The sequence below is a fragment of the Lissotriton helveticus genome, chromosome 7 (assembly GCF_964261635.1).
Source record: "Lissotriton helveticus chromosome 7, aLisHel1.1, whole genome shotgun sequence".
In the NCBI taxonomy this organism is placed as follows: Eukaryota; Metazoa; Chordata; class Amphibia; order Caudata; family Salamandridae; genus Lissotriton; species Lissotriton helveticus.
The window spans coordinates 456,924,061-457,068,239 of NC_136068.1; positions in this window are offsets into that span (position 1 = coordinate 456,924,061).

Genomic DNA, 144,179 nt, shown 5'->3' on the forward strand with positions numbered 1-144,179 from the left:
CTACATTCTGTCCATCAACTGTGTTTTTTGCAATTTTCACCCCGAGTGGGCTGGGTATGCTCAGACGTGAGTCCCAGGCTCTCCACACCACTGGAGTCAAGCTATCCAGGCTGATGAAGGCTGATAGCCAGAAACCGGTCCTTGGATGCTTGATTCCGGTCTGGGAAAGGCATGGCTTGGTAGTTCGGACTGGACTGTTCCAACGAGGCACAGGGTCAGAGCTGATTTGCATATAGCCAGTGTCTAACCCAGGGTGGTGTGGAGTGCAAAAAAAGATGGATTTGGGCCCAGATCCGTGTACTGGGGTGAGTGTATGACATTGTCTACATTCTGTCCATCAACTGTGTTTTTTTGCAATTTTCACCCCGAGTGGGCTGGGTATGCTCAGACGTGAGTCCCAGACTCTCCACACCACTGGAGTCAAGCTATCCAGGCTGATGAAGGCTGATAGCCAGAAACCGGTCCCTGGATGCTTGATTCCGGTCTGGGAAAGGCATGGCTTAGTAGTTCGGACTGTACTGTTCCCATGAGGCACAGGGTCAGAGCTGATTTGCATATAGCCAGTGTCTAACCCAGGGTGGTGTGGAGTGCAAAAAAAGATGGATTTGGGCCCAGATCCTTGTACTGGGGTGAGTGTATGACATTGTTCTACATTCTGTCCATCAACTGTATTTTTTGCAATTTTCACCCCGAGTGGGCTGGGTATGCTCAGACGTGAGTCCCAGGCTCTCCACACCACTGGAGTGAAGCTATCCAGGCTGAAGAAGGCTGATAGCCAGAAACCGGTCCTTGGATGCTTGATTCCGGTCTGGGAAAGGCATGGCTTGGTAGTTCCGACTGGACTATTCCCATGAGGCACAGGGTCAGAGCTGATTTGCAAATAGCCAGTGTCTAACCCAGGGTGGTGTGGAGTGCAAAAAAAACGATGGATTTGGGCCCAGATCCTTGTACTGGGGTGAATGTATGACATTGTTCTACATTCTGTCCATCAACTGTGTTTTTTGCAATTTTCACCCTGAGTGGGCTGGGTATGCTCAGACGTGAGTCCCAGGCTCTCCACACCACTGGAGTCAAGCTATCCAGGCTGATGAAGGCTGATAGCCAGAAACCGGTCCTTGGATGGTTGATCCCGGTCTGGGAAAGGCATGGCTTGGTAGTTCGGACTGGACTGTTCTCATGAGGCACAGGGTCAGAGCTGATTTGCATATAGCCAGTGTCTAACCCAGGGTGGTGTGGAGTGCAAAAAAATGATGGATTTGGGCCCAGATCCTTGTACTTGGGTGAGTGTATGACATTGTTCTACATTCTGTCCATCAACCGTGTTTTTTGCAATTTTCACCCCGAGTGGGCTGGGTATGCTCAGACGTGAGTCCCAGGCTCTCCACACCACTGGAGTCAAGCTATCCAGGCTGATGAAGGCTTATAGCCAGAAACCGGTCCTTGGATGCTTGATTCCGGTCTGGGAAAGGCATGGCTTGGTAGTTCGGACTGGACTGTTCCCATGAGGCACAGGGTCAGAGCTGATTTGTATATAGCCAGTGTCTAACCCAGGGTGGTGTGGAGTGCAAAAAAAGATGGATTTGGGCCCAGATCCTTGTACTGGGGTGTGTGTATGACATTGTTCTACATTCTGTCCATCAACTGTGTTTTTTTGCAATTTTCACCCCGAGTGGGCTGGGTATGCTCAGACGTGAGTCCCAGGCTCTCCACACCACTGGAGTCAAGCTATCCAGGCTGATGAAGGCTGATAGCCAGAAACCGGTCCCTGGATGCTCGATTCCGATCTGGGAAAGGCACGGCTTAGTAGTTCGGACTGGACTGTTCCCATGAGGCACAGGGTCAGAGCTGATTTGCATATAGCCAGTGTCTAACCCAGGGTGGTGTGGAGTGCAAAAAAAGATGGATTTGGGCCCAGATCCTTGTACTGGGGTGAGTGTATGACATTGTTCTACATTCTGTCCATCAACTGTATTTTTTACAATTTTCACCCCGAGTGGGCTGGGTATGCTCATACGTGAGTCCCGGGCTCTCCACACCGCTGGAGTCAAGTTATCCAGGCTGATGAAGGCTGATAGCCAGAAACCAGTCCTTGGATGCTTGATTCCGGTCTGGGAAAGGCATGGCTTGGTAGTTCGGACTGGACTGTTCCCATGAGGCACAGGGTCAGAGCTGATTTGCATATAGCCAGTGTCTAACCCAGGGTGGTGTGGAGTGCAAAAAAACGATGGATTTGGGCCCAGATCCTTGTACTGGGGTGAGTGTATGACATTGTTCTACATTCTGTCCATCAACTGTGTTTTTTGCAATTTTCACCCCGAGTGGGCTGGGTATGCGCAGACGTGAGTCCTAGGCTCTCCACACCACTGGAGTCAAGCTATCTAGGCTGATGAAGGCTGATAGCCAGAAACCGGTCCTTGGATGCTTGATTCCGGTCTGGGAAAGGCATGGCTTGGTAGTTCGGACTGGACTGTTCCCATGAGGCACAGGATCAGAGCTGATTTGCATATAGCCAGTGTCTAACCCAGGGTGGTGTGGAGTGCAAAAAAACGATGGATTTGGGCCCAGATCCTTGTACTGGGGTGAGTGTATGACATTGTTCTACATTCTGTCCATCAACTGTGTTTTTTGCAATTATCACCCTGAGTGGGCTGGGTATGCTCAGACGTGAGTCCCAGGCTCTGCACACCACTGGACTGAAGCTATCCAGGCTGAAGAAGGCTGATAGCCAGAAACCGGTCCTTGGATGCTTGATTCCAGTCTGGGAAAGGCATGGCTTGGTAGTTCCGACTGGACTATTCCCATGAGGCACAGGGTCAGAGCTGATTTGCAAATAGCCAGTGTCTAACCCAGGGTGGTGTGGAGTGCAAAAAAAACGATGGATTTGGGCCCAGATCCTTGTACTGGGGTGAATGTATGACATTGTTCTACATTCTGTCCATCAACTGTGTTTTTTGCAATTTTCACCCTGAGTGGGCTGGGTATGCTCAGACGTGAGTCCCAGGCTCTCCACACCACTGGAGTCAAGCTATCCAGGCTGATGAAGGCTGATAGCCAGAAACCGGTCCTTGGATGCTTGATCCCGGTCTGGGAAAGGCATGGCTTGGTAGTTCGGACTGGACTGTTCCCATGAGGCACAGGGTCAGAGCTGATTTGCATATAGCCAGTGTCTAACCCAGGGTGGTGTGGAGTGCAAAAAAACGATGGATTTGGGCCCAGATCCTTGTACTGGGGTGAGTGTATGACATTGTTCTACATTCTGTCCATCAACTGTGTTTTTTGCAATTTTCACCCCGAGTGGGCTGGGTATGCTCAGACATGAGTCCCAGGCTCTCCACACCACTGGAGTCAAGCTCTCCAGGCTGATGAAGGCTGATAGCCAGAAACCGGTCCTTGGATGCTTGATTCCGGTCTGGGAAAGGCATGGCTTGGTAGTTCGGACTGGACTGTTCCCATGAGGCACAGGGTCAGAGCTGATTTGCATATAGCCAGTGTCTAACCCAGGGTGGTGTGGAGTGCAAAAAAACGATGGATTTGAGCCCAGGACCTTGTACTGGGGTGAGTGTATGACATTGTTCTACATTCTGTCCATCAACTGTGTTTTTTGCAATTTTCACCCCGAGTGGGCTGGGTATGCTCAGACGTGAGTCCCAGGCTCTACACACCACTGGAGTCAAGCTATCCAGGCTGATGAAGGCTGATAGCCAGAAACCGGTCCCTGGATGCTTGATTCCGGTCTGGGAAAGGCATGGCTTAGTAGTTCGGACTGGACTGTTCCCATGAGGCACAGGGTCAGAGCTGATTTGCATATAGCCAGTGTCTAACCCAGGGTGGTGTGGAGTGCAAAAAAAGATGGATTTGGGCCCAGATCCTTGTACTGGGGTGAGTGTATGACATTGTTCTACATTCTGTCCATCAACTGTATTTTTTACAATTTTCACCCCGAGTGGGCTGGGTATGCTCATACGTGAGTCCCAGGCTCTCCACACCGCTGGAGTCAAGTTATCCAGGCTGATGAAGGCTGATAGCCAGAAACCAGTCCTTGGATGCTTGATTCCGGTCTGGGAAAGGCATGGCTTGGTAGTTCGGACTGGACTGTTCCCATGAGGCACAGGGTCAGAGCTGATTTGCATATAGCCAGTGTCTAACCCAGGGTGGTGTGGAGTGCAAAAAAACGATGGATTTGGGCCCAGATCCTTGTACTGGGGTGAGTGTATGACATTGTTCTACATTCTGTCCATCAACTGTGTTTTTTGCAATTTTCACCCCGAGTGGGCTGGGTATGCGCAGACGTGAGTCCTAGGCTCTCCACACCACTGGAGTCAAGCTATCTAGGCTGATGAAGGCTGATAGCCAGAAACCGGTCCTTGGATGCTTGATTCCGGTCTGGGAAAGGCATGGCTTGGTAGTTCGGACTGGACTGTTCCCATGAGGCACAGGATCAGAGCTGATTTGCATATAGCCAGTGTCTAACCCAGGGTGGTGTGGAGTGCAAAAAAACGATGGATTTGGGCCCAGATCCTTGTACTGGGGTGAGTGTATGACATTGTTCTACATTCTGTCCATCAACTGTGTTTTTTGCAATTATCACCCTGAGTGGGCTGGGTATGCTCAGACGTGAGTCCCAGGCTCTGCACACCACTGGAGTGAAGCTATCCAGGCTGAAGAAGGCTGATAGCCAGAAACCGGTCCTTGGATGCTTGATTCCGGTCTGGGAAAGGCATGGCTTGGTAGTTCCGACTGGACTATTCCCATGAGGCACAGGGTCAGAGCTGATTTGCAAATAGCCAGTGTCTAACCCAGGGTGGTGTGGAGTGCAAAAAAAACGATGGATTTGGGCCCAGATCCTTGTACTGGGGTGAGCGTATGACATTGTTCTACATTCTGTCCATCAACTGTATTTTTTACAATTTTCACCCCGAGTGGGCTGGGTATGCTCATACGTGAGTCCCGGGCTCTCCACACCGCTGGAGTCAAGTTATCCAGGCTGATGAAGGCTGATAGCCAGAAACCAGTCCTTGGATGCTTGATTCCGGTCTGGGAAAGGCATGGCTTGGTAGTTCGGACTGGACTGTTCCCATGAGGCACAGGGTCAGAGCTGATTTGCATATAGCCAGTGTCTAACCCAGGGTGGTGTGGAGTGCAAAAAAACGATGGATTTGGGCCCAGATCCTTGTACTGGGGTGAGTGTATGACATTGTTCTACATTCTGTCCATCAACTGTGTTTTTTGCAATTTTCACCCCGAGTGGGCTGGGTATGCGCAGACGTGAGTCCTAGGCTCTCCACACCACTGGAGTCAAGCTATCTAGGCTGATGAAGGCTGATAGCCAGAAACCGGTCCTTGGATGCTTGATTCCGGTCTGGGAAAGGCATGGCTTGGTAGTTCGGACTGGACTGTTCCCATGAGGCACAGGATCAGAGCTGATTTGCATATAGCCAGTGTCTAACCCAGGGTGGTGTGGAGTGCAAAAAAACGATGGATTTGGGCCCAGATCCTTGTACTGGGGTGAGTGTATGACATTGTTCTACATTCTGTCCATCAACTGTGTTTTTTGCAATTATCACCCTGAGTGGGCTGGGTATGCTCAGACGTGAGTCCCAGGCTCTGCACACCACTGGACTGAAGCTATCCAGGCTGAAGAAGGCTGATAGCCAGAAACCGGTCCTTGGATGCTTGATTCCAGTCTGGGAAAGGCATGGCTTGGTAGTTCCGACTGGACTATTCCCATGAGGCACAGGGTCAGAGCTGATTTGCAAATAGCCAGTGTCTAACCCAGGGTGGTGTGGAGTGCAAAAAAAACGATGGATTTGGGCCCAGATCCTTGTACTGGGGTGAATGTATGACATTGTTCTACATTCTGTCCATCAACTGTGTTTTTTGCAATTTTCACCCTGAGTGGGCTGGGTATGCTCAGACGTGAGTCCCAGGCTCTCCACACCACTGGAGTCAAGCTATCCAGGCTGATGAAGGCTGATAGCCAGAAACCGGTCCTTGGATGCTTGATCCCGGTCTGGGAAAGGCATGGCTTGGTAGTTCGGACTGGACTGTTCCCATGAGGCACAGGGTCAGAGCTGATTTGCATATAGCCAGTGTCTAACCCAGGGTGGTGTGGAGTGCAAAAAAACGATGGATTTGGGCCCAGATCCTTGTACTGGGGTGAGTGTATGACATTGTTCTACATTCTGTCCATCAACTGTGTTTTTTGCAATTTTCACCCCGAGTGGGCTGGGTATGCTCAGACATGAGTCCCAGGCTCTCCACACCACTGGAGTCAAGCTCTCCAGGCTGATGAAGGCTGATAGCCAGAAACCGGTCCTTGGATGCTTGATTCCGGTCTGGGAAAGGCATGGCTTGGTAGTTCGGACTGGACTGTTCCCATGAGGCACAGGGTCAGAGCTGATTTGCATATAGCCAGTGTCTAACCCAGGGTGGTGTGGAGTGCAAAAAAACGATGGATTTGAGCCCAGGACCTTGTACTGGGGTGAGTGTATGACATTGTTCTACATTCTGTCCATCAACTGTGTTTTTTGCAATTTTCACCCCGAGTGGGCTGGGTATGCTCAGACGTGAGTCCCAGGCTCTCCACACCACTGGAGTCAAGCTATCCAGGCTGATGAAGGCTGATAGCCAGAAACCGGTCCCTGGATGCTTGATTCCGGTCTGGGAAAGGCATGGCTTAGTAGTTCGGACTGGACTGTTCCCATGAGGCACAGGGTCAGAGCTGATTTGCATATAGCCAGTGTCTAACCCAGGGTGGTGTGGAGTGCAAAAAAAGATGGATTTGGGCCCAGATCCTTGTACTGGGGTGAGTGTATGACATTGTTCTACATTCTGTCCATCAACTGTATTTTTTACAATTTTCACCCCGAGTGGGCTGGGTATGCTCATACGTGAGTCCCAGGCTCTCCACACCGCTGGAGTCAAGTTATCCAGGCTGATGAAGGCTGATAGCCAGAAACCAGTCCTTGGATTCTTGATTCCGGTCTGGGAAAGGCATGGCTTGGTAGTTCGGACTGGACTGTTCCCATGAGGCACAGGGTCAGAGCTGATTTGCATATAGCCAGTGTCTAACCCAGGGTGGTGTGGAGTGCAAAAAAACGATGGATTTGGGCCCAGATCCTTGTACTGGGGTGAGTGTATGACATTGTTCTACATTCTGTCCATCAACTGTGTTTTTTGCAATTTTCACCCCGAGTGGGCTGGGTATGCGCAGACGTGAGTCCTAGGCTCTCCACACCACTGGAGTCAAGCTATCTAGGCTGATGAAGGCTGATAGCCAGAAACCGGTCCTTGGATGCTTGATTCCGGTCTGGGAAAGGCATGGCTTGGTAGTTCGGACTGGACTGTTCCCATGAGGCACAGGATCAGAGCTGATTTGCATATAGCCAGTGTCTAACCCAGGGTGGTGTGGAGTGCAAAAAAACGATGGATTTGGGCCCAGATCCTTGTACTGGGGTGAGTGTATGACATTGTTCTACATTCTGTCCATCAACTGTGTTTTTTGCAATTATCACCCTGAGTGGGCTGGGTATGCTCAGACGTGAGTCCCAGGCTCTGCACACCACTGGAGTGAAGCTATCCAGGCTGAAGAAGGCTGATAGCCAGAAACCGGTCCTTGGATGCTTGATTCCGGTCTGGGAAAGGCATGGCTTGGTAGTTCCGACTGGACTATTCCCATGAGGCACAGGGTCAGAGCTGATTTGTAAATAGCCAGTGTCTAACCCAGGGTGGTGTGGAGTGCAAAAAAAACGATGGATTTGGGCCCAGATCCTTGTACTGGGGTGAATGTATGACATTGTTCTACATTCTGTCCATCAACTGTGTTTTTTGCAATTTTCACCCTGAGTGGGCTGGGTATGCTCAGACGTGAGTCCCAGGCTCTCCACACCACTGGAGTCAAGCTATCCAGGCTGATGAAGGCTGATAGCCAGAAACCGGTCCTTGGATGCTTGATCCCGGTCTGGGAAAGGCATGGCTTGGTAGTTCGGACTGGACTGTTCTCATGAGGCACAGGGTCAGAGCTGATTTGCATATAGCCAGTGTCTAACCCAGGGTGGTGTGGAGTGCAAAAAAATGATGGATTTGGGCCCAGATCCTTGTACTGGGGTGAGTGTATGACATTGTTCTACATTCTGTCCATCAACTGTGTTTTTTGCAATTTTCACCCCGAGTGGGCTGGGTATGCTCAGACGTGAGTCCCAGGCTCTCCACACCACTGGAGTCAAGCTATCCAGGCTGATGAAGGCTGATAGCCAGAAACCGGTCCTTGGATGCTTGATTCCGGTCTGGGAAAGGCATGGCTTGGTAGTTCCGACTGGACTATTCCCATGAGGCACAGGGTCAGAGCTGATTTGCAAATAGCCAGTGTCTAACCCAGGGTGGTGTGGAGTGCAAAAAAACGATGGATTTGGGCCCAGATCCTTGTACTGGGGTGAATGTATGACATTGTTCTACATTCTGTCCATCAACTGTGTTTTTTGCAATTTTCACCCTGAGTGGGCTGGGTATGCTCAGACGTGAGTCCCAGGCTCTCCACACCACTGGAGTCAAGCTATCCAGGCTGATGAAGGCTGATAGCCAGAAACCGGTCCTTGGATGCTTGATCCCGGTCTGGGAAAGGCATGGCTTGGTAGTTCGGACTGGACTGTTCCCATGAGGCACAGGGTCAGAGCTGATTTGCATATAGCCAGTGTCTAACCCAGGGTGGTGTGGAGTGCAAAAAAACGATGGATTTGGGCCCAGATCCTTGTACTGGGGTGAGTGTATGACATTGTTCTACATTCTGTCCATCAACTGTGTTTTTTGCAATTTTCACCCCGAGTGGGCTGGGTATGCTCAGACATGAGTCCCAGGCTCTCCACACCGCTGGAGTCAAGTTATCCAGGCTGATGAAGGCTGATAGCCAGAAACCAGTCCTTGGATGCTTGATTCCGGTCTGGGAAAGGCATGGCTTGGTAGTTCGGACTGGACTGTTCCCATGAGGCACAGGGTCAGAGCTGATTTGCATATAGCCAGTGTCTAACCCAGGGTGGTGTGGAGTGCAAAAAAACGATGGATTTGGGCCCAGATCCTTGTACTGGGGTGAGTGTATGACATTGTTCTACATTCTGTCCATCAACTGTGTTTTTTGCAATTTTCACCCCGAGTGGGCTGGGTATGCGCAGACGTGAGTCCTAGGCTCTCCACACCACTGGAGTCAAGCTATCTAGGCTGATGAAGGCTGATAGCCAGAAACCGGTCCTTGGATGCTTGATTCCGGTCTGGGAAAGGCATGGCTTGGTAGTTCGGACTGGACTGTTCCCATGAGGCACAGGATCAGAGCTGATTTGCATATAGCCAGTGTCTAACCCAGGGTGGGGTGGAGTGCAAAAAAACGATGGATTTGGGCCCAGATCCTTGTACTGGGGTGAGTGTATGACATTGTTCTACATTCTGTCCATCAACTGTGTTTTTTGCAATTATCACGTTGAGTGGGCTGGGTATGCTCAGACGTGAGTCCCAGGCTCTGCACACCACTGGAGTGAAGCTATCCAGGCTGAAGAAGGCTGATAGCCAGAAACCGGTCCTTGGATGCTTGATTCCGGTCTGGGAAAGGCATGGCTTGGTAGTTCGGACTGGACTGTTCCCATGAGGCACAGGGTCAGAGCTGATTTGCATATAGCCAGTGTCTAACCCAGGGTGGTGTGGAGTGCAAAAAAACAATGGATTTGGGCCCTGATCCTTGTACTGGGGTGAGTGTATGACATTGTTCTACATTCTGTCCATCAACTGTGTTTTTTGCAATTTTCACCCCGAGTGGGCTGGGTATGCTCAGACGTGAGTCCCAGGCTCTCCACACCACTGGAGTCAAGCTATCCAGGCTGATGAAGGCTGATAGCCAGAAACCGGTCCTTGGATGCTTGATTCCGGTCTGGGAAAGGCATGGCTTGGTAGTTCGGACTGGACTGTTCCCATGAGGCACAGGGTCAGAGCTGATTTGCATATAGCCAGTGTCTAACCCAGGGTGGTGTGGAGTGCAAAAAAACGATGGATTTGGACCCAGATCCTTGTACTGGGGTGAGTGTATGACATTGTTCTACATTCTGTCCATCAACTGTGTTTTTTGCAATTTTCACCCCGAGTGGGCTGGGTATGCTCAGACGTGAGTCCCAGGCTCTGCACACCACTGGAGTGAAGCTATCCAGGCTGAAGAAGGCTGATAGCCAGAAACCGGTCCTTGGATGCTTGATTCCGGTCTGGGAAAGGCATGGCTTGGTAGTTCGGACTGGACTGTTCCCATGAGGCACAGGGTCAGAGCTGATTTGCATATAGCCAGTGTCTAACCCAGGGTGGTGTGGAGTGCAAAAAAACAATGGATTTGGGCCCTGATCCTTGTACTGGGGTGAGTGTATGACATTGTTCTACATTCTGTCCATCAACTGTGTTTTTTGCAATTTTCACCCCGAGTGGGCTGGGTATGCTCAGACGTGAGTCCCAGGCTCTCCACACCACTGGAGTCAAGCTATCCAGGCTGATGAAGGCTGATAGCCAGAAACCGGTCCTTGGATGCTTGATTCCGGTCTGGGAAAGGCATGGCTTGGTAGTTCGGACTGGACTGTTCCCATGAGGCACAGGGTCAGAGCTGATTTGCATATAGCCAGTGTCTAACCCAGGGTGGTGTGGAGTGCAAAAAAATGATGGATTTGGACCCAGATCCTTGTACTGGGGTGAGTGTATGACATTGTTCTACATTCTGTCCATCAACTGTGTTTTTTGCAATTTTCACCCCGAGTGGGCTGGGTATGCTCAGACGTGAGTCCTAGGCTCTCGACACCACTGGAGTCAAGCTATCCAGGCTGATGAAGGCTGATAGCCAGAAACCGGTCCTTGGATGCTTGATTCCGGTCTGGGAAAGGCATGGCTTGGTAGTTCGGACTGGACTGTTCCCATGAGGCACAGGATCAGAGCTGATTTGCATATAGCCAGTGTCTAACCCAGGGTGGTGTGGAGTGCAAAAAAAGATGGATTTGGGCCCAGATCCTTGTACTGGGGTGAGTGTTTGACATTGTTCTACATTCTGTCCATCAACTGTGTTTTTTGCAATTTTCACCCTGAGTGGGCTGGGTATGCTCAGACGTGAGTCCCAGGCTCTCCACACCACTGGAGTCAAGCTATCCAGGTTGATGAAGGCTGATAGCCAGAAACCGGTCCTTGGATGCTTGATTCCGGTCTGGGAAAGGCATGGCTTGGTAGTTCGGACTGGACTGTTCCCATGAGGCACAGGGTCAGAGCTGATTTGCATATAGCCAGTGTCTAACCCAGGCTGGTGTGGAGTGCAAAAAAAGATGGATTTGGGCCCAGATCCGTGTACTGGGGTGAGTGTATGACATTGCTCTACATTCTGTCCATCAACTGTGTTTTTTTGCAATTTTCACCCCGAGTGGGCTGGGTATGCTCAGACGTGAGTCCCAGGCTCTCCACACCACTGGAGTCAAGCTATCCAGGCTGATGAAGGCTGATAGCCAGAAACCGGTCCCTGGATGCTTGATTCCGGTCTGGGAAAGGCATGGCTTAGTAGTTCGTACTGGACTGTTCCCATGAGGCACAGGGTCAGAGCTGATTTGCATATAGCCAGTGTCTAACCCAGGGTGGTGTGGAGTGCAAAAAAAGATGGATTTGGGCACAGATCCTTGTACTGGTATGAGTGTATGACATTGTTCTACATTCTGTCCATCAACTGTGTTTTTTGCAATTTTCACCCTGAGTGGGCTGGGTATGCTCAGACGTGAGTCCCAGGCTCTCCACACCACTGGAGTCAAGCTATCCAGGCTGATGAAGGCTGATAGCCAGAAACCGGTCCTTGGATGCTTGATTCCGGTCTGGGAAAGGCATGGCTTGGTAGTTCGGACTGGACTGTTCCCATGAGGCACAGGGTCAGAGCTGATTTGCATATAGCCAGTGTCTAACCCAGGGTGGTGTGGAGTGCAAAAAAACAATGGATTTGGGCCCAGATCCTTGTACTGGGGTGAGTGTATGACATTGTTCTACATTCTGTCCATCAACTGTGTCTTTTGCAATTTTCACCCCAAGTGGGCTGGGTTTGCTCAGACGTGAGTCCCAGGCTATCCACACCACTGGAGTCAAGCTATCCAGGCTGATGAAGGCTGATAGCCAGAAACCGGTCCTTGGATGCTTGATTCCGGTCTGGGAAAGGCATGGCTTGGTAGTTCGGACTGGACTGTTCCATGAGGCTCAGGGTCAGAGCTGATTTGCATATAGCCAGTGTCTAACCCAGGGTGGTGTGGAGTGCAAAAAAAGATGGATTTGGGCCCAGATCCTTGTACTGGTGTGAGTGTATGACATTGTTCTACATTCTGTCCATCAACTGTGTTTTTTGCAATTTTCACCCTGAGTGGGCTGGGTATGCTCAGACGTGAGTCCCAGGCTCTCCACACCACTGGAGTCAAGCTATCCAGGCTGATGAAGGCTGATAGCCAGAAACCGGTCCTTGGATGCTTGATCCCGGTCTGGGAAAGGCATGGCTTGGTAGTTCGGACTGGACTGTTCCCATGAGGCACAGGGTCAGAGCTGATTTGCATATAGCCAGTGTCTAACCCAGGGTGGTGTGGAGTGCAAAAAAACAATGGATTTGGGCCCTGATCCTTGTACTGGGGTGAGTGTATGACATTGTTCTACATTCTGTCCATCAACTGTGTTTTTTGCAATTTTCACCCCGAGTGGGCTGGGTATGCTCAGACGTGAGTCCCAGGCTCTCCACACCACTGGAGTCAAGCTATCCAGGCTGATGAAGGCTGATAGCCAGAAACCGGTCCTTGGATGCTTGATTCCGGTCTGGGAAAGGCATGGCTTGGTAGTTCGGACTGGACTGTTCCCATGAGGCACAGGGTCAGAGCTGATTTGCATATAGCCAGTGTCTAACCCAGGGTGGTGTGGAGTGCAAAAAAACGATGGATTTGGACCCAGATCCTTGTACTGGGGTGAGTGTATGACATTGTTCTACATTCTGTCCATCAACTGTGTTTTTTGCAATTTTCACCCCGAGTGGGCTGGGTATGCTCAGACGTGAGTCCTAGGCTCTCCACACCACTGGAGTCAAGCTATCCAGGCTGATGAAGGCTGATAGCCAGAAACCGGTCCTTGGATGCTTGATTCCGGTCTGGGAAAGGCATGGCTTGGTAGTTCGGACTGGACTGTTCCCATGAGGCACAGGATCAGAGCTGATTTGCATATAGCCAGTGTCTAACCCAGGGTGGTGTGGAGTGCAAAAAAAGATGGATTTGGGCCCAGATCCTTGTACTGGGGTGAGTGTTTGACATTGTTCTACATTCTGTCCATCAACTGTGTTTTTTGCAATTTTCACCCTGAGTGGGCTGGGTATGCTCAGACGTGAGTCCCAGGCTCTCCACACCACTGGAGTCAAGCTATCCAGGCTGATGAAGGCTGATAGCCAGAAACCGGTCCTTGGATGCTTGATTCCGGTCTGGGAAAGGCATGGCTTGGTAGTTCGGACTGGACTGTTCCCATGAGGCACAGGGTCAGAGCTGATTTGCATATAGCCAGTGTCTAACCCAGGCTGGTGTGGAGTGCAAAAAAAGATGGATTTGGGCCCAGATCCGTGTACTGGGGTGAGTGTATGACATTGTTCTACATTCTGTCCATCAACTGTATTTTTTACAATTTTCACCCCGAGTGGGCTGGGTATGCTCATACGTGAGTCCCAGGCTCTCCACACCGCTGGAGTCAAGTTATCCAGGCTGATGAAGGCTGATAAGCAGAAACCAGTCCTTGGATGCTTGATTCCGGTCTGGGAAAGGCATGGCTTGGTAGTTCGGACTGGACTGTTCCCATGAGGCACAGGGTCAGAGCTGATTTGCATATAGCCAGTGTCTAACCCAGGGTGGTGTGGAGTGCAAAAAAACGACGGATTTGGGCCCAGATCCTTGTACTGGGGTGAGTGTATGACATTGTTCTACATTCTGTCCATCAACTGTGTTTTTTGCAATTTTCACCCCAAGTGGGCTGGGTATGCTCAGACATGAGTCCCAGGCTCTCCACACCACTGGAGTCAAGCTCTCCAGGCTGATGAAGGCTGATAGCCAGAAACCGGTCCTTGGATGCTTGATTCCGGTCTGGGAAAGGCATGGCTTGGTAGTTCGGACTGGACTGTTCCCATGAGGCACAGGGTCAGAGCTGATTTGCATATAGCCAGTGTCTAACCCAGGGTGGTGTGGAGTGCAAAAAAACGATGGATTTGAGCCCAGGACCTTGTACTGGGGTGAGTGTATGACATTGTTCTACATTCTGTCCATCAACTGTGTTTTTTGCAATTTTCACCCCGAGTGGGCTGGGTATGCTCAGACGTGAGTCCCAGGCTCTCCACACCACTGGAGTCAAGCTATCCAGGCTGATGAAGGCTGATAGCCAGAAACCGGTCCCTGGATGCTTGATTCCGGTCTGGGAAAGGCATGGCTTAGTAGTTCGGACTGGACTGTTCCCATGAGGCACAGGGTCAGAGCTGATTTGCATATAGCCAGTGTCTAACCCAGGGTGGTGTGGAGTGCAAAAAAAGATGGATTTGGGCCCAGATCCTTGTACTGGGGTGAGTGTATGACATTGTTCTACATTCTGTCCATCAACTGTATTTTTTACAATTTTCACCCCGAGTGGGCTGGGTATGCTCATACGTGAGTCCCAGGCTCTCCACACCGCTGGAGTCAAGTTATCCAGGCTGATGAAGGCTGATAGCCAGAAACCAGTCCTTGGATGCTTGATTCCGGTCTGGGAAAGGCATGGCTTGGTAGTTCGGACTGGACTGTTCCCATGAGGCACAGGGTCAGAGCTGATTTGCATATAGCCAGTGTCTAACCCAGGGTGGTGTGGAGTGCAAAAAAATGATGGATTTGGGCCCAGATCCTTGTACTGGGGTGAGTGTATGACATTGTTCTACATTCTGTCCATCAACTGTGTTTTTTGCAATTTTCACCCCGAGTGGGCTGGGTATGCGCAGACGTGAGTCCTAGGCTCTCCACACCACTGGAGTCAAGCTATCTAGGCTGATGAAGGCTGATAGCCAGAAACCGGTCCTTGGATGCTTGATTCCGGTCTGGGAAAGGCATGGCTTGGTAGTTCGGACTGGACTGTTCCCATGTGGCACAGGATCAGAGCTGATTTGCATATAGCCAGTGTCTAACCCAGGGTGGTGTGGAGTGCAAAAAAACGATGGATTTGGGCCCAGATCCTTGTACTGGGGTGAGTGTATGACATTGTTCTACATTCTGTCCATCAACTGTGTTTTTTGCAATTATCACCCTGAGTGGGCTGGGTATGCTCAGACGTGAGTCCCAGGCTCTGCACACCACTGGAGTGAAGCTATCCAGGCTGAAGAAGGCTGATAGCCAGAAACCGGTCCTTGGATGCTTGATTCCGGTCTGGGAAAGGCATGGCTTGGTAGTTCCGACTGGACTATTCCCATGAGGCACAGGGTCAGAGCTGATTTGCAAATAGCCAGTGTCTAACCCAGGGTGGTGTGGAGTGCAAAAAAAACGATGGATTTGGGCCCAGATCCTTGTACTGGGGTGAATGTATGACATTGTTCTACATTCTGTCCATCAACTGTGTTTTTTGCAATTTTCACCCTGAGTGGGCTGGGTATGCTCAGACGTGAGTCCCAGGCTCTCCACACCACTGGAGTCAAGCTATCCAGGCTGATGAAGGCTGATAGCCAGAAACCGGTCCTTGGATGCTTGATCCCGGTCTGGGAAAGGCATGGCTTGGTAGTTCGGACTGGACTGTTCCCATGAGGCACAGGGTCAGAGCTGATTTGCATATAGCCAGTGTCTAACCCAGGGTGGTGTGGAGTGCAAAAAACGATGGATTTGGGCCCAGATCCTTGTACTGGGGTGAGTGTATGACATTGTTCTACATTCTGTCCATCAACTGTGTTTTTTGCAATTTTCACCCCGAGTGGGCTGGGTATGCTCAGACATGAGTCCCAGGCTCTCCACACCACTGGAGTCAAGCTCTCCAGGCTGATGAAGGCTGATAGCCAGAAACCGGTCCTTGGATGCTTGATTCCGGTCTGGGAAAGGCATGGCTTGGTAGTTCGGACTGGACTGTTCCCATGAGGCACAGGGTCAGAGCTGATTTGCATATAGCCAGTGTCTAACCCAGGGTGGTGTGGAGTGCAAAAAAACGATGGATTTGAGCCCAGGACCTTGTACTGGGGTGAGTGTATGACATTGTTCTACATTCTGTCCATCAACTGTGTTTTTTGCAATTTTCACCCCGAGTGGGCTGGGTATGCTCAGACGTGAGTCCCAGGCTCTCCACACCACTGGAGTCAAGCTATCCAGGCTGATGAAGGCTGATAGCCAGAAACCGGTCCTTGGATGCTTGATTCCGGTCTGGGAAAGGCATGGCTTGGTAGTTCGGACTGGACTGTTCCAACGAGGCACAGGGTCAGAGCTGATTTGCATATAGCCAGTGTCTAACCCAGGGTGGTGTGGAGTGCAAAAAAAGATGGATTTGGGCCCAGATCCGTGTACTGGGGTGAGTGTATGACATTGTCTACATTCTGTCCATCAACTGTGTTTTTTTGCAATTTTCACCCCGAGTGGGCTGGGTATGCTCAGACGTGAGTCCCAGACTCTCCACACCACTGGAGTCAAGCTATCCAGGCTGATGAAGGCTGATAGCCAGAAACCGGTCCCTGGATGCTTGATTCCGGTCTGGGAAAGGCATGGCTTAGTAGTTCGGACTGTACTGTTCCCATGAGGCACAGGGTCAGAGCTGATTTGCATATAGCCAGTGTCTAACCCAGGGTGGTGTGGAGTGCAAAAAAAGATGGATTTGGGCCCAGATCCTTGTACTGGGGTGAGTGTATGACATTGTTCTACATTCTGTCCATCAACTGTATTTTTTGCAATTTTCACCCCGAGTGGGCTGGGTATGCTCAGACGTGAGTCCCAGGCTCTCCACACCACTGGAGTGAAGCTATCCAGGCTGAAGAAGGCTGATAGCCAGAAACCGGTCCTTGGATGCTTGATTCCGGTCTGGGAAAGGCATGGCTTGGTAGTTCCGACTGGACTATTCCCATGAGGCACAGGGTCAGAGCTGATTTGCAAATAGCCAGTGTCTAACCCAGGGTGGTGTGGAGTGCAAAAAAAACGATGGATTTGGGCCCAGATCCTTGTACTGGGGTGAATGTATGACATTGTTCTACATTCTGTCCATCAACTGTGTTTTTTGCAATTTTCACCCTGAGTGGGCTGGGTATGCTCAGACGTGAGTCCCAGGCTCTCCACACCACTGGAGTCAAGCTATCCAGGCTGATGAAGGCTGATAGCCAGAAACCGGTCCTTGGATGGTTGATCCCGGTCTGGGAAAGGCATGGCTTGGTAGTTCGGACTGGACTGTTCTCATGAGGCACAGGGTCAGAGCTGATTTGCATATAGCCAGTGTCTAACCCAGGGTGGTGTGGAGTGCAAAAAAATGATGGATTTGGGCCCAGATCCTTGTACTTGGGTGAGTGTATGACATTGTTCTACATTCTGTCCATCAACCGTGTTTTTTGCAATTTTCACCCCGAGTGGGCTGGGTATGCTCAGACGTGAGTCCCAGGCTCTCCACACCACTGGAGTCAAGCTATCCAGGCTGATGAAGGCTTATAGCCAGAAACCGGTCCTTGGATGCTTGATTCCGGTCTGGGAAAGGCATGGCTTGGTAGTTCGGACTGGACTGTTCCCATGAGGCACAGGGTCAGAGCTGATTTGTATATAGCCAGTGTCTAACCCAGGGTGGTGTGGAGTGCAAAAAAAGATGGATTTGGGCCCAGATCCTTGTACTGGGGTGTGTGTATGACATTGTTCTACATTCTGTCCATCAACTGTGTTTTTTTGCAATTTTCACCCCGAGTGGGCTGGGTATGCTCAGACGTGAGTCCCAGGCTCTCCACACCACTGGAGTCAAGCTATCCAGGCTGATGAAGGCTGATAGCCAGAAACCGGTCCCTGGATGCTCGATTCCGATCTGGGAAAGGCACGGCTTAGTAGTTCGGACTGGACTGTTCCCATGAGGCACAGGGTCAGAGCTGATTTGCATATAGCCAGTGTCTAACCCAGGGTGGTGTGGAGTGCAAAAAAAGATGGATTTGGGCCCAGATCCTTGTACTGGGGTGAGTGTATGACATTGTTCTACATTCTGTCCATCAACTGTATTTTTTACAATTTTCACCCCGAGTGGGCTGGGTATGCTCATACGTGAGTCCCGGGCTCTCCACACCGCTGGAGTCAAGTTATCCAGGCTGATGAAGGCTGATAGCCAGAAACCAGTCCTTGGATGCTTGATTCCGGTCTGGGAAAGGCATGGCTTGGTAGTTCGGACTGGACTGTTCCCATGAGGCACAGGGTCAGAGCTGATTTGCATATAGCCAGTGTCTAACCCAGGGTGGTGTGGAGTGCAAAAAAACGATGGATTTGGGCCCAGATCCTTGTACTGGGGTGAGTGTATGACATTGTTCTACATTCTGTCCATCAACTGTGTTTTTTGCAATTTTCACCCCGAGTGGGCTGGGTATGCGCAGACGTGAGTCCTAGGCTCTCCACACCACTGGAGTCAAGCTATCTAGGCTGATGAAGGCTGATAGCCAGAAACCGGTCCTTGGATGCTTGATTCCGGTCTGGGAAAGGCATGGCTTGGTAGTTCGGACTGGACTGTTCCCATGAGGCACAGGATCAGAGCTGATTTGCATATAGCCAGTGTCTAACCCAGGGTGGTGTGGAGTGCAAAAAAACGATGGATTTGGGCCCAGATCCTTGTACTGGGGTGAGTGTATGACATTGTTCTACATTCTGTCCATCAACTGTGTTTTTTGCAATTATCACCCTGAGTGGGCTGGGTATGCTCAGACGTGAGTCCCAGGCTCTGCACACCACTGGACTGAAGCTATCCAGGCTGAAGAAGGCTGATAGCCAGAAACCGGTCCTTGGATGCTTGATTCCAGTCTGGGAAAGGCATGGCTTGGTAGTTCCGACTGGACTATTCCCATGAGGCACAGGGTCAGAGCTGATTTGCAAATAGCCAGTGTCTAACCCAGGGTGGTGTGGAGTGCAAAAAAAACGATGGATTTGGGCCCAGATCCTTGTACTGGGGTGAATGTATGACATTGTTCTACATTCTGTCCATCAACTGTGTTTTTTGCAATTTTCACCCTGAGTGGGCTGGGTATGCTCAGACGTGAGTCCCAGGCTCTCCACACCACTGGAGTCAAGCTATCCAGGCTGATGAAGGCTGATAGCCAGAAACCGGTCCTTGGATGCTTGATCCCGGTCTGGGAAAGGCATGGCTTGGTAGTTCGGACTGGACTGTTCCCATGAGGCACAGGGTCAGAGCTGATTTGCATATAGCCAGTGTCTAACCCAGGGTGGTGTGGAGTGCAAAAAAACGATGGATTTGGGCCCAGATCCTTGTACTGGGGTGAGTGTATGACATTGTTCTACATTCTGTCCATCAACTGTGTTTTTTGCAATTTTCACCCCGAGTGGGCTGGGTATGCTCAGACATGAGTCCCAGGCTCTCCACACCACTGGAGTCAAGCTCTCCAGGCTGATGAAGGCTGATAGCCAGAAACCGGTCCTTGGATGCTTGATTCCGGTCTGGGAAAGGCATGGCTTGGTAGTTCGGACTGGACTGTTCCCATGAGGCACAGGGTCAGAGCTGATTTGCATATAGCCAGTGTCTAACCCAGGGTGGTGTGGAGTGCAAAAAAACGATGGATTTGAGCCCAGGACCTTGTACTGGGGTGAGTGTATGACATTGTTCTACATTCTGTCCATCAACTGTGTTTTTTGCAATTTTCACCCCGAGTGGGCTGGGTATGCTCAGACGTGAGTCCCAGGCTCTACACACCACTGGAGTCAAGCTATCCAGGCTGATGAAGGCTGATAGCCAGAAACCGGTCCCTGGATGCTTGATTCCGGTCTGGGAAAGGCATGGCTTAGTAGTTCGGACTGGACTGTTCCCATGAGGCACAGGGTCAGAGCTGATTTGCATATAGCCAGTGTCTAACCCAGGGTGGTGTGGAGTGCAAAAAAAGATGGATTTGGGCCCAGATCCTTGTACTGGGGTGAGTGTATGACATTGTTCTACATTCTGTCCATCAACTGTATTTTTTACAATTTTCACCCCGAGTGGGCTGGGTATGCTCATACGTGAGTCCCAGGCTCTCCACACCGCTGGAGTCAAGTTATCCAGGCTGATGAAGGCTGATAGCCAGAAACCAGTCCTTGGATGCTTGATTCCGGTCTGGGAAAGGCATGGCTTGGTAGTTCGGACTGGACTGTTCCCATGAGGCACAGGGTCAGAGCTGATTTGCATATAGCCAGTGTCTAACCCAGGGTGGTGTGGAGTGCAAAAAAACGATGGATTTGGGCCCAGATCCTTGTACTGGGGTGAGTGTATGACATTGTTCTACATTCTGTCCATCAACTGTGTTTTTTGCAATTTTCACCCCGAGTGGGCTGGGTATGCGCAGACGTGAGTCCTAGGCTCTCCACACCACTGGAGTCAAGCTATCTAGGCTGATGAAGGCTGATAGCCAGAAACCGGTCCTTGGATGCTTGATTCCGGTCTGGGAAAGGCATGGCTTGGTAGTTCGGACTGGACTGTTCCCATGAGGCACAGGATCAGAGCTGATTTGCATATAGCCAGTGTCTAACCCAGGGTGGTGTGGAGTGCAAAAAAACGATGGATTTGGGCCCAGATCCTTGTACTGGGGTGAGTGTATGACATTGTTCTACATTCTGTCCATCAACTGTGTTTTTTGCAATTATCACCCTGAGTGGGCTGGGTATGCTCAGACGTGAGTCCCAGGCTCTGCACACCACTGGAGTGAAGCTATCCAGGCTGAAGAAGGCTGATAGCCAGAAACCGGTCCTTGGATGCTTGATTCCGGTCTGGGAAAGGCATGGCTTGGTAGTTCCGACTGGACTATTCCCATGAGGCACAGGGTCAGAGCTGATTTGCAAATAGCCAGTGTCTAACCCAGGGTGGTGTGGAGTGCAAAAAAAACGATGGATTTGGGCCCAGATCCTTGTACTGGGGTGAGCGTATGACATTGTTCTACATTCTGTCCATCAACTGTATTTTTTACAATTTTCACCCCGAGTGGGCTGGGTATGCTCATACGTGAGTCCCGGGCTCTCCACACCGCTGGAGTCAAGTTATCCAGGCTGATGAAGGCTGATAGCCAGAAACCAGTCCTTGGATGCTTGATTCCGGTCTGGGAAAGGCATGGCTTGGTAGTTCGGACTGGACTGTTCCCATGAGGCACAGGGTCAGAGCTGATTTGCATATAGCCAGTGTCTAACCCAGGGTGGTGTGGAGTGCAAAAAAACGATGGATTTGGGCCCAGATCCTTGTACTGGGGTGAGTGTATGACATTGTTCTACATTCTGTCCATCAACTGTGTTTTTTGCAATTTTCACCCCGAGTGGGCTGGGTATGCGCAGACGTGAGTCCTAGGCTCTCCACACCACTGGAGTCAAGCTATCTAGGCTGATGAAGGCTGATAGCCAGAAACCGGTCCTTGGATGCTTGATTCCGGTCTGGGAAAGGCATGGCTTGGTAGTTCGGACTGGACTGTTCCCATGAGGCACAGGATCAGAGCTGATTTGCATATAGCCAGTGTCTAACCCAGGGTGGTGTGGAGTGCAAAAAAACGATGGATTTGGGCCCAGATCCTTGTACTGGGGTGAGTGTATGACATTGTTCTACATTCTGTCCATCAACTGTGTTTTTTGCAATTATCACCCTGAGTGGGCTGGGTATGCTCAGACGTGAGTCCCAGGCTCTGCACACCACTGGACTGAAGCTATCCAGGCTGAAGAAGGCTGATAGCCAGAAACCGGTCCTTGGATGCTTGATTCCAGTCTGGGAAAGGCATGGCTTGGTAGTTCCGACTGGACTATTCCCATGAGGCACAGGGTCAGAGCTGATTTGCAAATAGCCAGTGTCTAACCCAGGGTGGTGTGGAGTGCAAAAAAAACGATGGATTTGGGCCCAGATCCTTGTACTGGGGTGAATGTATGACATTGTTCTACATTCTGTCCATCAACTGTGTTTTTTGCAATTTTCACCCTGAGTGGGCTGGGTATGCTCAGACGTGAGTCCCAGGCTCTCCACACCACTGGAGTCAAGCTATCCAGGCTGATGAAGGCTGATAGCCAGAAACCGGTCCTTGGATGCTTGATCCCGGTCTGGGAAAGGCATGGCTTGGTAGTTCGGACTGGACTGTTCCCATGAGGCACAGGGTCAGAGCTGATTTGCATATAGCCAGTGTCTAACCCAGGGTGGTGTGGAGTGCAAAAAAACGATGGATTTGGGCCCAGATCCTTGTACTGGGGTGAGTGTATGACATTGTTCTACATTCTGTCCATCAACTGTGTTTTTTGCAATTTTCACCCCGAGTGGGCTGGGTATGCTCAGACATGAGTCCCAGGCTCTCCACACCACTGGAGTCAAGCTCTCCAGGCTGATGAAGGCTGATAGCCAGAAACCGGTCCTTGGATGCTTGATTCCGGTCTGGGAAAGGCATGGCTTGGTAGTTCGGACTGGACTGTTCCCATGAGGCACAGGGTCAGAGCTGATTTGCATATAGCCAGTGTCTAACCCAGGGTGGTGTGGAGTGCAAAAAAACGATGGATTTGAGCCCAGGACCTTGTACTGGGGTGAGTGTATGACATTGTTCTACATTCTGTCCATCAACTGTGTTTTTTGCAATTTTCACCCCGAGTGGGCTGGGTATGCTCAGACGTGAGTCCCAGGCTCTCCACACCACTGGAGTCAAGCTATCCAGGCTGATGAAGGCTGATAGCCAGAAACCGGTCCCTGGATGCTTGATTCCGGTCTGGGAAAGGCATGGCTTAGTAGTTCGGACTGGACTGTTCCCATGAGGCACAGGGTCAGAGCTGATTTGCATATAGCCAGTGTCTAACCCAGGGTGGTGTGGAGTGCAAAAAAAGATGGATTTGGGCCCAGATCCTTGTACTGGGGTGAGTGTATGACATTGTTCTACATTCTGTCCATCAACTGTATTTTTTACAATTTTCACCCCGAGTGGGCTGGGTATGCTCATACGTGAGTCCCAGGCTCTCCACACCGCTGGAGTCAAGTTATCCAGGCTGATGAAGGCTGATAGCCAGAAACCAGTCCTTGGATTCTTGATTCCGGTCTGGGAAAGGCATGGCTTGGTAGTTCGGACTGGACTGTTCCCATGAGGCACAGGGTCAGAGCTGATTTGCATATAGCCAGTGTCTAACCCAGGGTGGTGTGGAGTGCAAAAAAACGATGGATTTGGGCCCAGATCCTTGTACTGGGGTGAGTGTATGACATTGTTCTACATTCTGTCCATCAACTGTGTTTTTTGCAATTTTCACCCCGAGTGGGCTGGGTATGCGCAGACGTGAGTCCTAGGCTCTCCACACCACTGGAGTCAAGCTATCTAGGCTGATGAAGGCTGATAGCCAGAAACCGGTCCTTGGATGCTTGATTCCGGTCTGGGAAAGGCATGGCTTGGTAGTTCGGACTGGACTGTTCCCATGAGGCACAGGATCAGAGCTGATTTGCATATAGCCAGTGTCTAACCCAGGGTGGTGTGGAGTGCAAAAAAACGATGGATTTGGGCCCAGATCCTTGTACTGGGGTGAGTGTATGACATTGTTCTACATTCTGTCCATCAACTGTGTTTTTTGCAATTATCACCCTGAGTGGGCTGGGTATGCTCAGACGTGAGTCCCAGGCTCTGCACACCACTGGAGTGAAGCTATCCAGGCTGAAGAAGGCTGATAGCCAGAAACCGGTCCTTGGATGCTTGATTCCGGTCTGGGAAAGGCATGGCTTGGTAGTTCCGACTGGACTATTCCCATGAGGCACAGGGTCAGAGCTGATTTGTAAATAGCCAGTGTCTAACCCAGGGTGGTGTGGAGTGCAAAAAAAACGATGGATTTGGGCCCAGATCCTTGTACTGGGGTGAATGTATGACATTGTTCTACATTCTGTCCATCAACTGTGTTTTTTGCAATTTTCACCCTGAGTGGGCTGGGTATGCTCAGACGTGAGTCCCAGGCTCTCCACACCACTGGAGTCAAGCTATCCAGGCTGATGAAGGCTGATAGCCAGAAACCGGTCCTTGGATGCTTGATCCCGGTCTGGGAAAGGCATGGCTTGGTAGTTCGGACTGGACTGTTCTCATGAGGCACAGGGTCAGAGCTGATTTGCATATAGCCAGTGTCTAACCCAGGGTGGTGTGGAGTGCAAAAAAATGATGGATTTGGGCCCAGATCCTTGTACTGGGGTGAGTGTATGACATTGTTCTACATTCTGTCCATCAACTGTGTTTTTTGCAATTTTCACCCCGAGTGGGCTGGGTATGCTCAGACGTGAGTCCCAGGCTCTCCACACCACTGGAGTCAAGCTATCCAGGCTGATGAAGGCTGATAGCCAGAAACCGGTCCTTGGATGCTTGATTCCGGTCTGGGAAAGGCATGGCTTGGTAGTTCCGACTGGACTATTCCCATGAGGCACAGGGTCAGAGCTGATTTGCAAATAGCCAGTGTCTAACCCAGGGTGGTGTGGAGTGCAAAAAAACGATGGATTTGGGCCCAGATCCTTGTACTGGGGTGAATGTATGACATTGTTCTACATTCTGTCCATCAACTGTGTTTTTTGCAATTTTCACCCTGAGTGGGCTGGGTATGCTCAGACGTGAGTCCCAGGCTCTCCACACCACTGGAGTCAAGCTATCCAGGCTGATGAAGGCTGATAGCCAGAAACCGGTCCTTGGATGCTTGATCCCGGTCTGGGAAAGGCATGGCTTGGTAGTTCGGACTGGACTGTTCCCATGAGGCACAGGGTCAGAGCTGATTTGCATATAGCCAGTGTCTAACCCAGGGTGGTGTGGAGTGCAAAAAAACGATGGATTTGGGCCCAGATCCTTGTACTGGGGTGAGTGTATGACATTGTTCTACATTCTGTCCATCAACTGTGTTTTTTGCAATTTTCACCCCGAGTGGGCTGGGTATGCTCAGACATGAGTCCCAGGCTCTCCACACCGCTGGAGTCAAGTTATCCAGGCTGATGAAGGCTGATAGCCAGAAACCAGTCCTTGGATGCTTGATTCCGGTCTGGGAAAGGCATGGCTTGGTAGTTCGGACTGGACTGTTCCCATGAGGCACAGGGTCAGAGCTGATTTGCATATAGCCAGTGTCTAACCCAGGGTGGTGTGGAGTGCAAAAAAACGATGGATTTGGGCCCAGATCCTTGTACTGGGGTGAGTGTATGACATTGTTCTACATTCTGTCCATCAACTGTGTTTTTTGCAATTTTCACCCCGAGTGGGCTGGGTATGCGCAGACGTGAGTCCTAGGCTCTCCACACCACTGGAGTCAAGCTATCTAGGCTGATGAAGGCTGATAGCCAGAAACCGGTCCTTGGATGCTTGATTCCGGTCTGGGAAAGGCATGGCTTGGTAGTTCGGACTGGACTGTTCCCATGAGGCACAGGATCAGAGCTGATTTGCATATAGCCAGTGTCTAACCCAGGGTGGGGTGGAGTGCAAAAAAACGATGGATTTGGGCCCAGATCCTTGTACTGGGGTGAGTGTATGACATTGTTCTACATTCTGTCCATCAACTGTGTTTTTTGCAATTATCACGTTGAGTGGGCTGGGTATGCTCAGACGTGAGTCCCAGGCTCTGCACACCACTGGAGTGAAGCTATCCAGGCTGAAGAAGGCTGATAGCCAGAAACCGGTCCTTGGATGCTTGATTCCGGTCTGGGAAAGGCATGGCTTGGTAGTTCGGACTGGACTGTTCCCATGAGGCACAGGGTCAGAGCTGATTTGCATATAGCCAGTGTCTAACCCAGGGTGGTGTGGAGTGCAAAAAAACAATGGATTTGGGCCCTGATCCTTGTACTGGGGTGAGTGTATGACATTGTTCTACATTCTGTCCATCAACTGTGTTTTTTGCAATTTTCACCCCGAGTGGGCTGGGTATGCTCAGACGTGAGTCCCAGGCTCTCCACACCACTGGAGTCAAGCTATCCAGGCTGATGAAGGCTGATAGCCAGAAACCGGTCCTTGGATGCTTGATTCCGGTCTGGGAAAGGCATGGCTTGGTAGTTCGGACTGGACTGTTCCCATGAGGCACAGGGTCAGAGCTGATTTGCATATAGCCAGTGTCTAACCCAGGGTGGTGTGGAGTGCAAAAAAACGATGGATTTGGACCCAGATCCTTGTACTGGGGTGAGTGTATGACATTGTTCTACATTCTGTCCATCAACTGTGTTTTTTGCAATTTTCACCCCGAGTGGGCTGGGTATGCTCAGACGTGAGTCCTAGGCTCTCCACACCACTGGAGTCAAGCTATCCAGGCTGATGAAGGCTGATAGCCAGAAACCGGTCCTTGGATGCTTGATTCCGGTCTGGGAAAGGCATGGCTTGGTAGTTCGGACTGGACTGTTCCCATGAGGCACAGGATCAGAGCTGATTTGCATATAGCCAGTGTCTAACCCAGGGTGGTGTGGAGTGCAAAAAAAGATGGATTTGGGCCCAGATCCTTGTACTGGGGTGAGTGTTTGACATTGTTCTACATTCTGTCCATCAACTGTGTTTTTTGCAATTTTCACCCTGAGTGGGCTGGGTATGCTCAGACGTGAGTCCCAGGCTCTCCACACCACTGGAGTCAAGCTATCCAGGCTGATGAAGGCTGATAGCCAGAAACCGGTCCTTGGATGCTTGATTCCGGTCTGGGAAAGGCATGGCTTGGTAGTTCGGACTGGACTGTTCCCATGAGGCACAGGGTCAGAGCTGATTTGCATATAGCCAGTGTCTAACCCAGGCTGGTGTGGAGTGCAAAAAAAGATGGATTTGGGCCCAGATCCGTGTACTGGGGTGAGTGTATGACATTGTTCTACATTCTGTCCATCAACTGTGTTTTTTTGCAATTTTCACCCCGAGTGGGCTGGGTATGCTCAGACGTGAGTCCCAGGCTCTCCACACCACTGGAGTCAAGCTATCCAGGCTGATGAAGGCTGATAGCCAGAAACCGGTCCCTGGATGCTTGATTCCGGTCTGGGAAAGGCATGGCTTAGTAGTTCGTACTGGACTGTTCCCATGAGGCACAGGGTCAGAGCTGATTTGCATATAGCCAGTGTCTAACCCAGGGTGGTGTGGAGTGCAAAAAAAGATGGATTTGGGCACAGATCCTTGTACTGGTATGAGTGTATGACATTGTTCTACATTCTGTCCATCAACTGTGTTTTTTGCAATTTTCACCCTGAGTGGGCTGGGTATGCTCAGACGTGAGTCCCAGGCTCTCCACACCACTGGAGTCAAGCTATCCAGTCTGATGAAGGCTGATAGCCAGAAACCGGTCCTTGGATGCTTGATTCCGGTCTGGGAAAGGCATGGCTTGGTAGTTCGGACTGGACTGTTCCCATGAGGCACAGGGTCAGAGCTGATTTGCATATAGCCAGTGTCTAACCCAGGGTGGTGTGGAGTGCAAAAAAACTATGGATTTGGGCCCAGATCCTTGTACTGGGGTGAGTGTATGACATTGTTCTACATTCTGTCCATCAACTGTGTCTTTTGCAATTTTCACCCCAAGTGGGCTGGGTTTGCTCAGACGTGAGTCCCAGGCTATCCACACCACTGGAGTCAAGCTATCCAGGCTGATGAAGGCTGATAGCCAGAAACCGGTCCTTGGATGCTTGATTCCGGTCTGGGAAAGGCATGGCTTGGTAGTTCGGACTGGACTGTTCCATGAGGCTCAGGGTCAGAGCTGATTTGCATATAGCCAGTGTCTAACCCAGGGTGGTGTGGAGTGCAAAAAAAGATGGATTTGGGCCCAGATCCTTGTACTGGTGTGAGTGTATGACATTGTTCTACATTCTGTCCATCAACTGTGTTTTTTGCAATTTTCACCCTGAGTGGGCTGGGTATGCTCAGACGTGAGTCCCAGGCTCTCCACACCACTGGAGTCAAGCTATCCAGGCTGATGAAGGCTGATAGCCAGAAACCGGTCCTTGGATGCTTGATCCCGGTCTGGGAAAGGCATGGCTTGGTAGTTCGGACTGGACTGTTCCCATGAGGCACAGGGTCAGAGCTGATTTGCATATAGCCAGTGTCTAACCCAGGGTGGTGTGGAGTGCAAAAAAACTATGGATTTGGGCCCTGATCCTTGTACTGGGGTGAGTGTATGACATTGTTCTACATTCTGTCCATCAACTGTGTTTTTTGCAATTTTCACCCCGAGTGGGCTGGGTATGCTCAGACGTGAGTCCCAGGCTCTCCACACCACTGGAGTCAAGCTATCCAGGCTGATGAAGGCTGATAGCCAGAAACCGGTCCTTGGATGCTTGATTCCGGTCTGGGAAAGGCATGGCTTGGTAGTTCGGACTGGACTGTTCCCATGAGGCACAGGGTCAGAGCTGATTTGCATATAGCCAGTGTCTAACCCAGGGTGGTGTGGAGTGCAAAAAAACGATGGATTTGGACCCAGATCCTTGTACTGGGGTGAGTGTATGACATTGTTCTACATTCTGTCCATCAACTGTGTTTTTTGCAATTTTCACCCCGAGTGGGCTGGGTATGCTCAGACGTGAGTCCTAGGCTCTCCACACCACTGGAGTCAAGCTATCCAGGCTGATGAAGGCTGATAGCCAGAAACCGGTCCTTGGATGCTTGATTCCGGTCTGGGAAAGGCATGGCTTGGTAGTTCGGACTGGACTGTTCCCATGAGGCACAGGATCAGAGCTGATTTGCATATAGCCAGTGTCTAACCCAGGGTGGTGTGGAGTGCAAAAAAAGATGGATTTGGGCCCAGATCCTTGTACTGGGGTGAGTGTTTGACATTGTTCTACATTCTGTCCATCAACTGTGTTTTTTGCAATTTTCACCCTGAGTGGGCTGGGTATGCTCAGACGTGAGTCCCAGGCTCTCCACACCACTGGAGTCAAGCTATCCAGGCTGATGAAGGCTGATAGCCAGAAACCGGTCCTTGGATGCTTGATTCCGGTCTGGGAAAGGCATGGCTTGGTAGTTCGGACTGGACTGTTCCCATGAGGCACAGGGTCAGAGCTGATTTGCATATAGCCAGTGTCTAACCCAGGCTGGTGTGGAGTGCAAAAAAAGATGGATTTGGGCCCAGATCCGTGTACTGGGGTGAGTGTATGACATTGTTCTACATTCTGTCCATCAACTGTGTTTTTTTGCAATTTTCACCCCGAGTGGGCTGGGTATGCTCAGACGTGAGTCCCAGGCTCTCCACACCACTGGAGTCAAGCTATCCAGGCTGATGAAGGCTGATAGCCAGAAACCGGTCCCTGGATGCTTGATTCCGGTCTGGGAAAGGCATGGCTTAGTAGTTCGTACTGGACTGTTCCCATGAGGCACAGGGTCAGAGCTGATTTGCATATAGCCAGTGTCTAACCCAGGGTGGTGTGGAGTGCAAAAAAAGATGGATTTGGGCACAGATCCTTGTACTGGTATGAGTGTATGACATTGTTCTACATTCTGTCCATCAACTGTGTTTTTTGCAATTTTCACCCTGAGTGGGCTGGGTATGCTCAGACGTGAGTCCCAGGCTCTCCACACCACTGGAGTCAAGCTATCCAGGCTGATGAAGGCTGATAGCCAGAAACCGGTCCTTGGATGCTTGATTCCGGTCTGGGAAAGGCATGGCTTGGTAGTTCGGACTGGACTGTTCCCATGAGGCACAGGGTCAGAGCTGATTTGCATATAGCCAGTGTCTAACCCAGGGTGGTGTGGAGTGCAAAAAAACAATGGATTTGGGCCCAGATCCTTGTACTGGGGTGAGTGTATGACATTGTTCTACATTCTGTCCATCAACTGTGTCTTTTGCAATTTTCACCCCAAGTGGGCTGGGTTTGCTCAGACGTGAGTCCCAGGCTATCCACACCACTGGAGTCAAGCTATCCAGGCTGATGAAGGCTGATAGCCAGAAACCGGTCCTTGGATGCTTGATTCCGGTCTGGGAAAGGCATGGCTTGGTAGTTCGGACTGGACTGTTCCATGAGGCTCAGGGTCAGAGCTGATTTGCATATAGCCAGTGTCTAACCCAGGGTGGTGTGGAGTGCAAAAAAAGATGGATTTGGGCCCAGATCCTTGTACTGGGGTGAGTGTATGACATTGTTCTACATTCTGTCCATCAACTGTGTTTTTTTGCAATTTTCACCCCGAGTGGGCTGGGTATGCTCAGACGTGAGTCCCAGGCTCTCCACACCACTGGAGTCAAGCTATCCAGGCTGATGAAGGCTGATAGCCAGAAACCGGTCCTTGGATGCTTGATTCCGGTCTGGGAAAGGCATGGCTTGGTAGTTCGGACTGGACTGTTCCCATGAGGCACAGGGTCAGAGCTGATTTGCATATAGCCAGTGTCTAACCCAGGGTGGTGTGGAGTGCAAAAAAACGATGGATTTGGACCCAGATCCTTGTACTGGGGTGAGTGTATGACATTGTTCTACATTCTGTCCATCAACTGTGTTTTTTGCAATTTTCACCCTGAGTGGGCTGGGTATGCTCAGACGTGAGTCCCAGGCTCTCCACACCACTGGAGTCAAGCTATCCAGGCTGATGAAGGCTGATAGCCAGAAACCGGTCCTTGGATGCTTGATTCCGGTCTGGGAAAGGCATGGCTTGGTAGTTCGGACTGGACTGTTCCCATGAGGCACAGGGTCAGAGCTGATTTGCATATAGCCAGTGTCTAACCCAGGGTGGTGTGGAGTGCAAAAAAAGATGGATTTGGGCACAGATCCTTGTACTGGTATGAGTGTATGACATTGTTCTACATTCTGTCCATCAACTGTGTCTTTTGCAATTTTCACCCCAAGTGGGCTGGGTTTGCTCAGACGTGAGTCCCAGGCTATCCACACCACTGGAGTCAAGCTATCCAGGCTGATGAAGGCTGATAGCCAGAAACCGGTCCTTGGATGCTTGATTCCGGTCTGGGAAAGGCATGGCTTGGTAGTTCGGACTGGACTGTTCCCATGAGGCACAGGGTCAGAGCTGATTTGCATATAGCCAGTGTCTAACCCAGGGTGGTGTGGAGTGCAAAAAAACAATGGATTTGGGCCCAGATCCTTGTACTGGGGTGAGTGTATGACATTGTTCTACATTCTGTCCATCAACTGTGTCTTTTGCAATTTTCACCCCAAGTGGGCTGGGTTTGCTCAGACGTGAGTCCCAGGCTATCCACACCACTGGAGTCAAGCTATCCAGGCTGATGAAGGCTGATAGCCAGAAACCGGTCCTTGGATGCTTGATTCCGGTCTGGGAAAGGCATGGCTTGGTAGTTCGGACTGGACTGTTCCATGAGGCTCAGGGTCAGAGCTGATTTGCATATAGCCAGTGTCTAACCCAGGGTGGTGTGGAGTGCAAAAAAAGATGGATTTGGGCCCAGATCCTTGTACTGGGGTGAGTGTATGACATTGTTCTACATTCTGTCCATCAACTGTGTTTTTTTGCAATTTTCACCCCGAGTGGGCTGGGTATGCTCAGACGTGAGTCCCAGGCTCTCCACACCACTGGAGTCAAGCTATCCAGGCTGATGAAGGCTGATAGCCAGAAACCGGTCCCTGGATGCTTGATTCCGGTCTGGGAAAGGCATGGCTTAGTAGTTCGTACTGGACTGTTCCCATGAGGCACAGGGTCAGAGCTGATTTGCATATAGCCAGTGTCTAACCCAGGGTGGTGTGGAGTGCAAAAAAGATGGATTTGGGCCCAGATCCTTGTACTGGTGTGAGTGTATGACATTGTTCTACATTCTGTCCATCAACTGTGTTTTTTGCAATTTTCACCCTGAGTGGGCTGGGTATGCTCAGACGTGAGTCCCAGGCTCTCCACACCACTGGAGTCAAGCTATCCAGGCTGATGAAGGCTGATAGCCAGAAACCGGTCCTTGGATGCTTGATCCATGCTTGATCTGGGAAAGGCATGGCTTGGTAGTTCGGACTGGACTGTTCCCATGAGGCACAGGGTCAGAGCTGATTTGCATATAGCCAGTGTCTAACCCAGGGTGGTGTGGAGTGCAAAAAAACAATGGATTTGGGCCCAGATCCTTGTACTGGGGTGAGTGTATGACATTGTTCTACATTCTGTCCATCAACTGTGTTTTTTGCAATTTTCACCCTGAGTGGGCTGGGTATGCTCAGACGTGAGTCCCAGGCTATCCACACCACTGGAGTCAAGCTATCCAGGCTGATGAAGGCTGATAGCCAGAAACCGGTCCTTGGATGCTTGATTCCGGTCTGGGAAAGGCATGGCTTGGTAGTTCGGACTGGACTGTTCCCATGAGGCACAGGGTCAGAGCTGATTTGCATATAGCCAGTGTCTAACCCAGGGTGGTGTGGAGTGCAAAAAAACAATGGATTTGGGCCCAGATCCTTGTACTGGGGTGAGTGTATGACATTGTTCTACATTCTGTCCATCAACTGTGTTTTTTGCAATTTTCACCCCAAGTGGGCTGGGTTTGCTCAGACGTGAGTCCCAGGCTATCCACACCACTGGAGTCAAGCTATCCAGGCTGATGAAGGCTGATAGCCAGAAACCGGTCCTTGGATGCTTGATTCCGGTCTGGGAAAGGCATGGCTTGGTAGTTCGGACTGGACTATTCCCATGAGGCACAGGGTCAGAGCTGATTTGCATATAGCCAGTGTCTAACCCAGGGTGGTGTGGAGTGCAAAAAAACGATGGATTTGGGCCCAGATCCTTGTACTGGGGTGAGTGTATGACATTGTTCTACATTCTGTCCATCAACTGTGTTTTTTGCAATTTTCACCCGAGTGGGCTGGGTATGCTCAGACGTGAGTCCCAGGCTCTCCACACCACTAGAGTCAAGCTATCCAGGCTGATGAAGGCTGATAGCCAGAAACCGGTCCTTGGATGCTTGATTCCGGTCTGGGAAAGGCATGGCTTGGTAGTTCGGACTGGACTGTTCCCATGAGGCACAGGGTCAGAGCTGATTTGCATATAGCCAGTGTCTAACCCAGGGTGGTGTGGAGTGCAAAAAAACGATGGATTTGGGCCCAGATCCTTGTACTGGGGTGAGTGTATGACATTGTTCTACATTCTGTCCATCAACTGTGTTTTTTGCAATTTTCACCCCGAGTGGGCTGGGTATGCTCAGACGTGAGTCCCAGGCTCTCCACACCACTGGAGTCAAGCTATCCTGGCTGATGAAGGCTGATAGCCAGAAACCGGTCCTTGGATGCTTGATTCCGGTCTGGGAAAGGCATGGCTTGGTAGTTCGGACTGGACTATTCCCATGAGGCACAGGGTCAGAGCTGATTTGCATATAGCCAGTGTCTAACCCAGGGTGGTGTGGAGTGCAAAAAAACGATGGATTTGGGCCCAGATCCTTGTACTGGGGTGAGTGTATGACATTGTTCTACATTCTGTTCATCAACTGTGTTTTTTGCAATTTTCTCTGGACCCCGACCCGCCATCTTGTCCATTCCCTCGTCCTTTACCCTTTTCTCTCGTTTCCCCCTTGACAATCCTCAAATGTTTCTTCCCTTTTCTGATTTGCCTTTTTTCCATACCCTTGTATCCCTCCCACCCTCCCTTGGTGCTGTGACTGCGTCCCCCCTCCTACCCCACTTAATGGAACTCTGCTCTCCTGGTTTTTATTTGGGGTCTTGACCTGAGAAAATCTACTATGTGTATATGAATGTATATAGAGATAACTCTAATCACTAGTATATGCAGTAGACCTTTGTACTCTCTACCATTCCTATGTGACTCTTAGAGTATATCCATTTGTATCTCTTCCTTGAGTGACTTTACTACTTGTACATTTGCAATTTTTCTTTCTGTTTGTATCTCTTCCTTGTGTCACTTTACATCTCGCACATTTGCAATTTTTTCTGTTTGTATCTTTTATGTAACACATGTAATCCTAAATCCTTATGTTTTGCAACTGGCTCTTAGGTAAAGCGCTCTGACACCTTCAGGTAAAGTTTGCGCTATAGGAAATCGTATTAAATTAAAAAAAAAAAAACACAGAGCCAACGGAGAGCAGGTGGGAGGGAAGAGGGTAACAACGGAGGGTCAGTAGGAGGGGCTGGGAGTAAGAAGATGAACAACGGAGCGTGGTCGGGATGGGCCGTAGCAAACCAGCAGACAGGATGGATGGGGGGGGTTACAAGCAAGTGCACAGACAACGGAGCATAGACGGGAGGGGCTGTGGCAGGCACAGATGACGTGGGTTGCAGTGACGACTCCCTCGTTACGGCACCTTACTGCTGAGTGCCAGCAGATTCAAACATAAAATGATGATAAAGCATACATGTCAACATTTTAGAAGAGGAAAGTGGGAGATTAACAAAAAAAAACACATTTGTATTGCAATCGGTCTCCCCTTTGGGACCTTATATGTATTTAGCTATGGAGCACATTAGCCTAGGTGCTGAAACATCAACTGTTCTTTAACATGGTGGGAAAGTAAGCACCAAACTGCGCAACACGGCTGATATGGGAACACATGGAGAGAAATACTGTCTATCAGTGGAAAATATTATTGTCCAATGCTCTGTTTTTAATATAAAATCAGCCCCTTCAGTGGTCATATCACTGAAAATACAAGATTTAAAAAAAATATTTTTGTATACGGGTCATCGTTGAATACACATTTCTATGGCCTGTAATCTAGGGAATGCTGAAGTGATTCTGGTATTTTACTGACCTCTGCTGGTCGTTTTATATCAAGGAAGTTAAACAGAGGCAGTTGTCAGAATTTTTAAAAAAAGAAAGTCCCTAAGTAGAATGCAATTCTGGTGTTTTATTGACCTCTACTGGTAATTTTCTATCAAGACAGTTATTTAGAGGCAGTTCAACAAGCAGAGAGCAATTCTGGGATTTTACTGACCTCTACTGGTCGTTTTCTATCAAGACAGTTAAATAGAGGCAGTTGAACAGAAAATAAGTCCCTAAGCAAAGGCGGAAGCAGATAAGTCCTAGGGCTGATCTCCATATCCCTCAAAGTACATACAACAGATCTTACAGATCAGGCTCAACCTAATAATGGGAAGAATGTATTTCTTCCATTGATTTTTATTGAGGCCTGAATCAGGACTATTATTGTCATCTGTGGGACCTGAAAGGGTTTACCTGTCAGGAGCACAGAAGAAAGCGCTACAGCAGTTAGAGAGAGCATGACAAAAATGTTGTACACTGGCCTGCAGGAGCAAGTTACTGGCAGGGCATACTTAGACTCATACAATACCAGTCCCTGTCGGCTGAAGCCCGCAGAGGAATCAGGTTTTTGTGTGCAGGAATCGGGAGGCTGGGGACTAGCCTGGAAATCGGAACAATTTTATTATCAATTTATTTTTCCTCTGACCTGTAGTCTGCCAGCGAGCCGAGGCTCAGCGCGGGGCATGGCCACCCTTTGACAGCAGCTGCAGCAGAGAGGAGTAGTGGTGGTAACTGTAAGTGCGCATGTCAGTTTGGTCAGCCGTCTTAGGACAGCAAACTGGTATGCACACTTAGCATTTCTCCAACCCAAGCTGTGTTGCACATCCGGGTGGAGAACAGACACAGGCTTTCAGGCCCTGTATGAGTGTAAAACCAATCCACTCAGACCGATCCCAGTGCCTCTCTCACGCTGGGTAATAGTATTCCCAACATTAGAACAGCGTCAGGATTGGCATCTGGGAGCCTGTGCAGTGTGCACCAGCCCGTGAGAGTTGAGGCTAGGGAGCAGGGCAAGGTGGTGTTCGCAGCAGCAGGTAAATACTATTTTATATTTTTCATTTATTTTTTTGTCAGTGTTTTTTATTTTTCTATTTCCACTGTGTTGCCGTCCCCTGCCACTTCGTATTCTGAGCAGCCGCCACTGGTGTGTTGGGCGGAGGATGAGGTAAGCATACAGACAATGGATGGACTGTGAGTAACACATAGGGGGAGTAGTACACAATGGAGACAGTTAAAAAACACACTCACTCTGGATAGAGTGCTAAAATAAAATTAACAAGCATTGGCAATGCCAATAGGTCTGACTTTAAACGAATGTTGTATGGTAATGTGAAGCATTACAAGTGAATAGCTTGAAACTAGATATGTAATTGTGTGGAAGCAAAAAACTGTAGAATAATATTTGTGTAGGTTAAAAGGTCAGATGCAGTTGCACTGTCAAGCCAGACCTAAAAAAACATGACTGCCCTCCTCATCTGTTCTGCTGCCATAGAAAAACGAGTTATCTAAGACACTTTAATGGCACTCCCATGTCACATGTGTGTGCCCCTGAAAGTTCAATCTTGGGCAGCTGGGTAAATAAAATGATCACAGCTGCATGGAGGGCAAGTACTTATTTGTGGAAGCACTCAACGTCTGCCTAATAAAAACATATACTCCTGGCTCCCAACATGTGGGTGGAGGCAAAGTCCCCTCTCTAGTGATGCTCACATAATTGTCTGGCGAAAGCTGCGCTGTCAAGCCAAACAATAACAAGCATTAGAAATGCAATAGGTCTCGGATTTATTTGAGTTAGAGCTAATAGCAATGTAAATGGCAATGTTGTTTAGCCATGTGTTATGGAGTGTATGCATGTGGTGTGTAGTGGAATTATGTGGGTTGGATTGGAATTGTAGCAATGGTGGCATGCTGTGCTTTAGATGAATATGTTTAAAACTAAAGTGCACCATACTGCGATTGCTACAATAGTTAATTGTGGATGCGTTAACAATTGATGTGTGCACTGATGGCTGGTGGTGTGTGTGCCTGTAGAAATTGTGCACTGATGGCTGGTGGTGTGTGTGCTTGGTGGAAGCTTGCACTGCCGGCTGGAGGTGTGTGTGTTGGTGGAAGCGTGCACTGATGGCTGGTGGTGTGTGTGCCTGATAAAAGCGTGCACAGACGGCTGGAGGTGTGTGTGCCTGGTGAAAGCGTGCACTGATGTCTGGTGTTGTGTGCCTGGTAGAAGCCTGCACTGACAGCTGATGGTGTTTGTGCCCGGTGAAAGCGTGCACTGACGGCTGGTGGTGGTTGTGCCCGGTGAAAGTGTGCAGTGACGGCTGGTGGTGTGTGTGTGTGTTGGTGTGTTGGTGTGTGTGTGTGTGTGTGGTTGTGTGTGTGGTTGCGTGTGTGGTGGTAAGTGTGTGGTGGTGAGTGTGTGGTGGTGTGTGTGGTGGTGTGTGTGGTGGTGAGAGTGGTGTGTGTGTGTGTGGTCTTATGTGTGTGGTCTTATGTGTGTGGTATTATGTGTGTGGTCTTATGTGTGTGGTCTTATGTGTGTGGTCGTATGTGTGTGGTCGTATGTGTGTGGTCGTATGTGTGTGGTTTTATGTATGTGGTTTTATGTGTGTGGTTTTATGTATGTGGTCTTATGTGTGTGGTCTTATGTGTGTGGTCTTATCCTGCGCACCCACTCTCACTCTGCAGTCATTCTGCACTCAGTCTGCACTCACTCTGCGAATAACCAAAATCAGGAAGCCTTGTACATGTAGTACATTGCCGTCACAAGGGTGACCTCAAAATGATATCTTACCCTCAGAAGGTATCCCAGGCCATGCATGTACAGACTCAACAGCGCTCCGCTGACTCCAGTGCCCTTGTTGGTGTGTTCAGTCTAATTCACACTTTACCAGGATCACTGAGGCGCAGGGCATCCGTGTGGAAACAAAATTGACAAGAAGTAACTGAAATCTGGTAGAGGTGTTGAGAGCGAATGAGAAATCACCTTACATCTGACTCAAATAACACTGAAGTGAATAACAATCAATGTAATTTCCTACACGAGCGCAACCAAGCCTCGTTTTCACCAAGCCTTACGAGCACGACCAAGCCTCGCTTTCCCTGAACCCCGCCCACAGGGAAGCACAGCCCGTCCTCGGTCTGGTGCAGCCACGCCCACCCGGAAGAGCGCCAACAACGTTACACAGCCTTTAAAAACATCCCTACCGGCCCCGTTACCTATCGTCGGGGTCCGGTTGAGGAACTACGAGGTGTATAAGCGGGCTGCGAGTGCTGAGGGCGTGAGTAATGCTGCAATGACGATCGGACAATACCACGCAATCAAGCTAAGTTGAACGCGATTCCGAATGTTTCTAGCCTATTTTCTTTTTTCTTAGGATGTGCTAGGGACACTCCAACCCCCCTCCTGAGACCCATGGTGCAGATAGCGCCTAACTTTAAAGTGAGATATGTTCCTTTATATCAAACTGATGTGTGTGGGTCACTGACTCTTTGTCCATTGATCCTCCGAAACACCCACACCACGTGATTTTAATCCCTTGCAAGCCATCCACGGCTTTTTTAAATCACTTATCGTCACGACACTTCCCAGAACTAGATTTATCATCCCTAGAGGGTATGCGGATGGTGTTTAATTCTAGCAGTTAGTCTGGGAACACAATTGCTGCCACTTACTTGGAGCACCCTGAACGGAAAGGCGCTAAGGCATAGCTTTACAAATAATTGTTTGTTTGTCTTATATGTCTGTCTGTCTTTTTGTTCCACAGGTGCCAAGACACTCCATAATTAGGAGTGATTTTTCGGAATGAGCAATTGCTCTTCCTATTTTTATGCACTTTAACACTTTTTTCATTTTCACTTTCACGTCCCCAGGTTAGGGTGGACGATTAGAGAGTCCATACCGCCGGGGTTTAACATTGTCCTGATGAATGCCTAGGTAAATTGAAACCTACACTAAGGCTGAAACATGTTGACTAAGTTATTTCTGAATTAAACCATCCATTACCTTGGCTTTATAATTCAGTCACATAGAACTCTTTTTACTGTGTGTTAGGGATCATTAATAAAAAATTTTGTAGATACCCTTTAGACACTTTTATAGTTTAATTTAACCCTCCAACACACCCATCACACAATACCTGCTCCGCAGTCTCCTGGCGTCGTAGCACACCGAAGAGGCATTAGGTCTCTTCGGTGGGGCCCGATGATGAAGCATGACACCGACCAGGTTGGTGTGTGAGGGCTTTCTTTTCAAACCCAAATAGGGTGTGAACTTCTCGAGTCTTTGAGGCTCCATTTAAGTGGCTTATAAGAGACATTAACCTCTCTTCCTTTGTTTATGGTGAATAACAATCAGCCAAATGAGCCCTGCTGATTCACTCTTTTCATTCCTCCTTATTAACAAACGTGACAAGGCTAGAAGTCTTGTGCGAGGGTTTCATAAAAAACCTTTGAAACTTCATACACTCCCATAAGAAATATCCATGATCAGGGATTTGGGTTATGGCTTTAACTGAAAACTATAACACCCCAGAATTTCCCTGCATGTGTGTGATTAGGCTCCCTTTAGTGGTAAAGCGATGTAATTGCAGTGTAAAGACCTCTTTCGAGGGCTTCCTTTTAGCAGGGCACCTTCTATTGTGCAGCTCCCAATAACCATATTGGACCCAGAACTGGCGGGGTGGGGGGTAGTATTCCAAAGTGTTTAACACCAAACACAACATGTTTTGATAAAGCCATTCCAAAGTTAGCATTAACCGCGATGATTATAATGCACTTAAGAGTATATGGTATGGCCATATCACAGAACAGCTATAAGGAAGGGATTCTGAAAGCTGCAGAGGGGCTCAGCTCATGCTAGGGCACCCTCTCACACAAACCAAGCACTCTGCCTTCAGGATTGTCAAAGCCTGCCATAGGAGTGACGTATAGGTTTATATGTGTCTGTTTTAAATGGTAGATATAGGTATAATATATCTAAGTAAGGGGTGCTTACACCACCTTACCCAGGCTGCAAGTGCAGATCTATGGTGCCATTTTGGAAGGATTCCCAAGGGTGTCATAATACATGCTTCAGCCCCAGGTAGGCCTCTGGAGTACCTATGCCCTTGGTACCTAAGGTACCATATACTAGGGACTCACCAGGGTAACCCAGTAACCAATCTGGAGTGTACCTAATGTACAGGCAATCAATTTAGAGAGAGAACAGCTAGGGAGGGGTCTTGGTTAGCAGGGCCACAGCCAGACTAAAGTCAATAAACCAGTGAAACACAGCAAAAAGTGGGGGTAACCATAGTAAGCTAATCCTACTCTCCTACACAACCCCCCCCCAAAAGTAGGGCCATTAAACTAACCTTGACCAGTTGAGTCTTCATGTTCTACGTGGAAAGATCTGGCGAGTTCATCTGCATTGGCATGGTTACTCCTAGGTCTATGTTTCACTGTATAGTCCTTCCCCTGTAGGGGAATGGACCACCTCAAAAGTTTGGGGTTTTCACCCTTCATCTGTTTTAGCTATAAGAAGGGCTTATGGTCTGTCTGAACAGTGAAGTGAGTACCAAACAAGTATGGCCTCAGCTTCTTCAGAGCCCAAACCACAGCAAAGACCTCCCTCTCAATAGCTGAACAACATTTCTCTCTAGGGGTCAGCCTTCCTCTAATACAAGCTACTGGCTGGTCCTGACCTTCATCATTCAATTGCAACAGCACAGCCCCTACCCCCAACTCAGATGCATCTGTTTGGACAATTAATTCTTTGGAGTAGTTAGGACTTTGCAAAATTGGTGCAGTGCACATGGCCTGCTTCAGGTAATCAAATGCCTTTTGACAGCTGACTGTCCACTGAATTTTCTTAGGCATTCCTTTAGAAGTTAAGCCATTCAGGGGTGTCACAATGGATCCATACCCCTTGACAAACCTTCTATAGTACCCAGTCAGGCCCAAGAAAGCTCTGACCTGAGTCTGAGTGGTTGGAGCAATCCAGTCCATTATGGTCTGGATTTTGCTCTACGATGGTTGAACCTGGCCTCCACCCACAAGTTGGCCCAGGTACACAACCTGATTCTGATCTATCTGGCACTTAGTAGCCTTGATAGTTAGGCCTGCTTTTTGCAGGGCCTCCAAAACATTTCTCAGGTGGACCAGGTGATCCTCACAAGTGGAGCTAAATACAGCAATATCATCAAGATAAGCTGCACAGTAGTCTTCCAGGCCTGTTAGGACTGTATTCACCAACCTTTTAGACCAAAGGGCATTGCCACAAATTGATAATGTCCACTGGGGGTTGAGAATGCTGTTTTTGGCTTTGCATCATCAGCTAGTTTGATCTGCCAGTAGCCAGCTGTTAGATCAAATGTGCCGAGAAACTTGGCTGAGGCCAAAGTGTCTATAAGCTCATCTGCTCTTGGAATTTGGATGGGCATCAGTCCTAGTGACTGCATTGAGACCTCTGTAGTCTACACAAAACCTAATCCCTCTCTTACCACCCTGGGTGTGAGGTTTTGGTACCAAGACCACTGGGATAGCAAAGGCTATCTGAGGGTTCAATAACTCCCAGTTCCAACATTTTCTGGACTTCTGTCCTGATACAGTCCCTGACGTGATCAGCTTGCCTGTAAATCTTACTTTTAACAGGCAGACTGTCCGCAGTGTCCACTTCATGAGTGCACCAGTTAGTCGGACGTGGAGTCAGTGAAAAGATATGTCTGAACTGTTGTAGAACTTGTCTACAATCGCTTTGCTTCTGTTCAGTGAGGCTGCCTGCCTAGGCTACTCCATCAACTGATCCATTATCAGGGTTCTGAGAGAGCAGGACTGGGAGAGGGTCACTCTTTTCCTCCTGTCCTTCATCAGTAGCCATGAGCAAGCCCATGTCTGCCCTGTCAACATATGGTTTCAATCTTTTGACATGAAGCACCCTATGGGGGCTTCTGTGAGTTCCAAGATCTACCAAATAGGTAACCTCTCCCTTCTGTTCAACAATAGTGTGCGGTCCACTCCACTTGTCTCGGAGAGCTGCTGAGGCCACAGTCTCCAACACCCACACTTTCTGTCCTGGCTGGTAAACAGTCAGTACAGCCATTTGGTCATGCCAGGCTTTCTGTAATTCCTGGCTAGCCTCAAGGTTTTTAGTTGCCTTTTTCATGTACTCAGCCATCCTAGAGCAGAGACCAAGTACATAGTCTACAATAGCCTGTTTAGGGGGTTTGAGAGGTAACTCCCATCCCTCCTTCACCGGACAGAGTGGTCCTCTGACAGGGTGTCCAAACAGAAGTTCAAATGGCTGTAGCCAACCTCCATCTGAGGAACCTCCCTGTATGCAAACAAAAGGCAGGGTAGCAGGATATCCCATCTCCGCTTGAGCTTTTCTGGGAGACCCGTAATCATACCCTTTAAGGTTTTGTTGAACCTTTCAACTAAACTATTGCACTGGGGATGATAGGGTGTGGTGAATTTATAGTTCACTCCACATTCCTTCCACATTGCAGTTAAGTAGCTAAACGTAAAGATTGTACCTCTGTCAGATACTACCTCCTTAGGAAGCCCCACTCTTGAGAACACTACCAAGAGGGCTCTTGCCACAACAGGTGCTGTAGTGGTCCTAAGGGGAATTTCCTCTAGGTACCTAGTGGCATGATCCACTGCCACTAGGATAAACCTGTGCCCAGATGCAGTTTGAGGATCCATTGGTCCAACAATGTCAATCTCTACTCTCTCAAAGAAAACCCCCACCACAATCCCTACTCTCTCAAAGGGAACCCCCACCACAGGTAGTGGTATTAGGGGGGCCTTTGTAGTGCCACCTGCCTTACCACTGACTTGACAGGTTACACAAGAGCGACAAAGCTCCTTTGTGCCTTGAGACATGTTCTGGCCTAGGTGTCCTGCTAAAGGAATATCGGGGGCTAGTGTCAATAGGAAGCCCCTGAATGCCAAAGGTATACCCAACCTGCTGGCTGCACCAGGCTTAGGGTCTCTACTCTCTGAATACAGGAGTCCATTATCCCAATAAATATTATGGGTGCCACTAGCATTCCCAGCAGCCTCAGCAGCAGCTTGCTGTCTGAGGGGTTCAAGAGAAGGGCATATCTGCTGAGCCTGAATCAGATGTGCCCTGGAAGGGCCCCCTGTCCCTAAGAACTCAACCTGGTCAGGCTCAAGCTCCTGTGGGACAGTTCTTTCTTCAGGCTCACAATCATCTTCCTCAAAAGACTGATCATCCCTCTGAGTCAGGGGGAAGCCACTGCCTTAACCCTACTGCGTTAAGGACAAAGAGGGGCCCCTTTACACCCAAAAGGAATAGGGCACTTACTCAGTGAGAAAAGAAAGATCCCCTTGGGTAAATTGTATTGCAGAGTAGAACCTGTTCTCAAATATCACACCTACCTGTATACTTTTATCATTGTCCACACATTCAAAGATTGGGCCATATATAATAGGGAAAACAACTACAACGCTTTATATAAAAAAATATCATATATATTTATTGTTTGCATAACAAAGTTTCATAATAAAAACTCATCAATCCATACATTTGATATCACAAAAATTAGTAAAAACACAATACATTAAAAAGATTACTCACGATAAGCATGAAAACATAAAAGAGTGAAAAACCAAAAGGTAGACAAGACAGATCAGTCTTAACAGTTTACATATCAGTCATGACATCATATCACAGGCAAGGAAATATGCAGTTTATAATTAGCTTTCTTTCACCAGTGTCTGGTACACAGATTGTGTATCAAAATGTAGCGTCAACGCGTTTTGATGGGAAAAGCTTTATTGATCCATCTTTCTCAAGACTCCTATATAAACACTCTGTCTTTTGTTAAGCATTTTCATGCAATCCCCACTCCCTCAAAGGGAACCCCCACCACAGGTAGTGGTATTAGGGGGGCCTTTGTAATGCCACCTGCCTTATCACTGGCTTGACTGGTTACACAGGAGCGACAAAACTCCTTTGTGTATTCAGACATGTGGGGCCAGTGAAAGTGAGGGACAATTCTGTCCCAAGTCGTGTTCTGGCCTAGGTGTCCTGCTAAGGGAATATCATGGGCTAGTGTCAATAGGAAGCCCCTGAATGCCAAAGGTATAACCAACCTCCTGGCTGCACCAGGCTTGGGGTCTCTACTCTCTGAATACAGGAGTCCATTATCCCAATAAATCTTATGGGTGTCACCAGCATTCCCAGCAGCCTCAGGAGCAGCTTGCTGTCTGAGGAGTTCAAGAGAAGGGCAACTCTGCTGCGCCTGACTCTGATCTGCCCTGGAAGGGTCCCCTGTCCCTAAGAACTCAACCTGATCAGGCTCAAGCTCCTCTGGGACAGTTCCTTCTTCAGGCTCACAATCATCTTCCTCAAAAGACTGATCATCCCTCTGAGTCAGGGGGGAAGGCACTGCCTTAACCCTACTCCTCCTTTTCTTGGTAGGCACCTGGTCCATAATTCCAAAATCCAGGGCTTGTCAAGTGTTAGACTTTCTGACCTGTGACCTAGTCACTGCAAGGACATGTGCTGAGATTCCTAAAATTTCTGCATGGGTCCTATACTCCACTTCAGACCAGGCTGAAGTCTCTAGGTCATTTCCAAGCAAGCATTCAACAGGGAGGTCTGCACTTATCACAACTTTCTTAAGGCGAGTTACCCATCCCCAGGAGAAATTAACAACTGCCAGGGCATGTGTGGTCCTGACATTGCTAGCATTGATCACTTGGTAAGTCTCTCCAAGTATGACTTGTCCAGGGTCCACAAAGCCTGGTGTCGCCATTGTGACACTTGCCCCTGTGTGCCTGTAGGCTTCTGCCTTTTTTTAATTTATCAAAGGTGTCTGTCTGTACTTGCCCAGGTTACTGGGACTCGCAGAGGAGGTCATATCCATGCCTCCATCACAGACTAAAACAGCTTGAATTGGAACTCTGACTAGGCCAGAGCCCATCTCAGATCCCAGGTTTAACCCTACTACACCCTTGTGCTGAGAACCACTACTTGTAGCTGAACTAGGGGGACCAGTTGCCTTAGGGCCAATGGTGGCTGGAGCTGTCTCCTTTTTGGTGCAGTCACTGATCCAGTGACTATTCTGCTTACAGACTTTGCACCATGGTTTCTTTGGGCCTTCTTTCTATTTTGAATATTGGGAGTTCTCACCATTAGAAGCTTTTTGGGGACCTTGTGAAGACTTCTGGTCTTTACCTTTCTCCACCCCTTTTGATCTTGCTTCTTTTGGTCACCACCTTGGTTCAGTACCTTCTGCTTCACCCTGGTTCTGACCCATTTGTCTACCTTCTTTCCCATTTCTTGGGGAGAGGTCAGATCAGAGTCAGTCCACCAAGTGCTGATGCAACAGCTGGTTTTGACAGTTATTAAGAATTTGTTGTCTCATGATTGGATTATACAATCCTGTATAGTCACACACTTTACTGCCCAACATCCAGCCCTTCAGAGCCTTAGTAGCACACTCTACAAAGTCAACCTAGTCCTGAGTCTGTGCCTTCTGGGTGTCTCTGAACTGTATTCTATACTGCTCAGTGTTAAGCCAAACCCATCTATTAGAGCACTCTTCAGGACCTTGTAATCATCAGCTTCATCTTCTCTTACAGTAAGGAGCTTATCTCTACCTTTGTCTGCAAAGGAGAGCCACACAATTGCTGCCCACTGCTCCTGGGGTACCCTCTGTACTTTGCAGACCCTCTCCAGTGCAGTGATCCATTTGTGGATGTCATCCCCATTCTGATAGGGAGGGACAATCTTGTTAAGGTTTCTATGGTCAAAAGACCTATCCCTACCACTAGGGACATTGCTGCCACCATCTCTCTCTTTCAAGAGCTAGGGTTTCCTTGGCTAAGGCTACTTTCTGTCTCTTTATCCTCAGCTGAGCTTCTTCCATTCTCACCTGATGCTTCTTCCTCCCCTGGGAGGTATTCCTTCTATGGGCAGAGGCAGAGGACCCTACAGATGTACCAGAATGGTTAGATTCCTGGGAAGGAGATCTTTCCCTTCTGGGCACACCACCAACCCTACCTGGGGGGACAAAGATAGGTCCATTTTGGCACTCCTCATCTCCAGACAGAACTGGATTCTCCAGGTCTAGGTCTGTCAACTAGGCAGGAGGGGGGGGGGTCGTGAGTAACAAAAGGCGGAACCACTCGTGAGAGTTCGCTGGTGGTGTTTTTATTTAGCAGTCAAAAGAACACCAGTCAAAAGAAACAACCCTCGTATCGGGAGGGGCAACACCACTTAAACATAAACAGTCTCCTTCTCGGGAGGGGCGAAAGTGAACAAACAATAGACTTGGTCCGAAGTCCTTCTCGGTTCCGGTGTCGTGCCTTCAGTGTTCTGCCCAGGCGACCAGCATGAGTTCCCCAGTCAGGCCATGTAAATAAAAGAAAAGAAGAAAACCCAGAGGTTACTGTTGGGCTCTGGGGTCCTGGACTTGGAAGAGGGGGGGATGGGGAGTGAGGGAATCACCAGGGACTATCACCAGTTTTGTCAGATGGTATCAAGCCTTATCGGCCAGGACTGAGTGTGCTCGGGGAGGTGGTTGTGACAGGAACACAGACATACTCGGTCCCGTGACCTCCCTCAAACCTCCCCTACCCCGTCCCACCCAGTGATAGAAACACTCCCTTTAGCCGGCCCCGTACCTTGTCCAGCCACACTTCTCCAGAAGTGCGGCGGGGCGGCTCGTGACAACGTTGGCCTCCTGTCGTCTCTGTTCCCCTGGGCTGTCCGTTTTCTTCGTCCTCTTGACGGCGTGACTTCTCCTCGAGGAAGCTGCTCGGCTCCGGCGTCTCCTCTCCCATTCTCCGCCCGGCTTTCGCACCATCTTCTTCCTGGAGGTGGTCTTTGAATGCCGCCTCGGTCCCTGAGTGGTGGAAAGCTGGTGACGTCACGCCAGAGGTTTCCTCCTCCGGGAATACCCAGGCAGCGTTAAAGGTACTGCACGAGTCCTGTTCACGGGGCAGAAACGAATAAGGGTTAAAGTCTTCGTCCTGTCCCTGCAACCCAGTGACAAGGTCATTGTCACCTTCCTGGTTTCCATCAGTCAGAGTCCTGATGAGGTAACTCATCAGTGGTCTCTTCCTCTGATGTACCCACCCTATTGCCTACCTGTTCAGGATCTGATGCTCTCTTAAAGTCATCAAGCAATAACACCTTTATAAGGCGTTGGGTATTGGGATTCTGCCCTGGCCTTAATTTTCTCATGGCACACAGAGCCCTTAACTCTTGGAAAGGGAACGTGTCATACTTAGATGTCCGTACTTGACTGACATCTGGGACAGACCCACTGGGTCCCTCCTTTGAGGACATGACTAGTGAGGTGTGATGTCTGCACCTACCTACACTATTGGTTTCCTACTAAACCTCTCTTGAGTTGTGGTGAGGGTGTGCTAGGCCCTTACCACACACAACTCTAAGTTCAGTAGAACTTACTGTATTATAAGCTTGGATTATATGTCCCTATGGTACCTTTAGTGGTTTTTCAAATGATATTATCAAGATTATCTGGTAAAACAATCAAGCTGAATCCCACACGCTGCACACCAATGTGAGAAGTTGGCCTGGCATATGATGTCCACTATTCTAGTGGGCACCTTGCACCAGTCCAAACGACCCTTATTTATGGTAGGATTAAGACAACCTTTATAGAAAGCTATCCTAGTGGTAGCTGTGGAGAGCAGCCTTCAGGCTAAGTCTTGAAGGAATGTAAAGCAGCTTGTTTTACCAGTCTATAATCCCTTGAAAAATCAAATGAAAGGAGATCCACACCAGGTATTTATCAAATATATATGTATTTATTCTAAACACAACCCCTCTGTCTCTTTATGAGACTAGAAGTAAAAGTACAATACAAGAACTTCATAGCACACAGTAAATTAGCACAGTATACGTTTTGCCCTAGGGGCCTCACAAACCATATACTAAGAAAGTGATATAAGAGCCACGAGAGGTTTAGAAGCTAAGCCTAGGGCCTGTAGAACCGCTGGGGCAACCAGGAACAACCCAAGGTAGGGATGCAGGAGACCCACGGGGGACGTGTGCAGTGCCTAAACACAGCCGCGAATCACCATTGACTTCTATGGCGATAGTTTAAGTTACAAAGTTAAAGATTAAGGACACTTGGGAGTGGACTATGGTAAAACCCCTTCAGTACTGGACACTTCGAGAGTAAAGACCCACGGGAGCACCTAAGTACTCGTGTTACCTCACCCAGGGAAGCCGGGTGCATAGGTGTCTTTTCGTGTGGGCTTAGTCGTCGTTTCCAATGGAGAGCTGCAAAGAAGTGCTGCAGGCGACCAGGTGAAAAGTGTCCGGATGGCTACAAGGGTGGATCGGAGATCTGAAGAACCTGAAAGCAGAGGGGACAGAGTCTGGGTCACTAACCAGTGACCAGGATGGCGACAAGAAGATGCCAGCCGATGTTGGGTGCTTTCACGGGATGTAGGTGAAGCTTGACTCTTCAGCAACGAGGTCCAGGAGGCGTCGACGACAACCAGGAGCTGGATTCGAGCTGTCCCACATTGGATGTCGAGTGCTGCAGCATCGGTATCTGGATTGGACCCAACAAGCCTTGGCAACAGCAACCCACGCAAGATGACAAGATTGGCTTCGGTGCAGACCAGCAAGGTCTGAGGTATTCACCTTTGGAGGGAAGTCAGGGCATGTCTGGAGCAACCAGGAAAGCCCAAGAAACAAAGGATTTACCTTCATGGAGACCCACCAGTCAACGGACTAGAGATTGCGAAGGAGCCTCAAGCAGAAATGCCAAAAGCGGGCTCACGGAACACTCGTGGAGTGTAGGCCCACAATCTTCGATGCAAAAGGTGATCAGGGCTTGGACTACAAATAACCCAATGCACAACTTCGGGAAAGCTGGGAAAGTTGATGCACTAGCAAATGTGCAGGATGTCCAGGAGTTCCAGTCCCACGTCTCTCGTGAAAGCTACAGGTCTCAGCTTTGCTGGGGACTCGTGTCAGCCTCTGAGATGTCTGGAAGTCTGTGTCCTGTATAGCAGATCCTTCGGGATCCAGCGGGAGCCTCAAAAATGCAGACTGGCAAGATGCTTCTTTGGTGCCTTTTTGAACAGGGGAGTCACTCCTTGACCCCAAGGGAGATTTCTTTCATCTTCCAGTCGATATGGAATGTCAAAGGTCCAAGATTTCTGTATCAAAATTTCGTCCAGGGTAATCTAAAGTCCTAGGGACTGGGTTCCTATACTTATGCCAAGTTTAGGGGTTGGACTAACTCTAGGGTCCCATCTATGGGAGGACCTGGGGAGGGGGTTGTTACACCCCTTGCCCTTTGTCCAGTTTTGTGCCAGAGCTGGGGCTGAGTGCCCCAGCAACCGGTTTGAACTGGGAAATGCACGGGGACACCTTGTGTGTCCCAGGCGTTGTCTGAAAAGCATTCACTGAATGCAACTCACCCTGCCCCAATACATTAAAGCCTGTCTAGGGAGGGGCTAGCACCTTCCTGGACAGGAAACAGGAGGTCAAACTCGTGTCTGTGGCAGCAGCATCCATTTTGTGATGCTGGGGATCTTTAAAACTATTACCGGGAAAGTAAGTGTGTACATGTCTTCTCCCTCTAGAAGGGTGGGATGCTACCCCCGCAGCCAGAACTGGTGGGGGTAGTATTCCAAAGTGTTTGACACCAAACACAACATGTTTTGATAAAGCCATTCCAAAGTTAGTCTTAACCACGAGGATTACAATGCACTTAAGAGTATATGGTATGGCCATATCATAGAACAGCTATAAGGAAGGGATTCTGAAAGCTGCAGAGGGGCTCAGCTCATGCTAGGGCACCCTCTCACACAAATCCAAGCACTCTGCCTTCAGGATTGTCAAGGCCTGCCATAGGAGTGACTTGTAGGTTTATATGTGTCTGTTTTAAATGGTAGATATAGGTATACTATATCTAAGTAAGGGGTGCTTACACCACCTTGCCCAGGCTGCAAGTGCAGACCTGTGGTGCCATTTTGGAAGGCTTCCCAAGGGTGGCATAATACATGCTTCAGCCCCTGGTAGGCCTCTGGGGTACCTATGCCCTTGGTACCTAAGGTACCATATACTAGGGACTCACCAGGGTAACCCAGTAACCAATCTGGAGTGTACCTAATGTACAGGCAGTCAATTTTCGAGAGAGAACAGCTAGGCTGGGGTCCTGGTTAGCAGGGCCACAGCCAGACTAAAGTCGATAAACCAGTGAAACACAGCAAAAAGTGGGAGTGACCATAGTAAGCAGATCCTACTCTCCTACAGGGGAGTCTATGCGGCTTCTTAAGGAAGGGGACCTTCCTGAGGGGTGTGCCCGCCACCGCTCGGTCCTGGAATAGCCAATGTTTCTCTGATTCAGTATGGTTACATTCAACCAAATGTTGTAACTGTGCTGCTTTATAATAGAGCGTGATATCAGGGATGGCAAAACCACCTTCGCTAGGCGGGAGGGTGCTAACAATCCTCTTCATTCGTGGCTTACGACCCTGCCAAATGAAGAGGGAGAGCTCAGACTGTACTCGATTCAGCCAACCTGTGGGAGGCTGAAGGGGGAGCGTCTGGAAGAGGAATTGGATTTTAGGTAAGACTGTGATTTTAATAGCCAATATCCGCCCTAGCCAGGAAATGGGGTAGTGTTTCCATTGCTGCAAATCAGAGCGGATTTGAGTGTGTAATTTTGTATAGTTAACTGATGCCGTGGTCTGCAGAGTGGGAGCTAGATGAATTCCCAAATATGGGACCATATCTCCGGACCACCGTGTGGGATGTTGACTTTGGAGACATGATTGCGCGTGTGGCAATAACGAGAGCTTTAGGACGGTGGATTTCGCTATATTGACCTTGAACCCGGAAGCCTTTGCAAAAGAGTCCAGCTCTGTCAAAAAGGCTCCCAGGGCTACAACTGGATCTGCTAGGGTGACGAGGACATCGTCCACGTAAAGGCTAATGGTGTGTATGTCGCCCTCGAATCAGATGCCCGTGATTTGTGGGTGTTCCCTGACTCTCTGTGCTAGTGGCTCCATGTACAATGCAAAGAGCAAGGGTGACAGAAGGCTTGTGCCGCTGCTTATGGGGAACGGAGCTGAGTTATGCCCGTTAATTCTCCCTGACGCCGTTGGAGAATGGTACCAGTTGAAAATTTGCGCCCAGGCCAACGCGGATCATTGCCTGTTCTAAGTATGGTCAGTGAACTCGATCAAAGGTCTTTTCAACGTCAACGGTAAGGAGCATGTAGACCCCAGGGATTCGTGATGCCTTCTCTATAAGATGTAGGACCCTCTTTGTGTTGTCGCTGATCTGTCGTTGAAGGATAAAACCCGCTTGGTCGGGGGTCTATCAAACCTGGCATCTAAGGAGCTAATCGAGCAACTAGAATCCCAGTGTAGAGTTTCAAATCAATGTTCAAGAGGGAAATGGGCCTGAGGCCCCGCAGCTAGTTTTGTCTTTCCCTGGCTTAGGGATGACCACAATTGCGGCCTCAAGCATGGATTTGGGGATCGCCCCCGGGGGCGCAAAGGCGTTATAGCCTGGTCAATAAGGGTGCTAATGTGGAGCAAAACTGTTTGTAAAAGGCCGAAGAGTAGCCGTCTGGGCTGGGGGATCTAGGTGTTCTGTCTGGTCCGGGGTTAGTGTAGGAAGACACGCCCGTGTCAGATAAGTGTCAATGTCCTCCTCTGCCAACTGCTGCACAGTATAAAGATGGGCGTAAAAATGTCAAAATGTCTCAGCAATAGCTGCGTCTTGCGGGACCCCCTCCCCATTTGATCCTAGATCTCTTGGACCCCCTGTAGCTGTCTAGAATCTCGTAGTTTATGAGCTAGCAGGTGCCGACATTTGTCCCCTCCAATGTAGAGTGAGTGGTGCAAAAGCAGCGCAGCATATTCTGCCCGGTCGAGGTCGATGGCTGCTAACTGTGCCAGGTTGCCGTCAATTGGCGCCAGGTTCGAGGTGCCCCTGTACATTGGTGCATTTGTTCTAGTTCCCTCACTTTCTGAGTAAGGTCGTCCCGATTTCGTCTACATTCAGCGCTGTCCGCTGACAAGATGGCGATTAATTCGCCCCTAATTATGGCTTTAAGTGGATTGCTCAATGAAACAGATTCAATGTATTTCTCCTGATCTTTTAAGATTAACCATTAGGGAAAACCAAGGAGGTAGAACCCTGGAAATTTTTAACATCTATGTTTGAGGAACAAAGGGAGGAGCAGAATCTCCCATAGTCACATCCTTGGAAGTTGAGCTCTCCAATTGCCCCCACGACTCGCACATCCTGGTAGCGAGAGACTTCAATTGTACTTTCGAGCCTCTCGCTGCCGAGGATGTGCTAGACATTGAAGAGGACGATGCAAAGCGGGGAATTCCCTCGCTGAGTATCTCGCCGATAAAAAGATGGACCAAATTGGCTGTCCAACTGAACTCTTTAGCCGTAGAACATGGGCTAAGGGCAACCAATGGCAGGTCACTATCTGACCCAAAAGGGGCACATACCTATAATAGGGTAGGTTGCTCCTTGCGAATCGATTACATCCTGCTGAATTATAAATTGTGGCAGCACTTAATAGATATGGGGATAACACCGACAGTTGACAGTGACCATAATCCGCTATCTTTAACTTTACAATCTTCATGGTTACCTAACCCTGGCTATTATGGTGCAGAATACCCAATGCCAACAAGGGAAGTAATTCCCTCTAATTGTAATAGGTATTTGAAATGGCATAGAGTTCTCTTGGATGATAAGAAATTATGTGGCATTAGAGAAACTGTGGCAGAGGCTCTAGGTGAACTAAGAGAGGCCTCTACGGACTCTGATGCCACTGAAAAAATTCCTAAAACGTATGAAAAAACTATTAGTACCCTGCAAAACTTTTTCTGTACAACCACTAGAGCAGGCCTCCGCCCAGTGTGCGAGAAGCTCAACAGCAACGACATGTGGTACACGAAAAATTGTTGACGGAAAAAAACCGCCTTGGTTTCGGCAGTCAAAAGTAAATCTCTCCCCATGACCCAGCTAGCAAGAAGGGACTATAAGGAGGCAGTGCCCAATGCCAAAAAAGAGTGGGAAGAGCAGCACTGGCAAGACCTAAAAACAGCCAGTCTGGAGAAGGACGCTAGCCGATTTTGGAACCTCATTAGAATTAAGACACAACCTGATAGCGAATCAATCACTTGTAACATCCCAAGCCGTATCTTGTATGACCACTTTCTGAAACTTTATTCTAACCCTGAGGATGTCCCAAGGGAAGGCATACTAACTGATTTCAGAATAGGCCCGGGGGATTTAAACAGCTATCCTTTTTCCGAACTGGAAGTGGATACCGCCATTCGGCGTATAGTTCCTGCGAAGGCAGCAGGTCCAGATGGCATCCCCGGGGATCTCCTTCGGGCAGACCCCGTAAAATGGGTGAAATTCATTACCATCCTAATTAACGCCATCGATAACGGCTCTCCGATCCCAGATTCCTGGAAAAGGAGCAGAGGTCGTCCCTATTCACAAAAAGGTTGCCAGGGACGACCCTGCTAATTATCGCCCAATACGCCTAATCGATTCAGTACAAAAGGTCATTGGGAGGGTGGTGTTGGAGAGGATCTTGGATTGGGCAGATGAAAACAGGATCCTCTCCGATTACCAAGCAGGCTTCAGGGCTGGCACTGGGATAATTGAGCAGGTGTTCAGGCTAATTCTCCTTTACTGGAAGGTGGTCCAGATAAGCAAAGGCAGTCTTTACCTCGCATTTATAGACCTAAAGACTGCCTTTGACCTAGTCCCTTGGGGGCGCCTGGGGCAGGTGTTAGCTGAACAGGGGGTCCCCAAGTATATTTTAAATTTGTTGGCGCGTCTCCACGAAGGCAACTATGCCCTAGTTCGATGGGGCTCTCAAGGGCAGAAGACGGACAGAATATCGGTGAACAGGGGAGTCCGCAAGGGCTGTGTCTTAGCTCCCACCCTATCTCCTCTGTATGTGAATGGGGTGGTTGAGCACCTGCAGCGAATACCATCAGACGCACCAGCCCTGGCGGACGAAAAAATCCCCACCCTCCTGTTCGCCGATGACACCCTTCTTATTTCTAAGACCCCGAGGGGCTTGCAGAGCTTGCTGGATAGTTTCCAGTCATTTTGTACCAACAGAGGGTTGGTTATTAACTCTGAAAAAACAAAGTATCTGGTGTTGAACCCTCCAAAGAAACTTAGGACTCCACCTGTACTAAATTCTGTCCCATTAGAGAGGGTCACCACGTTTGATTACTTGGGCATCCGCATTTCTGACTCCATGCTTTGAAGTACCCACATACAAAAAATGCTTCTGAACCACAAAAGGGTAGCGGCGGCAATACTTAAAGAGCATCGTACTTCAACAAGAAGACCTATTGCTCCCGCAATCGACATATATAAGGCCAGAGGAGTAAGTTCAGCCCTTTATGGTGCTGAACTCTGGGGCTTTTCCAACTTAGATCAAATTGTAAGATCAGAAAACAAATTTCTAAAAGAACTTATGATGCTGCCCTTGAGGACGCCCACTAGGCCCCTATTGCAAGATCTAGGGTGCCACCCATTTAGTGATTTAGCCAGACCTCCTGTTGTGGGCCCGCTTGTGACGGACGCCAGAATTGGCAAAGTATGCAGCGGGGTTAAGTGAAGTCAGGAATATGGATGGATGGCATAAAATCAAATGGCTAAAGGACCTAAAAACACTGCTGTATGACCTTGACCTCAACGAGGCGTGGACAAATAGAACTGCTCCACCAAAGGCAGAACTTAAGAAGGCCTACTGGTCCTGGGTTCGCAATAAGGGTTTTCTTGATCCCAAATTAGGCAAGTTATCAGAGGAGTTCATGCAACATAAACATTCTACTTGCTATGAACCATACCTAGATGTCATACAAAAACCTTACGACAGAGCTCTGTTTTTTGAGTTCAGGGTTGGTTCGCTCCTCACCCGTGAAATGACCGCTCGATGGAAGGCTCCCCATCAGACACCAGCCTCTTGTCCGAATTGCGAAGCTAATCTTGAGTCAATAGCGCACATTATGTTCATGTGTCCAGCCTACAAAGCGCCAATGGAGCGATGGCTCAAACCACTCGGCAGGGAGTTGGGTACTCGTTGCCACCTCGTGGCATTGCGCATCTTAGGATCTGATGCACGAGCCCTCTATGCTTGTGGTTTGGACAAATTCCTGAGTTGGGCATGTAGCATTAGATCGAGAACTATTGTAGGGGAAACAACACTCTTGAACAAGCGGATTACTCCCAATGCATGTGATCCATTGAAGCGTGAAGCTTCGCCAGCGCGTGCTTGGACTCACTCACACCCCATATGCTCCTTCCCTCCCACTCGCTCCCCCGCCCCCCACCCCCATCTGACACACAGCCTTGCACACCACCAGGCTCTTGAAGCGCGATGCTTCGCCAGCGCGCGCTTGGCCTCACTCACAACCCATATGCTCACTCCACTGCTCCCCCGCCCCCCCACCCCCATCCAACTTGTTTATGTAATAAGATACATGGCACTGTTCGCGCGAGGTTAAGTTAACATTCGCCAAGACCATGCTTCCTTACAGCTCTGAATTGGCCGCATCTGCCGAGTGAAAGGCTACTTCAAATTCCTTGACCATTTAATCCTTGCTCTTAAGCCAAGACTGCTTGTGTGCGAATCAATGGACCTTTGCATCACACAAAGAAAGGCACACAGAGAAGCGTGCCGCCTACTTCTTTTATATCAGCCTTTGAACTTTTACCATTGAAGCTGTGGCAATTTGCATGTCCAATTAAGAAGAATGCCTTTCCTCCTTTTGCCCTTTCATGCCCCTTTCCATTTGTTTCACAAAGTTTTTCTCATTCGCTTCCTCGACACACTCGTAATCTCCAAATTTGTATTTTCCCTCCTCTGTACATTATTTCTGCTCTTTTTCATTCATCACTTCCCCTCGTGTGAACGGTCATTGGCCTCGTTATTTTTTCCTGTGTTTGTTTATTTTTCTTTAGAAGATTAACGTCACGGGCCCCTTTATCTCTGAGACCATTTCCTGTTATCTCTCTACTGCGGCATTCACATTCTCTTGATTAATCCTGTTCTGATCTCTTTTGCTCTTTTTTTCCGGGGATCTCTTGGGGGAGTGACAACAACTCCTCTTGAAATATGTTTGCAGCTGTGTGTTAATTACTTTGTTCGCTTACTGATGAGAATTCTCTTCCGACGTCGAATCAGACGTTTTGCCATTTAAAGCAGAAAGTATCCGTTTTTAACAAGCATTGGCATAGTTTTCTGTTGATCCTCTCCACGCATTGTTCCGCCTCTCTGCAGCCCCCACCCTCTAGTGTCCCTCTCGCTTCCTGTTCTGTGCACCTCTCATCTGGTGTTTCCCACTCCCTCTGTGTCTCTCACACAGCACCGCACACACAGTTTCTCTCTCACATCTCTCTCTCTCACTCCACCGCTCTCACGCTCTCTTCATTGAGCTCTCCCCATACCGCTTTCCTTCATGCTGCCGCTTATTATTACCTTCTGCTTCTCTCATGTAATGTCTGTCTCTCTGTCCTTCTCACAGCTCGTGTCTGTCTCTCTGTGCATCCTGGCCTCTGTCCACCTCTCTATCTCTCCACCCGCACCCTTCTCGCCCTCAGTGAGGCTGACGCTGTCACGCTGTACCCCGGCCTCTCTCTCCACCTCTCTCTAGCATCTTCTCTGTCTGTCAGGCTCAGTTATTGTCTCTTTCCACAGCCCGTTTACCCCTGTCTCCCTTCCTGCAACTCTGGCCCACTTGACAGCGTTCTCTGTTTTTTTTTTGCAGAGTTTTATATAGCGCAAACTTGACCCAAATCGGATATCAGAGCGCTTTACATAGCACCAGTAACGTTACATGAGGATACACATTCATTTTTGTTAGTCACAGGGAGATTAAGTGATTTGTCCAGAATCACAGGATGATTAGCGACATTCGTCCTTTGCATTCTCTTTTAACACAGTGTCCCTAATTTCACGCCACATAATTACACTGCACTCAGTGCAACATACAATCCAAATACCACTCAGTGCCACATAATTATATGCTACATAATTACACTGCACTCAATGCAACATACACTCTAAACAATACCACTCAGTGCCACATTATTACACGCCACATAATTACACTGTACTGAATACAACATACACTCCAGACAATACCACTCAGTGCCACATAATTATATGCTACATAATTACACTGCGCTCAACGCAACATACACTCCAAATAGCACTCAGTGCCACATAATTACACGCCACATAATTAAACTGCACTCAATGCAATATACTCTCCAAATACCACTCAGTGCCACATAATTACACGCCACATAATTACACTGCACTCAATGCAACATACACTCCAAATACCACTCAGTGCCACATTATTACACGCCACATAATTACACTGCACTCAATGCAACATACACTCCAAATACCACTCAGTGCCACATAATTACACTGCGCTCAATGCAACATAAACTCCAAATACCACTCAGTGCCACATAATTACATGCCACATAATTACACTGCACTCACTGCAACATACACTCCAAATACCACCCAGTGCCACATAATTACACGCCACATAATTACACTGCACTCAATGCAACATGCACTCCAAATACCACTCAGTGCCACATAATTACATGCCACATAATTACACTCTACTGAATGCAACACACACTCCGCACAATACCACTCAGTGCCACTTAAGTATATGCTACATAATTACACTGCACTCAATGCAACATACACTCCAAATACCACTCAGTGCCACATAATTACACACCACACAATTACACTCTATTGAATACAACATACACTCCACACAGTACCACTCAGTGCCACATAATTATATGCTACATAATTACACTGCGCTTAACGCAACATACACTCCAAATACCACTCTGTGCCACATAATTACACACTACATAATTACACCCTACTGAATGCAACACACACTCCACACAATACCACTCAGTGCCACATAATTATATGCTACATAATTACAAGAAGCGTGGCTCAGTGGTTAGAGGCGGCAGACCCGGAAGCTGAGATCAGCCGTGGACCAGGGTTCGATTCTCCGCCTCGGCGGGTCTCGGGCTCAAAAATTCCACGGACTCGACAATTCTCGCTCCGGTGCCTACTCGACTCACGGGGTCACACTCTGCGACTCTGGGCAATAGCTTGCTTAATCTCCACTACGGCCCCTCGCGGCGGGATGCCTGGCTTTCACCTTGTGAATACCCTGCCGGGGTATCTCACAGGGAATACCAGGACGGGTTCCCTAAGCAAGCGCCTTGAGACCCCTGGGTGATTCGTGCGCTATATAAATCGAAATACATTTACATTTACATTTACAATGCAACATACACTCCAAATACCACTCTGTGCCACATAATTACACGCCACACAATTACACTCTACTGAATACAACATACACGCCTCATAATACCCCTCAGTGCCACATAATTATATGCTACATAATTACACTGCGCTCAATGCAACATACACTGCAAATACCACTCAGTGCCACATAATTATAATTACACGCCACACAATTACACTCTACTGAATACAACATACACTCCTCATAATACCCCTCAGTGCCACATAATTATTTGCTACATAATTACACTGCGCTCAACGCAACATACACTGCAAATACACTCAGTGCCACATAATTACACGCCAAATAATTACTCGATCTATCTATTTATCTATCGCCCTCACTCTATCTATCGCCCTCACTCTATCGCCCTCACTCTATCTATCTATTGCCCTCACTCTATCGCCCTCACTCTATCTATACCCTCACTCTATCAATCTATCTATCTATCATCCCTCACTCTATCAATCTATCTATCACCTCACTCTATCTATCGCCCTCTATCTATCTAGCTATCTATCTATCGCCCTCACTCTATCTATCGCCCTCACTCTATCTGTCTATCTATCGCACTCACTCCATCTATCGCCATCACTCTATCTATCTATCTATCTATCTATCTATCTCGCTCACTCTATCTATCTATCTATCGCCCTCACTCCATCTATCTATCTATCTATCTATCTATCTATCTATAACCCTCCCTCTATCTATTGCCCTCCCTCTATCTATCGCCTGCCCTCTATCTATCTATCGCCCTCACTCTATCTATCACACTCACTCTATCTATCTATCGCATCACCACAGCATCACTCAGGGGCACCACAGCATCACTCAGGGGCACCACAGCATCACTATGTGCTACCACAGCATCAATCTATGCAACCATTCAACAACAACTGGTTAAATATGTTCTATCAATGTTTCAAGCTTTATTACAAATGTCACAAAAAGAAGTTAATATTTACCTTCTGTTCTTGGATTTTCCTCACAATAAAATACACTGAACATAATCTTCACAAAAGTTATATACAAAAGTTTAAGCTATTGCCATTATAAATTACAATAACTTTTATGTAAGTATTATTTATTTAGAAACATTAAAATACATTGTTATTTGTAATATCAATACATCTAAGTCACGTAAATACAACACATATTACATTACAAATGCTGTAGGTGTCACATTTGCGAAAGTTATAACTATTGGCATTGTAAATGACAAAGCTATTAATTCCGCTATTTTCAAAACCAACACATTCAATTCAATTCAAATTCAAAGGTTCTTATATAGCGCCTTATCACCGCAAGGTCTCAAGGCGCTTTGCTTTAGGAACCCGTCCTGGCTTTCCCCCTGTGAGATAACCCCTACTGGGCATCCCCAAAGTGAAAGACAGGCATCCCGCCGCGGGGGGCCGTAGTGGAGATTAAGCAAGCTATTTCCCAGAGTTGCAGAGTGTGAACCCGTGATTCGAGTAGGCACCGAAGCGAGAATTATCGAGCCCGTGGACATTTTGGGCTCAAGACCCTGCCGCGTCGGGAATTGAAGCCTGATCCCGGGTCTGACCTCTGCTGCAGGGTCTGTCTCCTCTAACCAGTGAGCCACACTTCTCCACAATTTTGATGAATTTTGTTATCCAGTCATTTAGGGTATATTTACTATCTGATAAAATGTTTTGTACTTTTCATAATATAGCTTTTTAACTTGCGTACTACAGCTTTTAAGATATGTTTTTTATCATCGAAATAAAGCTAATATGACTGACTGACTGGCTTTAAGTGCTTCCCATCTGGGGACAGGGGAGTATCGGGGTTGTCATTGTGTGATAAATTATCGTTGATCGCACGTAGTATCTGTCAACTACGTCTACACGCTGCAATAGGGTGTCCCGAAGGTGCCACTGTTGCGCTGGCTGTTGGATAGGCAGTAAGGTCAAAGTGGCCACAACTGGCGCATGGTCGGCCAACGATGCTACTAGGATTTCTACAGCTGACATGATGTCGCGGAGCGCCACAGAGCCTATCAGGTAATCAAGTCTTGTGTAACTTTTATGGGCACTAGAGTAGTAGAAGTATTCCTTTGAGATGCGGATGGTAGCATCTCCAGAGGTCCACCAGTCCCAGGTCATCCAATCTGGTTAACCCTGCAGGGGAGAGTGCGCCAACCTGGCCTGTGCGTTGGTCCGATCTATCTAGGGTGTTGTCAAATACCAAGTTAAGGTCTCCCCCTAAGAGGATCTTTTCCTTTGGTGTAGCGGTAGTCTCAGTCAGAGCCTCATGTAAAAACCATTCTTGCCTCTCATTAGGTGCATACAGGGACCCCCTGACCGTGAACTGGTAGGAAAGCAACCTGCCCCTAATTTCTGCCACCTTTTGTACCACCTTCCCCTTGAATGTCTGAGAAACTAAGATCGCCAATCCTGCAGTCTTGGAGGACTTAGTTGAGAAAAATTGTGTGGTAAACATGCAGGACCAGATTCGGTGACAATATTTTGAGAGCAGGTGCGTCTCCTGTAGGAGACAGATGTTCACTCTGGTACTCTCTAAATACGAGAGGATCGCCCTACGTTTGACGGGGTTATTGAGCCCTCTCACGTTAAGCGTGAGAACCTTGAGATTAGTGAGAGCTATCTAGAGGTCTAAGCATGGTGTACGCTGAGGGGTCTGGGATGAAGGCCGAGTACGCTGGCCATTGTGCAAGTGTAGAGTGAGCCCGGTATACTAACATCAAGTCTAAGGGGTTCGGAGAGCAGTGGACGAGGGACCCAAAGAACAAGAAGAAAAGGAAAAAAGAAAAAAACTATGAAAAACTGGCGTAACAGATGCCCAAAAAAATTTGAAGTTCAAAGTTCAGTCCATCATCCAGAGACGATCGGTAAAGGATCTTCGTGGGGACCATAGTGTGGCCAAAGTTGTCTCCCTGCCCCACCTGCCACCCGCCCCACTGCAAAAGGAAGGAAGGACATGCAGCCCATGCTGTGCTCATGAGGTCTTCCGCTTTGCCAGTACCTCAGGCAGGGCGTCCAGCACTGCCTGCTGCCCGTTTGTTATCTCTGATGGATCCGGTAGTTTGGTGCTGTGTCTGTGTACTTGCTGCCGCCAACGCGGTTGTGTATCTACGGCCCCTGGGGTGGAGCTACGGCCTCCATCGTCTTCCTCCGGGATGTCAACTCCCAGCAGCTTGCCTGCTTCAGAGAGGGAGCGTAGTGGATGGAGTTTGCTATCTAATCGGAAGATAAGTCGGAACGGACTTCCCAGGAACATGAGATGTTGCGCTGGTGCAGATGTGCAGTGATTGGTCGAAAGATCTTGGGCTTCTGCAGGGTGAACGCGGCAAGGTCCTGATACAGAACTGGGGACTGGTCTCGGAAGTTGATCGGGTGCATGGATCTGGCTTTGCGAAGGATTTCCTCCTTTTTTTTAAAAAAATTTATTTATTAAGAATTGCAGATTGGGAAAGCAGTAAGCACAACTTGATATACAGTAATGACATCATAAGACAAAAGCAGTGTACCGTTGTTGCCTATATAACAAAAGGATGCAATTTTCTATTTTAACATAACTACACAAAACATAGGTGTACGTCAGAGCAGTTATACATCGGATTAAACAATGCATCTTTGAGATAAGAAAAGTCGGATACAGAAATAAGCTATTGAGGGTCAAGAAGCAGAATCCGGGCAAGTATCTAGTTGAAAAATCACAGATAAGAGGAGGATCACACTTGATCTAATGTAGAAACCACAGGGGCAGTATGTGAAACCTCCAACAGCTCGCCACATCACAGCATCACCACAGCACATGGCATCACACACTCATATAGGAAGAGGAGGAACGGTTATACCTCTACAGATCAGGGCGGTTCAGTTGGGCTCAAAGGCGCAGCCCCGGGGGATGTCGACCTGGCGCGCGACCACTGCAGGAAGGGATCCCAAATGTCCCTAGGACGCGCAGTAGTCGGCATCTGATCCCAGTAAGTTCCCAATTGCACGTGGCCATATGTAACATCTTTCAGCCAGTCATCAAATTTTGGCTTGGTTTTCCGCCCCCAGTGAATGGCCACGCGCCGTTTGGCATATAATAGCAGCAGTGCGTGTAGCTTTCTACTCTTATGTGGTGTGTTTTCAACCCACCCTAGGATGCCCATAAGCGGAGATGGGGCATCTGCCCTGTCTAGGATTTGATTAACAGCACCAAGAACTTCAGACCAGTAATCAAACAATGCCGGGCAGTGCCAAGCCACATGCAAAAAGATAGCATTCTCTTCACCACACCTCCAACCCCTGTCATCCTCCCTGAGGCCCATATGGTGGAGAGACTTCGGGGTGCGGTAGAATCTATGCAGGAACTTAAAATGTATAAGTCTGAGCTTATAGTTAGGGGAGAGTACCAATAGCTGTCTGCAGCAGAAGGACCACTGTTCATCAGTTAGGGGTGTTACTAGTTCAGCGCTCCACATCTGATGTGACCCGGGCACCAGCAGCGGGGACTGTTCCTGCATTGAGTTATACAGACGTGACACCAGCTTCTTGCGGGAGGCCCTAGCCAAAATGTTTTGCAGCGCTTGCAACTGAGGTGGCTCTTCAGGAAAACGGTCCCCCAGCGCCTTGCATGAAGCTTTGAGCTGATGATGTGTGAATTTGTCCCTAAATGATACTGGGTGTTCTGTAGTTGCTGTAGGCAAATCTAGAAATGTACCGGCTGGGTAAAGGTCTGCAAATGTGCATAAGGTGGTGACTGCCATCATGATCTCACCGCCTCTAACTTCCAGGCATGGGATCATGGGATTGTGTCTGAGGGGTATAGCAGGCGCATACAACAGGGACATAGAAGCTCGTTTTAGCAGTTCTCTCCAAGACCAGCGGAGCATATCAGCTGTGTTAATGTCCTGCTACGGCCTGGGAGCACCACGATACAGGGCCACGCCCAGGGGGAGCGGAGACACCATGTCAATCTCAACCGCCACATCTGGCTGGTACGGCGTAGGGTAAGCCCAAAAGTGTAGATATTGGGCCTGTGCGCAGAGTGCGTATAAATGCATGTCCGGAGCTCCCAGCCCACCCTGTCGAATTGGAAGAGTCAGCAGAGCCCAAGACAACCTAGCCTGACCTCCAGCCCAAGCCAGCGCCAACAGGTGGGTCCGCAGGCAAGTAAAGAAATGTTGCGTCAGTGGAATCGGGACATTCGTGAATAGGTAAAGGAACTTGGGCAGCACAATCATCTTCATCAATGCAACTCTACCAGCTAAGGATAGGGGAAGCCTTGGCCAAATAGCTACTTTACCCTCTAGCCAGGACGCTGCCCTGCCGAAATTGAGGTTCCAAATCTCCTGTATACTCCGGCTAATCCAGATGCCCAGGTACTTGACCTCATCTGCCTCCCATCTGAGAGGGTAATCGGAGTGTACCTCTGTTGTGCTGTCAGTCAGAGGGAATATGACCGACTTGGACCAGTTTATGGAAACGCCAGACAGCCCCCCAAACCTGACAAACTCACGCAACAGCGGATTGAGATTCTCATTTGGATTATTGACGTACAGTGTTACATCATCTGCGTATAGGGAGATGAGTAGGCTGCGAGTGCTCAATGCAATGCCCCTGGCGGTGTGGTGCTGTCTAATTCTGACAGCCAGTGGTTCCATAGCAATGGCGAACAGGAGTGGTGGACACCCCTGTCTAGTGCCCCTGGATATAGGAAATGAGTCCGAAACCATGCCATTGAGGCGTATTCTGGCTCGGGGGGCGGTATAGAGTAGGCGAATCAGATTAACAAATAATGGGCTGAATCCCATACGTTCCAGGATGGTAAATAGGAATGACCACTCAAGGGAATCAAAAGCTTTCGTGGCGTCGAGGAACACCACTGCCGCTTGTGTGTCAGGATGCAAATAGTGTAGTGCTGAGAAAACCGTTCTTAGGTTGTGGGAGGTGGCGCGGCCAGGTATGAATCCCGATTGGTCAGGAAGAGCCACCATCAGAAGCAGTGGCTGGAGGCGGTCCGCTATTATAAGGATTTCCTCCTTAGTACGGAAATCGTGGACACATACCAATATATCAGATGGTGGGGCTTTATTGGGGTGGGGAGGACCCACCCTGTGTGCTCTATTTTGAGGTCTGTGTCGAGTGGATTACCCAAGACGTGATTGAAAAGTTCTCTCATGTAGGTGAAGATGTCGCCAGCCTCCTCATTTGTTCGCACCCCTCTAATTCTGATGTTGTGTCGAAGGGAGCGCTTCTCCAAGTCTTTGAGGTGCGTTTGCAAATCTACCTGCTGATCATGGATACGAATTACCTCCTAATGTAGGACAGCCAGTTCGGTATTCCTGTCAACGCCTTGTCCTCCAGACCAGTGATTTGCTTACCAATGTCGTCCATATCTCTACAAATATCCTTGATTTCGGATGTGAGATCTAGTTTTCAGATCTTTGCACAGCGTTGTAAATAGGGATTCAAGGAAGGCCCGTGTCACCAGTTCCTCTTTAGGGCCATCCATATGCAATGTGGTAGATTCTCCCAGGGGTGGAGGTCCATCATAACTCCACCCGGGGGGCGTGTGAACAGTTCCTTGAATGTTTTATCCTTCTTCCCTTGGGTAGAGGACATAGTCCGTCCCAGTAAAGCGGGACGTGCACAAACAGGTCAGGGCCGATCGAGTCCCAGAAGTTGAACCCCGGGAAGGGCTACGGGTGCAGGGAAACTCCGTGTGTGGCTTTCTGAAAATCTGACCAGCCGCAACCAGTCCACTCTATCTGTATGTCAGCTCTGTGGTTAGCTACCGCCTTAAGAGACTGAAAATCCTGGCCTGAGTCATTGTGGTCTCTGTGCACTACAGAACAGGGTTGACGAGGCGCCTCTCCCGTCTGGCTTGAGCAACCACCAGTATTCCCGTCCTTGTACTTGCGGGCACCTGGTATTGCCGGCGTTCCGCAGCCAAAGGTTGTCGAGTGGAGCCTCAGCTCCCGTCCTCCCTATAATTGCCACCCGTGTCACAGGTGCTCCCCAGTCCAGTTATGGAGCCTCTCTCTGGGTGTAGCACAGAGGGTGGACTGCGATGTGGCGATCTGGGTTGCTGCAGCTCAACTCGTGTCGCGTCAGTAGTTCCCAATCCTACAGGCCACGTGCTCAATGTCCAGGTCGACTCCGGTAAGGGGCCGCCGGCAAGTGTCCACAGAAGTATCAGGCTGAAACCAGGGCCGTGTGGGGGGGCCATGTGGCACACCCACAAGCCACATCCGGGCCTAGCTGGGCAGCTTCTGTAGGGCGCCGGGCCCGCCCTCGGTGATCATTCTAATGGTGGCCGCGCTCGAGCTCTTGCGGCTCCAGTCGCTATCCCCCCGAGGCCAGTCTGCTTCATCAATGAGGCCAGGTAATATCAAGACACGAGACAATGCCAGGAGGGCTCTCCAGGGAGTCCTGCCTGGGTGTTGCAGTGCCCACTGTGTGCTGGCTCTTCGCGGCACATGGCCATATATTGAGGAGCACCCAGGCCTCCTCCCAGTCTCTATGCCAGTGTTTGCTGGCCTGTGACCCCTCCCTCCTGATCGTGGGTTTCTCCTCCACTCAACGCTCTAGAGCCGCTGGGCAAAGATACACTCTAGGCGCATGGATCACCACTCACCGGCCTCCCAGGGGGCCTGTAGGTAGGCCCAGACTGGCACTCCGCCCTCTCTCCATGCTATTCCGGTGGGGTTGGGTCTCTAGTGCTGCCCTCTCAACTGCTTGCGATATCGCTGAGCTGAGGGTGCCGCAGTCGTCAGGGCGGGACCCCCGTTGTTCCTCTCAACGCCAGGCTCGTCTCTGTGCTGCCAGCCAAGATGGCGGATGAGCCTCCCAGCCCGCATCTGCAGTCGGAACTCGCTGCTACAGGTCTGCGGCCCCAGGCCTGGGTCTTCACCCCTCAGGGGAGCCTGTAGCCTGCTCCCCGCCCCCGCTGGTGCTCCGGGGATCGCGCTTGGGGTCGCTATTGTCTGCTGCTCTGGGCCGTCGCCCAGGGATCAGCGGCGCACCCAAGCAGCCCCGGGCTCCACGCCGAAATCACGGCACCAGCGGTCGCCATCTTCACGCCTCCCGGGCTCTTGGAAATTGCTCTGCAATGGGCCACCTCCTCCCGATGTTCCTGGGGCTGGGCGGTGCTTTGCTCGACGGTTGGCAGGAGATGCAGCGAGACATATCCTATCTCGCCGCCTTCTTGGCCACCACCCCCTCCAACATACTCTTTAAAAACAATTATTGCGCAAGATGGCCAGCCACCATGTGTGGCATGTGTTGCAGTCCAGTGTGGCCAACCAGCCCCTCAACTCCAGTTAGGTACATGCCAGACAGAAATTTCTGTCCGGATAGCACCAAGGGAAATCCACCGTACACCCAAGAGATCCATAACATGTGTTGAGTAAAAGCAGCCCCACCCGGTTGCCTCCTGGATGCCAACTTTGGCAAGCAGATTACTTGTGAGACATACACCGGTAAATCTGGGTTGTACAAGCAGTGTGGCCATGTCTTTCAGGAAGATAAAATCCCTGGTCCACATACAATTCACAAACAACTATCTCACGACCTGGACATTGACACCAGGCCTCAAAACACACTGCACTTTACTAATCAGTGACTCAGCCAGCTGAATTTTGTCAGTCTGGATTACACAAGCCTGTGTATAGCAGGGTACTCCACAGGTGCAGGAGATTCAAATGGGCCATCTATGTTCCCCAGTCACAGGTCCCCTGCCACACAAAATGTGTGTCCAGGTCAGGGGCCTCACCCTCCACAGCTAACGGGCATCACAAAATCCTTATGCATGATGTTGTTGAGAGGTGCTGCACAAAATAGGATGTCTCCCCTGTCATCCCAGTGTAGTGTGTGTGCAGGCAATGCAATGCAGACTACCCTTTGTACCTGATCAGGAGCACCTTGATTGTTCACCCCTACAAGGTGCACCATGCGAGCTTCTCCTGTCAGCATTGTGTCTACATCTCGCATGCCAGACTTTGTCAACAGCTAAGGGTCATTGCTGACGCATCAATGTCCACAGCCAGGGCCCACAGGCCCTGTCTTCAATGTCATTTTGCAGTAACTTTGCAGTACCTGTGTCTACCACAATGGGTCTCGTACAAAAGCACGGTGTTGTTTCAAGACAATGGGGACTGTCTGTACTTACCGGCATTGGATGCCATGCTGTTGCAAGGAGTGCGCATTGTAAAGTGCTGCATTGCTGTTGCCAGCCAACAATGTCCTGTCCACCTGGGACTCTGGGTCTGCAACATGTTTTCAGATGGCTTTGTGTGGATTGTTGACCTCTGTATATTTTGCACCAGGCTGCTCCAATCTGCGCTGTGGTGCATACATATCTGGAAACAGCATCAGAGGTGCCTCTACAAGCTCCTGTCGCCTACAGAGGCGGAAAAGTGACACAGTGCTTACTCACATAAAATGTTTGTTCCTTTACCTGTCCAGCGTCATATCATTTCTCTCGTAGTTTCAAGCTGTGTATCACTGTCACACTAGACTGATGGGCAATTGTGTCTGACACAAACTGTTCCTTATGCCATGTAACAACATATTGTACATATGTCGCTAACATGACAGTAGTTCTGCCGGATAGATACTGTTTGAAAACATCATCAGATTAGCAAAATCCTTATTGCGTCCCACAACCTCTCTGAATCATGCCCATGAGTGATTTTGCTCAAATGGGAATCTGTGGTCAAGCCTTCGAATTGTTTGCTGCATCACAAATCTGAATTTCAAGTGGTTCAAGTGGTGAACTTGATGTTCATGTCCGTGTGTGTTACAAGCCCGTCAAACAGGTGAACACATCACAGCAATGTGTAATGTGACAGTCACATATGTGGTCACAAATACAACCTATGCCAACCATAATGGCTACCACTGATGCATACATGTATACACATGAATAGATATGGATTGGCATCATTAATTGAGGAGCAAGGGCATGTTGACAGCTCTGGATTACTGATATCAGGACATATCAGAATGACTGAAGTCCCCTACAAAACACAGATGACATCCCATAGCCATATGGTGTCATGGGAAACGGCCACTAAAACGCGGCCGTTTCCACGAAAACCTTTACCACGCATGCATTACAACGCATGCGTGGTAACAACGAGAGGCTTTACTACGCATATCTTTACTACGAAATACGTAGTAAAGGTATGTGTGGTAAATGAAAATAAAGGGGGTTTTGGGGGGTCTCCCCCCAAAAACGAAAAAAAACGAGGGATAAAAAAACCTAACCTGAAGTGACGAACATCAAGCACTCAGCGTCGTTAAAGAGGAAACGGAATTAAACTTCCGCTTCCTCTTTAGGACGTACGGCCGACGTAACCAAGAAGATGGACGTAACAAAGAAGATGGACAGGAGACGAGTAAAAAAGGTAAGGGGAAATGATTTAAAAAAAAAAAAAAAAATAAAGGTTAATGGCAGGGGTAAATAAAAGGAGTAGAGGCTGGGGACGTGAAAGGGGACAGGTGTAACCTTTAACAAGAATATGCCCTCACCATGCATAAATTAACAACGAAAAACGTTGTTAATCTATGCGTGGTAAAGGAATATTAGTGGTAAAGGTTATGCGTAGAAAACGAATTCCGTTGTAACGCATGCGTGGTAAAGGCATGCGTTGCAACTGAATTCGTTGTAACGACATATAACCGGTGTCATTAGTCATGCTGTTTCATGAAATGTGGTACATCTGATAATCAACTTGCACTCAGCATTAAAAATGTGGCCGCATAAACACATAAGCGATATTCTTTTCATAACTGCCAATGAAAATAATCACTGAATACATGTTACAACAATAAAAATTACCGCTCAGCCATTAGCGGGTAAAATGTTATTGCAGAGTCCAAAAACAGTCTACAAACGCCCAGGAAGAGATGCCAGTCTGCATACTGTGTAATGGAGGAGTACTGTACACTTTCACTTTCTCTTTTAAGTACACTGTCAGCATCTGTGGAGAGTGTTGGAGGTGTTTTGAGTTGTGTGCCGGTGTTGTTGGAGTAGAGAGTGGTTTTGTGTCCTGTGAACTGTCCCTAGTATTTCTGTCAAGTCCTGTGCTCTAGTCTTTATGTGTTTTTTGTGTCTTGTTGATAATCTTGTTGGGTGTCTGTCCAAGGGGTATATTTGTCTTTCTAACAGTTTTAGGGTAAAATTATTGGAGTTTTCCTTTTACATAGTGGGGTTAGGTGTGTTTTGGGAGATGTCAGGTGAGGGTAGGGAGGGCAGGGTGTCAGAAGGAGCATTAGGAGGCTTCCTCTGGCTAGCAACATTTTTCCTGCCACTGATGGTGGAGAGTGGGGGGTGGGGGGTGGATCCTGAAGGGCTATGGTGTTCGGGTCTGTAAGGTGAGGTGGGAGCATATCTGAAACCAAATGATGCGGATCTTTGGGGTGAACAGGACTCCCAATGCACATGAAGTGCTCATGTGAGCTGCACAATGCAGTACACATGACAAAACACACTGCCTGGTGGACTAACTTGTCTATCCCCATTTTGCAAAGGTCTAAGCATTTGTTCACAGTTCCCAATGAGGGCGCTGGATCGCATGTATGCCACACTTTCAAACTTTTACACTGTTATATGACATGGGTGTTGTTGTGTAAGATCCATTGAAAACCCCATTCCAATTGGAACACTTGTCACTATTTTTGGTGGGTAAGTCTGGCTCATAAACCAGACCACTTCAAATGTCTGAACACACCCTTGTGAAATATGCTAAGCACATATTGACTACACAACATGGCGAAAATGACGTTGTGGCTGGAAACGGGGCCTTGTGAATGCGTCATTAAAGTAATGTGTGCAAAATGATCACATATAGTAGCAGGATTGTCCACAAGGCTGCAATGGTAATGCTCTGTGTGTCAGACAGGCAAAGCAGATCCCTTCATGTATGCAATATGAACAGAGACCAGACTGTTACAGGCCATCAAATTGAATGTAGATGAATCTGATGATGAACCTGACACATGTGGAAATTCATGTCTGATACTAAGTCAAGTTTTTACATGTCTCACAGCTGGAAAACCACTGATAACTCAGGGTGATGGAGATGCCTTAATGGACCCACACTTCACTGGTGAGTGCCCTCCTCATATATTTTCTTTGTGAGATGGGAAGATTTGATGGAAATGCTCCTGTATGTAGTTGAACACAGTCTGGGTGTGTATCACATGGACCTCACCTCTAATGTGATGATGGAGCCAAATATTGAGATTTATGCACAATTTAATGTTTTTGTGATGGATCACAGCATTTGACTTCTTGACCTTACGTTGCACATCCCCAGTGAATCAAATTCATCACCGCACCCTATTAGCAAATATCCTGCTTATTACTGGCTTTTGGTTTGTTTCAGAGGAATTTTCATAGCATGCTAAACATGTAGGCACTCTGCCACAAATATGCAAGTGGGCCTGCTTTGGTACTAGCCATAGCAAATGGACACTGTTTTGCATGCAAATCATTGTTGCCACGTTATAATGCCACCTTGTTTGCCAACATGCATTAGCAACATGTCTGCCCCGTATTCCTGAGATGTTGTTATGTCAATACAATACAACATCTATTTCTAAGGTTGCCCATCTGAGATATGTCCCATCAGATGTGTGATCCAATGGAATCCATTGTGCCCAAATTTCCTCCATTCTTTGCATGCTGTGGCTGCTCATGCTCAGATAAATGCTGTATGCAACTGTCACACAATGTGCCAGAAAAATGCATTACACCTTGATATCAGGTGTGAATTCATGTCCAAATCACAAAGTGTAGATGTCTTCTTGGCATTGCATCATGTGTACATGGTAGCTTAGGCTCACGTTGCATGTTGACAGCTACATGACATGTGATTTGGTCAGTCTGTACTGACTGATTCAGTCAATGAAACCTGTGAAGTTACACTGACACCTTCACTGAGTCTAGAAATTCCGAAGGGGTATGTCACTCCAGCCGATGCATGTGGATTCCACAGCATACATACAGGAGGGAAAAAGTGAGTGATGTTGGCGATGGCTATAACCTGGCATGGAATGATTGTACAGCCTGAACTGAGATAGCTGTCAATGATGATCAATTCACTGGAGCACCAGTTGTCAGTTACAGGTATTAGTCCAAAGAGTCAGTCACAAATACAAGATGAGAGCTGGTGTACTTGAGAAAATAGTTTGCGTGGCATGAGCCAGAGTCGCACCTCCTTTGGATGAGTCGGTATCACTGTAAGAGATAGTTAGGTACCAACATTTAATTCCTGTCTATAGTCACTGTCTTGCCTTTGATCTATTATATCTTTGACATGTTGGTGGATATTACAAAGACACCATTGCCTCTTTAACTTTACTTGGAACAACATTGTGGAAGAAGAGTGTCTTAGCCATAGTCACAGTGCAGCGTTAAGCTAGTTCCCTCTGATTGATGCCCATAGTGCTTTATACCACATTTTGACACCAAATGGTGGGCAATGTACATCTGCACATCCAACATTTTGGAGGTCTGGCCCCTATCTACAAGCCCAGCGTGAATATGTTGGAGTGCGTAATGTGTAATACCCTGGCCACAAGGTATTGAAAAATGTGTTGTAATGAGAATGGCTTATTTACTCATCATCTCTGATGTTCCAATGTGTGCTGCGTTGTGCGGCACACATAGAAACAACAATCCATTATTGAGTGTCCTTGTGCAGGAAGGTGAGCCTTACAGCACATAAACAATCTTTGAAAAAAACAACATCTTGTCAGTGGCCGCTGGTGACATTTGAAAGTGGTGAGGCAAAAAATTATTGGCGTGCTGCACAGCGCTGAGCGAGCGTAGTGAACGAGCCTGAACAACCTACGGGAGATCTGGGGGTGTTCTTCCCCGAGAAAATTATGAAAAAAGAGTGGATAAAGGGTGCATTTTCAAGCAAATGTGAGGAAGCAGGAAGATAAAGCAATACGATTGAATTGTTTATCATTTAAGCAAATGCCAATTTTTTTGAACTATAGAGGACAATCTTTGCATATGCTGATGTTATCATGTGCTCATATTAACTTTTGAACACACTGATACACTTGTAATGGTTTTAACTATACAATAAATACATTCATTGACTGTGCAGTGCTGTACATCAATATGATGACACTATTTCCTTAAATTAATTTTCTGTTTTAATGCAAGAAACTACATTTAAAAAAATAAAGTGCAACAGTGACTTTACTACAACATTCTGAATGAGAGAGCCAAGGGGGGTTGTGTGAGGGAGTGAAACCAGGAGGAGCTGTGTGAGGGAGAGTTTGTGCTATATAAAACTGCAAAAAAAGGAAAGAAAGAAAAGGCCATAAACACTGCATCCTCTCTCTCTCAGATATGCGCACCTGGGCACAGCAGTTACAGGCTTTGGTGCATGCTTCAGGCTGGGGCACCAACACAAGTGTGAGGATTCAAAAACAAAGGACCTTGAAAAATACCCCTGAAACAGCATGTACATAGTGCTTAAAGCCACAGGCAAGCCTATTTTTTTTAAAGTGTTTAGAGCGACAGGGATTAATATATTCCAAATTCATTTCTGGAAGCCCTGAAAGAGGGGAGGAAGAGTGAATAAATGAATGCACGACTATGGGGGCAGATGGAACTTGAGTCGGAACGACAGCGCATCGGTTTACGCATGCCCCCTTATGTGTCTGTTGTCAGCAGCCCATGGGATTGATTTTAGCTAAGCCCACTTTGGTATCATGTTGATGAGTTCTCGTTGGGTAAGGACATTACTTAACCCTTTAGGTGCTGCCGTCGGCCAACGGTCGTCACGGGCACTACCTCCCCAGTGCTGCGTGCGACCGCTGGACGTCCAGTTCAGCACTGGATAATGGACAGCGCAGCACTGGGGAGGTTTGTTTACGAGCTCCTAAGGTGTTAAATGTGAGATTCCTGTCTTTGGTCTTATTGATACTGAGTGAAGCTCTTAAATGCCCAGAACAAATGAGGTTTTTGCACAAAATCCCAGAACTGAAAACAGTGTCTGTAATGACATGAAGCTAGGTGGGCACCTTATTGAAGCCTGCATTAGCACGGTAGATCTGCAGGGTTAAAGCTTGATGCATTACTACGGAAGTTTCCTTGGAGCCCAAAGGCCGGCTCCAGACTGGCGGGAACATCAGTTAATTAAAGGAACGCGATTGCGCGCTCTTACAATGCATGTAAGAACGAGAGCATAAGGTTGAAGGTTATTCAATATTAGAACATTGGAATGTTGGGAGCTCCATTGCAGACAATTGAGTGCTCCCTGCTTCTACGGGCCGGTAAAGGCCAGCAGAGCAACATTCCAATGTTCTACAAAGGCTTCTCGAAGCTCGAGGGGATTTATATCCCCTCGAGCTTCGAGAACCCTTTGTTTAATTTGTTAGAACATTCTGCCCTCTAGTGGCAAAATGTTCTAATAGCCTTATAGCCCTTCCTAGCAGGGCAATACCGGCTATTAAAGTCCCGCTGTCTCGTTAAAATCCCTCGCCTTCGGCTCAGGCCTTTAACGATTCAGCGGGCCTTTAATAGCCGGTATAGCCCGCTACGGCGGGCTATAAGGCTATATTCTGCTCGTTATCACTAGAACGTAGACCACGCCAAATATTAAAGCTTCCTCCTATAACAACAATGACCCCTGAGCTCTACTATCAGCTCTTTTCTAGCCTCTGGTCCTTTTAAATAATGAGTTACCTTAAATCCCTTAATATTTCTGTAAATGTGTTGTGTCATCCGACGAGTTCTAGTTCAAGATTGTCAGTTACTCGGAATACACACACAGGATTCCAGTCTGTTATTGGTTTTCATTAAGATTAGGGTTCTCCGGTTGTGACCTTTTCTGTCTACTTGCCTTCATACTGGGAGCTCCCCGGCACCCACTAGCTTCAGGAGTAAGAATAATGTGTAATTGTAACTACCCTCGAACTTTTCAAACATTTCACACTACGTATGCTAGACTAGTGCTGCGAGGCAACAATAAAGCAAATAAGATACTAGATGTTTCTTTTGACCCACTCAATACTAGACCTTGTTATGTTAACACTCAATAAAATAAAAGCATGATTCAGCACTGACAAGATTCTTAAGTGCAACTTTGAAGTAACACACAGATAAGTGCAGCTGTCGCACACCATTCGAGGCCAGTCCTTTACATGTAGACTTTCATTAATTATTCCATTACAGGGCATTGTGCGCAAAGTATATGAGGCCAGTGCTTTTACGTGTTGACTTTCATCACCTATTCCAGAACAGGGCGTTGTGCACAAACCATTTAACCAGTACATACTTTTATCACTATTCCAGAACAGGGCATTGCACACAAATCAGGGCATTGTGTACAAATTATCCGAGGCCAGTCCATACTTTTATCACTATTCCAAAACAGGGCACTGAGCACAAATCATCCGAGGCCAGTCCATACTTTAAGCACTATTCCAGAACAGGGCATTGTGCACAAATTATCCGAGGCCAGTCCATACTTTCATCACTATTCCAGAACAGGGCACTGAGCACAAATCATCCGAGGCCAGTCCATACTTTTAGCACTATTTCAGAACAGGGCATTGCGTACAAATAAGGGCATTGTGCACAAATTATCCGAGGCCAGTCCATACTTTTATCACTATTCCAGAACAGGGCATTGCGCAAAACTCATCTGAGGCCAGTCCATACTTTTAGCACTATTCCAGAACAGGGCATTGTGCACAAATCATCCGAGGCCAGTCCATACTTTTAGCACTATTCCAGAACAGGGCATTGTGCACAAATCATCCGAGGCCAGTCCATACTTTTATCACTATTCCAGAACAGGGCATTGCGTACAAATCAGGGCATTGTGCACAAATCATCCGAGGCCAGTCCATACTTTTATCACTATTCCAGAACAGGGCATTGCGCAAAAATCATCTGAGGCCAGTCCATACTTTTAGCACTATTCCAGAACAGGGTATTGCGCACAAATCATTCGAGGCCAGTCCATACTTTTAGCACTATTTCAGAACAGGGCACTGAGCACAAATCATCCGAGGCCAGTCCATACTTTTAGCACTATTCCAGAACAGGGCATTGCGTACAAATCAGGGCATTGTGCACAAATCATCCGAGGCCAGTCCATACTTTTAGCACTATTCCAGAACAGGGCATTGCGCACATATCATCGAGGCAAATCCATACTTTTATCACTATTCCAGAACAGGGCACTGAACACAAATCGCCCGAGGCCAGTCCATACTTTTAGCACTATTCCAGAACAGGGCACTGAGCACAAATCATTCGAGGCCAGTCCATACTTTTAGCACTATTCCAGAACAGGGCATTGCGCACAAATCATTCGAGGCCAGTCCATACTTTTAGCACTATTCCGGAACAGGGCACTGAGCACAAATCATCCGAGGCCGGTCCATACTTTTATCACTATTCCAGAACAGGGCACTGAGCACAAATCATCCGAGGCCAGTCGATACTTTTATCACTATTCCAGAACAGGGCACTGAGCACAAATCATCCGAGGCCAGTCGATACATTTATCACTATTCCAGAACAGGGCACTAAGCACAAATCATCCGAGGCCAGTCCATACTTTTAGCACTATTCCAGAACAGGGCATTGTGCACAAATCATCAGAGGCCAGTCCATACTTTTAGCACTATTTCAGAACAGGGCATTGCGTACAAAAAAGGGCATTGTGCACAAATCATCTGAGGCCAGTCCATACTTTTATCACTATTCCAGAACAGGGCATTGTGCACAAATCATCCGAGGCCAGTCTATACTTTTAGCACTATTTCAGAACAAGGCATTGCGTACAAATAAGGGCATTGTGCACAAATCATCCGAGGCCAGTCCATACTTTTATCACTATTCCAGAACAGGGCACTGAGCACAAATCATCCGAGGCCAGTCCATACTTTTAGCACTATCCCAGAACAGGGCATTGCGAACAAATCAGGGCATTGTGCACAAATCATCCGAGGCCAGTCCATACTTTTAGCACTATTCCAGAACAGGGCATTGCGCACATATCATCCGAGGCAAGTCCATACTTTTATCACTATTCCAGAACAGGGCACTGAGCACAAATCATCCGAGGTCAGCCCATACTTTTAGCACTATTCCAGAACAGGGCATTGCGCACAAATCATTTGAGGCCAGTCCATACTTTTAGCACTGTTCCAGAACAGGGCACTGAGCACAAATCATCCGAGGCCAGTCCATACTTTTATCACTATTCCAGAACAGGGTACTAAGCACAAATCATCCCAAGCCTGTCCATACTTTTATCACTATTCCAGAACAGGGCACTGAGCACAAATCATCTGAGGCCAGTCCATACTTTTATCACTATTCCAGAACAGGGCATTGCGCACATATCATCCGAGGCAAGTCCATACTTTATCACTATTCCAGAACATGGCACTGAGCACAAATCATCCGAGGCCAGTCCATACTTTTATCACTGTTCCAGAACAGGGCACTGTACACAAATCATCCGAGGTCAGTCCATACTTTTATCACTGTTCCAGAACAGGGCATTGTGCACAAATCATCCGAGGCCAGTCCATACTTTTATCCCTATTCCAGAACAGGGCATTGCGCACAAATCATCTGAGGCCAGTCCTTTACATATACTTGTTTCACATATTACAGAGCAGAGCATTGTACACAAACTTTTGGTGAATGCATTGCCAGCAACTACGCTCAAGAAAGACAAGTAATAATGCACAGAACACAACCGCTGTACCCATACCAGCGCAGGCCCTGGGGCCCCTCTGCAGCTGGGTCCTTACCGAGCGGTACCACGGCTGGATTCTAGGGCTGATGAGGCTAGAAGAGAAGGGGGGCATAGGTCGGTAAGGCCCGGTCCTCCTGTACCCCCTCTCTACTTTGGGGTCCACAGTCTGCAGCCGGCCATTTCTCTAGCGGTGCCGCGCTGTATCCAGAAGACTGAGGGGGAGGGGGAAGGGGTTCAGCAGCGTCCCCTAGACTACTTCAGGCCCACCATTGATTGCACAGCCCTTATCTGCAGCCTGCCAATATTTGCACGGCATGCAGCCTACATAGAGAAAATGTAGAGTGCGCCAGACTGCAATGGTCAGCCCCAGGGCCGACCAAGCAGTCAGTGCACTCAGAGTGGTGCAAGCCACTTCTCCCTGACCGCCCACCTGCCCACCTGCCCGCCCGCCCACAACCAGGCATAAGCCTGTCTTCAGCTTTCTCACAACTCGTGAAACAGAAAAATAAAATAGAATTTTAAAATACCATTTATTTTTTTACAACAGATTTTATTGAATTTTCAAGTTACCGGATGGGCGGAGCCCAGCAAAAAGGATACAACGGAATTGCATACAATGATATCTCCTGGTACAATATACAAACCCCCAATAGCCTGCAGAACATCAGACCAAGAAACCTTGAAACTGCCCACCCTCCCAAAGCGCACCGTACATACTTAAGGAACAGTACATGTAAATGCCAAGGACGTTCCCAGCCACGTTTCATCAGCATCGAAACACTAAACAGGTAAATTGTTCACCACTAATCATTCAATAGGATCATGAGCGGCAGACTTCAACATAGGAGGCAAATCTGTACCTCTGTAGTCGACCCACCAAGACCAGATCTTACTGTGCTTCTGTGGGCAGCCCCTCGCCTGGAACACCACAAACTTTGCAGACATAAAGCTGTCTAGCGCCCTTTTCCAGTTGGTGATGCCGGGTGGGGACGTGTCCTTCCAATGTTGTGCTATATCAATCTTAGCTAAGGTGAGGCCCAGAAATAACAGGTGTCTCTTATAACAGTTCCCCCAATGTCCTCTGAGCTATGTAAGAGTGCCAGTCTGGGGTCCAATGGGATATCCCACGCCAGGACGCGACCCAGGCAAGACAACACACCGGACCAGAATCACCCTGCATCCCCACACCGTGTGTAAAAAGGAACCATCGTCCGTATGACAGTGGAGACAGATCGGGGATTAGATTGCTCCCATTTACCAGAGCCTATGGCGAGTGTAATATACCATATGAAGGTATTTAAACTGGATCAGTCTGTATCTGGTATAAACAGCTGCATACTGAGGGCTAGCCAATGCCTCGGCCCAGTCATCATCGGTCAGGGCCGGCAGGTCGGCGGTCCACGCCTCTCGGGTCTTGTGGATAGTGGTTTTAGTATGTGTAGAGTGTGTCTGATAAATTTGCCTGATTTTGTGAGCAGAGATATCGCCCATCAATAAAAGTCACTCCAGTGGGTGGAACTCGGGTAAAGTCTCCAACTGCTTGAGCAGGGGGGTCAAGGCTTGCTGGAGCTGCAAGTAGCGATGAAACTGCGCTTTGTGAATATCAAAGTCCGATTGCAGCCGCTGAAATAACCCTGCATAACATCCCTGAGCATGGAGATACCAATAAGGTCCCACTTGCGGAACCCCCGGAGTCCCGAAACCATCTGTAAATGGGTACCCTGCCAGAGGGGAGTGGCGCCCGTCAGCCCACCCCACCAACCCATGGACCGGAACACCAGCCGCCAAGTCTGGATGACTATCTGACAGGCGGGAGGGAGCACGCCCAATGACGCATTGCTGTATAGAAAATGGAGCAAAGGGGTGCCTGCCATGGCAATCCGTTCTACGGCATAGGCCGGGTTCGTCTGAGATCCATACCAACACTCGTTAATCACCAGGAGGTGCGAGGCGGAGTAGTACGCGCGAACATCTGCAGCTGCGATACCACCACAGTATGTGGACTGTGTACATGTTGAGAGCACCACGCAAATCGCACCCCTATGCCAGAGGAATTAAAATACCATTTTATGTTTCTACTTCTCGCACTGCGAGAAAGTAGCGGGCGGCACTACTCCACCCTAATGGAGGAGCCACAGCTGCATCTTGTAACTTCAATATGTGCTGCATTAAACAGCACACATAGAAGGGACAAAACATAATTTCAAGATTGTTTATGTGCAGGAAGGGGCAGCCTCTGGCACATGAACAATTTTCCCATCAACTCAGACACCCTTCGACCATGGTGCAAGGGGGCCTGCGTAGGGGCAAGGAGGCAAAACGTTTGCTGCAGTGCAGGGTAAACACAGATCTGCACCATACTGTTGTAGATGTGGTGCAGACCGGCATTTCTGAAGTTGCAGGGCTGGCGTTAAGCCAAGGAGCCCAATGCCATGCTCCGCCACTTCGTTGTGAAGATGCCCCTATGTCTTTTTTTGTCATAGCATGGCCTGGCTCTTCAATGGGCCTGTAAAGCTGTCTCCTTGAGGTCATTCCCCTTGTAGACTCACTCCCGGTATGTGTCAGCACCATCATTTAACTCTGCTAATCTGCAAATGTTGTCACTCTACTCTGCCCTTGACATGCCCCATGCCATTCATTGTCAGGTCAGTAACACCATCAGGTTGTAATTGGTTGTTCAATTCACATTGATTAGTTCAGGTCATGTTGGAAGTACCAAACATTTGATGAGAGTGTAGACTCCATGGTTTCATGCACTTGTGTTTCAAACTTAAATGGTGAACATTGTCATTTATTTTTGATCTTACATATGGTCATATGTCTTATTTTTCAGACAACATGTTGCCTGAGGAGGTACGAGAGTTCCAAGTCAGTAAGAATCAATACTTATATATACGATGTGTTTCAAGGGATATCATGCAATGGTAAGGAGGTATCGAGAGGACCGGGCAGCTGGATGGTTGAAAATCTCTGCCCAATTTTCCACGTAAAAGGGGAGGAAGGGACACCCAAGCACTCCCAAGGCCCTTCTAATGTCAGACCTGGGTCCAGACATCAGCACAAAGCTGCTACTCCAAGTCAGACACAACATATCTAACCTGATGCACCTGCCTCAGGCACGCAAAAAGGTGCCCCCCTCACGACCTCGCACACAAGGGACTGCATCGCTGCCATCTGCACCCCGGACACATGCTGTCACTTACACAAACATGGACCGTTGGTGTTTACTGGACATAAATGTGAAACTGGTACAAGTGGAGAAGGACGTATCGGACATTAACACCCACCTCAAGGACATCAAGGGGGCCCTGGGGATCCCATTCTGAGCACCCCAATGTGTGATCCTTCCACCTTTACACAGTCCCCCTATTCCTTTTAGAATACTGTTTAATATTTAGTCTATGATTTTATGTTTTATTAAGTGTGGCTTTAAAGTAGTCATGGTTAGTGTGAGGTATTAGATAAGGTTTTAGATGTTTTCTTCAATTTATGAAGTGTTATGGAATAAGTTTCCTTTTGGTGGGGGGTTGATGTTTTTTTCCTGTTAAAAACAATAAATATATATATATATATATATATATATATATATATATATATATATATATTTGTCTACCATATATTTATAGTTAGTTCATGTTTAGATTAAGCTATCTTTGTCCCGTCTGAAGATATACTTTAAGGGAGGAGGTGGGTTGATGTCTCATATATGTTGTTGAGTGTTTAGTATTAGATACAGTAGTTAGTTTAGTGTAACATTTAGTTAGTATTAGTTAGTTTAGATTAGGTTAGCTGAGGTAATTAGTGTTAGTTTAAGTTAGGTCTTTTTCTGAGATTTAATAAATTGTTGTTGGTTTGTGATTTGTGGTGGCACTTATGTTTGAAGTGATTTGATGGAGTGGTGATTTGGAAGTTGGATACAACAAATTCAATCACAAAACACTAATTTGGATTTCTAAGTGTGGTCATGACATCTTCTTTTAGGGAAAGGCTACTGTCATAATGCTGTTGGATTGTGATCAGGAAATATGCATGAATTTCCGGATGGCCAAGTTGACTTATGACCTTGCTTAGGGATAAAATCCTACATGGGACAACTCGGTGTCCCAAACCAGTAGCACTGCGAAATACCGCCATTAGCAGTCTGTTTTCTCTTCACCTTTTGTCCTTTTACTCAATTATTCATTGCTCCTTTTTCGTAATTTTTATCCAGTTAGTCATATACACTTTTATTGTTGTAATCAGCATGTGAGGTTAAAGGCAATTTTCCAAGCTTCTTATGTTAAAGATGGGCCTTCCGGACCTTCTTCTAAAACTCGTACCAGAGCCAAGTTCTTAACAAGCAGTTTATTCACACCCAATGCATTTCAAGCCAATCTGGCTCTTCGTCAGGGGTAACTGAAAATCATAATATACATACATTAGTGTAACATCCTCCTATTACATATGCATCAACTAAGCTGTTTACATTTAATTTCATTATGCATACTAAAAAGTTCATTATACATGTGGCAACCAAATATTTACCTTGCAGTTTCCTAAATATGTCGCACCCCTTTAAATTATCCCCACTAACTTGCCTGTTTTAATGCGGAAACCTTCCTGGCAAGATGGTTTTTACTCCTGTGTTCCTTCTCCTGTTCACTTTCCCCTACATCTTTTCCATTAACTTTTATAACATCCTTTGCCATCACAACTCTTCTCCAAATCCTCCCGATACTTTCCCCCTTATCAAGCTCCACCTTCCTTCATTTTATTGTCATTACTCTGTTTGCCTCCAGCGCTCTGACGTACCTGCTAACAATCCTTCGTTCTGCTAATAATCCGTCATGATCCTCGCTTCTTTAGCAAGAGAAATGATCCTGAATTATGTAGTTCCCTGTTTTTAAGTCCTGTTTCCTCTCCTCTTCTCCGACCCATTCCCGCACTAATTACGTAGTTGTCACCTGACCTTCTCCTTCAACCATATACCATGGTCAACACTCTAACTCCCACAATACATCATTTCCATCTAACTCTTTACCGGGTGCCCATTAACTCAAGCACAGTGTCCGCATTATTATTGTTACCATAAAATCCCGCTGAAAACACTGTAATTGTGAATGTTGAACACAGCAATAATTCAGAACTTTTCTGACTTCAAAAATAAACGTGCTTCACGAACATAGATATTCCGCCTTACATGTCGAATATAATAGTAAATTGCATTTATTCTGTCCGTTATGCTTCGGTGCATACCCCGGGGCGAATTTGTTACAACACATCATATGGGGGTGGGTTGCACTCGCCTTGTTTTCTCCAATTATCCAAAGTTCTTAAAGTTCGTTTGTCTTTCAACTTTAATTATGCGTGCACAATGGGACCGTGCTCAGCCCAACCGTCACGGTTTTAACTAAACAAAATCCTACATGGGACAACTCGGTGTCCCAAACCAGTGGCACTGTGAAATACCGCCATTAGCAGTCTGTTTTCTCTTCACTTAGGGATAGTCTGCTGATTTATTTATTATTTATTTATTTATTTATTTAGCATCTTATGAGGAACTGACTGAGTTGTAAGACACATTGGAGCATATTTACAACAGAATGGAGAGGCGTGGGGTTAAGCAAACATTGCTAATACCAAGCTTCTCCATTCTGCAAATGCAGTGATGCGCCATATTTACAATAATGCTGTGCACTCCTGCATTCCTCCCAGCACTGGCGATGAGTTCAGATGCCTAGCACCAACGCAGGCACCCTTAAAACATAGTGCAAGGGTGTCTGCATTGTGGGAAATTATTGTTTATGAGCAGGAAGGGTCACCTTCCAGCACATACACAATCAATGGCAATTTGCTGTTTTTATGTGTGCTGCACAAGGCAGCACACATGGAAACAGCAAAAACAAGGACAGAAAAATGTTTTTCCTTGTTGCGCCAGGGTAAGACCAGTTTTTCCCAGGTCTTAATTTTGGCGCTGCCTCCTATTTAGGCCATACTTGTAAATAGGGGGAAGCGCCAAAATCAATGGGTATTGAGGTTGAATACCCACCGCAACACATATTGCTCTCCCCTTTCAGGCCGAGTGCAGTGTGAAAGTGTGTCTTATTTACAAGGCAGCGTTAAGCCACGTTAAGAGGCTTAATGCTGCCTTGTAAATAAGGCGAAGCCCCTGTCGCTTTCAGTGACGTTGTGGTGGCCATAGGGGCTTGTAAATATGCCCCATCATGCTTTATCATCTTTGTGAATATGGTGAGGGCTCTATCTTGAGATGTAGTATGGCATGACACCCATCACAACAACCATTGTCCACACCATTGACTATGAGTAGATCTGCCAAGTATGGCTTGTTGGCAATGCTAGGTGAAGCCACTTATTGGGGCATGACACAGACTTGAACATTGAACCAAGTTCCCATCCCCATCCTGAACGTTGGGAAATGTGAACTTCCAGCAAGAATGTTGTGCTTGAGGTATGATGGATTGGTTAAAGCACACCTATCCTGTCATCTCACTGCCTATCAGGAACACAGACTCAACAGGACCCTTTTTCTAATGGCCCTCTGGATTAGTTTTGCTACCTAGACTGCTCATGCATTTTTGACACGTCTATACTAGACAGATGATGTTCCGGGACATGAATCTAAGCACAAGGCGAGGCAGAAACTATCAATTTAACACAGATGAATGCTAGTGCTGCCTTCTACTTATAACTGGGGTTTCATCCACATCTTCCTCCTTTGATGTGTCATGTGCCTACAGTGAGGGTGATGGTGGATTTTCAGCAGCACTGGGAGGCAGAGACACAACAGGGGGTAAAGAGGAAGAGGCTGAAGGTGCAGCAGCATTCATCTGTGCCAACAGATGAGGCATCACTGCAGTGATGATGAGCTGCAGGGCTCGTAAGACTCCAGCACGTCTCTGTGGAAGGCAGCCATGACAGTTAAGCGGGCATCCCGCTTCCGCTCCATGTTCTCCATGATCTTTCACATTTCCCCCAACTGTTGGGCATTATCGCTGGTGTCACTTTGACAGGACAGTTGTTCTTGTCTCTGAGTAAGGACAACAGCGATGCCAGCCATGGAACACTGGAGGGCATGGTGCGGACTGTGGTTCCCTCTGATGGCTTGTAGGTGGTCCCTAATGGGACTTAGGCACCCATGGATCCCATACAGTTTGGCCACCAAGCTGTCCAACCTCACCTGCACCTGCTCAGCCATCTCACTTTGTACTCCTATCGCACTCAGTTGAAACTGTAACTGTGGGTCCTCAGAGTCCAGGTTGACCGCTGTGGTGCTAGGTGGTGCCTGCTGGATGTTTTGCATGGCAGGAGGAGAAGCCACAACGCTGCTGGCTCCCCCTTCTTCCGGAGATGGGCTGCCTATGGATTGGAAAGCTCTTGGAGGGTGTCCTGTTCAATGGTATGGAGCTCTTCTTCATCTTCATCATTAAAGAGTGGGACAGGCTGCTGACCAGGAGGTGATGTTTCTTCCTCTACATTGTAAAGGGCAGATACTGTTGTATGTGTATGTCCAGTTTGGGCAAGCATTTTGTCATTTGACAATAAGAGTGCAGGACAATTCCCATTCTCTGTTCTTTCATGCTACAGCTATTACACGCAGGTTGGTAATTCAGTTTACAATGTCACGCATGTAACATTTAGGTTGTTCATATGTCAGGACAATTACCCTATTTGCCAACAGTGATGGGAATATTTCTATGCCCCAGCAGCACCTGTTACATCATCTGTTCAAAAGTTCTTTTGGATGCTGATTGATTAGCCTTATTGACAATGCAGATTTGATCTACTTCACACTGCATTGTGGATACATCACCCTTACTCAGTCAAGTTTGCGTATAGGTTGGTCACTCTGTTTAGAGGCAGAGATTAGACTGCACCCCCAATTGATGTTGGCACTGCCACCTATTTCCTGGTGTGTCATGATGAGGAGGACACTCATGCACTTGAGATCAAGGATACAGTGATGTCCACGTTGAGATGACAAGTAGATGTGCTTGAATTACCCTACTCTGGGAAGTGTCTATGTGTTTCAAGGTGGCCACCTCACATTGCCACAGGTCAGTCCCAATCACGCAGGTTGATGTGCAGGGGGGACCACCTTCCTGTTCATTGAAAATCATTCCCTCTATCCAGACACCCTTACACTATGGTTCATTGTCAATGGTAAGATTTTGCAGGCAGGAGCACATAGGACTTTTATCAGGCTTTCACGATTGGTGCATTTTTGCACTGCATATCTTTTTTGTACCTCACAGGGATGGGCAGCCACATGGATGATGCATACTGTTATGCTCAGGGTAATTGGATCCATTTGTCTCTGGAAGGGTGTTTACAGACATCAATGGCTATGCATTTGTCCACTGCCACTGTTGACTTTACCTAGGGGCCAGTTTCCATGCATTTTAATGTGTTTTGGACTTCCAAACCCAGGACCATCATGCCAATGACATACTGCCAACTAAACAAAATAAGAAGATACTTTGATGTTGATGAATGAATTTGGAAGAATTATGTCAAGTCAATGGGCAGCCAAATGACATGCTTTATTCCCAGATTGTGAATGAGGTCCATTTGCAAACTGCACTTGCCATTCATGTGACAGGGAATGTGTGGTTGAAGGAGCATTGCAAACAGAACATGCATGTTGTGTGTTAGGGTGCACATTCCTACACTACTGAGGCCTTACACTGTCCTTTGAGATGCAGACCCCTTTTACTCAGAAGTGTACAGCACCTTGGCCCACCAGTATGTTTTTTTTTTACATCCTGGAATGCTCAAATCATTGGCATGAGGTGCTTGCACTGGCAGTGCAGCTTTTGATGTGGCTAACATTAGTGAGTCTACTTTAAAAGGTGCTCTCCTACAGTTTTAGATGTGGTTATATGTGCTTAATTCAGCTGCACAGATACAAACAGCTGTTAAGCTATAACAATTGCTTTTGGCATATTTCCAAGGCAATGTTGCAACAGAACCAGCATCATTTTTTAAGAAATGCATGCTTCAGAATTTTTACAAGGCAGTGTTGACCCACTTGATGTGGATTGGCCAGATCCTTTTTAAGGAGGAACACTTTTAGCATGGAGCTGGGGTCATTTGTAAAAACCTGTAACGTACCACAGCATTAGTCTTCTTGGCTTGACAGGGCGCTCAGCCACTTCTGTGAAGCGGTGCTCAGACTTATTTAATACATTACTTTGATGCATGGAATTTCGACATGCACATTAAATGGATGTAGCTGGCTAGCCCCAACACAGACACTCTTGCACCATTGTGCATAAGTGCTAGCTTTAGCAATAGGCTACTACATTGATCAGCAGTGCATGTTGTGACACAGTACTGACCCATAGTGTTGGACATGCATTTGTGAAGGGGCTGTGGGCTGCGTTGAGCCTAGTGGTCTGACCCACCGCTCGGTGCATTTAGTGAATACTCACAGGCCCCTATTACCACAGGGACGTCACTTTGAGTGACTTTCCAGTGGAAATATGTGCTTCACCTTATTTACAATGCAGCATTAAGCCACTGTGTGTAGCTTAACACTGCCTTGCCTTGTATATGATAGACAGACTACAGGGGCTGTCCAGCTACCCTGAACCAGGGACAGTAAGTTATTACACCTAACAAAAGGTTCAGGTGAAAACAAAATCACAATCAACATTTATACACTAAACATTAGAGGTACACACAGAATGAAGAAGAAAAAGAAGAAGCCTATATATACACACATTAAGAAATTTTCAAAAACCATTATAATTTATTATATACATATTCGTCATAAAAAAGTTCAAAAAGGGACAATAACGCTCAAAAAGAAGTTGGCATAACAAAAACATACACATCACATGCCAAACTAGTGGCTAACAGACAAACATTATTGTTACAAAAACAATTACAGCCACAAAATGCGTAGACGGCGTTTTAACCGCATGGAAACTACGCGGTCATCTTCAGGACAAGAATTATGAGCGTACAGTTTCTTATTAGACAGCCAACAGTCATTTGAGATGTCATCAGTGATGTCATGAGTGATGTCACTGACTATGTCATGAGTGATGTAATATGTGACGTCATCAGCAGTGCATTGCGGGCGTGCCAGTTATAGTGAGTACAACTAACTATAACGTGGGAATTTCAATTGTTTTTTATGAGTAAATTGTCCGGCTAACTATAACTGATGTGAAACCTATGGTTTTTTCAGTGAATTTGCAAGGTTTTTTAAATGCTAATTCCTAACTATAACGTGTGTGAAACCTATGTTTTTTTCAGTGAATTTGCAAGGTTTTTTAAATGCTAATTCCTAACTATAACGTGTGTGAAACCTATGTTTTTTTCAGTGAATTTGCAAGGTTTTTTAAATGCTAATTCCTAACTATAACGTGTGTGAAACCTATGGTTTTTTCAGTGAATTTGCAAGGTTTTTTAAATGCTAATTCCTAACTATAATGTGTGTGAAACCTATGGTATTTTTAGTGAATTTTTAAGGTTTTTTAAGTGCTAATCCCTAAATAAAATAGGTGTGAAAATCTATGTTTTTTATCGTGAATTTAAATACAACATCTAAACAGTCAAACTAGTTTTTTTTATATGTTTTTGGGCGTGCGCGCACCAAAATACACAAAATGGAGGCTGAAGGATGCTAGCACCGTGCGCGCACCTCGCAGTTTTTTTTGCCCTTCGAGGTCCTTCAGGGACCCCCTGAGAAGGGCTAGGGAGTCAGGAAGTGTATACCCTGCCCCCTTTTCCTGTTTTCCACTTTTGTTTTGAACTCTCTTCTGCCTCGGGGTGCGAGCACCGTGCGCGCACCTCGCGATTTAAAAAAAAAAATGTTTTTGGGGCCGTCGGGGTCTTCAAGGGACCCCCTGAGAAAACCTAGGGGGTCAGGGAGTCTGTTCCTGGCCTCCTTTGTGTGTTTTTAAACTTTTATAATGATCGAGTGATACGTCATTTTCGAATGCCGTGCGTGCCTCGTGCGCGCATGTCAAATCATGTGACTCAAAAACAACACTTTTCATTGGTTAATACTAGTTTCTAATCTGGAATCTTCAAAAACCCCACCCACTTCCCTCACTATTTGCTTTATTCTCCTGGAAGAAGGACCCTTTTTGGAGCTTGCAGCAGAAAAATCAACAGGATGGCAGAAAGACAAGAAACAACATCTTCTTCATCTGACTCCCACCTGGAATATCGCCTGCGAGCCAAGAAGGGGAAATCTTCTTTTATTTGGAAGTTTTTTACTTTCCCAGAGGGACTGAAAAAAGTAAATGCCCCCAAAGTAAAGTGTACTCTTTGTGGCACTGTTCTTTCAAGGGGAAACCCTCTGAAAAATACTCCTTCTCGATACATACTATGACGAGGCATGTTAAAAATGTGCACCCTGTGCAATATGCTCAAGCAGCGACAAGAGCTGAGGCCCAGCAGATTCCAACAGCTGTGGCCAGCACATCTACAGCTCCACCTGAATCGCCAGCAACAGCTGAAATGGACATTAGGCCATATTTGGGGCACGTGCACATGCGATGCAACAAGTGCTTTCATATCATCGTATATGGGGAGCAGAGCCTGAATCTTATTGAAATCCGCATTAAGAGCCATAAATGCTCTGAAAAGAGTTAATTTTTTTTTCTTTTTCTTTTATTTTGTTCCTGTTGAACAGTTTCCATGTTGCAGTTCCCGAATCGTCTTAAAAAAAAAAAAACATAAAACTTTCAAAAAAGGGAAAAAAAGTTATTTCAGAACTCACTCACTTCTCCAAAAAGAATTGTATTTCTAACACACTGTGTCGTTCATTTTTTTGAATGAAAGTGTAGTGTATAAATGAATGATTGAAATGACTGAGTGAAGGGGAGGAAGGGACTGAGGGAAAGAGTGAGAAAAGGAGAGTATAGTGAGTGACAAAAGGGGAGTCGAAGAGTGACTGAAAGAAGGGGACTAAGGGTAGGGGAGTAGGTTAAGGGGAGTGAAAAAGTAAGGGAAGGACAGTAAGGAAAGGAGAATGAGGGAGGAGGAGGGAGAGAAGTGGAGCAGGGGCAGAGACAGGGAAGGGGAGGAAGGGACTGAGGGAATGAGTGAGGAAAGGGGAGTATGGTGAGTAAGGAAAGGGGAGTCACAGAGTGACTAAAAGAAGGGGACTAAGGGTAGGGGAGTGAGGTAAGTGAAGAGAAAGAGTAAGGGAAGGGTAGTAAGGAAAGGAGAATAAGGGAGGAGGAGTGAGAGAACTGGAGCAAGGGCAGAGACAGAGAACACGAGAGGGCAGCAGAGATTCAGAAAACGTCAGAGACGCTAGAGACGCTGACCGCCATTCCCGCCGGAGCCGCAGGCTGCACGTCTCCCCAGCAAGCCGAGCGCCCCCCCTCCCTCCGGCCACTAGTGGAGTGTCGAGCCGGACAGGAGACAGGGAGACAGGGGGCACACGAGGCGGTTTTCAGCAGGTGCTCGGCGGCAGCGGCTCTGCACTAGTATCGGTGTGACATCAGCACCGGCAGCATCGGCAGCAGGCAGGCTCCAACCTCGCCCCCAGCCTTAGCCTCAGCAGCGGCCAGCAGCGGCCAGCCGCAAGGGGGCAACAGCTCCGGCAGCACCCAGGGAGTGTTCGGCCGAGAGTCTGTTAGGCTGCCTGGAGCTTTTGCGAACTAGTCACCTCTCCCCCAGACTTAACGTGAAGACACTCCCGAACTCGGCAGCTGGTGGGGGTTAGCAGGCCATGCAGCAGCCGATCGTGCAGGAGGAGCTGTGACTCTGGGCTCGGGAGCTGTGGTTGTGGTGTGCAGAGCAGAGCAGCACGGATCACAGAGCATCGAGAGTCTCACCTAGTGGAGTGTTGGGGCTTCGGAAGGAGGAGCAACGGAGGTGTACCGGGGGAATCAGAAGCTCTTGCGTGGAGCAGAACGGAGCAAAAACCGGAGCAGAGGAGGAGAGGCACCCGGACGCAGTGTGCTGAGAGTCAAGACCCCAGCAGTGTGTGGGCACAGGCTGCTGGGCAGGCAGCTGAGGTGAGACTCTTTTCAATTTAGCCTTACCTCCCTCGCCTCTCGCTTCCCTCCCCCCAGCCGCCCCACTTATTCCCCCACCTGCCACACGGCTGACCCCGGCGCTTCAAGACCTAAGATCCAATATTCCCGCGCCCACACAGGCGGAAGCACCGATTAACAAAGGATAATAAAGAATAGAGTGCAGGATAGAGCGCAGCTCAAAGACCGCAGCCAAAATACTAAAAGACTAAAACCTAAAAAAAATCAGCCGTCACGCCAATCAATCCGACGCAACTAATCGAACCAGCTAATCACTATTCACCATCCGCCTCGCTGTGAGTGGTGCACCGTGGGCGGGCAGTAATAGCCTCACCAGCCACGCCAAGGCCCATTGTAGGGGGGAGCCCTCAGATCCCAAAGTTGTTGGACGGAGGAAAAGCCTGTTCCACCCCCCCCCCCACACACCCAAGTTGTAGCCGTTGTGCAAAGTCAATTCAAGTCAACCCTGGTGAGACAATTAAACTTTGAAAAATATGAGGACCAGAGACTCGAACCTGACACTACTACAGGAGAAGCCCCGCCCCCATAGATCAGCCAGGAGACAGAAGGCGAAACTATTCTATCCCCCAGGAATAGGTGGCTTTTATCCAGGGCCAGGTCTCAGAGACGAGGATCAAACAGGAGCGACTGGCGCATTTCCGACGTCACCGGAATTCCCAGCGGAACTCCTAGCTTCAACATTAGCAACACCAACAGAGACCCTCAGCCCATCAAAGTCGATAGGCCGTAAGTCCCACCTCAGTGCAAAAGAAACGCCTACAAGGCCAGTTGGAAACAGGGACATAAGAGCCTTTTTTAGCCCCAAAGCACACACTAGTGGAACCTTGTCCGACCTCGACCTCTTCATCTCCCATCAAGGCAACAGATGACGGGGAGATTCTAAGCCCCACAGCCCCCCGGGCACTCGGCATTCCACTTGGCATCCCACTTTCGCCAAAAGTTATTACTCTCTATGGTGGAGCACCCCTTAAACCTGTGACACCAAAAGCGGTCCCTCCTCGGCTGCCTGCTTGGAACCATCAAAGCCTGGCGAACTCTCAGCTGAGTCCCACTCCAAACGGTGCGCCCTTGCCCGACGTGCCTAATAGCCCACATGCAGATAATGAAGGAAGAACACTGTCATCACCAAATATCTCACAAACCCAGTCTCCGAACTTAACAAGATCAATCTCTCCGGACCACGTTAAAATGGCTCAGTCCCCAACTCCCGCGAGCAGAGACGCGGACAATGGGGAGAAGCCCCCATTGATCACAAACCATCTGTCGATGATCAATGAGGCGCTCATTTCAATGGCAGGTGCTGCACTAATGCATGCGGACAAGCTTGATGCTCAAATTAACATCTTACATATTGTCGCGGGTCTGATTTCTGGGATAGATTCAAAATTGGACCACCTGAACTCTCTGATTTGCAGAGCACAGGACAGCACTTACCTAAAGTCCGACGTATGTGGTTGTAGCCCAATTCTGCTTAGTCTAGAAAAACTACCTAACATCATGACTTTACTAATTGAGGACCTTAAGAACAAAGTAGGTAAAACCCAGAACTTACCCGCACAGGACACCGCCCTGGCATTCCCAAAAGCACATGGTACAGCAAACTCTGAAACCAACCGCATAGAAACTCCTGGAGGGGAGAAGATCACGGGTTCGGTACCCTCAGTGATGACCCACGCGAGTGGATCAACTGCCATCCTGACTCATACCAACAATAAAGACTTACATCCCATCCTTAAACTGGCCAGCCCAGAACTTCAAAACCTATCAAGGAAAAATAAGAAAACTCAATAAAAAGAGTAAAAACCAATCACACTCCACAAATCCAATTCGGCAATGGCGCAGAAAGCGACCCAACCGGCAGTCATAACCACGACAACAGGGAAATTTGAGTCATCCGCGGAAGCTTTCCATTCCACTAATTTGGCAACAGACCAGAGCATGCTGGCCCACCCCACAGCCTCCCAGCCAGCCCGGGCATCGAAACTACAAAACCAAACGCTCGACCTGCAAGGACAATGCGATGGGGAAGCAAATCAAGCCCTCCCAAGTGACCGCTAGTCTTGCCCAATAACTCATCAGCCCTCTGTTCACATAAAGTCCACATTGAGCAGAGTGACTCCAGCGCCATCAGCTGCTAATAAACCATCAGTGACCAATGCAAAGGTGGAAACTCTTCAGTGCGCTCCCCAAGGCACTCCTGGCCTTAAACCCGAGAAGGTCAGGGACTGGTCATTGCACATCAGATGATTTAGCCCTCCCCTTGTGGTAGCATCTCAACAAATAATTGAGCCAACAAACCAGGCATTTATCAATTTGCCCAGGACGGGACAGCCATCACTCACTAGCATTCAGGATAAAATCTGTAAGGACGCGAACGCTGCCAATAACCCAGTTCAAATAACACCTCAGGAGCGGAAAATAATGTTGCACCCTGAATACATCTCACAGGGTAAGTGGGACATCCTCAACCGCGGCAACATCCTAACACTCTGCGCAAACATCCCAGGTTTGGAAGGGATAAAAACAACAGATATTGAGACCATCTCCTTCCTCCCGCCGGATCTGGAGGAGAAAAATGAAACCACAGAGCTAACTTTCTCCAGCTCAAACATGGTAGAGGCCCTGAAGAGACAACATACTTTACTGGAAAGCTGGGGCATAAAAATAAAGCCCCACCACGTGCAAAAATACCCATCAATCTTTAAAAACTCACCACCCACTCTTCAGCCTGGAAAATCAGAAGCAGCCCACGGGGGGGAATAAACGTCTGAGAGCTTTCTCTGCTTACGCTCCCCACACGGCGTCAATTCTTCAGGGGTCCAAAGGCAGCACGAGCAAAGGTTTAACCAATGGAACCCCGATTAAGATAACAACAAACTTGAGTCAAGGCAAACGCTTGTGCGTAACAAGGGGGTGTGCGAGTAAAGACTGGTCCTGGTTGCCGTCAGCATTAAACCCCAGCTCCTAACATGCACTGCCTTGGAGAAACTGGCCGCTTTCCCCAGCACATGACTAATGGGCAAGTGAAACACATAAACCAACCCGCGACCATCAAGACCCTGAAAATCATGACCTGGAATGTCGCAGGATTCAAAACATTGTTACAAAATCATGCTGCAGTGACATTCCTGGAAGAGGCAGATATAATCTGCATACAAGAATCATGGGCAATTAATCCTCTTTCACTAAGAGGTTATGCAGAATACGGCAAACCTGCAACAAAGACTAATATATTTGGAAGACCATCAGGGGGGATGTGTGTATACATCAAGCACTCGTTAGAATTAGAATTCAAGGAAATAAATAACCTGCCTAACATGCTCCAGGCGGGTATTTTGAAAGGCTCCCTCACGACTAATGGAACCTCCTCTATTCTGGTGATTAACATCTACCATAACCCGCATGGATCGACAGCCGATTTACCCGTATTACTAAATTATCTTGAGGCCCTGCTACTACAATTTCCGGCATTGGATTGCATCATCCTCGACGACCTCAATACCCACAATGTGGTGGTTATATCCCCACAAAGTCTCCAATCTGGGGCCACCAAGGCACTGAACGCCCTATTAAAATCCTATAAACTGGCGACAGCACATTCCGTCCATTTAAAGAACAGGCCAGGGGCCTTTGTCGCTCCCACGTATAACAACCAGACCACGATTGATTACATCATCCTAAGTGACAACCTGCAATCTTTGATGTCAGATTACTCTGTTCACCAACGCAGTGACAGCGACCACACCGCCTTAATAATCACATTGATTTTGACAACAAACACACGCCATAAGTTACAACACATTGGGGCCGCAAACGGCGAGGAACTGATAAAGTTACCTAGAAGAATTAAATGAGGGCAGGTGGCAACCATCACGCTCAATAATTGGACAGATGCGTGGACAGGCTGGCCGCCGAGTGACCACATAAATGGCGCCATGGTAACATGGGACGGAATCGCCGGGACCCTAGCGGAGACACTTCGAGGGGACACAGCAAGGGTAACCTGTTGGCACCCACTACCCACACTCGGATTCAACCGGGCAATCTAAGAAAGCGCCAAAAATCTGAATAAAAACGAAAAGCGCACCGGAAAAATGGCACAGCCTCAAACAAAGAGCAGCTACAAGAGGCCGCAAGAAGCCACTCGAAGAAGGTGTGGGCCGCAAAACGCAAACTCTGCGAAGCTCAATGGCTGAAAATCTTTGACTTGCTGAGCCCCGGGAAATCGCAAGAATTCTGGAGCTATCTAAGCAAGCTCGGACGAGGTCCAAATCACAGAGAAAACTCCCTCGAGGCCCCCATTTGGGTTGCCCACGTAAAAACTTTATACAATGAAGATCAAGTTGCCCTCCAATCCAAGAATGCATTTACCCCAAGAGAAGAGCCAGATTCCCCCTCCCACAGGAAGGCGCCGCCTGGTAAACTACTAGTGTCCAACATTTTTTTAAAAATCAGACATAACGGCGCCCCGGGCCCTAACGGCCTCCCAGGACTATTGTTTAAAGCGAATATAGAATTTTGGGCCGAAAACATGACCCATCTATACGCCGAATGCTGGCTCTTGGGGGATGTGCCAGACTCCTGGAGAGGTTCGCTCTTACACCCAATCCATAAGAAAGGGCCCAAATCAGACCCGTCCAACTATCGATTGATAGCCCTCCTGGACATCGAGGGCAAAGCTTACGCCAGTGCCATCTTGACAGATCTCACAGATTGGGCAAGTGAAAAAGGTCTCCTGCCCCTCTGTCAAACCGGATTCAGACCCGGGTCCTCAACCGTAGACAACATCACTGCTCTTTCTTACCTGGCCCACCAAGCTCGGTTGCGTAAGAGCCACCCTTTATTCGACTGCTTCATCGACTACTCAGCAGCATTCGATGGGGTAGACCGTGCCATCCTATGGAGAAAGCTGGTCCAATGGAACATCAATCCGACCCTATTAAGAGCAATCCAATCGTTGTATCAAAAAACGTGGGTCCGAATCAAACTCTCGAGCGATTTCGCATCTGAGAAGATTGACACTGACCGAGGGTTAAAACAGGGATGCGTTCTAGCACCTCTGTTGTTCAATCTATACACAGCAGATATGGAGATAGCCTTGTCCGGGGCAGCTCTAGCCACTCCAAGGATTAGTGGAACTAAAATCCAGTTTATGCAATATTCTGACGACCTGGTACTTCTGGATCATACCAAGATTGGCCTGCAAAAGGCGCTGACCGCCCTGGCAACCTACAATGATAAGAACCGGCTGGTAGCTAACTCTTCCAAGTCAAAGATAGTAATTTTCGGCCACTACCCAAACAAAAAACTAGCCAAATGGAGGCTTGGCCATCTGACTTTGGAAAGCACACAGCAATACACTTACTTGGGTGTCTGCTATCACGAGTCGGGGCGTTCTGTTGCCCATCTAAAGAAAATCCAAAGCAAAGGGAAAACTATAACCTATGCGCTCTGAAAATTACAAGCCACTCTACACAGCCCATCGACAAAGGCTATCCAAAGAGTACTTAAAGCAAAACTAATGCCGACCCTCAATTATGCCCAACAAGCGTTCCCAGGTAAAATTAATAAGGAACTGGAAAAAATCAACTGCAGAGCGTATAAGAAATTATTCTTACTACCGAAGTGCACCAGAAACACCCTTGTCCGCCTAGAATTTTCGCTCAACCAACAAAAACTGGAAGAGATGGCTGCCCTGTATAAATATCACTATCTCACAACAGTGGCACAAGACAAGTCACTGAAGGCAGTTCTAAAATACATCTTTACGGAACCCGGGAACCCTTGGTCAACCACCTTCACCATGGCGAAGGAACTCCTCAATCTCGCCACTGATCATTGGAACTCCGAGCTAGTTGATTATGCGGCAATTAAAAATACCATCAAAAAACAAGTTTGTATCCGCTCCCGGGAAATGGATATGGAATCACTGGCAAAACGAGGTTTCCATGAGTCCCTATGCCTGCCGCACATAGTGCATAATCCCAAACACCATCTCACGCAGGCGGTGGGCCGCCCTGCCCTTCACAGGATCTTAGCCTACAGACTACACCCCCTGCCTACCAAAGAACTATACGCACTCGAACTGACTGGTCGGGGAGTTCCGGAATGCAGGCTCTGCAATTATAAACGAGAGTCGCTGGCCCATCTATTACTTTGCTGTCCGGCCCTGCGTGCAGCACGCAACCTTTATCTTAGGCCAATCCTATGACAAACGGGGACACGTACCGCAAAGGAGGTGGTCCATCAACTATACACATTGACTATAGTAAAGCAAATGGCCTCCTTCGGAAAGTTTATCCAACAGACACGGGGCAAGCTGATGGCTACCCAGGGCATAAATGATTAAAGACCTTGCAGTCGCAGGCGGGGATGCGCTTGCAAAGACACTATTCTTTGGAGTTTGCCAGCGCCTAGGGACTCACTATACAGACTTACCAGCTGACTAACTTGCTGTTTTAACCTTTTTATAATTCTGTATCTTGTTTTTAATGTGTTTTTATGTAATGGTTTTGAGTAACCAAACAATAAAAATGAATCAATCAATCAATCAATCAAACTGGAGCAAGGGCAGAGACAGGGAAGGGGAGGAAGGGACTGACGGAATGAGTGAGGAAAGGGGAGTATAGTGAGTGACAAAAGGGGAGTCGAAGAGTGACTGAAAGAAGGGGACTAAGGGTAGGGTAGTAGGTTAAGGGGAGTGAAAAAGTAAGGGAAGGATAGTAAGGAAAGGAGAATGAGGGAGGAGGAGGGAGAGAAGTGGAGCAGGGGCAGAGACAGGGAAGGGGAGGAAGGGACCGAGGAAATGAGTGAGGAAAGGGGAGTATGGTGAGTGAGGAAAGGAGAGTCAAAGAGTGACTGAAAAAAGGGGACTAAGGGTAGGAGAGTGAGATAAGGGGAGTGAAAAAGTAAGGGAAGGGTAGTAAGGAAAGGAGAATTTGGGAGGGGGAGTGAGAGAAGTGGAGCAGGGGCAGAGACAGGGAAGGGGAGGAAGGGACTGGGGGAATGAGTGAGGAAAGAGGAGTATGGTGAGTGAGGAAAGGGGAGTCAAAGAGTGACTGAAAGAAGGGGACTAAGGGTAGGGGAGTGAGGCAAGTGAAGAGAAAGAGTAAGGGAAGGGCAGTAAGGAAAGGAGAATAAGGGAGGAGGAGTGAGAGAACTGGAGCAAGGGCAGAGACAGGGAAGGGGAGGAAGGGACTGACGGAATGAGTGAGGAAAAGGGAGTATGGTGAGTGAGGAAAGGAGAGTCAATAGTGACTGAAAAAAGGGGACTAAGGGTAGGAGAGTGAGATAAGGGGAGTGAAAAAGTAAGGGAAGGGTAGTAAGGAAAGGAGAATTTGGGAGGGGGAGTGAGAGAAGTGGAGCAGGGGCAGAGACAGGGAAGGGGAGGAAGGGACTGAGGGAATGAGTGAGGAAAGAGGAGTATGGTGAGTGAGGAAAGGGGAGTCAAAGAGTGACTGAAAGAAGGTGGACTAAGAGTAGGGGAGTGAAAAAGTAAGGGAAGGGTAGTAAGGAAAGGAGAATTTGGGAGGGGGAGTGAGAGAAGTGGAGCAGGGGCAGAGACAGGGAAGGGGAGGAAGGAACTGAGGGAATGAGTGAGGAAAGAGGAGTATGGTGAGTGAGGAAAGGGGAGTCAAAGAGTGACTGAAAGAAGGTGGACTAAGAGTAGGGGAGTGAGTTAAGGGGAGTGAAAAAGGGCAGTAAGGAAAGTAGAATTTGGGAGAGGGAGTGAGAGAAATGGAGCAGGGGCAAAGACAGAGAAGGGGAGTAAGGGACGGAGAGGGGGAAATAGAGTAAGGTAAGGTGAATGAAGGAAAGAGAAGTGGAGTGATGGTGAGGGAAGGGGTATGAGTATGATAAAAGGGAGGTAAGTGAAAGTAAGAAGTGGGGAGTGAGAGACACAGAAATTCAGTGAGGGAATGGAGGGACTTAGGAAACCATAATGAGGGAAGGGGACTGAGGATTTAAATAAGTGAAGGAGAGTGAGGAAGAGTGAGAGAAAAAAGCGGAAAAGACAACAGTGACGAGATACAGGTAGGAGGAAATGTAGTGAGGGAAGGGGAGTGACAGTAAGTGAAGGGCAGTGACAGTTAGAGAAGGGGTATGAGGCTGAGAGAAGGAGAATGCGAGAGAAGGAAAGAGATTAAGAGAGAGGAAATACGACTGAGAGATAAAGTAGGAGTCAAAGAAACAGAAAGAGAAAAACAGAAAGAGTGAGGGAGAGAGAAAGACAAAGATAGAGTGACAAAGAAAGAGAGGGAGAGTGAGTGACTGAGATGGAGTAAAGTGGTTACACTCAGTGAGACAGAAAAAGAGACGGAGAGAGAAATGGAGTGAAGGAGAATGGGGGAGTAAAGAAACTTTATCATCTGACTTAGATGTGGAGTTTATTGAAGAGCAGCCACATACTAAGAACACCAAGGTGTCCTTTATCTGAAAGTTTTTCACCTTTTCAGAGGGGAACAAGAAAGTAAATGCACCAAAGTTCACCTGCAAAATCTGTGATAGTGTCCTATCTACAGCAACACTAAACTTTTAGTGTACACTCATTGATTACGCACGTAAAAAAATAAAAAAATGTAAATTCTAACGATTATGCAAGGGCATCTACCCAAACCCTTGCAGTGAACCCTCCAGTTGCTGTTCCCAGCACTTCAACTGCAGGAGCATCCCCTTCTTTGACTGCTGTGAATATGTGGCCACTTTTCGCCAATGTCCACCTCCAATGCAACTTGTGCGATGATATTCTTTGTTATCTGTAAAGTAAGAAGCAGTAAAGCAGCTTACAGTGAGTAAGACAGAGGTAGACAGAGAGAAAAAAAGAATTAAAAAAAGTGAGTGAGACACTAAATGAAAATGAGTAAGTGAGATGGAGTAAGGGTGTAATGAAAGAGGAATAAAGGAAGGAAAGTGAGGGGGGAAAAAGGGGGAAAGAATAAGTGAAGGGGAGTAAGTGACATGGAGTGAGGGAGTGAGAAAAAGGGAGTGAGGCAAGGTGACTAAGGGAGAACTACTAAGTGAGTGAAAGGCAGTAACACTGAGGAAAGGGGTATGAGGGTAACGAAAGACAAAGAGAAAGAAGGAACAAGATTAAGAGAGAAGAAAGAGTACTGAAGAATAAAGTAGGAGTGAAAGAAACAGAAAGAGAAAGACAGGAAGGGTGAGGGAGAGAAAGAGAGAGAGAGAGTTACAGAGAAAGATACGGAGAGCAAGTGTCTGAGAGGGAGTAAGGCGGTTAGACTGAGTGAGATGGAGGAAGAGAGGAAAATAGAAAAGGAGTAAACAGTAGTGAAAAGAGAGGAAAACAGTAAAAGACACAAACAAAAGAATAATGACGGAGTGTGAAGGAGTAAATCAGTTACAATAACTAAGACAGAAAAACACATTTAGAAACAGATGGAGGAAAGGTAAGTGAGGAAAGGAATAAAAGAAGAGAATTGAGCAAAAGGGAGTGAGGGAGTAAAAGAAATGGAGTAAGTTTAGGTCAGTGAGGGTTAATGTTTTGGAAAGAGGGTAAGTGGGAGTGAGAATAGACTAAATGACACAGTAACACAAAGGTAGTGATGTAGGAACATAGGAAAGAGAAATGAGAGACAGACAGGGTAAACAGGGAGTTGGACAAGGTGAGTAACAGACAAGAGAGAATACTGATAGTCAAAGAAAGACTATAAAAGTGACTGAAGGGCAATAATTAGAATAAGAAAAGGAGAGTAAGATGACTATAGAAAGAAGAGTAAGAGAGAGATAGGAAAGACAGAAACACAAGTAAGAGAGTGAAGAAAAACTATTTTCTGTTTGTCATACTTTCCTTATAAATAATGACAACTTAATAAAATTCTATTGCATAAATATAGTATCTGTGGAAGAGAAGAAAAAAATAAGTTACAATATATTATTCATAATACAAAACAAAGTACAAGTAAAACAAAACAGAAAGGGAAAGAAAGGAAGGGTGAGGGACAAACAGAGGAAGAAAGGAGCTGAGTAATGTACTAAAAGGAGTGAGAAACTAAAGGAATGATAGTTACCAAAAGGGATTGAGGAAACAAGGTTAAGGGAAGGGAATTGACGGATGGAATAAGTGAAAGAGTGTGACGAAGAGTAAGGGAATAGGTGCAGTAGAAATGGAATGAGAGTGATGCAGAGAGAAGAGAACATGAAGTGGAGGAACAAGACTCAGATTGAATGAAGGGCAAGTATAGTGAGGGAAGGGATATAACAGTGAGGGAAGGGGAGTGATGGAAAAAGAAGCATATTAAGAGAAAGGAAAAAGAAGTAAGTGAGAGAGAAGAATGTATGGAAAGAGAGAGAAAACAAAAGGAAGACTAGAGGACAAAGAGAGAGACAGTAAAAGAGAGAAACAGAGGGAGAGTGAGGGACTGTGAAGTGGTAACTCAGTTATACTGACTGACACAGAGGAACAGACTTAGACATGAATGGAGAAAAGGGCAGTGAACGAAAGGGAGAGAGGAAGTGAAAGAAGTGGAGTGAGTGAACGTCACTCAGTGATCATATGAAGGAAAGAGAGTAAGTGCAGTGACTGATCGATACAGCAAGACAAGGGTACTGATAGAGAAAAATAGCAAAGAGAAGTGAGGAACAAGCAGAGGAAAGAGGGAGATGGACAAAATGAGTGAGGGTGAAGGAAGAGTACTGATGGTGAGACAAGCACAGTAAACGTGAATGAAGGGGAGTAAGTAGAATGAGGGAACAGAAGTAACATGAGGAAAGGTAAAGAAGTAAGAGAGGCATTAAAGAAAGGATAGAGAGAAATAGAAGTGAGAAAGTAATGAAAAAGTATTTTTTGTTTGTTGTACTTACCTAAATATAATATCTGTGAAAGAGAAGAAACAATGGAGTTATAATATATTTTTCACAATACAAAATACAAAATAATTTGTACAATATTTTATATGTTTTATTTTGCTGTTCTCAGAATATATTGAATTTCACTAAGAACAGTGAGTTCAATACAACTCATCATATGACAGTGGGCAAAAAAACCCACAATCAAAAAGATTGTGTTTAAAAAACCCATTCAACATTTTCATTCACAATATAACAATTAGAAAAAAACATATCTTAAATGTCTTTTTCAAACCGCAATTTCTTATAAAAGTAAACAATCTCAACAACAATCACAAAGTAACAAAACATTACTACTTTTTTCTTATACACTCTAAATAAACTAATATCCAAACATATGCTAACAAAATTTACCCGAAATACTCATTTGTTTGTGATACTATTCCTCATGGCCAAATAGTATCTGCAAAATCCTTGGTTTGGTACTTACTTAATAGTACTCTTAACACCTTCAATGCTAACATTTCTTAAATCTCATTATTGATGACGAGTTCACCTTGTCATTAGCACTGAACAGGTTAAGCATGTATCTCCCGACCTTCTGAAACAAAAGCACCCACATCTTTTGGTCCATCTAACAATGGTTATACCTCCACCTGATAGTATTTATCATAAACATAGAACCTTAAACAAATATCATGCTATCAAAACCTCAACATCATCTGGTATGCTGATCACATTCTGCTCATCCTTTATTTCACCAAGGAGCTGTATACCTTTAAAAGAAATCACCCTGACTTACACAGTAATTCTCAGCAGTAGATTAGCAGTTTTTTACAGCACTTATCTTCCTGGGCCAATTGTTTTCCCTAAAATTTGGGTTCCAAAAACACTAGGTAAGAATTTCGTAAGTCAAAAGGCAAACGTTGTTTAAAAGTCAATTGAGTGTCATTACAATGAGTCCAGCCTTTTGCACATTTTAAGTAAGCTGTATAATGTCCAGATGTTGTAGAAGAACCATCATGGAAAATAATAGCTACAGTTACAAAAGTTCTTCCTGAAATTGATAATTGAGAAGCCACAACATTTTTAATTAAAGTTGTCAATTTTGTTCCATCAGGTCTACATCGTTGGAGCATTAAAATTACATACTGTCCATATCTTTGTAGTTGCATTGGGTACAGACCATGCTTTGATTTGCTTCTCTAACTAGATTATTAAAAGTCACTGATTTGCAGTCTGGTAATGTCAAATATATAAATCTTTCTGTGTCTATTTGAGTACTACTTGAAAATGAACAATTATAACAATCATGTTGCCATTTATAAGATACACCAAATATATTTTTAATATCTAAACCTTCATCTTGCAATAAAACAAGCATATACATAAGAAATTCCTGACAATCTTGCTGAATATTCTGCGAAAATTGATTTACTCCAGAACATATGTCTAAAACATTTCCAATATCAGAAATACTTTCTATTTTTGTTTTATCACTCCTACATTTTTCAAATGCAGAATTCAACAAACAAAAAAATCTTTGATCCCGATTATCAACAATCTGATGCTGTAAAGTTTGAAAAAAAAACATTAACCACTACATTAGCATAGCAGTTGATACCAGAACTGTTTTCAAACTGAAAACCAACAACCTCTTCAATACTATCCTTTCTCTTTTTCTTTGCAATTACTGGTTCATCTACTTTTTTTCTTTTCTCTACAACCTCACAACAATTTTTCTCAACTCTTGTTTTTCGATCTACCACAACCTTTTCAAATAAAGGATATTGAGGTAAATTTGGAGCATATTCTCTTCTTAGCCTATTATACTCTTTCACACAATTTAGATCTGCACTAATCTTTGTTTAATCAAAATCAATCAAATATAATCCAGATAAAGTTCTAACTCGAGATAAAGCAACATATGCCATACCTTCCTTGAACACAGTACTTCCAATATTCACCAAAGCACTATCTACACTTAAACCTTGAGATTTGTGAATAGTCACTGCATATGCCAAACAAACAGGAAACTGTTTTCGGCTCACATATACATCTTTTACAAGCAAAAATCGAGTACAACAACGACACAATTGTTGAACTTCTTTCATTTCATCAAATTTGATTTTCATAATTTCAATCTGATCACTATTTGGGTAATTCACAAAATCAACAACATGACCCATTGCTCCATTTACTGAACCTCTTTCCACATCTAAATTACGTCGTAAAATTATCTGACAATTTAAACATAGATATAGATTCTTTTCTAAACCAGCTGTTTTAGATATTGACTTGTCTAAAGAATCTAATTTTGACTTTAACTTTTCTGACAAAATAATAGTAGATCCTTCATGCTCTATTTTATCAATAGCTTCCAATTTTATAATTTCTTGATTTTCTAACTTCAACATTTTTTCATTGAAGATTCCACATTCTTGCAGATTTGGCATCAAGCATATTACTGATTGTTTTTCAGCAATTTTTCTATATATATTCTCTGCACCAACATTTTCCTTTGGAAACAAATTAGAAAGTAATCGTGTCTGTAGAGCTTCTTTGCCATGTTGACTTACTTTTCCAATCCTTATATCTTCAAGAATACTTTTATAATCAGCATCCTTTGCCTGTCGCATATTTTGAGTCAGTTCTGTGTATGTGAAATATAACCATATATTAACATTTCCAATGCTTCCCAGGCACTTTCTGGTATCTTCATGTGTAGCAGTTTTAAATACTGGTTGTCCTTTCACGGGTTTTAGCTGTAGTAGATCTCCAAAAACGATGATGTGTTTGCCTCCAAATAACACATCATACTCTGTTTTAAGAATTTGTTGCATTCTTAAATGCACAAAGGCAAGCATTACATTTGATACCATGCTTACCTCATCAATAATAAGAAGTTTCATTTTTTTTTTAGAAGTCTAGAAACTTCACAACAAGCTTCTCCAGATAGCTTGTGGTATTCTAATTTATTTTCATGCTCTACTGGCAGCATCAGCAAACAATGTAAAGTAATCCCTTTAATGTTATGCGCTGCCAACCCAGTAGGAGCGGTAACAACACAAGAGAGTAATGACTCTGTTCTTTTTTTAAGATAAGATGCAATTCCTTTAACTAGAAAACTTTTTCCAGTTCCTGCTTGTCCACTCACATACAGTCGGACAGGTTGAAATGACGTACATGAGCACTCTTTTTTCTCATGAAGTAAACCATGCTCAATCTGCTCAGTCACTTCATCATATATTTGTTTCTGTTGAACATTCAGTTATTTTTACAATTCTTCTAAGTTTATTACATCCTCCTGAGCTTGTTGCATTGCTCTTTCCACCTCATCCATGGCAGTGGCTGCTTCATTTTGGATAATTGGTCCTCCTAGTGGATCCTGACTCAACGAAGCAGAACTTTGACTATCTTGAGAACTGTCTCTACCAATCTCTGCTGCAATTGTAGCTTCTTGCTGTATTTCCTCATTCAACATTTCTAGATAATTAGTGAAAACAGGACATTCTATAGTATTTTTGGTTGCGTTGAATGAATCTTCATAACTGAGAAAATCTCCAAGTAGTTCCTCTTCTGTACGCCATGGTTTAAAGAGTTGCAAAAGAGCTAAATAGTAAAATTTCCTTTTGTCAGGAGTTTTGCAACTCAGTTTTCGATGATTAATCAAATGTCCTTTTCTTTGTTTCACCAGACATCCTTCACATCCAATTACAGCATATACTCCTTTATTAATATCTTCTGAAATATTTCTCTTAAATATATAGCTTTGCAGTACTTCATAGAGACAAACGTTCTCAAGATGATTACTTCTATTTGGATAGTATGTATCCAACATATTTGTTTTCAAAATATCTGTACTGTTTGGTTCTTTCTCTGCTAAATACTCAATTTCTTGTACAGATTTCAAAACTCGGTTTTGTGTTCTTGCAAGTCCTAAACTCACCCAAATAATTGTTCTAGATTTGGCATATAGACTTGCAGATGATAAGCGATCTGAACATTCATATGCTCCAATTTCTCGATGAGACAACATCTTCAAACTGTAGCTGTACAATTTCTTACTTAGGCTCTTTTCAGGAGAAATGTCCTCCCACATTTCCTTTAGTTCTGTCTTCTCAGATTTTGTAATGTAAGATGTAACATATCGAGCCACAGCAATAGAGTTGTCTGCAACATACTGAATATCCATGTTAGCATTCCACATTGACAATATGACTGGGTTATAGTCATTTATGAATTTTGACTCTTCATTTCTCCTTAAGTTGTAGGTATCGTTCTGTGATTTTCTTGTCACAGTATGTCGTAAAGATGACATAAAATTGTTCACTCTTCCTTTCGATGTTACTGGACGTGGAAATGCAAAATGACATTTTGTGTAGAACTTATCCTTAGACTTGTATTTTCAACGACAGTATTTTCCACAACGATGGGTTTGAAATCGTAACACTTGTTGTCTTAAATTCTTTTCTTCTGTACTTTTTGGTACTGCACATGTAGCATATTGTTCAATAAAACTCATCACTGTCTCATCTGAATCTGTTCCAAATTTGGGGGCATCTTTGATCCATAACAGCATATGTATATGAGGAGCACCTCTTGCTTGATACTCCTTTCTCCAAAAGAAATCCAGAACCTCTCCCAAAGGAGGATTTTTTTTGTTTGTTATAAAAGACATCATAGCTTCAAATCTATGATTGAAATACCTGCATACATTAACTGGATCCAAAGAGCACAATTCTCCAGGTGTCTTGAATTCTATATTTTCTATGTTTGCATTTGCCTCTCGAAGAAATTGAAGTAAATCTTCCCAAGCATACTCAGCACAGCTTAGAGTAAGGAACCATGTAGGAGTTCCTAAGTTTCTTAACATACATTTCAATTGCCCATGACGACGGTACCAATACTCGTTAGTACCACGCTGACATGCCATCAGATTAATTAGCTGAGATTCCAAAACAGTGTCATTCTGTTGGATTTTATTCATAAAGTCCCTTGCCGAAACATTCTGCAGATGTACTCCACTCTTTAGTATGTGGTTCACTGCATAGGAAAGTCCAGACAAGTCCCTCTCAAACAGAAGGTGAAACAAATAAGGAATACATTGACGAAACCTTGGATCTTCTGCATATAATCTTGATGTCCGGTATTCAGATGCTGGTATCTGCACAGGTCGGTCATCATATTGTCCACCTTGTCCTGTTGGAAATAACAGAGGAAAACAACGAGCTTCCAAGCTTTCTTCCCATACTCTAATGGGACTTCCTTTTGCTTCTTTCATTTGGAATAACTCAATAGCATTCCCTATTACTTCTTTGGAATGCAGTGGATGAACACTGTAATGTTCTCGTAGATTTCTCTTACCTCTGGACATATCCACTTTTTCAATTTGTCCAGCTGACAAATTACTCTCCTCCTCTACAGTTGTTTCCTCTTCTTCTACATATACATTTTTGTAGTATTGATTGTTTTTTACCAAATACAACGTTGCCTTTTTGACTTTCCTAACATCCACTAATTCTTGCCAGATTTTCTTACTCTTTGTAGGAATGCCATTAACTAGAATAACTAGAGGTTCCTCTTCCACATTTTCTACACCAATTGTTTCAATATTTTTCTTTATATTTAGAGGTAAATATACAACTCTTCCCTTTAAACCTCTCAATAAATCTGAAGGAGGCAATTTCCCTGTCTTAGGCTCCATACGAACAATAGCCTGAAATGGATGCACACATTGAATCAAAATAGACTCCTAAGTATTTAAATCCATCAGTTCACAAGGAATATTTACCAACTCAAGATTATTATGCACAGCTCTAGCTAGCATTTTGTTTTCATTTAATTTATTATAACAATATTTACAAATACGTTGATCAGAACCCAAATCAAAACAATTCTCTACTAACAAGTAAGTTGCAAATTCCTTCCACTCATTATTATTCTCCTTTTCAGTTTTTAAATATAGATCAACTAACCTGGTCTGATTTTTATAATGAATTCTTCTACAACAAATACAAGAAAAATTGGGCCTTTCTCCTGAAGTGACCTTAAACCTTGTAATTTCTTGGTCAAAATTCTCTGTACCAAATTTTTTTTAAATTTTCATCCACATTTCCTTCTATTACTGTATCAGTTTCTGCACTGCCCTCTTTTTCAGAAAAATAACTAACCTCAATTTCTTCACAAATGTGCTTTACATCTAATACAGATCCATGCAAAAGAGCACTGTTTAACTGTTTCAGCTTAAGTGCTGGACTTTTTGCATAATACAACCTTCTCACTAATTTCCTCACTTCAGTATGATGCACTGCTAACATCCTAAAATGGTGAAAAACACTCTGACATACTTTTTAAGAAAGACAAGCCAGTGAATGACCTTGCAAACCTGTTTTTTCTCTCACTAGGCAGGAGTCTAATTCTTGCAACATCTTAAACTTCTGTTTAATACTTTTCTTACTATACTTACGTAAGAAATTACGGAAAAAATCAATTGAATCTTGCCGTACAATACAAATACTACTACAATTCCAAGTGTACACTGGAGCCTTAGCACGTCTCCCTAAAACTACATCAGCTAACACCTCTTCTGCATTTCTTGGTACAATTTTCTCTTTTTCAATCGGACAACCGTCCTTCACCTCATATGCTCGACCACTGGTGTCAACTGCATGCAACAAATCATTAATCTGAAAGTAACTCTCTTCGTTAAAAAATGGCTCCGAACTTGAACTATGCTTCCATTCTCCAGAAAAAAACATTACAAAAACTAGTTCTATTAATTAGTCTTTTCCACTTACTTTTCCCTTTCAAAACATTAATTGCCTTGTCTAGTGTACGAAGTCTATTGATTACTAAAATATATAATTTCTTTTTTAATTCTAACGCTTCATCCACAATACCTTCGATTAATTTTTTTGCTTATAAAAAGCAGTTTTCCTTTTATAAATCTTTCCACTTTTCAATACATTTGAGATAATTCTTTTATAAATCATTTTCTTCCTTCTTTCAACAAATTGACTCCTTCGTCTATTACTAAAGATGTTCTCATTGTCACAAACTTTTCCACCTTCTTTTCCCTCTAATATTTTTTTTTCGTTGTTTTTGAAGATTTATTCATCTTTGAAACATTATTTGCATTTTTGGTCCTTACAGTTAATTTCCTTAGAAAATCCTTGGTTGTCTTACCAGGAGCATTCTTCTTTTTCTCTGTACAATGTTGTCTGGATGCATCTTGTAATTGTGTGGTCTTGGAAAAGTAAGCCTTTTTATACTTTCTTCTTTTCACCTCTTTACTAGGCATCTTGATTTTCTTTAGTCTTTTCTTTTAAATCTATTGTGAAGTAAAAAAAACATGTTATAGACCACTACTAACATACTACATAGCAATTACAACAACTACATGATATAAACAATGATTCGCTTCATAATAAAGTTGAAGGTACAGCAACAGTGTCTGACCAAAGTAGCAAATCATACAGTCTCTTCCTCCAGCCCTGCACCATCTATCCTGTGAGTGTACCACGTGTATGTGTGCTTGCACTATCTTTGTCTCTGCATGAACTATCTCACCCTCTCTCTGCAACATCTTTTCTGTGACTACAACATCTGTTCCTCTACCTGCAGCCCTGCACCATCTATCCTCTGTGTGTACCATCTCTGTATCTGCTTCCACAATCTGTGTCTCTGCCTGTACCATCTATCCTCTGTGTATACCATCTCTATGTCTGCTTCCACTATCTGTGTCTCTGCCTGCACCATCTATTCTCTGTGTGTACCATCTCTATGTCTGCTTCAACTATCTCTCCCTCTGCTTGCACCATCTATCCTCTGTGTGTACCATCTCTGTGTCTGCTTCCACTAACAGTGTCTCTGCCTGCCCCATCTCTATTCTGTGTGTACCATTTCTGTGTCTACTCTCACTATCTGTGTCTCTGCTTGCAACATCTATCCTCTATAAGTAACATCTCTGTGTCTGGTTCCACTATCTGTGTCTCTGCCTGCACCATCTCTCTTCTGTGTGTACCATCTCTATGTCTGGTTCCACTATCTCTCCCTTTGCAGGCACCATCTATACTCTGTGTGTACCATCTCTGTGTCTACTTTCACTATCTGTGTCTCTGCCTACACCATCTCTCTTCTGTGTGTACCATCTCTGTGTCTGTTCCCACTATCTGTGTCTCGGCCTGCACCATCTATCCTCTATCTGTACCATCTCTGTGTCTGCTTTCACTATCTGTCTCTCTGCCTGAAACCCTATACCGTCTATTCTCTGTGTCTACCATGTCTGTGTCTGCTTCCACTATCTCTCCCTCTGCCTGCAGCCCTATATCATCTATTCTCTGTGTGTACCATCTCTTTGTCTGCTTCCACTATCTATGTGTCTACCTGCACCATCTCTCTTCTGTGTGTACCATTTCTGTGTCTGGTTCCACTATCTGTTTCTCTGCCTGCACCATCTATCCTCTGTGTGTACCATCTCTGTGTCTGCTTCCACTATCTGTGTCTCTGCCTGCACCATCTATTCTCTGCGTGTACCATCTGTATGTCTGCTTCCACTATCTCTCCCTCTGCCTGCACCATCTATCCTCTGTGTGTACCATCTCTGTGTCTGCTTCCACTATCTGTGTCTCTGCCTGCACCATCTATCCTCTGTGTGTACCATCTCTGTGTCTGCTTCCACTATCTGTGTCTCTGCCTGCACCATCTATCCTCTGTGTGTACCATCTCTGTGTCTGCTTCCACTATCTGTGTCTCTGCCTGCACCATCTCTCTTCTGTGTGTACCATCTCTGTGTCTGCTCCCACTTTTTGTATCTCTGCCAGCACCATCTATCCTCTATGTGTACGATCTCTATTTCTGCTTCCACTATCTGTCCTTCTGCCTGAAACCCTATGCCATCTATTCTCTGTGTGTACCATGTCTGTGTCTGTTTCCACTACCTCTCCCTCTACCTAGAGCCCTATACCATCTATTCTCTGTGTGTACCATCTCTGTATCTGCTTGCACTATCTGGATGTCTGCCTCCACCATCTGTCCTCTGTGTGTACCATCTCTGTGTCTAGTTCCACTATCTATGTCTCTGCCTGCACCATGTCTCTTTTGTGTGCACCATCTCTGTGTCTGCTCCTACTATCTGTGTCTCTACCTTCACCATCTATCCTCTGTGTGTACCATCTCTGTGTCTGCTTCCACTATCTGTGTCTCTGGTTGCACCATCTATTCTCTATGTGTACCATCTGTGTGTCTGCTTCCACTATCTGTGTCTCTGCCTGCACCATCTATTCTCTGCGTGTACCATCTGTATGTCTGCTTCCACTATCTCTCCCTCTGCCTGCACCATCTATCCTCTGTGTGTACCATCTCTGTGTCTGCTTTCACTATCTGTGTCTCTGCCTGCACCATCTATCCTCTGTGTGTATCATCTCTGTGTCTGGTTCCACTATCTGTGTCTGTGCTTGCACCATCTATCCTCTGTGTGTACCATCTCTGTGTCTGCTTCCACTATCTGTGTCTCTGCCTGCACTATCTATCCTCTGTGTGTACCATCTCTGTGTCTGCTTCCACTATCTGTGTCTCTGCCTGCACCATCTATCCTCTGTGTGTACCATCTCTGTGTCTGCTTCCACTATCTGTGTCTCTGCCTGCACCATCTATTCTCTATGTGTACCATCTGTATGTCTACTTCCACCATCTCTCCCTCTGCCTGCACCATCTATCCTCTGTGTATACCATATATATGTCTGCTTCCACTATCTGTGTCTCTGCCTGCACTATCTATCCTCTGTGTGTACCATCTCTGTGTCTGCTTTCACTATCTGTGTCTCTGCCTGCACCATCTCTCCTCTGTGTGTACCATTTCTGTGTCTGCTCCCACTATCTGTGTCTCTGCCTGCACCATATATCCTCTGTGTGTACCATCTCTGTGTCTGGTTCCACTATCTGTGTCTGTGCCTGCACCATCTCTCTTCTGTGTGTACCATCTCTATGTCTGCTTCCACTATCTCTCTCTCTGCCTGCACCATCTATCCTCTGTGTGTACCATCTCTGTGTCTGCTTCCACTATCTGTGTCTCTGCCTGTACCATCTCTCTTCTGTGTGTAACATCTCTGTGTCTGCTCCCACTATCTGTGTCTCTGCCTGCACCATCTATCCTCTATCTGTACCATGTCTGTGTCTGCTTCCACTATCTGTCCCTCTGCCTGAAACCCTATACCATCTATTCTCTGTGGTTCAAGCAGAGACTCAGATAGTGTAAGCAGACACAGACATGGTACACACTGAGCATAGAAGATGGAGGGCTATAGGCATAGGGACAGATAGTGCAAGCAGACACAGACATGGTATACACTGAGTATAGAAGATCGAGGGCTGTAGGCAGAGGGACAGATAGTGCAAGGAGACACAGACATGGTACACACACAGCGTTGATGGTGTAGGGCTACAAGCAGAGGAACAGATGGTGCAGTCACAGAAAAGTTGGTGTAGAGAGAGGGTGAGATGGTTCAAGCAGAGACTCAGATAGTGTAAGCAGACACAGAGAAAATATAAGGAAAGAGGGGAAATTCCAGAAAATAAAGGACAATATATGCAGAGAGAGGTAGACTGTGAGAAGAGACAGGGGAGATTATAGTAAAAGGTACAAATATAATTCTTTAATTTACACAGACACTCTGTGTGATCCTGGACAAAAAGTTAAAAACCAAACTTTTTACCAAAACACATTCACCACACGAAAAAGTTTAGGAGACAGACCACAGCCTATCTATTTCAGCAGCACAATACAGTGCAGAAACCTGACTCATTTTGAAAATACATTTCCAATTTGCAGCATTACTTTTTGCCAGCATTACATCCAAACAAAAGACAAAATATTTTCATGAAAGAAAACAGTATAACCAGAGGGAGGTAGACTGTGAGAAGAGACAGGAGAGATTATATTAAAAGTTACAAATATAATTCTTTAATTTACACAGACACTCAGTGTGATCCTGGACAAAAAGTTTAAAACCAAAGTTTTTACCAAAACACATTTACCACACGAAAAAGTTTAGGAGACAAAACACAGCCTATCTATTTCACCACTATAATACAATGCAGAAACCTGTGTCATTTTCAAAATACATTTGCAATTTGCAGCATTACTTTTTGCCAGCATTACATCCAAATATAAGACACAATATTTTCATGAAAGAAAACAGTATAACCAGAGGGAGGTAGACTGTGAGAAGAGACAGGAGAGATTATATTAAAAGGTACAAATATAAATCTTTAATTTACACAGACACTCAGTGTGATCCTGGACAAAAAGTTTAAAACCAAAGTTTTTACCAAAACACATTTACCACACTAAAACGATTAAGAGACAGAACACATCCTATCTATTTCAGCGCTATAGTCGTGGACTCTGTTTTTTAAAGACTGGTGTTTTTAATCTTTAAAGCCCTCTTTCGTGCTGGGACCGGGACTGCTGATTCACAAGCCGCCATTGCACCGGGGGACCTGGAGCTGCTGTTGCTTTCCTCGTAATTAAATTTGCTTCTGGGCGTTCACGGGGGTGCGGGACTGCGAGTCCCAGAGGTCTCTGCGCTGTTGCAACCTTGTGCACCTGGTGCCCCTTCCCGCCCCCTCCTCCTCTTATTTGAGGCACGCCCGTAACGCTACCGCGGGACACGCGCGGGACGAAGCGCGTGGCTAAGCCCGGGCCAAGGGCGGGCCCGTTGTAGCCCGTTCGAGGCCGGGCGAGACCGGACCGGGCCAGCCCCCTTGGCGCGTGACTAATTCCCCAGGAGATAATTTATTTCTCTTTTCATCGCCCAAGCCCGGCTGGGATTCATATAAAGAACTAGGATAATGTCATCAAGGGAGTTGAGGAGCAAAGCCACGGCATCGACTTCTATGGTTGCAGGCACTCTGGATAGTTTCTTGATTCGAGCCAACTCTGTGGTGAACAACGAACTGACGGCTCTAGAAAGACGGCTCTCGGATGGGATTGAAAGTACCAGACGATCCTCTTTGGGATTAATTGCGAATGTTAGATCCCCTGACAGGGTGGATGCTTCTCATTTAGCTCTTCTGGACAGTATTGATCAAACAATTGAGTCTGTCTTGCAACATCTAAGGTCCTCTTCATCCTCACACGAGACACCCTCCAGTCCATACCTGAAGTCGCTCCTCTTCCAACGCCTGAGTCAGTTTTGGTATTGGACGAGGGGAGCGACCCAAACGTATCTCACTCACGAGGACTGCGGGAAGGTGCTGTACCAAAAAGGAAAAGAGGTACACAGTCTAATACTGAGAATATCCCCCATACAGTGGAATCCCCTTCACCCACAACTGTAAATGAAATTGCGGGTCTACCCTAGCCCTTACAAATACAGCCTGGCCCGTTTATTTTTGGTGAGGGGTCTTGTGGCGGGAGGGAACAGTCTACCCATTTTGTCACCAATGTTTTGAAGAAACTCTTAGATCCCCTATTGGCCAAACTTGACCGCATTGATACTAGGTTACAAGTAATAGAAACAGTGACCGGGGGCATAGAGGATCATCTGAGATCTTGGGGTAGCACCCAAGGAGTGACTCCAACAAATGCAGGGGTCCCTCTCCCTCCTAATTCATCTAGCCTCCTAATTACAAAGAAAACTAATCCCCCCATTCCAGTAAGTGTACCTACAGCTAATCCACCAAATTCTATCCCTGTACCCCCCAAGGCAACTACCCCCTGTACCCCCCCAAGGCAACTACCCCCCGTGCTTTTAGCACGGAACTTGGCTGTACCAATGATCTTAACGAGGCAAGACAAGATCTCCACCAAGACTGGTGATTGTTCTGCCCAGAATCTTAGTAGCCTAAGTCGGAAAAATACAGTTAATTTACTCCCAGAAGCGGCTGCTCATGTTGTAATTTTGACTGGGGTGCCTGAGCTTACCAACTCTGCACCAGAATCCTTTGATTCCCTAAGAAATAAAGTGATTAGTTGGCTGAACATTCATAGGCCTCTTCCCCCCCCAACAAGAGAGGTGAATTGCTGATGGTCAGGAGGGTCCCCTGGGTGGGAAATACCACAAAGAAAATCAAGGGTGATTGCATTCTGGTAAACTTCAGGGATTCGCAGATCGTCTCTCATATTTGTAATCGGCTGGGCAGCCCGGGAAACACAACCATTCAATTGTTGCCACTGTCCTTTTTTTACCCGCCAAGAAACTTCTTTTCGCATCCTGGGGTGGATGAAGGTTGGACAAGGGTGGGACGAGGCTCTCATGGCACAAGGTACAGGCCGAACCAATATGATGTACCAACCCTGGGCAATTATCTACACACCAACAAGTACAGCTGCCTTGATCAGGTAGTGAGTTACAACGGGGTGGACCCTAAGAACTCTCTGACCTGGGTCAGTTAATCAGGTACATGTAACAGTGGTCGGAGTCTGATATTTGGAGTAACAAATATCTCAAAGAATCACAAGTTTTTCAGTGGATCACTTTCGCTTATATCTAAACCACAAATGTCACTAAAAATAGAACAGGTTCATACATTCGGTGCATATTTTTATTTTTGCACATCTTAATTTTTAAATTACGTGAATTCCAAGCATTAGAGTAGAACATATTGCAATTGATGCATTGACAATATAAATCAACTTAAAGAAAGCACATTAATATACAATAGATACATTCAAGTATGTCAACGCGCTCACGGTGCACAGAAAGGAAAGTATTTAGGAGGGATGGGTGTGTGGGGGTAGAAGTGGGGACCGGGTAAAGGTGGTGTGACTAGGTTATAATCACAGTGAAGAAATGAAGCCTTTACAGTCTATATACAGATCAATGGGTTCCAAGATAATCTCAAGCATAGGTTCCGTAACCATCCATTATTAAGTCCTATGCTTGGAAAGATAAACAGTATAGGTTGTCGACGTTTCGACCCCTGAAGGTAAGGGTAGTTCAAAACCTCATGCTGGGGTCTTCATCAGGACGCGTGGTGAAGCAGGAGCGCCTATAAGTAATGCGATAGTAATGAATGTATCTGGTACTACCATAAACCATTTGCTGCACTCGAACTAAAGTGGAAAATTACATACTTTGTATGGGGCCCGGGGTGGGCCTCGAACTTGGGACCTTCCAGGGTTCCTATGTTGTATGGTAAGCCTGTGAATTGAGTAGAAGGATCATAATTACAATGGGCTGTCCAACATGTGGACAGTGAACCAGTGTAACACACAACCAAATTAAAAACCGGGGGAGCACTTACTGGGAGCTTGGCAATATCCGATTGAATTTCGTGAAATTCTTTGGCCAGCTAGGACGGCCGGTCCGTGGAGAAATCCGTAAGTCTCTAGAAGTGAAATGTTAAACACGGATCAGTCTGAGTGAAGGAAAAATAATTAATTAACCGCCATTGCCGCATTGTAGTTGCTGGGTATATGCGCGGTATTGTGCTTAAACTAAGGTAAGCCTCTCGGGCTGGTGGTAAAGTAAAATATTTTATGGGCCATCATTCTAGAAGGTCGTTTAGAGAAAACGTCCAGGCATGTCCTGGCTGCATGGCATGAAAGCGGCATGACAACGGCACAAGATGCAGTTAAACGTAGTCAGCCATTGTTAAAAGCGGTATTGGTTAAACTGCCCCGAGGAACGCTCATAGTGTGCGTGGGGAAGTAGAAAGATTCACTCGTCGCTAATCAGATTGTGATTGTTATGAGGCAATAAAACGGAAAACAACGCACAGCCAGAGTTTTCGATTAAGTGCCAAATATACTGTGCGTTGGGAGTGACTCCTAATCTTAAAGATCCTTCACGATGTCAGAGCGTAAAGGGAATAATGGTTAAATCTGTGAAGCCTCTTGAGACCGGGGAGACGCGCTGGAAAGCGTCAAGGTCTCACCTGTTTACTCGCAGGACATGTCTGTCTCAACCAACTCCTCCGGCTGTCAGCGGCAATCTGAGCCGCCTCGAGGTGCCGGCGCTAAATGCTGCTTGGGGGCTCGACGGATCCTGGCCAATCACCAGCGAGTAAGCCCGGGGAGCGGGGAAAATCGTAATCCTTGTTAAAACTAAGTGTCAATCACAAAGGGATGTACGTTGGGTTGATGTACAGTGGTGTTCTGCCTAGACACGTTCATAAACGGACAGAAAAACATTCAAAAAGGGTAGGGCGCTGAGTCACTTGGGGTGTGCGAGTTAATTACAATAAGCTTCTTCTAGGTGGACAGACAGGAAAGGGTAAACTAAACCCGGGCAACATTGTATTATTGACATAGCGTTGTGAAGTATACGTCCATGCACCTGACCCAGATTATTGCGTGACTTAAAATCTGCAAGGCTAAAACGGCATGTTGTTGCGCACTGAAATCACAATTATACAGTAAACATCCGAAAGGCCGCTTTCACGCCTTAACAAAATACAGACATCAATCCATGATATGCAAAGCAGTGCAAGAATATTTATACAACGTACTTTCTGGATCAACCCCATGCTGTAATTATTCGGGTTGCAATAGAGTGAAGTTGTCAAGTGGCTCATTGTCTAGGTGGATTCAAGGTTGAGCTGGAATTGTCCCTAGTACATCAACACCTGGGACAGGGTCTATTGGTATGCTATAAAGCGTGGGGAGGAGCCTCATGGATCAATCTGGATCTAGAAGTGCCATCTGAGAGAATGTTGTTTCCAGTTCATTTAGGCCCTGCTGGACGGAGTTGAAAAATTGCATCCATTTACACTCACGCACATTCAGGATCGAATTGAGATTACCACCCCGTGGGCCCAGTGTGATTTTTTCAATGACCACCCACTTGAGTGATTCTGGTGTGTGTGTGTGTGTTCTTGGAAATGTTCTACCAGGGGGGCTCCCGGTGTTTTACATCTTATCCTGCTGCAGTGCTGTAGCACACGGTTCTTTATTTTTTGTTTGGTTTGGCCTATGTAAATCATTCCGCAGGGGCAAAAAATTGCATAAATGACTCCATCGGTGTTGCAATTCGTGAAAGACTTCAAAGTCACAGTCAAACTGTTGTGTTTTACAGTTTTAGTCTCTAGACATAGTGAGCAGGCCTTGCAGTTGCCGCATTTATGATTACCAAGGATAGCAGGTAGGTTCCACATTGATTGTATAGTGGGAGCTGCCGGGCTGTCCAGCATAGAGCATACTACAAAGTCTCTAATGCTCTTTGCTTTTCTGAAAGCATGCATGGGTAGATGGTGCATTTCAAGAGCCTCTGACACGATTTTCCAGTGCTTGTTCACGATCCTGCGTACTGCATTGCTCTTGCTGCAATAGGTGGTCACGCAGATCATCCTGTCCTCCAACGGTTGCCGCTCCTTGGGTAGCAGCAGGGAGTCTCTGTTGCTGAACCACGCCCTCTTCCGTGCTCGTTTGACCAGTCTCCTCGGGTATCCTCTTTCTATAAGTCGGAGGATAAGTTCATCTGATTCGTGAAAGTAATCATCCTTCATCGTACAGTTCCTCCGAATCCTGAGGAACTGTCCGAATGGTAGATTATCCCGTAAGGCCTGTGTGTGGTGGCTGGAATACTGCAGCAGCGTGTTTCTTTCAGTCGGTTTTCTATAAAGAGTGGTATAGAGCAGCCCTTCCTTTTCTTTAATGGTGATATCCAAAAAGTCAATTGTTTCATTACTGCACGTGCTGGTAAACTGAATGTCACCTGATTGAGTGTTGAGCCAGTGCGTAAAAGCCTCCAATTCTTGCTTGTCTCCTGCCCATATGATCAGTATGTCGTCTATGTACCGGCGATATTCCAAGATCTTATCATGATATGGGTTAGTTGGACAAAGAATCCTGTGTTGCTCATACTCATTCATAAAGAGGATGGCCAGATCTGGGGCAAAGGCCGCCCCCATGGCTACTCCTTTCATCTGCATGAAGAAATTATCTTGGAATATGAAAAAGTTCTTTGTCATTGCAATCTCAAGCAGATCAATGATAAATTCCGTGGGGACTTCTGCTGGTTGTGGTCTTGATTCCAAAGCCCTTCGTATGGTTATCAGAGCCGGTTCTTGAGGGATGCTCGTGTATAAAGACACGATGTCCATAGTTACCAGAAGTTGTTTCTCTTTGTCGAATGGGCGTTGGTCTATCAGGTTGATCACCTGCATTGTGTCCCTCAAGTAGGTAGAGGTGGCTTCTGCCAATGGCTTCAGGAAAACATCAATGTATTTGCAGAGGGGCTCAAGGATGGACCCACACCCTAATATAATCGGTCGTCCAGGAGGTTTTGTGGGGTTCTTGTGGACTTTGGGTAAGACATAAATCGTCGGTGTCCGTGGTTGGTCAACATTGAGATAAGAGTGTTCTTTCTCGGAGAGGAACCCGGCTTCCTTTGCTTTGGCCGTGATAGCGAGGATCTGGCGTCTGATCTCGTTGGTCGGGTTAGTTGTTAGTGGCCGATAGCTCACATTGTCCCTCAGTTGCGAGTATATCTCTTGTTTGTAATCCTCCGTCCCCATGATAACTATCGCTCCACCTTTGTCCGACGGCTTGATGACCAGCGATTTATTGTTCTTAAGGCCATCCAGAGCTGCTCTTTCGCTCTTTGAGATGTTGTGTCTTACATATGGGCGTTTCTTCCACATCTTGAGTACATCATTCATTACAAGGCTTTCGTAGGTTAGAATTCGATGATTGATCATGGCAGTGTGGGGTGTGAAGGTGGAGGGTGGTCGTAGGTTGGTAAATGATCTGGTCTGGGTAAACGGTTTGTATAGGAAAAAACTCCGCAGGCGAATCTTACGGAAAAATCTCGCCAATTCCGTTTTGATGGTAAATAAATTACCCTGTGAGGTCGGGACGAAAGAGAGGCCCTTGCTCAGGACTCCTGTCTCTGCAGGGGATAGTGTCTGGTTAGATAGATTCATAATGGGGCTTACTCTGGTTACCAGCGGTAAGTCTTCTTCCGTGTGCTGATTTCCCCGTGGTTGGCCTGCTGGAATCTCACCTGCTTGCTGTTGTAGCCTTGCTGTCTCGAGTCGTCCCAGTTCTGAGGGTCGTGACCTCTGTTCGATCGTCTATTCCATCCACCGCCTCTTTCCCGGGGGGGTCTCCATGTATTGTCCTCTAAAAAAGGTTGTTGTTGTCTGCTGGGAGGGTCCTGTGCTGGTTGGTACCATTGCTCTTGATTTTGATAATTGCTTGGTCCAGCCGTTTCGTTATCACTTCCTCCACTGTACGAGGAGTCTGAGAAGTTGGTGTATCTTCTCCCACCTCGTTGACCACCCCGGTATCCCCCTCTGCCTCTGTAGAAGAAGCGACCCTGAGTGTCCTGCTTGAAATAGTCCTCAGCCAGGTACGGGTAGGTTTTTTTCTTGTTATAATATTGGATGTCCTTTGCTAGTTTCTCCAGTTTTTTGTTTTGAGTTTCAATATCAAAGTCTTTCAGTGTTTTGTTTAGACGGTTAAGGGTGTCTTTGGCACTAGCAAAAGCTGAGTGGCTAGCAATTTCTTCCTTCAGTTCTTCAATTTCTTTGCTTAGCTGTTCCACCTGGTCTCGTGCAGTCTCTACCCCAAGGACCATCCAATGACGGGAACAGTTTTTTGCCACAAAACTAAAGCCCTCCTTGAATTTAGGATTGTCCACAAAGATTGCCGGCTCGTTGCGTACCTGTAGTCCCGTGGGTATGACGTTGGCCCTAAGGTAACCAGTGAGAAGATGGCCATGTAGTTTTGTGCATACTAATTTCTTCTCGAGACGCTCGAGTTTATTGATTTTCTCATTGAGTGAGAAATCAACTGTAGTAATGTTGGTTGATAGGAAAGCTGTCCCGGTGTCTCCCCCGATTAGCTCTCTAATATGATCCTCAGTATAAGAGAGGGTTTCAGACTGAAGCATGATAAAGCCCTCAATCAAGTGTAATACATAAATGTCAGTGTATTGGTAGAGAAAACCCTCGCAAGACAGCTCTTGCACAAAGAGTAGTGAGTTACAACGGGGTGGACCCTAAGAACTCTCTGACCTGGGTCAGTTAATCAGGTACATGTAACAGTGGTCGGAGTCTGATATTTGGAGTAACAAATATCTCAAAGAATCACAAGTTTTTCAGTGGATCACTTTCGCTTATATCTAAACCACAAATGTCACTAAAAATAGAACAGGTTCATACATTCGGTGCATATTTTTATTTTTGCACATCTTAATTTTTAAATTACGTGAATTCCAAGCATTAGAGTAGAACATATTTCCAGCGCGTCTCCCCGGTCTCAAGAGGCTTCACAGATTTAACCATTATTCCCTTTACGCTCTGACATCGTGAAGGATCTTTAAGATTAGGAGTCACTCCCAACGCACAGTATATTTGGCACTTAATCGAAAACTCTGGCTGTGCGTTGTTTTCCGTTTTATTGCCTCATAACAATCACAATCTGATTAGCGACGAGTGAATCTTTCTACTTCCCCACGCACACTATGAGCGTTCCTCGGGGCAGTTTAACCAATACCGCTTTTAACAATGGCTGACTACGTTTAACTGCATCTTGTGCCGTTGTCATGCCGCTTTCATGCCATGCAGCCAGGACATGCCTGGACGTTTTCTCTAAACGACCTTCTAGAATGATGGCCCATAAAATATTTTACTTTACCACCAGCCCGAGAAGCTTACCTTAGTTTAAGCACAATACCGCGCATATACCCAGCAACTACAATGCGGCAATGGCGGTTAATTAATTATTTTTCCTTCACTCTGACTGATCCGTGTTTAACATTTCACTTCTAGAGACTTACGGATTTCTCCACGGACCGGCCGTCCTAGCTGGCCAAAGAATTTCACGAAATTCAATCGGATATTGCCAAGCTCCCAGTAAGTGCTCCCCTGGTTTTTAATTTGGTTGTGTGTTACACTGGTTCATGTTGGACAGCCCATTGTAATTATGATCCTTCTACTCAATTCACAGGCTTACCATACAACTTAGGAACCCTGGAAGGTCCCAAGTTCGAGGCCCACCCCGGGCCCCATACAAAGTATGTAGTTTTCCACTTTAGTTCGAGTGCAGCAAATGGTTTATGGTAGTACCAGATACATTCATTACTTTCGCATTACTTATAGGCGCTCCTGCTTCACCACGCGTCCTGATGAAGACCCCAGCATGAGGTTTTGAACTACCCTTACCTTCAGGGGTCGAAACGTCGACAACCTATACTGTTTATCTTTCCAAGCATAGGACTTAATAATGGATGGTTACGGAACCTATGCTTGAGATTATCTTGGAACCCATTGATCTGTATATAGACTGTAATGGGTTCATTTTTTCCCTGTGATTATAACCTAGTCACACCACCTTTACCCGGTCCCCACTTCTACCCCCACACACCCATCCCTCCTAAATACTTTCCTTTCTGTGCACCGTGAGCGCGTTGACATACTTGAATGTATCTATTGTATATTAATGTGCTTTCTTTAAGTTGATTTATATTGTCAATGCATCAATTGCAATATGTTCTACTCTAATGCTTGGAATTCACGTAATTTAAAAATTAAGATGTGCAAAAATAAAAATATGCACCGAATGTATGAACCTGTTCTATTTTTAGTGACATTTGTGGTTTAGATATAAGCGAAAGTGATCCACTGAAAAACTTGTGATTCTTTGAGATATTTGTTACTCCAAATATCAGACTCCGACCACTGTTACATGTACCTGATTAACTGACCCAGGTCAGAGAGTTCTTAGGGTCCACCCCGTTGTAACTCACTACTCTTTGTGCAAGAGCTGTCTTGCTAGGGTTTTCTCTACCAATACACTGACATTTATGTATTACACTTGATTGAGGGCTTTATCATGCTTCAGTCTGAAACCCTCTCTTATACTGAGGATCATATTAGAGAGCTAATCGGGGGAGACACCGGGACAGCTTTCCTATCAACCAACATTACTACAGTTGATATCTCACTCAATGAGAAAATCAATAAACTCGAGCGTCTCGAGAAGAAATTAGTACGCACAAAACTACATGGCCATCTTCTCACTGGTTACCTTAGGGCCAACGTCATACCCACGGGACTACAGGTACGCAACGAGCCGGCAATCTTTGTGGACAATCCTAAATTCAAGGAGGGCTTTAGTTTTGTGGCAAATAACTGTTCCCGTCATTGGATGGTCCTTGGGGTAGAGACTGCACGAGACCAGGTGGAACAGCTAAGCAAAGAAATTGAAGAACTGAAGGAAGAAATTGCTAGCCACTCAGCTTTTGCTAGTGCCAAAGACACCCTTGACCGTCTAAACAAAACACTGAAAGACTTTGATATTGAAACTCAAAACAAAAAACTGGAGAAACTAGCAAAGGACATCCAATATTATAACAAGAAAAAAACCTACCCGTACCTGGCTGAGGACTATTTCAAGCAGGACACTCAGGGTCGCTTCTTCTACAGAGGCAGAGGGGGATACTGGGGTGGTCAACGAGGTGGGAGAAGATACACCAACTTCTCAGACTCCTCGTACAGTGGAGGAAGTGATAACGAAACGGCTGGACCAAGCAATTATCAAAATCAAGAGCAATGGTACCAACCAGCACAGGACCCTCCCAGCAGACAACAACAACCTTTTTTAGAGGACAATACATGGAGACCCCCCCGGGGAAGAGGCGGTGGATGGAACAGACAGTTGAACAGAGGTCACGACCCTCAGAACTGGGACGACTCGAGACAGCAAGGCTACAACAGCAAGCAGGTGAGATTCCAGCAGGCCAACCACGGGGAAATCAGCACACGGAAGAAGACTTACCGCTGGTAACCAGAGTAAGCCCCATTATGAATCTATCTAACCAGACACTATCCCCTGCAGAGACAGGAGTCCTGAGCAAGGGCCTCTCTTTCGTCCCGACCTCACAGGGTAATTTATTTACCATCAAAACGGAATTGGCGAGATTTTTCCGTAAGATTCGCCTGCGGAGTTTTTTCCTATACAAACCGTTTACCCAGACCAGATCATTTACCAACCTACGACCACCCTCCACCTTCACACCCCACACTGCCATGATCAATCATCGAATTCTAACCTACGAAAGCCTTGTAATGAATGATGTACTCAAGATGTGGAAGAAACGCCCATATGTAAGACACAACATCTCAAAGAGCGAAAGAGCAGCTCTGGATGGCCTTAAGAACAATAAATCGCTGGTCATCAAGCCGGCGGACAAAGGTGGAGCGATAGTTTTCATGGGGACGGAGGATTACAAACAAGAGATATACTCGCAACTGAGGGACAATGTGAGCTATCGGCCACTAACAACTAACCCGACCAACGAGATCAGACGCCAGATCCTCGCTATCACGGCCAAAGCAAAGGAAGCCGGGTTCCTCTCCGAGAAAGAACACTCTTATCTCAATGTTGACCAACCACGGACACCGACGATTTATGTCTTACCCAAAGTCCACAAGAACCCCACAAAACCTCCTGGACGACCGATTATATCAGGGTGTGGGTCCATCCTTGAGCCCCTCTGCAAATACATTGATGTTTTCCTGAAGCCATTGGCAGAAGCCACCTCTACCTACTTGAGGGACACAATGCAGGTGATCAACCTGATAGACCAACGCCCATTCGACAAAGAGAAACAACTTCTGGTAACTATGGACATCGTGTCTTTATACATGAGCATCCCTCAAGAACCGGCTCTGATAACCATACGAAGGGCTTTGGAATCAAGACCACAACCAGCAGAAGTCCCCACGGAATTTATCATTGATCTGCTTGAGATTGCAATGACAAAGAACTTTTTCATATTCCAAGATAATTTCTTCATGCAGATGAAAGGAGTAGCCATGGGGGCGGCCTTTGCCCCAGATCTGGCCATCCTCTTTATGAATGAGTATGAGCAACACAGGATTCTTTGTCCAACTAACCCATATCATGATAAGATCTTGGAATATCGCCGGTACATAGACGACATACTGATCATATGGGCAGGAGACAAGCAAGAATTGGAGGCTTTTACGCACTGACTCAACACTCAATCAGGTGACATTCAGTTTACCAGCACGTGCAGTAATGAAACAATTGACTTTTTGGATATCACCATTAAAGAAAAGGAAGGGCTGCTCTATACCACTCTTTATAGAAAACCGACTGAAAGAAACACGCTGCTGCAGTATTCCAGCCACCACACACGGGCCTTACGGGATAATCTACCATTCGGACAGTTCCTCAGGATTCGGAGGAACTGTACGATGAAGGATGATTACTTTCACGAATCAGATGAACTTATCCTCCGACTTATAGAAAGAGGATACCCGAGGAGACTGGTCAAACGAGCATGGAAGAGGGCGTGGTTCAGCAACAGAGACTCCCTGCTGCTACCCAAGGAGCGGCAACCGTCGGAGGACAGGATGATCTGCGTGACCACCTATTGCAGCAAGAGCAATGCAGTACGCAGGATCGTGAACAAGCACTGGAAAATCGTGTCAGAGGCTCTTGAAATGCACCATCTACCCATGCATGCTTTCAGAAAAGCAAAGAGCATTAGAGACTTTGTAGTATGCTCTATGCTGGACAGCCCGGCAGCTCCCACTATACAATCAATGTGGAACCTACCTGCTATCCTTGGTAATCATAAATGCGGCAACTGCAAGGCCTGCTCACTATGTCTAGAGACTAAAACTGTAACACACAACAGTTTGACTGTGACTTTGAAGTCTTTCACGAATTGCAACACCGATGGAGTCATTTATGCAATTTTTTGCCCCTGCGGAATGATTTACATAGGCCAAACCAAACAAAAAATAAAGAACCGTGTGCTACAGCACTGCAGCAGGATAAGATGTAAAACACCGGGAGCCCCCCTGGTAGAACATTTCCAAGAACACACACACACACCAGAATCACTCAAGTGGGTGGTCATTGAAAAAATCACACTGGGCCCACGGGGTGGTAATCTCAATTCGATCCTGAATGTGCGTGAGTGTAAATGGATGCAATTTTTCAACTCCGTCCAGCAGGGCCTAAATGAACTGGAAACAACATTCTCTCAGATGGCACTTCTAGATCCAGATTGATCCATGAGGCTCCTCCCCACGCTTTATAGCATACCAATAGACCCTGTCCCAGGTGTTGATGTACTAGGGACAATTCCAGCTCAACCTTGAATCCACCTAGACAATGAGCCACTTGACAACTTCACTCTATTGCAACCCGAATAATTACAGCATGGGGTTGATCCAGAAAGTACGTTGTATAAATATTCTTGCACTGCTTTGCATATCATGGATTGATGTCTGTATTTTGTTAAGGCGTGAAAGCGGCCTTTCGGATGTTTACTGTATAATTGTGATTTCAGTGCGCAACAACATGCCGTTTTAGCCTTGCAGATTTTAAGTCACGCAATAATCTGGGTCAGGTGCATGGACGTATACTTCACAACGCTATGTCAATAATACAATGTTGCCCGGGTTTAGTTTACCCTTTCCTGTCTGTCCACCTAGAAGAAGCTTATTGTAATTAACTCGCACACCCCAAGTGACTCAGCGCCCTACCCTTTTTGAATGTTTTTCTGTCCGTTTATGAACGTGTCTAGGCAGAACACCACTGTACATCAACCCAACGTACATCCCTTTGTGATTGACACTTAGTTTTAACAAGGATTACGATTTTCCCCGCTCCCCGGGCTTACTCGCTGGTGATTGGCCAGGATCCGTCGAGCCCCCAAGCAGCATTTAGCGCCGGCACCTCGAGGCGGCTCAGATTGCCGCTGACAGCCGGAGGAGTTGGTTGAGACAGACATGTCCTGCGAGTAAACAGGTGAGACCTTGACGCTTTCCAGCGCGTCTCCCCGGTCTCAAGAGGCTTCACAGATTTAACCATTATTCCCTTTACGCTCTGACATCGTGAAGGATCTTTAAGATTAGGAGTCACTCCCAACGCACAGTATATTTGGCACTTAATCGAAAACTCTGGCTGTGCGTTGTTTTCCGTTTTATTGCCTCATAACAATCACAATCTGATTAGCGACGAGTGAATCTTTCTACTTCCCCACGCACACTATGAGCGTTCCTCGGGGCAGTTTAACCAATACCGCTTTTAACAATGGCTGACTACGTTTAACTGCATCTTGTGCCGTTGTCATGCCGCTTTCATGCCATGCAGCCAGGACATGCCTGGACGTTTTCTCTAAACGACCTTCTAGAATGATGGCCCATAAAATATTTTACTTTACCACCAGCCCGAGAGGCTTACCTTAGTTTAAGCACAATACCGCGCATATACCCAGCAACTACAATGCGGCAATGGCGGTTAATTAATTATTTTTCCTTCACTCAGACTGATCCGTGTTTAACATTTCACTTCTAGAGACTTACGGATTTCTCCACGGACCGGCCGTCCTAGCTGGCCAAAGAATTTCACGAAATTCAATCGGATATTGCCAAGCTCCCAGTAAGTGCTCCCCTGGTTTTTAATTTGGTTGTGTGTTACACTGGTTCACTGTCCACATGTTGGACAGCCCATTGTAATTATGATCCTTCTACTCAATTCACAGGCTTACCATACAACATAGGAACCCTGGAAGGTCCCAAGTTGGAGGCCCACCCCGGGCCCCATACAAAGTATGTAATTTTCCACTTTAGTTCGAGTGCAGCAAATGGTTTATGGTAGTACCAGATACATTCATTACTATCGCATTACTTATAGGCGCTCCTGCTTCACCACGCGTCCTGATGAAGACCCCAGCATGAGGTTTTGAACTACCCTTACCTTCAGGGGTCGAAACGTCGACACCCTATACTGTTTATCTTTCCAAGCATAGGACTTAATAATGGATGGTTACGGAACCTATGCTTGAGATTATCTTGGAACCCATTGATCTGTATATAGACTGTAAAGGCTTCATTTTTTCACTGTGATTATAACCTAGTCACACCACCTTTACCCGGTCCCCACTTCTACCCCCACACACCCATCCCTCCTAAATACTTTCCTTTCTGTGCACCGTGAGCGCGTTGACATACTTGAATGTATCTATTGTATATTAATGTGCTTTCTTTAAGTTGATTTATATTGTCAATGCATCAATTGCAATATGTTCTACTCTAATGCTTGGAATTCACGTAATTTAAAAATTAAGATGTGCAAAAATAAAAATATGCACCGAATGTATGAACCTGTTCTATTTTTAGTGACATTTGTGGTTTAGATATAAGCGAAAGTGATCCACTGAAAAACTTGTGATTCTTTGAGATATTTGTTACTCCAAATATCAGACTCCGACCACTGTTACATGTGCCTTGATCAGGTAGACTGACATCAGTGGGATGTAGGCACTCGAGGAAGAGAAGGGGGGGCGCCTCATATAGCCCAGCTGGGGACAGCGGTAGATATCCCGGATACTGGCCACCTTGTTCGTGACCATCTACTCCCTGGCCGGGTGAGTACTATTAATGAAGAACCTTCTATGCCACCTCCCAGCAGTGCCCCCGGCCCGTCTGTACTAAAAATTCTTTCCTGGAATATAGCGGGCCTTTGTAACAAACTGGCCTGCCCCGATTGGGGGTCATTTATAGACTCGAATGACATTTGTTTATTCCAGGAAACATGGGCGCGGGAGGAGCAGTTCCGGTAGGATTTGCTTCATTCTCAGTCGCTGCTAGGTGGGCGGGAAAAGGTCGCCCGTCTGGGGATTTAACAATTTGGGTAGCAACCCACCTGGGTTGCAGTGTTAGAATCATGGACACATCCTCAGAGGATGTTCAGTGTGTGATCCTAGACTGGCAGAATGGTTTCAGACTGGCACTGGTCAATATCTATTCTAGAACTGTGAATGTCACCTCTGAGTCTGAAACCATTGAAGAGCTATCCTCCTTCCTAACTAACATTCCAGAGGGAGTTACGCTTGTGGTGGGAGGAGATTTCAACTCCCATTTTGAACCACTCGATGGTTTGTTGGACGCTGTAAATCAGGAGCAGGACGACGTCTGGAAAATCCCTCAAGTGGCAGGCCCTTCGGCAAGGGCATGGACTCCCTTGGCCGTACAAATCACTTCCCTGATGCTGAGTCATTCGATCAGGGCATGCAATGGCCGTACAAAGTCTGACAATCCCCCTGTGTCCACTTTTAATAAGTCAGGGAGGGAGGCACGTCTTGATTATATCTTTGTTGAGTGTAGGGCTTGGAATAGAATATTAGATTTTAGGGTCACACATAGGGGGGAGAGCGATCACAACCCTCTAATTTTAGATTTTACTATTCCTGGCATTCATAAGGGTACCCTATCTTCGCAGTCCGATACACCCAATATGGCCACCCTGTCAAGCAATAGACGCAGGGTAAGATGGGACAAGTAGATCAAAAACCCCATTGACCTAGCAAAAATGTACGCCCAGGTAATCCCAGTATTGGCCGATGTAGTTGCTCTCACTGAACAGCATCCCACGAATGATCTCTATGACAGGTTGGGAGAACTTAATAAAGCATTATTAAGCACCCTTTCAGACAGTTTAAATCCTCCAGGTTCCTGTGGAGGAAGGGCTGCAAGGAAGCCATCCTGGTACAGCAAGGCATGTAGACTGGCGAAAAGCGAACTCCTTGCCGCATTAAAACAGAGTAATATTAGGGATCTTATAAAGAGCAGGAAGCAAGTATACCTGAACCTAATCGACCATGCTAAGATCGAGTGGGGGAATGATAATTGGGCAAAGTTATCATCGGCTTTAGTGGTTAAAGATCCACGGAAGTTCTGGCAGATTGTGAGCACTGGCTCGGCTGAACCAGAGCTGGCAGTAGCCCGGAACATTGCTGCTGCGGTATGGGAAGAACATTTTACTTGCCTGTATAAGGGGGATATTTCGTACATGAGCTCCCCCCTCCCTGATGTACTGAACACTCTTGCCCCTGTCTCATCCGAGTTTAGGTTTACTCTAGGTGAGGTCCGGGCTGCTATAGCTAAGCTCCCTGTGGGCAAAGCCCCAGGGTTGGACAAGGTTCCGGGCGACCTTTACAAACATGAACCCGGGATTTGGGCCCCCTATCTTTTAACAATTTTTAATGCAGTCCTGGGGGAATGGCAGTCCCAAGTACTTGGTTGGGAGCGGAGCTGGTCCCTATCTTCAAGAAGGGGTGGTCTCTGCTCCCAGCCTACTACAGGCCGATCAGCCTAATAGACGTCTCTCAGAAACTCTTTGCTAGGCTGATTTTGGACCGTCTCTTGGACTGGGCTGAGGACCTTGAAATTCTAAGCGAGTACCAAGCAGGCTTTAGAAAGAATGTATCCACTACTGACCAGATTTTCAGATTAACCATGCTCTTCTGGAAAACGGTCAAAGTGGAGGGCGGTTCACTGTATACTGTTTTCGTAGACCTCCGTGCGGCCTTCGACTTGGTCCCACGAAGGAAACTTTGGAGTGTTTTAGGGGACTTAGGCATCCCAATCCCCCTTTTGAATATCATAATACGACTCCATACTCAGAATTTCGCAAGTGTCAGGTGCGGGAGAGAAGGCAATTTGTCATCTAGCTTCTCCGTTGGCAGGGGGGTAAGGCAGGGCTGCGTCTTGGCACCAACCCTGTTTTGCCTCTATGTCAACGGAGTAATCGCTCACCTGAACTCGGTCCCCAATAGAGATGCCCCAAGGCTCGCTGGTTCAGGGATTTCGGCGATTATGTTCACAGATGACACCCTGCTACTCGCTAAGACCCCGATGGGCATACAACGAGTCTTGGATGGCTTTGTCTCATTTTGTCATGATCGGGGACTGGAAATTAACACATCCAAAACGAAATTCATGATTTTCAATCCGCCGAAAACATCACGCCCAAACCCTGCTATAGGTGGTGTTCGCCTGGAAAGAGTGTAGACGTTTGAATATCTGGGTCTAACTCTTAATGAAAACATGACCTGGGCCCAACACCAGACTAAAAATTAATTAAAGCTCTCTCAAAAAGCGGGGGGAATTCTTAAACTACTAAAAAAATCCACGACAAAACCTATTGGCCATCCTCTTGAAATTTATAAAATGCAGGCACGGGGTGCGGTGATTTATTGAGGCGAACTGTGGGGCCACAGCTGTCCCCCAGCAATCACCGTCACGGAAAATAGGTTTCTTAGGCAGTTGGTATCTTTGCCCGCTAGCACACCCCTGCTCCCCCTTAGGTTGGATCTGGGATTGAGATCACTTAAGGAGGAACTGGGACTTAAGCCTTTAACTTTCTGGAGGCGACTCTGGGTACCCCCAGAACTCACCAGTTACAGGCACGAGCTTGCAGAATTGTTAAAACTCCCAAATGTTTGGAAATTCCCCTGGTTGAGATATATTAGGCAGGAATTTGAGAGGTTAGGTTGCCCTTTATTGTGGATTAACCCGGAACAAGCTTGTAGTGGCATATCCCATAAAGAGCTAGTTAGTCTGTATTACGATCATAATTTGTCTGCTTGTCTATCAAATGCCCAACTGGGGACACTGTCGAGCACATTCTTGGCAGTGAAAGACTACTATAAACTGGAGACTGCCTTTGATGATATTAGCCCTACTGGTTTTAGGAAGTTGTATCTCCAATGGAGACATGACTCTCTACCAATAAGAGCCCTCACTAGCCGATGGCGCGCCAATACCCCCAGTAATTGTCCAGCCTGTACCGCGGACCTAGAGAATGATCTGCACTTAGTGTTCTTCTGCCCTTCCTATCGGACACCTAGGAAGAAGTGGATTGTTCCAATTTGCAAAAACTTGGGGATTAGGCAGTGCTTTCACTCCTACCGAATATTAAAAACAGACTTATCTCCTGAAATTGTTTTTGCTGTAACGAAATTTCTAGCTGCTATGTGGAACATCAGAAGAAAGTATGTGGGAAAATGAGATTTATTGTATTTTTGCACAATTTCTTGGTGTCTAAAGGGTACGGTGTGCCGAGGGACCTTGAGGTGACTGTCTTTTTAACTGGAGATAATATTTTTATGATGAATTTGTTTTATACCAAGCTGTACTCTTGTATCTTATGTAAAAATTGCAACGATGTACGCTGTAATTTTAATGTCTCTTCTTTTATGGCATTTTTTTGTCGAAATAAAGATGAAAATGAATGAATTTCAGCGCTACAATACAGTGCAGAAACCTGAGTCATTTTCAAAATACATTTACAATTTGCAGCATTACTTTTTTGCCAGCATTACATCCAAACATGAGACTCACACTGTGACCTTAGACACATAACAGAAATCCTTGCAATTCAGTCAAATAATTACTACAGTGAAAGGAGGGGGGGAAAGAGGATCTTCCTAGTAGTGTTCTATAAAAAGAGCAAAGGTGAGGAAGACAAAAAGAGAAAGACAATGAGAGCGAAAAAGTAAACAAAAGAAATTAAATCAGATGGTCAGAGAGAATTACAAAAACAGGAGTAAAGGAAAGGGATAAAGACAGTGAAGGAAAAAAAGGGTAAAGAGAGTGAGAGAAAAATAACATATTAAGAAAAATTGCAACTCATGTTTATTATTAACTTAAAATACACAACATATATTCCCTCACAAATTAATAACTCACCTTTAAAAATGCTTTTGAAGATTGAGAACAGTGCCAAAAACACACCAGATTTTGTTCAGCAGAATCTCTGAAATGTACCTCAGACACTGCAACAATAAATGGCCCTGTTTTACTCTCAATAAACACACATATCTCTGTACATACCCAATCAAATTTCTTCCCACACAAATTCAAAACCAAACTAACATTTTAATTGGTTGCACATTTCAACACTTTCAAACTCACATAATTTTCAAACCACCCCCACTGCTCTCTCTGCCTGGTACCATGGCAACTCTCTATAGAACACCAATCTGAACTCAAAAGGTTAAAAGTTCATCTCTCAATGTTGCAAACCAAAGCAGCAGGTGTGTTTGACCTCTCAATATTCCAGCTTACCTGTGCAATGTTCCTTTCAATTACTTTTTCTAAACCAATAGTATTATTACTTTAAAAAAACAGTAGGATGCACCCTAGTTTTCAATCCTAAATTATCAGAAACCACCAATCATTTCTTCTTTTTCAAGTGCACTGAATCTCAACCACTTGTTTTTCTAAACTCCTACTTTCAAACTGCCATTTCATTTTCACAACCCATCTGAGTACAACCACATCTGCCTTCAAGATGCTGAAAGTCTGGATAGTAGGACATAGCTATATTTTCTGGAGTGAAAGGTATGTAGCAAATAGATGCTTTCACAACCTTGATTTACCAAATGTGGATATTATGTGGATTGGCCAGAGAGGATTAAGATGTCACCAATTGATGCCATTGGTAAAATCCTGTATGCATCTACCACACCCTGACCTCATAATTGTGCACTGTGGTGGCAATGACCTGGGCACTTTGACTGGGGTAGGTCTGGAAATGCTTTTAAAGGACCCCTTTGGGCAATTGATGTCACTTTTTCCCCAAAACTGCCTTGGTAATTCTAATATATGCCAAAGGCAAAAATGGAACTGGTCCAACCAATTTTGTCCACAGATTGAGAAAGCAAGGAAACATGTGAATAAGTCTGTTTCTGCTTTCCTCAGAGACTATGGCATGGGTTCTATATACCACAACAACTTGCGTTACAACATGCAAAGCATATATAGGAGAGATGGTGTACATTTTACAGATGAGGGGAATAGAGTCTTCCTTTTAAACTTTAGACTCTGCATCGGTACTTACCTGTAGGTACCAAAAACACCCAATGAACACAACGGCTCTTTTTAGAGCCAACCAACATCTAAACACTCTAACTTGTTATCTAACTGTATTTTTTTTCAGTTTTCTTTCTGACGTGCGCGCACCTCGCGATTTAAAAAAAATAAAATAAAATGTTGTCCTTCGGGGTCCTTCAGAAACCCCCTCAGTAGGCCTAGGGGGTCAGGGACACTCTACCCTGCCTCCTTTTCACATTCTCCACTTTTATTTGTCACTCTGTTTTAAAACTACACAAAATGGCGACTACAGTGCGCGCACCATGCGATTTTTTAGAAAAATACAAATAAAATGTTTGACCTTCGAGGGCCTTCAGGGACCCCCTGAGAAAGCCTAGGGGGTCAGGTAGTCTCTACCCTGCCCCCTTTTCACGTTATGCACTTTTGTTTTTGGCTCTGTTTTGCTTCAGAAACACAAAATGGCGGCTAAGGGGTGCGAACACCGTGCGCGCACCTCGCGATTTTCTTTTTTTTAAAAAAATGTTGTTTTTGGGCTGGGGTCTTTAAGGGACCCCCTGAGAAAACCTTGGGGGTCAGGGAGTCTGTTCCTTGCTTCCTTTTCATGTTTTACGAAAATCGGGTTAAATGTCATTCATTTGCGATGCGTGCGCGCACCGTGCGCGCACGTCAAGACATGTGACTTGAAAACAAAGTCATGTGACTCTAAAACAACCCTTTTGATTGGTTATTAGTAGTTTCTTTTCCAGAATCTTCAAAAACCCCACCCACTTTTACTTTCTTGGAAGAAGCACCTTTACTGCTGTGTTCCTCCTTTGGACTTTGTTTTTTGTTTCTGAATTGAAAAGATGGCAGACAGACAACAGGATTCCTCCTCCTCTGACTCAGATGTGCAGCAACACCAGCCACCTGCCAAGAAGTCAAAGGACTCTGCTCCTAATATCCGGCCACTTTTCAAGGAAGTGCATCTCCGTTGTAACAAATGCTATGAAGTACTTTGCTACGGAGAGCAAAGTCTGGAGTTAATGGAGCAGAAAATGTGCGACCACCAATGCTCCCGGCAATAATTTTTTTCATTTAACTTTTTTTTGTTCCTGTTGAGCACGTTATGGTTAACTTTTTTTTTTGTTAAAAAAACCCAAAAAAATATAACATTGATAAATAACTCCAAAAAAAACTACAAAACAAAAAAAAACAAAAAAAAGTTATTTTCAGAACTCACTTCACTTCTCAATGAAGAGCTATATCTCTTATACACTGTGTCATACTTTTTTTGAATGAATGAGTAGAGTATAAATGAATGACTGCCATGACTGAGTGTAGGGGAGGAAGGGACTAACAGAATGAGTGTGGAAAGGGTAGTATGGTGAGTGAGGAAAGGGGAGTCAAAGAGTGACTGAAAAAAAGGGACTAAGGGTAGGGAATAAAGGTAAGGAGATTGTAAGAGTAAGGAAATGGCAGTAAGGAAAGGAGAGTGAGGAAGGGGGAGTGAGACAAGAGGAGCAGGGGACGGAGACAGGAAAGGGGAGTTAGATTGAGAGTAAGAAGTAGAGCTGGGTAAAGGGGGTTGAAGTAAGAGAACTGCAGTGATGGTGAGAAAAGGGGTATGAGGATAAGAAAAGAAGGGTAAGGTAAAGTGAGAGATGGGGAGTGAGGGAGAGATAAGTGGAGTGAAGGGATGAAGGGAGTTAGGAAACTGGAGTGAAAGAAGGGGAGTAAGGATTTCAATTAGAGAAGGAGAGTGAGGGACAGTGAGTGAAAGAATGCAAGAAAAAGAAGGGGTGTGACATACAGACAGGAAGAAGTGTAGTGGGGAAAGGGGAATGACTATAAGTAAAGTATAATAACAGTTAGGGAAGGGTATAAAGATGAGAGAAGGAGAATAACAAAAAAGGTTAAAAATGAACACAGAGGGAAAGTGAGTGTTGGAGAGAGAAGGAGTGGTAGAAACAGAGACGTTAAGGAAATCAAGGGTAAAGGACACAGAGGGAAAGAGATAGAGAGCAAGGAACACTGTGATCTTAGACACATGAAAGTATGCCTTGCAATTCAGAAAAATTATTATTGCAGTGAAAGAGAGTCTTGCTGTGAGTACTGTTTTAGATTTTAGGACAGAGCAGTGGTGTTCAGGGAGTTTTGGGGCTCAAGGTGGAAATGAGAATGTATAAATGAGAATTCACTCACATCATTACTACATGCTACAGAGACACTTGGTTAGCAATTTCTTCAGCTCTCCCAGGCCTGACTCAAATCATGACTACATGCTTTGCATTAATTGTAAACACATGAACTAAACAAATTATTCTACCACCATTTTGGGAAATAAAGTCTGACTCACACTGTGATCTTAGTTGAATAAAAACTGAAAAATGTTGCACACTATACTGCAAGACTCAGTTTTTACCACAATCACTTGGCTACTAGCTCAACGATTACAATTAAAAAAGAATAGTTTCTGAAATAATTTTTAATTTTTAAATATACATTTTTTTTTCAGAATTTTCAAAATCTAATAGCACTTCCAACATTATTTGGTTGGGATTTCTTCCTCCAAAATCTCCTGACATGATTCCTCAAACTCATACATGTCCAACACTTCAAAAAATTCATGGTCTATTGACTCGTCAAAAAAATCACTTATAGTATGTCCTCCAACGATTGCCTCTTCTTCAATGTTGCTGTCAGTAAAAGGATTATTCAAATCTTCAAGGAGACTCGCTGAAATTTCAAACATTACTTCCAATGTCTCCTCAATTTGCTCCATTTCCATTTTTCAAAAAATTTGTTGTAATACCTTACAAAAAAAATCTTTAATTTTTCGTCTTTAGTAATAGATAATATAAAACTAGCTTTTTCACCAATTTTATTCTTTCAAATTATTATACACAAACTTTTATCAAGTACTTTATATGATTATATCACTTAAATTTGTTTATAAGAATTTATACTTATAAAATGACCTGACTGACTTTGTGAGTACATGTATTCCCATATTTTCAAACACATCAACCAAGCAAATTATTCTGTCAGAATTTTCCTGAAATGATTACTAAATGCTAGTGAAAGAGTTTCTATGGCACTTATAGTGAAGTGAGGGAAGAGATATGAAGGTGAGGAAAGGAGAGTGAGAAAAAAAGCATATTAAGAGAAAAGAAAAAGGAGTATGTGAAACAGAAAGATTTTTTTTTTAAAAAAGAGAGGAAGGAAAAAGAACAGTGGTGGAGAGAAAGTGAGACAGTGAGAGACAGAGAAAGAGAGGGAGAGTGAGAAACTTCCACATTAGAAAACATTTTTCTTATTAACTTAAATTATACAACATAGTTGCCCTAATAATTTAACTACTTACCTTTTAAAATGCTGCTGAAGATTTAGTACAGTGTGAATCACACACCAGATATTGTAAACCAAAAATCTCTCAAATGTACCTCAGACACTGCAATCACAAAATGGCCGTGATTTCCTGTCATTTTTCACACATAACTCCGTACATAACCAATCAAATTTCTTCCCACACAAATACTAAACCAAACTAACGCTTTAATTGGTTGTACATTTCAACACTTTCAAACTCACATAATGCTCAACCTATCCCCACTGATCTGTCTGCCTCTTACCATGGTAACTCTCCATGAAACACCTATCTAAACTGAAAAGGTTAAAAGTTCATCACTCAATGTTGCAAACCAATCAGCAAGTTGTTGTAAATGAAGTCAGCAGGCAGATGTAAGGCTTAACTCTTATTTATTAAGCACCATAGAGAAAAGCTGGTGTTCCCATCAGAAAGCAGGAGCTAACTGACAGGACAGAACAAAGGAGTAAATGACATCAGGGAAAATGGAATGTTGGACTTAAAGGGATACATAAAACATAAGTGCAGAGAATACAACATATCCTCTTCCCTTCATATGGAGAAACAATAAAAAAAAACGAAAGTAAGTCAAACAAAAACATTATAAGACCATGCCCTTCGTTGCAGAGAGAGACCTTACTTGCAAACAAAGTCACGTAGATGAACTGGAGGTCTTCTCACTCTCTGCATTCTACTTGCGCTAATCTCATTGGCCTGTTCTCTGGGCTCTCTGATCCCCACCGGTTCTCGCTCGGCTTTCTTATACAGAGCCACACGCCTCAAGTTCCAACTCTCCCCGTTAAATAAGGTAACAAACCTCTTGTGCACAGACTTGATCTTAAATGGGCCCCTGAACTTCGTCAGTCCAACACCCACACGACCTGGTTTGACCTTAACCCAATCATTCACAGCGAATTTACACGCGCCATCTGATTCGCAAACAGTGTCAGGCTCACCATGACCAGCAGGAGGATCAGCGTTCATGAGTTCTTTCATCCAAGCAGCCACTAGTTTAGTACCCGCAGGACGTCCCCTCATGACAGAAAACGGGACTAAACCAGTCACCCCATTTTCTGTAGTCCTGTAGGCCCACACCAGGTCATTAACTAAACTCTTCACATCCATGCGGGAAGAAACTGCCATTTGAATGGCACATTTAACCATTCGGTTGGCCCTCTCCACTATGCCATTTCCCTGGGGGTTGTAAAGTGAGGTCCTAGAGTGAATAATGCCACTCTTTCCCAAGAAATTAGCCATTTCCAGGGAGGTGAGTTGTGTCCCATTGTCAGTAATGATCCTTGTGGGGAAACCTTCCTCTCTAAAGATCTCACCCAACATGGCTATAGTGCTGCTCGTGGTGATCTCCCTCATGAATTTGACTACTAACCACTTGGAAGAGACGTCAACTACCACCAACCCAAACCTCATGTCCTGATTCAACTGGTGAAAAGGGCCAATGAAGTCGAGACATATGGTGTGCCACGGGCACTTGGGATCAGCTATTGAGCCACAACCAGTATGACTACCCACCTTAAGTCTCTTTTCACTTTCCAAACACTCCGTACATCTCTCCACCCACTGTGAGATTTCTGAGTCCATCCCGGGCCACCAAAAATTGTCTCTAATTCTCCTCTTGGTAAGGGACTGTCCCAAATGACCCTCGTGACCCAGCTTAAACAAAGTAAATCGCACATCTTGTGGAGGAATGAATTTGTCATCCATTAAAATCATGGATCCCTCATTGTCCAAGATAGACAATTGGTCCAGAACCTTCAAATAAGGACGAAGTGCAGGAGATAGACAACTCTCTCTCCTTGGTCCCTTCGCTATTAAATCTTTGACTTCACACAATACCACATCTTTGGCCATTGAAGAATTCCACAAACTTCTACTGATTGCCCCAGCACACATATCGACAACTTCTTCTACAGCGGCAACAGAACCCTCTGAATTGAGAGATTCAACCCCTAACTTGTCTACCCTCTCCCAAGGTAGTGGAAGTCTAGAGAGTCCATCCGCTTGGCCATTCTTCCAACCGGGAATGTATTCTACAGTGTACAAATACTCCTGGATCCTGGCAGCGAGTCTAGCTAACCTGGCAGAGCCTTTGCCAGCGCCACCAGGCGAAAGTATTTTAACCAGGGGTTTGTGATCTGTCAATAATGTGAATTTGAACCCCCACAGGTACATTCTATAATACTCGCAACCCCATGCCGCAGCCACAGCCTCACGCTCGATTATAGAGTAGTTCCTTTCAGCTGTAGTGAGTGTCCTTGAGGCAAATGCAACAGTTTTGAGACCAGAATCGTGTACTTGAGCAAGGACCGCACCAACACCCACAGCACTTGCATCCACTGTCAGGACTGACTTACGGTTGGTATCAAACGGTGTCAAAATGCCCGCCTCGCAAATTTCCGCCTTGATTCTTTTGAAGCACTCATCTTGTTCTACACCCCATACAAACTTACATCCACTCCTTAACAGCACTTTGATCTTCTCGGTTTTCTCTGCAAAATCCCTTACAAACTTGGCATAGTACTCGATGAGGCCGAGAAAAGACCTCAACTGGTCCTTATCGCACGGAGAAGGTGCATTTCTAATGGAGTCTAATAAGTCTCTTTTAGGTTTTACTCCATCCACAGACAATGTATACCCCAGGTATTCAACCTCCTCCACTGCAAATTTGCATTTCTCTTTCTTTAGAGTCAAACCTGCCTGTTCCATCCTTTCTAAAACGGTTTTCAGGATCACATTGTGCTCTTCAATGGTCGCTCCAAATATCAGAACATCGTCCTGAAAATACACAACATTGGGCACACCTCTTAGTACAACACCCATCATCCTTTGGAACACTCCAGCAGCAGAGGCGAGACCAAAAGGCATTCGTGTGAATTGATATATTCCTTCGGTTGTTATGAACGCCGTAAGTGCTTTGGAGTCTTGGTGTAGTCTTATTTGATGATAGGCGCTACGAAGGTCTAACTTGGAAAAGTACTTCCCCCCTTTTAATGTCAGAACCAACTCATTGATGTTCGGTAAGGGAAAGTTGTCCACCACAATGTTTTGGTTCAGGGTGCGAAGGTCCACACAAAAACGAAATTTTCCATCAGATTTGGTTGTAATAACTACAGGGGAAATCCAAGGTGATGTTTCGATCTGCTCTATTACACCCTGGACTAGCATTTCCTCTAACATCTTCTTCACTTCCTCACGTGCAATGAATGGAACCTTTCTGACTTTGTGTTGCATAGGTGTGGCATCGTCCCTCAACACGATCTTATGCACATAGCCCCTTAACTCTCCTATATGTTCCTCAAACAAGCCATTCATCCCTTCTACTATCGAATCAGTGGTTATGCTGTCTACCACCATCACTTGTTGTGCTGCTCTGGGATTTATTATTATCCCAAGGTCATACTGTTGCCCCCATCCTAAAATTGCAGGACCAGACTTAGCTACATACACCTTCCCTTCAGCTGAACGATCCTTGAATGTTATTACACACACCATGAACCCAATCACATCTATGCTTTCACCCTGAAAACCACAGGCATTAATGTCACTAGCAGACAAGTGCGCATCCTTCCAATTTGCCAGGAACATATCCTTGGGAATTATGGTCCATAAAGACCCAGGGTCAACCATTAGTTGAACCTCGATTTTATCAATAAGAAACAATGCTTTTGGTCTGAATCTCCTACCATGTTCACCCTCATTCGCACCGTCTCCACCTAAACACAATATTTTGTTTGCACCCTCAACACTAATGGAGTCTCTTACTTCATCCTTGTTTTCGACGACAGCAACCGTGTCAACGTTTGTACTTCTACACATTTTTGAAAAGTGTCCTTTCCGCCCACATTTCCTACACATTTTGTCTATTGCAAAGCATCTCCTAAAGTCCGAGTTGTGAAAAGTACTCCCACATCTACTGCACATTCTTCCTTGGAATCTGTTCTTGTCATTACCTGAAAATGCATTGTTAAATCTTTTCTGGCTACCTCCTCCTAGGTCCACACTCCTCTTGTTCACAACAGCAACTTCATCATGATCAACACATGAAACATCATTACCTTGAGCACTGCCTTTTGCGTTATCTTTCTTTTCCATCTCTTTCATGCATGCATTCGATTCCTCAACTACTTTTGCTATATCAATGGCCATTTGTAGAGTTGGGTTTTTTGCTGCCCACAATTTTTCCTGCATCTTTTTGTTTCGACACTGTACTATTAGCTGGTCTCTTATCATTTCATCTCTTATTTCACCAAAACAACATTTTATCGATAACTCACGTAGCCTAGCTACAAACTGGTCCACAGACTCTTCATTCCTTTGGGGTTGGGTGTAAAATTTGTGCCGCGCCATCACAATATTTACTTCTTTTGCATATTGTTTTTTCATCCGAGCTTTAGCTTCTGTGTATACATTAGTTATCGCCCTACCATCTTGGTTGACTGCCACAGGAAGATATTTAAAAGAATGTTGACCCTCCTTGCCCAAAGTACTTAACAAGAGGGCTTTCTTCCTAACTGCACTAAAATCTTTCCCATCTAGCGCCTCGATGTAGTTCTCAAAAACATCTATCCATTCATCCCACTCAATGGGTGGATCTCCTGTGGCTTGTAGGAACAAAGGAGGTGCAATAATATTTAGATTCTCCATTTTTTTTTTGGAATGGAGAGGTGGTCAAACTGGATAAAAAAATGTCGCCTCCTAACATATACTAAAAGAGTGCTTCGTTATTCTTTTTTTTTTTCTGTGCACTGCTTACAGTCTCGTTAAAAAAAAACGATCTTTAAATGATGCTCTCACCCTTTATTTTTTTTGTTGATGGGGCACGCACGCCTCGTTCCCTCTGCCTGATGTCCGTCTTGCTTTAACCAGTTCTAACTACTGGGTAAACTGCTTGGGGTTATCTAACTATTCGGTAAATTGTTTCACCGAACAATCTCGCCTTGCGATATCCGTTGCTAGGATACGCGGTAATCCAAGATGGACGCTGCGTGGTCGTGTCACTGCTGGCACGTTGCCGTTCGAGTCGCGTCACTGCAGGCACATCACTTCCTGCTCCCTTGTTGACGCGGCTCAGTGGAAGGAAGACAATGGTTGAACATCGAACGGTGAGCGTTTCTCGAGGAGTGTGCTCGTGTGCCTGTTTGAAAGATGCAACGCGTATCTCCACTCGATGTGCTGGTGTGCTCGTGCGTCGATTTGAAAGATGCAACACTGTTGGGATCAACGGGTTGGGTACAACGAAAGTCAAAATTTTGGGTCACATAGTATGCACACAAGTCATTCCGTTTTTCTTTTGCACAAATCGTTCAGTTTCTGCTCAAGAAGTCGCGTTTACATCCCGATTAAATCTAAGGAGTTTCTCTTTCTTTTAAGAGTGCTGCTTTCACAAACGTGGCGGTTCTTTGGCTGGGTGTAGCCTTTTAGATTAACGTTAAGGAAAGTCACAAGCAGGCACACGACAATCTCTCCAACTCACCGGTCAGTTAGGAAACTTGCAGGCTTCACTTCAGTAATGAAAACGTAAATTGATGCAGGCTTCAGGCTCAAATGTTTCCTGGGATAGCAATTTGTCTCTGTTAGTATGGTTCTTCAAAGTTCTTTTCTCTGTTTCTTCAAAAAAAAAAATTCGCGTGGTTCTTTTCACCAGTGGAGTTCTTCTCCCTCTATGGTTGTTTAGCTCCTTCTGTTCATCATCGCCATGTGTTGTAAATGAAGTCAGCAGGCAGATGTAAGGCTTAACTCTTATTTATTAAGCACCATAGAGAAAAGCTGGTGTTCCCATCAGAAAGCAGGAGCTAACTGACAGGACAGAACAAAGGAGTAAATGACATCAGGGAAAATGGAATGTTGGACTTAAAGGGATACATAAAACATAAGTGCAGAGAATACAACACAAGTGTGTTTGACTACTCAATATACCAGCTTATCCTGTCCAATGTTCTTTTCTAATGACTTTTTCTAAACCAATAGTATTATTCCTTTTTAAAAAACAGTACTATGCACCCTAGTTTTCAATGTTCAATTATCAGAAACCACCAATCATTTTATTTTTTCCAGTGTACTGAATCTCATCCACATTTTTTTCTAAACTCCTATTTTTAAAACACAACTGTTCTTTTTAGAGACAACCAACATCTAAACACTGAAACTTTTAATTTAACTGTTTTTTTTGTTTTGCTTCAGAAACACAAAATGGCGGCTAAGAGGTGCGAGCACCGTGCGCGCACCTGCGATTTTTTCGAGAAAAAAAAATAAAATGTTGGCCCTTCGGGTCCTTTAGGGACACCCTGAGAAGGCCTAGGGGGTCAGGGAGTCTCTACCTTGCCCCCTTGCCCCCTTTTCACACTATCCACTTTAGTTTTTGGATCTGTTTTGCTTCAGAAACACAAAATGGCAGCTAACGGGGGCGAGCAACGTGCGCGCACCCCGCGATTTTTTGGAAAAATAAAAAAAAATTGGGGGGCCCTTCAGGGTCCTTTAGGGACCCCCTGAGAAGGCCTACGGGGTCAGGGAGACTCCACCCTGGCCCCTTTTCATGTTTCCCACTTTTTTTTAGGCTCCCTTCTGCCTCGAAAACAAGATGGCGGCCAACACTTCCTGATTTCTACCGATTCGAATGTTGACAGACATCCAACAGAAAATCAAAATTCAGCTCGCGCACGGGAAAGTGCGAGCACCGTGCGCGCACCGGTGCACGCACGGTGCACGCTTATAGATATATACATTTTTTCAAATACAATTTTCTCAAAAACTACTGGAAGAATTTACACCATTTAAACAAAAGACTGTACTGCATACCAATCCCTACCATTTTGCCAAGTTTGGTGTAATTCCGTTCAGCCGTTCGGGCTGTAGCCGTGTCTAATCGTCCTATGGAAAATAACATGGGGAAAACACGTTTAGGGACCCCCCTTTTTTCTCAGCCCCCACTTGACAAATCCCCCCAAAACTTTCAAGGAAGGGGCGGAGTGGGCCATCTTCTTTGAGAAATTCGCGAAGATTCATCAACCGGCGCCAAAGTTATTCCCAATAGAATGTTGCGGATTTCCTATGGAAACTAGGTCCTAACTATAAGTACCTACTGGCGACCGCCAGTAGGTAATATATATATATATATATATATATATATATATATATATATATATATATACACACACACACACAAGTGTGCTGTATTACAAGTCCCTTACCCCACCATTATGTGACTTTCTATGTATTTGTTAATGGTGCCAACAGCTCATGGGACATGTGAATGCACCCCCAAGTACCTATGTATCTGGCATTTACTCTTCACACAGTGTGGGTGGGCACGGGGACATATTTAGATGGGCAAAAGCTACATTACTCCCCCACCCCCCTCACCCTATCTCCATGTCCCTGGTTGGTACTTACCCTGTTGCTGATGTAGCTGGTCATAGTCAGTTTTATCCTGTCCCTTGACTCCAATCACCAACTCCTCACAGATGACCGTGGACACCTGTTCCTCCAAGGCATCGAACTGCTCCTGCGGCGCTGGACTCCCACCTCCGGTCAAGTTTCTGCTTTGTCTTGCGCTTGGCATCATGCCAGCACTTCTTGCAGTCTGCCACCGTCCTCTTGACTGCTGCTACTGCATTCACCTTGGTCGCAATGGACTGCCAAATGGCATTTTTGGTCCCTAATGACACCCTGGAGCTAATGAAGAGCTGCTGTTGATTATCTGTCACCTCAGCAATCAAGATCTCATTTTCCTCCTGACTGAATCATGTCTTCCTCTTCCCCTGGGACTCTGGCTGGTCATCCTGGCTGTTAAGAGGGTTAGGGGGCTGTTGTCTCCTGCTGAACTGGGTTCAGCCTTGTCCATTTTGCTTCCAGGTAGTGCAAGAAAAATGTAACAGACATTTGTGTATTTTTCCCACGCGAAACATGAAAAAAGTGAAGTGAGGTTAACTAACACCGCTGCGAGCATATCCTATCGCCATGTAGTGACGTATTGTAAATAGTTTTCGGCGAGCGGGGTGGTAAGAAAATTGCTGCTAACTAGCATTAGCATTAGTTAGCAGCAAACTTTGTAAATATACCCCCAAGTGTCTGCTACTGATTGGACAGGTATTGTGTAAAATATTTTTTGTTGATGCACTAGATAGTCCCAACAGTTGAGCATGTGGACATCACGCCTGCCAAAGTCCTGTATCACAAGATGTTTATTCCACTATGATTGATTTTAGGCTTAATGCTTGTGTAACTTTTGCCTCCTCTGGTCAGCAACCCAGCATGTATACTGAAGAAAACACCTTTTCTATATCATGATTGGATCTGTATCAAGACACCTTTTGTGGTTTACGTGTATAGCATACCCAAAGAAAGTTTAGCAAATTGGATATTCTGCTGCTAAGCTCATGTTCCTGTGAATCACTTATAAAGCTGCTTATGAAACTTGACAATTGTCGGTGTTTCTTTAATTGAGGTTCTATACAGTGATAATACCTCTCTTGCCAAAAAAATGTC